Consider the following 138,233-nt stretch of genomic DNA (forward strand, 5'->3'; position numbering starts at 1 on the left):
TCAAACAAATATGTCTCATTCGAATTCCATGCCATCACAGTGATCGCCCCAGCAAAACACTACGTGCTGGTCATCTACCGCCCTCCAGGCCAACTAGGCGACTTTATGGACGAACTTGACACTCTGCTATCCTCCATCCCTGAGCATGACTGTCCGCTTCTTGTTCTCGGCGATATGAACATCCACTTAGATGCCCCAGGCTCAGCGGACGTCTTGGCCCTGATCCACTCCTTTGACCTCAAACTGTTTCAAAGCCCACCGACTCACAAAGCTGGTAAAGAGCTTGACTTGATCTTCACTCGGAGCTGCAGCACAGACACCCTCACGGTGACGCCTCTCCATCTTTCTGACCACTTCTTCATCCAGTTCAACGTCAGCCTGACAGAACAGCCTCCGGCTCCTCAGCCGATGGTCACGTTCCGCCGCAACATCCAGAACCTGTCTCCAACGCACTTTTCCTCTGTGGTTGCCTCTGGTCTACCTCCACTCAACACCTTCTCCTCTCTGGAGGTTAATGAGGCCACAGACTCGCTCTGCTCCACACTGAGCTCGTGTCTAGACGAGCTGTGCCCTCATACCACAAGGCCAGCTCGATCCAAACACTCTCATCCATGGCTAAATGATACCCTCAGATCGCAGCGCACCAAACTCAGAGCCACGGAGAGGAAATGGCACAAATCCAAACTAACTGATGACCTCAAAAACTACCAGACACTCCTGACCTCCTTCTCATCCAGCATCACTGCTGCTAAGACGGCTTTCTACAATGACAAAATCAACAGCGCTACAGACACTCGAAAACTTTTCTCAACCTTCAAATCGCTACTCAACCCTCAGCTGCCTCCTCCTCCATCCAGCCTTACTGCAGATACCCTCGCCTCATTTTTTACAAACAAAGTGGCGGCAATCAGCAGTCAATTCTCTACATGCCCACTCAACGCATCTGACTCAGATACCACACTCCTACAACCTCTAGGGATCTCTGCTGGATCATCTTTTTCAGCATTCACGCCTCTCTCCGAGAATGAAGTATCTAGACTCCTGACATGCAGCCGTCCTACCACATGCTCGCTGGACCCTATACCTACGAGCCTACTTCAGTCCATCAGCCCAACCATCGCACCAGCTATCACACATGTGATCAATGCCTCGCTAACCTCCGGCACATTTCCAACAGCGTTCAAAATGGCCCGGGTAACACCGTTACTTAAGAAAGCTTCTCTCAACCCTGCTCAAGTCGAAAACTACCGCCCTGTCTCAGTCCTGCCTTTCCTATCCAAAGGCATTGAACGAGCAGTCTCCAAACAGGTCTCTGACTTCCTTTCACAGAACAACCTTCTGGATCCAAATCAGTCTGGGTTCAAAAGCGGACACTCTACCGAAACGGCTCTGCTGTCTGTAACAGAAGCCTTAAAAGAAGCCAGGGCGACCGCTCGGTCATCAGTACTCATTCTGCTTGACTGATCGGCTGCTTTTGACACGGTTAATCACCGCATCCTTCTCTCTATACTCGCTAACATGGGAATCTCCGGTTCTGCTCTTTCCTGGTTTGAATCCTACCTCACAGGACGCTCGTTTAACGTATCATGGCTTGGTCAGCTATCTGCACCTCACCATCTCACCACAGGGGTCCCCCAGGGCTCAGTGCTGGGCCCCCTTCTCTTTGCTATCTACACCACCTCCTTGGGACAGATTAACCGTTCGCATGGCTTCTCATACCACTGCTATGCAGACGACACACAGCTCTATCTGTCCTTTCCACCTGATGACCCCTTGGTTTCAGCACGGATCTCGGATTGCCTCTCAGACATAGCTAAATGGATGAAGGCACACCACCTCCAGCTGAACCTCTCAAAGACTGAACTGCTGGTCCTCCCAGCTAAACCTACCATACACCACGACATCAACATCAAATTTGACTCCCTGTCTGTTTCACCTACCAGGACTGCAAGAAATCTAGGAGTTGTTCTCGACAACCAACTAAACTTCTCAGATCATGTTGCCTCAGTCGCCCGGTCATGCCGTTTCGCACTCTACAACATACGGAAAATCAGGACTTACTTGACTCAAGATGCTACCCAATTTCTGGTTCAGGCAATAGTCATCTCACGACGCGACTACTGCAACGCCCTCCTGACAGGTCTCCCAGCCTGCGCAGTGAAACCACTTCAGATGATCCAGAACGCGGCGGCGCGCCTGGTCTACAACCAACCCAAAAGGGCACATGTTACCCCGCTGCTCATCCAGCAACACTGGCTACCTATGGCGGCCCGCATCAAATTCAAGGCTCTAACGCTTGCCTACAAAGTAGTCTCCGGTTCTGCTCCCACCTACTTGAATGCCCTCATACAGACATACGCTACCTCCAGACCGCTGCGCTCCTCAGACGAACGACGTCTAGCTCTACCACCGGTACGCTCAGGCCAATCCAAACTTTTCTCATCTGTTGTTCCTTGTGGGTGGAACACACTGCCAGTTCCTACAAGGGCAGGGACATCCCTCTCCATTTTCAAAAAACTCCAGAAGACCCAGCTCTTTAGAGAACATCTCCTCTCATAGCAACACTTACAACAAGTCTTGCTGATCCTAGCACTCACCAGCCGTCTTAAACTGACACGTAACTGTTAAAAACAGCACTCACTGATGCACTTATTTTTACTGTACTCGACTCGACTCGATTACTGTAATGTAATGTAATAACGTCATCCAGTGCTTTTCATTTGAACTCACCTGTTAGCATAATGAGGATGAAAAGCAGTGATTTCTCCATGGAATGTACGGTATAGTAAATGAGGTTCTAGCTGTTATTGCTCACAGTTCTCAGAGGCAGTGGTATGATAAGGGATCAGATTCCAAAAATAATTCAGTGGAAATGCATGGATTCCAGTTTCTTCCAGTAGCAGCAACTGGAATCCATGCATTTCCACTGAATTATTTTTGGAATCTGATCCCTTATCATACCTGTTCATTCTTACTCGTTGCTCGACTTATCGTGACTAAATTCAAGATGGCTGCAAACGCTAAACTTCGTGAAGATACTGTCTGTATAAATTGTCTTGTAAGTAAACTACCAGTGCTTTTTCAAAGTTCTCAATGTCTCGTTTTAAATGTCAGGGCCCTCGGAAGTCTACCAATGAAGTGTGGAGATACATTGAGCCTCGTAAATGGGTGTAAAACAGTGAATTATTTGCATGGCTAGCCCGATGCCGAAGCACCACTATTGAAAAAGCTGTTGGTAGCATCGGCTAACTAGCGCCAGATTTTGGAGTGCAGGGGACAAGCCGAGATGGGCTATGAGACATACGTTCACACTTGGTATCATGTTTCAATACACTTTAGGTCAATATCACACCGGAATTCTCCTTTAATGACAAACTGGGTATCATCTTATTGTTAATGGTTTCGAATGTTGTCGCCAAGGGGCAAATATATCAAGTATTTCGTTGTGTTTCTTGAATTCTCACCTGGAGAAAACAGATAGGTTAAACAATTTAATCAGATTTAGCTGTAACTTATGGGCTTCATTATGAAATTTAAAGACTTCTTTTCAAGAAATTCACTGTAAAACCCATCTTGACTGACGGTGATGTATTGTTCAGTATGTATTGTTATGGTAAAATCTCTGTTATGGTCTGTCCATATATTGTAGAATAATCTAATTAGTCTATTTTTATTGGTCAGGAGAGCCATTTCCTCTCCAATGCTCACCCTAGCTAACCTATCCAATTACATTATGTCTGTAGGCACTTGGCACAATGAGTTTATCAGATTTACTTTCAAGATTACCGTAACTTTGCTAATTGTACGTGTTCATTTGGGTCTACCTTTATAAAATATATCTTTACAGTACTACTGTACACACACTCATGTCTGAAGTGTACGTTTCAGAATGAAACATATTTAACAGAAAAGACTAGGCCTACTGGAAAATGTGACAGCTGGCCCTGTTATTCAACCGATGCTGCAGTGCTCCAGGTGTGACCACAAGGGTTAGTTCGAAAATAAAATACAGTCTTGTGGGTTTGATATCAAAACCCTGTGGGAAAATGACTTTGATGTGTTTGGCTTTAAAACCACCATTTGTGTTTATGTTTTTGTTCAGCTTGTCAGTGAGTTTGTATCACTGGGGTCCTCAGAGCACAGTAGTAGAGAGCTGTGTCTGCCACAGACAGAACTTTAATAATGAGCTCAGTAGATGCTCTGGATGTTGTGGAATCATAATACTGAGGGTCAGGAATATCATCATGACCAGTGCTAGATTGAGCTCCTTTGTATAGTATGTACTGAGGTGCTTCATTTGGATACTGCTTATACCAGTAAAGCAAAACATATTCACTGCTTGCTGTATAGGAACACTGCAAACTTATACGGTTCCCTTCCAGACTTTTGATGTTGGAGTTGGCAGGAGTAAGTTGATCCGCCACAGCATCTGTGAAGAATTAAACAAAAGGCGAGGCATGAAATTGTTATTACGGGATATAGTCAGTTACCAATACATTGTGCATAACATATCATCCAGTGCTTTCCATTTGAACTCACCTGTTGTCATGATGAGGATGAAGAGTAGTGATTTCTCCATGTGGAATGTACGGTGGTGGATGAGGTTCTAACTGTTCTTGCTCATAGGTCTCTGATGTGTTACTTCATGGGTTACTGCATTGCCACTAAAATAAGTCACATGACTTTCACTCAGGAAGGCCTTGCTATGTATGAACACTTTGGTTTGGAGTGACTGCTTTGTACAAATTTGTTTTCACCTGGATAGAACTGACAGAAAGGTTTAAAACTGTTGCAAACAGATTTGGCTGCAAGTTATGGCGTTCATTATAAAATTTCAAAACTGACATGCAAAATAATTTACTTTTAAGGATTCCTTGTATATGGATGTATTTATGTACCACTCTATCCCAGTCTGAAAGGACTTCACAGTGTGTTTTGTATAGTTCTAACACTGTAAATAAACATCAAATAAAGCTCATCTTTAGCAACAGTGTTGTGTATTGTTATTGTGAAATGTTGTTATGCTAACTACATCCAAAAATTGTAGAATATGTAATTAGTCTACCTTTATTGGTCAAGAGGGCCATTTCCCTTTCTAAAGCACCCTATCCGTCTATTCAATTTGATTATGTCTGCCCATACTCCTAGGCACTATGTTGGCTTGGCTAGTTTTTTTATAGTTATTTTTTTATTTATTAACAATGCGTCAGCCAAATGTAATGTAAATCACTGCGTATATTTACTATGTTGTACACAATGATGTAATCTTCCGCCCTCTGCCTGGTTTTGCCTGATTTTCTCGAGACACTCACTAAAGGTAATGGTGACAAGTTTTATGGGTTGTGGAAACCGGCTGGCTCCACTAGTATACGTTTTGCATTGTACAATATTCTTACAAATACATATCTATTCATCATCAGTTTTCTTTCAAAATGAAGTACTCATGTTGTTGAACCACTGTGTTGTGTATGCTGTGAAGATAGTACACATATTTGCAAGAAAAAGAGCTATGTCATGTCTGTAATCCAGTGGCCATGTAATCCACAACTTTCTGGGCTACTGAAGTCCTGAAGTGTTTATCTTAAAGGAACCGTATGTAAGATTGTGGCCAAAACTGGTACTGCAATCACTTTCAAATTACTGTAGAGCGGTGTATCCCCTCCCCCTCCCCCTGGACTGGCAGAGCTGGCAACCCAGATGCCGAAACACTACTGACTTCGTGATTAGTTGATAGGTGGAGGGTGGCGCATCAGGCCAAAACACAACATGACACCATCAACATCAGTTGAGGGCTGCAACTTCACTTTTTAAATGACAATATCCTGGCCGGACTACTGTTGTCAGTGATATAAGTATTTGAAATGAACATGATTTCTTAATGTCTAGTGACATATCAGGGCCATTTTATGATTAATTGAAATACATTTCTTACGGTTCCTTTAACCATAAGAATATCATAACAAAATTGTTTATTGCTTTGTTTTACAATTGGATACGTCATATTATGTTTTACTGTCAAATGAAACATCTACTGTGCTAGGGTGCTATTTCAGTATTGTGCAAAGTTGACTTGTAAATACCCTGGTGTTTTTGTATGAGAGTTGAGTCTGCAGCTGCCACTGTGGGCCTCAGAGCACAGTAGTACACAGCAGAGTCAGACACTTGCAGATCCTGGATGGTCAGAGGAACTGTTTTTGCTGTTGTGTCAAGTGTGACAGTAAATCTTTCAGTAAAGTCTTTATGAGTGTCATTAACAAAATTAGTTTTCTGCAGCATATACTTGGGGAATCCATTTGGTTTCTGCTGGTACCAGAAGAGATACTGTTCAGATGCTGCTGCAGTGGTGTCATACTGACAGCTGAGTGTCACCATGCTGCCCTCCAGACCCGTCTCATCTTTAAGTTGAGAAACAGAGTCCCCCTCTGCAGAGCACACTGTGAAGACAGAAATGTTGTTTTTTTATTTATTTTTTTCTTTTTAGCAAAAGGAGATGAATATGTCTATGCATATTACACCATCTATAACAAACTATAGAATCTCACCAGAGAAACAGGCAGCTAAAAGGAGAGATGTCTTGATCAAGTTGGTCATGGCTTCTCTGTACTGAACTGAAATCCAACCAGCAGTGCAGCTTCATGTGGAGTCTCCCTGTCTGTCTCTGCTGATCTGTTCCTTGGATTATACTTCAGTACTGTATTGTGTCATGAGAACCTCAGATGCCTCTGGGTTTGCTATTGAATGATGCCCCCTTTCATTTGCAATGGGAACTGCGTACACACTGTATAGTGAGTTTGCTGTTAAAAAATATCATATAGAATTGAATAACAAAACTTCTTAGAAATTAGTTAATTCTTAAAAAATGTGTTGTTGTCTAACCATTGTGAATGCCTGTGCAGACACAATACATAACAGCAGAATACATACATTTTCTTCTCATATCTCATGTTGTAAAAGTCATACAGTATATTTGTTGTGTAGCTTTATGACAAACCGTGACGTTTTACTGAGTGTTTAAAAGTGTTGTGATATATTTCAAGAGTACAAGATTGCATATCATAGCTACTGTATGCAGATGACACACAGGTCTACCTTGCATTGTCACCAAACAAATTGAGTTCTATTGACTTCTTATGTCTTTGCCTTGAAAAAGTAAATACTGTACCTGGATGCAGCAGAAATTTTTACAACTTAATCAGAGCAAAACTGAGATTATTTTATTTGGTAACAAAGAGGATAGAACACAAATAGATGCTTACTTAGAATCTAAAGCACTTACAACTATAGGACTTAAGTAAAAAACTTGGGAGTCATCTTGGGGGGACCTGACTATGAATGATCACATGAATGATCACATGACTAAATCAGCATTCTGGCATCTCAGAAACATAGCTAAAATCAGAGATTTTGTTTCTAGACAGGATGTAGGGTAGATTATTGTAATAGTCTCCTAACTGGCCTCACCAAGACGTCCATTAGACAGATTCAATTAAGTATATAAGTATATATACTTTTTTGATCCCGTGAGGGAAATTTGGTCTCTGCATTTAACCCAATCGGTGAATTAGGGAAACACAAACAGCACACAGTGAACACACAGTGAGGTGAAGCACACACTAATCCCGGCGCAGTCCAGAGTGCTAACCAGTGGGCCACGGCTGCCCAAATTATATTAAAAACGCTGCTGATAGACTATTAACCAAGACTAAAAAGTGAGCTCATACACCCATTCTTAAATCTTTACATTGGCTCCCAGTTAATTTCAGAATTAATTTCAAGATTCTACTAGTATATAAGTCACTGAATGGACTTGGCCCCAAATATTTTTCTGAAATGCTTCCCCAATATACACCTGGTAGAGAGCTTAGATCTACTGGAACTTGTCAATTAATAGTCCCCAGCAACCAAGCAAGGAGAAATGGCATTTAGCTATTATGCCACACAGCGCTGGAATCAGCTTCCAATAGATATTAGATTTTCCCCAACAATAGAGTGTTTCAAAAAGAAACTAAAAACGTATCTTTTTCATTCTGCATTTATTGATTAGTTTTTAGTTTTTCTAAAAACTAAAAAAACTAGCCAGGCCCACTGGTTAGCACTCTGGACTTGTAACCGGAGGGTTGCCTTTTCGAGCCCCGACCAGTGGGCCGCGGCTGAAGTGCCCTTGAGCAAGGCACCTAACCCCTCACTGCTCCCCGAGCGCCACCGTTGAAGCAGGCAGCTCACTGCGCCGGGATTAGTGTGTGCTTCACCTCACTGTGTGTTCACTCTGTGCTGTTTGTGTTTCACTAATTCACCGATTGGGTTAAATGCAGAGACCAAATTTCCCTCACAGGATCAAAAAAGTATATATACTTATACTATACTTTTCTTTTATTGATTTATTTTTTTTACCTCCTATTCTTTCAGTCTTATTTCCCCCTTTATATATTTTATTATTTTATTGTATTAATTACTATTATTTTTTTTTTCTTCTTTTAAGCACATCGAGTGACGTTCTTTGCATGATAATGTGCTATATAAATAAACTTGAACTTGATACTTTGGTTATTTGCTGTCATATTGCTGTGTTTACTATGTCACTGTGACATATACCTATCTAATATTGAAGGCTATTTTTTGGTGTGAATTCTGCATGTGAACTTAATTTGCAAGTTGGCATTCTGAACTTTAATCATCAGTTCAGTTATAAATCAGTTACATATACTGTATAACCCAAACATTTGGTAAATTTAACTTAACAGTTACATTTATTATATTATATTTAAATTTCAACCCAATTTGCTGGATTAAGATAACCCATTATAATCAATTATGGTCAGTATGTCAGAGTGTAATTAAATGAAAGCAACACTACAGACATGTGTCTGATTTGGTTTCTGCTGATACATACTGTATAACACAATATGATGAAATTTGAATCTTTTCTTTCGTTAATGTTAAAGTTGAACATTCACCTCATCCATGGAAGTGAAAGGAAAACTATGAATATTATATAAATATTGAATTTTTTTTTTCAAGCAAGCAAACAGAAAAAAACATTGTGCAGTACAAGCAGAAATGAGATACTAGATTGTCTTCCTGAAATGTGAGACTGTGGTTTTTGTATGACAGTGAGTCTGTTTTGTTCACTGTGGGCTGCATGGCACAGTAGTACACTGCAGAGTCTGAGAGTTTAGCAGAGTTGATGTTCAGGAAGATTTGATTTCTCTCTTTGTTCAGAATCCCAGATAAGTGGGGGTCAGTGCTTGAGTTCTGAGCCTCATCAGAACTAAACACATTCATGAGAAACTGGGGCTCTGATCTTGGGTACTTCCGATACCATTGTAGATAGGTAGACGAGGAGTAGTTGCAGGACAGGATTATGGTTAAACCCGACACTGTGTTGACCTCAGCACTGTTTGAAGTGATTTGATTTCCAAAGGTGCAACCTGAAAAAATGTTGGGGAAAATGAATTAAATAAAAGGTACCCAAAGTACCTTATAGCAGGTATTAAAATGAAACTTGAAGCCTATATGACCAGAGCTATTTGAAATTATATCTATGTTAAAGATGCATTATTCTTAAATTAAAAGTGTGAAAGAATAAACTAGATTTACCTATAAAGGCTGTTAGCAGTATTCCAACGTGGAAGAACATTGTGGTGGACTATGGAAGATAGAGAGCACTACAGCTTGAACTAGATGAACACTCTCAGACCCACATCTCAGAGAACATACTCCTCCCTCTCACCTGTTAGTTAGACACTAGTCATTGTATTCTGAATAACTGAAATTCTATACACTATACAACTCAAAACTACAATAAATATACTTATACTTATTAATTTGGCTAATGCATTTATATAAGCGACTATATATTTGTCAATTATTACAAGGTCCAGTCTCTCCAAAGCAACTTGGAGTTATTAAGTGCCTTGCTCGAGGGTACAACGGTGGCAGCTGGGTATTAAAGCCGCACCTTTATTTCTGTTTACTGCATACTAGCCCAGCTCTTTTCAACACAACCACCTTGCTAGAATATACAACTTTTTTTTTTTGCTTGCCGCATGTATTTCCATGAGGCAGCAAGCCTGCACCATCTAGGTTTTTGCATCATGGTGTGTTAGACTCCTGTCACTGTGGGCCTCAGAGCACAGTAGTACACAGCAGAGTCAGACACTTGCAGATCCTGGATGCTCAGAGGAACTGAGCTGGAGGTGAAGTTTAGTGTAGAGTGAAATCTCTCATTGAACTCAGTGCCATTATCAGCAGATCCATATCTCTCCCTTCTCAACAGGTATCTGGGAAAGTTATATGCCTGTTGTTTATACCAGAACACATACGGATTTGCATCTGAAGTCTCATATTCACAGGCCAGGGTCAATGTCTCTCCTTTACAGCCGATGACCCAAGATTCACGTTGATGGACTTTATTTGCTTTTACTCTGTATGCTGTGAAAATATCAAAACACATTGTGTATTGCTTACAATTTATCACACAAACATGATTTTAATGATAATAACTTCAATAGTTACCTTACCTGAGTAACACAGCAAAATAATAAGGAGTCTTTTAATGCACCACTTCATGATGCACCATTTCATGTTTTGTGTGAAATGGTAAAGCTGAAAGTAAGTCAAGTCTTAGTGGCAAACAGAGCACTCTGAACTAACACTATCCATGATAAATACCATGAGTAAAGTAGGCAGACACCAGTTACGTCTGTCTCTTTGAGTGAAATAGCTCCGCTCTGTGGTCAGAGGGTGAATTGTTTTGAGTTATTTCAAATGATTTCCAATACAGTATGCCGTGTTTTTGTTCAGGTACAATTTTAGAAACAGTTGTATTATTCAGGCGCGCCTGCAGGTGCACGGCCGTACGCACTGTGCGCAGGCTACCATCAGGCTACTCAACAACGAGAGAGAAGTTCCCCTGTGTGTGTGTAGTCATACCAAATTGGCCTACCATGACTTCCTCACTCTGCACAGTAGCCCATTAACTGCATGACAGCAGGCTAGGTATGGTTCTGTAGGTGAGGGTGCATACCATAGCGTTAATTTCTGCAGGAACCCCTGGTATTACTACAGTAGTATGGTATAATGGATTTTCTTTCTGTCATTTAACTTTAATGCCCCCTTGGAATAAAACATTTGGCATTTGGTTGTGATGGTTGGTGATGCAGTAGTGTGCCGTTTATACTTTTTCTGGGTCCAATTGTAAATGTAAATATAAATGTAAATCAGGTTTCTAGGCCAAGTATACTTGTGGATACAAGGAACTTGGTCTCTGCATTTATCCCATCCGTGAATTAGTGAACACACAGAGCACACACAGTGAGTTGAAGCACACACTAATCCCAGCGCAGTGAGCTGCCTGCATCAACAGCGGCGCTCGGGGAGCAGTGAGTGGTTAGGTGCCTTGCTCAAGGGCACTTTAGCTGTTCCTACTGGTAGGGGTTCGAACCGGCAACCCTCCGGTCCGAAGCGCTAACCAGTAGGCCACGGCTGCCCTTCTAAGTAAACAGCTATGTATATGCATAACTAATTATAACAGTTCCCTTCATAGAAAGTGTTATCCAATATTTTAGGTAACTCCAGTCCAGTGTGTTTCACTGTGTTTTTTTTTTTTTTTTCATTTTAAATTACCTTAATGGTAACACTTTACAGTAAGGGTACATGAATTATCATGAATTCATGCATTAATTAATTCATGATTTATGTATTGCTTAATTTCTTAATATATCATGAATCATCAGGAATTCACATAAGTTCAGTCTGTCATTTGTGACCTCATACATAAACAGTTCATCAACTTAAGCACATCGTTATGAATCATGATTTATTAAGAATGATCATGATCATTTCTTTTTCTGCCAAAACTGTGGTCATCACTGCTCAAATTCTGATTTGAACACAACTTTGCAGTTCTCTAAACACATGCCATTATTCAACACTTTAGTTGAGGGGCCACAGACATTATGAGCTCATGAGCAATTAACCTTAAATTCATGTAATCATAATGATCATGCTTAAGAAATCATAAATCATAATGATGTACCCATTGTACCTAATGTATGTAAATTCCTGATGATTCATTCCTTTTTAGTGCTTAAAGGGGAACTTGGCAACTATTTTAACGTATTAAACCCGTTTAGAAATCATTTGGATGGTTAAATGACCTGTTCCGGTGAAAATGGTGACTTTCCCCGCTGCGCCTAGCGTCCCCAGGCGGAAAACCAACCATGCAACATTGCTACTACCGTCCCGGAAAGAGAAGTGAGAAACAAGAAACTTGTTTTAAATCGTGTTTCTTACCTTGTAACATCCACATAGTTCTGCCAAACTTATGCTAACCGTTCGCTAGCTTGTAAACAAATCCATGTGCTTTATCGTTACCTTTTCCCACTGTTTGAAATAGCATAATGCGCAATTTCTCCAGCAGAGGGGGAAATCCTGCCAAGTTTCCCTTTAACCCTAAAATCCACACACACACAGAGCAAAGATTGAGGAAATTGTAGTGTAGTAGAGCAGGGGTTCCCAAACTTTTCCACGACAAGGCCCCCCAAATACCACTAGGTTCTGGCCAAGGCCCCCCAAATAACACTAGGTTCTGGCCAAGGACCCCCAAATAACACTAGGTTCTGGCCAAGGCCCCCCAAATAACACTAGGTTCTGGCCAAGGACCCCCAAATAACACTAGGTTCTGGCCAAGGACCCCCTTGATGTTTTATTAATTAAACCCATCGACAATACTACGGCAAATGTAAAAATACATTAAGCTAATAATAATATAATAATTATTTTAGCCACAACCACATCGTGATGGAGCACACAGTGTGTAAAAAAATTATTTGGGGCTTTCTGCTACATGAGAGGCATCACTCTACTATTATTCCCAGTCATTATCATGGGAAATGTTCAGATATGCGTCACATTATTATAATGGCATTGTATAACAACCCTCATAGTATATTTTAAATGTTTCAAATGTATTTATTTCTTGCTTTTATTTTTCCCTCCAACTTGCTGAGGCCCCCCTGGCACCCCCTCGCGGCCCCGGCCCCCACTTTGAAAACCACTGTAGTAGAGAACAGAACAAGACACATTTTTACATGCATATCTCCACTAGATGGCGATCTAATCTCATTTAATTCAGGATTGTTGTTTTATGACGCCTTTCTTTAGCAAGAGTAAAACTCTGGCTAGAGTTAAATGGGTGAATCTAGCCAGGTAGTAAATGACATTATGACCTCATCCTCATACCCCATTTACACAAGTAAAAATGAGATAAGGTAGGCTGTGGGTTATATCAATCTAGTCATCTTAGTTATTCTTGACACATTGATTTAATAGAAAACTTTGTTATTCATTGAGTTGGCTGTGTTCTCCATGTGTTAGTACCTGTGCCATCCAAGGTTGGCGGTATAATGTAAATGCCTAGAATAATTATTCACATTTTTGTGGAACTGCACTAAATTCTTACACAATTTGTAAGAATTGACTGGTCAGAGAACATTAAACATGATTCCTCATTTCAGGTTAGTTTATTTTCATCTGGCAGGTTTTTGTACCGTGAAGTTGGGTTTCCTGTCACTGTGGGCTGCAGGGCGCAGTAGTAGAGAGCAGAGTCTGAGACTTCAGCTGAGGAGATCTGCAGGAACACTTGGTTTCTCTCCTCATTCAGTGTGACAGACAGGTTTGGATGTGGTGGATCAGCCTCCTCCACTAGGGGCTCAGAGGAGTCAGTGATGAGCAGCAGGAACTGTGGAGCTGATCTGGGATACTGGCGATACCACTGCAGACTGTAGGCTGACACTGTGTAGTTGCAAGACAGCATCACATTTTCTCCTGTCACTGCTTTCTCTTCTGATTTTGTTGGTTTAATCTCATCTCCTAAACTGCTACCTGGAGAAGACGATTTACCATGTGTTTTGATCAGACTTCAACTCAACTATTTTATTTTAACTATTACTATTTTATTTATATTTAATGGGAACATGGGAATTCAACATTACATAAATGCTTCCCCATGAATGAAAAGCAGTAGAATAAACTGACTTGTAGTTTCCACTCACCAATAAGAGACACGAGGAGAAGAAAACACCTGAAAGACATGCTTGCACAGGAGCTTAAACAGGACTGTAACAACTCAAACTTCCTTATTTAATCTGCAGAAGCTCTGGGTCCCATTCTTAGTGTTGAAGCTCCTCCTCTAATGTCACATGGTGAGGTGAGGGGCAGGATGGGATGTCTGCTGCTGAGGGAGTTTGCAGATGGAGGAGATGATACAGAGGATGATGATTGTTGGTGCATTTATTGCATTTTCAATATTGTTGGCTTTGTTGGACTTTGTATCACATGCCAGATTCGTAATGGCAGCATCATGCTTTGAATTAAATTTCATTTAAAGTTAAGTGTGAGGGGGGGGGGGGGGTCTTTGGGGGCTCAAGCCCCACATCTTTTTTCACTATTGACGCAAATTACGTGTCCATTCATCTTGGCTGAATTGCTCATAAAGTACGCATCGCACACATCACACTTATATCATGTGAGTCCACACAATTTCAGCTCTCCAATGGTGCAAGTCACTAGACACTGTGATGAAGGGTTCATCTTGCAAACCGTTTAATTTAATTAGTTACATTTTGCATATACCTCAGTGTCCATTTCAACACCTCTTAATTGCATAGCTCACTAACTCATCACTCCATCACATCACATGGCAAACAATATATCAAAATAAACAGTAGAACCTACAGAATGGAATGCTATTTATATTTGTGAGTAATCAAGTTTCACAGCATATTTGGGCTGACATCACACCGAAAATAATGTATTTGCTTTCCATATCAAGGATGCAAAAGTTGGTCAAAGCTTGCACAGATCATCTGTACATTGGGCTACATACATACCACAAGGCTACACTATACACTATTATACACTATCATATGTGTAGAACACCTTCACTTACAAACTTATGTTTATCAATTATTTGTATACAAATTGGAATAGAAATAAGATGAACCTGAATCATAACCACTCTTCTCCCAGTGAAAGACTTTCACTGCATGTGTCAGTCAATTTTGTCCATTCATTTTCATAGTTTGCCAGAAGTCACCATTTCAGGGGTTATTTTTCAAAATGCATCTTTCTATCCCAGGTGTTAACTTGGGCAATATGATCATATCAAACCAAAACCAAAGTCACAGTGAAGATGGATCTAATGTTACCTTGTCTCTACTCTACAACCGACACTGGTGCAGTATTACAGTGGTATGTCCATTATCCCATAATTTAGTTACTCGTAAAATGTGTGCAGTGTGTATTCCTGGGTTACAGACTGGCCTAAGTTCTGAACATACATACAATGTCTATTTCCACCCCTGGTGTGTAACAGTTTATGGTATATATTTCAATGATGCACCAGGTGTGACCACAAAAGCTATTCGGCAAAAAAGAAAAAAAAAAATGATGGTTAAACTGATATCAGAGCATTGGGAGGAAATTGCTTTGATCTCTGAAAGAATAACATCCTATTTAAAATGTGAGTTTTTGTACAGCTTCTCAGAGTCTTTGTATCACTGTGTGCCTCGAGAGCACAGTAGTAGAGAGCTGTGTCTGCCAGTGTCAGATCTTCAAAGATGAGTTCAGTAAACGTTTCACCAGTGTTAGAGGTAAATCGTGGGTTAGAACTTTTGAAAGCTTTGGATGATCGAGCACCTTTGAATAGAAGCCATTGTGGTGCCTGATTGGAGTACTGTCTGTACCAGTGAAGCACAACACCACGGCTGTTCAACTCATATGAACATTCCAGGGTCACTTGTTTCATTCCTTCTGGGTGATTGACATCGTCCCGATCAGGATAAATTTTGTCAGCCATTATTTCTGAAAAAGAAAATACACAGAGGATAATGATGTGGGTCATTATACAATTTAAAATGTATAAAGAAATATATAAAAAAATCAAGCCACATGTCCTCCATTAGAAACTGAACATGCATAAGTACAGTATTTTACCAGTGGTGATAATGAGAATCAGAAGTAGTGATTTGTCCATGTTGCTTTCTCAGGTCAGTGCTCTTAATATTTCTCTTTGTAGTTTATTCTCTGATGTGCTGATAGCTGGAAGTGTGCCTGTGCCTTGTAAACAGGAAACACTACAGGAAGTTACACTCATGTCACTCAATGTAATAGCATTATTACAGCTGATTAATTGATATATGTTCATCATCTTTTATTCTTTGATAGATAGATTTAATTTAGTCGAACTGGTAAAATGTGTGCAGTTCAGTCTCTATCTATGTCATTCTATACTGATTCTATAGGTATGTATTTTTTAGTCCTAGTGAATGCAGCTGCTCGCACACTCACTTGGACAAAAAATATGAACATATTTCCCCCATCCTAGCATCTCTACACTGGCTACCTGTTAAAAGTCATTGACTTGAAAATATTACTTCTAACTAGGGTTGCAAAATTCCGGGAATTTCAAAGTTGGAAACTTTCCACGGGAATATATGGGAAATAACAGGAATAAACGGGAATTAATGGGAATAAACTGGGAATTTTTAATATGGCAAGTTAGTCTATAACAGGGAACTTAAATGTAGTGGACAAAACCCCATCTTGCAGTCTAATATTCATTAAAACAACCTGATTTAATGCAATTTCAGTCAAATTTCTACCCTGCACATAATGTCAATCACATGCACACAGCAATCGGCATAGGCTGCTAGAAACCTACGGTGTGTTCATATGCATGAGGAAAAAATGTTCCAACCAATCAGATTTTGTTGTTGAGTGGTGTTGTGTATCTTGGGCAGTTCAGTGTGGCTAGTTTAGCACACTAGTAAACCATAGGCAGAGAATGGGATTCCCGCTAGCATGCTAGCTAGCTTTGCATGCTAAGCTAAGCGAAATACGAACATACAAATCATATTGCTTAATACGAAACAAAACGTTAATGTTTGTATATGAAACAGTTTGTATGAATTACCCAAAATTCCCAGTTAATTCCAGTAAATTCCCATTAATTCCCATAATTTCCTTTAATTTCATGAAAGTTTCCAATTTGGAATATTTCCAAAATTCCCCAGCTTAACTTCCCATGTTAAGTTTCCGAAAAGTTTCCGGAAATTTTCCGCCCCTTTACAACCCTACTTCTAACATACAAAGCCATAAATGGCCAGGCACCTGAATATATTAAAGATCTCCTAGTCCCATATAACCCACCTATCGCTACGATCACAGAATACTGTACTTCTTGTAATCCTAAAAATCTCAAAAACTACTGTAGGAGGCAGAGCTTTCTGCTACCGCGCACCCCTCCTCTGGAATAATCTCCCTCCCTCAATTAGCAGACACCCTCCCTACTGTATTTTTAAGTCTAGACAAAACATACCTCTTTAGTGCCTCCCATAGTTAGGTTTGGTGCAGTGTGGAACTTCAACCACCTCAGGGTTTTTTGGAATGGACCACCCTGCTGAGTCCTCAGTGACTGGCACCCCAGTCATGCGTGCGATGGTGGTCACTGACCATACTGTACCTGTCCTGCGCTGGTGTCGACTACCCTTCACCATGCCTTAGTTATGCTGCTATAACATAGTGCTGTCATGGACTTTTCATGTGTCACGCCATACAACTCCCCCCCTCTCCTCTCTCCGCTTCCCTCTCTCTCTCTCTCTCTCAACTCTCCTTCTCTTGCCTATTCTCACTATGGTATAACACAGGGGTTCCCAAACTTTTCCACGACAAGGCCCCCCAAATACCACTAGGTTCTGGCCAAGGACCCCCTTGATATGTTACTTAACCCATTGACAATACTACAGCAAATGTAAAAATACATTTATTAGCTAATCCTAATAATTATTTTAGCCACAAGCACTTCGCGATGGAGCATACAGTGTGTAAAAATTGCATTTGGGGCTTTCTGCTATATGAGAGCTATCACTCTACTATTATTCCCAGTTATTATCATGGAAAATATAATATTCAGATATGCAACAAATTATTATAATGGCATTGTATTTCTCAAATGTATTTATTTTTTGCTTTTATTTTTCCATCCAACTTGCTGAGGCCCCCCTGGCACCCCCTCACGGCCCCCACTTTGAAAACCACTGGTATAACATATGGGTAAGGCTATTTGCACCCCTAGTACAATTAGCAGTGTATGCTATTCGTACCCTGGTGCAATTAGAAGTGAATTCTATTCGTACCCTGGTGCACACAGCAGTGTTCTATTAATACCAGTGTTGTAATGTAACGGAGTACAAATACTTCGTTACTGTACTTAAGTAGAAATTTCACGTATCTGTACTTTACTTCGCTATTTAAATTTATGTCAACTTCCACTTTTACTCCACTACATTTCCTAGATAAAATGTATACTTTTACTCCGTTATATTTCCACTAAGCATCTTCGTTACTCGGTACTAAAACATAAATTAGAAAAAATGTGTGCGACTGCAATAATGGAGGTTTGGCGAATCACTGCTCCTAGATTGCATTACGCACGCTCTGCACGCTGCGCACTCTATTTCATCTCTTGTTTGTTGTTAAAGGAGGAGGACGCACAACTGAAACCGCCATGGAAGCACGAGCACCTACTGGAGCACCTACTGGAGGACCTCCCGTTATCATAGACGACCACCCCGACGATAGTGGTGAACTCGGTGAACAGGGTAGTGGTGAATATAACGTCATACACCCGTGGCCGTATTTGCAAGAAATGTCTCTGTACATCAGCTACCTGCCCTAGCAGCCTGTGAAAGGCTATTTATCCATAGCCATCCAAGGAGTTGTCTTCAGTCCAAGAAGAGTAAGACTGAATCAGGCTCGGGGTGGGTAATCGGGAGAATTCCCGGTGGGCCGCTTCACTTTTGGCCCGGTCGAGGAAACAAATATTGACATTTGTCACGTTAGTCTATCTTTTCTTAAAGTAGGACACGTTCCGCATTCTGTGCATGACACCAATGCAATGCCTCTGCATGGGTTGTAGCCTACGTGAGGGAGTTCTCCCCTCCCAAAAAGAGTTGGTTGGGTCCATATAGCCCGTCTTTTCCAAAAAGTTTTCTCAGATATGGATAGCCAAGCCGGCCCTACAGTAGACACAAGCGTCAGGAAGGATGGAGGGTAGAAAGAGGCCAGGAGAGATTGAGCAGCAGATCAATCAGTCGACCACTGAAAATGATGAGCCCGAAATTAGTGATGAGGAGGTCATGACTACAGGGACAAGTAGAGAGGTTAAATTAAAGTTATTTAATATAAGAAAGAGCAATTACCCTACATTATAAACCTATATGCCTTGTTTGCTCAGAAGAGGGTGTAGTAAAGGAGTAGGCTAAATCACCAAACAACAATATAGCCTACCCATGCAAAAAACATGTAGCCTAAACATTAGTTCAATATGCCTCTTTGTGGAAGCATGGGATAGGCTACATTTCAAAGGCTTTCTTTCTTTCTTTCTTTCTTTCTTTCTTTCTTTCTGTTTTGGTAACTTGTGGAATAGTGGAATATTTTTTGTTAACTTCTCAGTTGAAGTGAATTATTATATAACCTTTACACATTTGTTGAACCATGGTACTAATAAAAACTACAGGATTGTAAGAGCTGAAATGTTGCTTAATTTATCCAATTTCCACCACTATGGTCGGTCTTGGGCCTGAAACTCCCGGGCACTGAATTCTGGCAACTTTGAAAACCAGCTTCTTTTGAAGATGAACAGACACCTTTTCAGTTTCAACTAATGACTGGCATATTAGTAGCTGCTGGACATAGGTGGCCTGTGTGTGTGTTTGTGTGTGTGAGTGACGGTGACCTGGGGAGTAAGCCCTAGAAATGCTCATGCCACATGACCAAAATGTTCTCCCTACAAGCAGGTCATTTTTTTGTGAAAGAAATAAGTTATTTATTTTTCATTTCAGAGAATTGTGCCTAAAAAGTCCTAGAAAAGAATGTGATTTGATTTGATGAGTGAGATTAAGAAGATATGGGAACCCTGAATATGCTTTATGCTTTAAGAAAGCCAAAATAAAGTTTACAATAAAAGTTCAAAATAAAACTGCTTGCTTTTTACTTTTACTTCAAATACTTAAGTACATTAAATATCAGAAAATTTATTTTGATACTTAAGTACAGTATATATCAGATACTTTAAGACTTTTACTTAAGTAATATTCTAAAAGGCAACTTTCACTTCTACCAAAGTCTTTTTCTAGTATGATACTTGTACTTTTACTCAAGTATTGCTTTCTAGTACTTTATACAACACTGATTAATACCCCGTCTGGTACAAATATCAGTGTATGCTATTTGCACCCCTGTGCATTTATTCTGGCATATTGATCACACAATGTAATAATAATAATAATAAAAACAAGCAACATGTTTTGTTGTTGTTACATAACAGGGTGTGAATAGATCAGCTGTGTAATAGACTCTGAATAAGGTATGCTGTTTGCATCAATGTATAGTTAGAAGTGGATGCTATTCGTGCCCTGGTGTATATAGCAGGGGCGCAGGAGATATTTTGAAAGTGAGGGGGACCAAATTGTGAACACAAACCCATAGTGAGATGAGATTTCCAGATATCGGATCGCCACCTCTGGCCCACTTTCGACCATCATATTTTAAACTTGCCAGAATATTAAGATAATACCATTGATTGTTTTCAAACAATTGTTTTCACTACTTGGGCCAATGGTAGAATACTGGTCACTACTTGGGCCAATGGTAGAAAAAAGCAACATGGGATGTTGATATTTTATGAAGCCATGAATGAATCATCATGCCTATGATCCAAACATAGACTGCATGATCAAATAGCCTAGTTAGTCCTACTTAAATTGTCTGGTATAAACCAAATCAACTCTCCACTGTGTGTTTGCAGTTAATATTTATGCAACGTTAGAACTTAACAAGTGTTGGTTTCACAAGTTACCAGTCCAGAACACACAGAAAATTGCAACAGAAAGTTGCCTTTATAATCAACTATTTGTTCCAACAGCATTTGAACAAAGCATTTATACAATTAAAAAAAAAAGTACATAAGAAGTAAAATAAAATACTGTTACTGTAGTGACTGTATCACATTATCCCAAGCTTCAAAGAGCTCCCCACGTCTGTGACAGGCAGACGTGACACCGCTAAATTCTCAGCTTGTTTATACCCCACACTGAACGCATAAGAAAGCTAGGCCTATCACTCTGGGGTGTGGTAGCCTACTCTCTGGGATTTATGCACCAAGGTAACTGAAGTATCCAATTTGTGTCTTGAAATTATGTTTGAAATAAATGTCTTAGAACAAAAACGTTGATACACTTGTATTTTAGGCTAGTGAAAATGGCTACAGCAACAGCTAACGTCATGTTGTGCAGGAGAAGTTGAACACTAGGCTACCGTAAATCCTCAAATTATGCCCGGGATTGATTCTATTTATAGCAGGACAAATAAAGGCAGGTTCCCATACAAGACGGGATAACAATTGCCTACCATACCAACAATTGTCATTAGTCCACTAGAAGACATTGTTCGATTTAAGTCAATGAAATAACCTCTTCTTAATATTTTATTATATGTTGTATTGTATTGTATTATGTTGGTTGGATTAATAGCCTACGGTTGGCAAAGAAAAGTTGTTTTCCAACCATGGGTCTCCAACACACGTTCTCAAACTCATTCTCTTGCCGCCCCTTTTGAGCTAATTGCCAGAGGCTGAAGCCTATTAAACACAATTGTTGCGACTCAAGGCATTCCAGCCTACAAATTTTATTTTAAAAAAATTACTAAATCACGCATAATTAAACAATAACTCAATTTAGGCTACTTGTCTACGCAAAAAGGTTTCCATTACAGCACAACCCCTCTTCAATGAAGGTCTGCCTTGTCTCGCAATAAACAGCAGTGGAAATCCCGACACTTTTTCAACTGCATGAAACTTAACAGTGAACCATCAAATATCTCCCAGATTTCAGTGCCCATCAGTCCCAACATTTAGCAATATAATCAAACAGTCCAAAAGTAAATTAAATCCCAAAACAAACCGAAAATGCTTTTGATAGCCTACCGGTATGCATGCCGCTACAAACGAAATGCATGTCTAAATGGAGGTTAGACATATTTAAAAAAGCCTGCCTCGAATACCAGCCTGCCTCAAATAAAGATGATGATAAATGATTTATGCTAAACTAGTAGCCTGGATTATTTTATGATTGTTAGTAGACAAACTGGCTTCAGATATGAGATTGTGCAGTCTTACAGTACTGTAGATGGCTGTGGTTAGTGATGTGATGCTGTTAATGGGGAGTTTTACAGTTAGCGCAAATCCTATATGTTATTATTTATTTAGTGTACCTATAAGGCTTTTTTTCCTTATCAAAAGTGAGGGGGACGACGGCTGTCTCTTCAGCACTGCGTGGGACATATCCCCCACGTCCCCCGTGCCTCCTGCGCCCCTGGTATATAGTACAGTATGTATGCTATTTACACCCCGGTGCATGAACTAGCTAAGCTAAACTAGCTTCTGTTAACTAACAAACTGACGGTTGTATGTGTTCACTGAACCAAGATTATGAAAATAAAACAACTTTTCAATCTAAAATTTAATCTGAACAGATATTAGTGCCGAAACCTTTCAGAATTCTTCACTTTCTGCTGACGAAAAAACAAATGTCCGCCATGTTTTTTGTGCACGTGAGCAACGTCTTTTTGTTGTTATGTCACAGGGTTTGAATAGCTCAGCTGTGTGGCCAAGGCTATTTGTACCAGGGGTGTAAATAGACACTCTGATAACATATAGTACCACTGATATACTTATTGATACCCATTTTGATTTATAGTAATAATACCAACCCACTCTATATCTCTCTAAACTCTTTCTTCCCCCTTACCTCACTTCTGAGGTATATCATTACCGGTCATCAGCAGTGTTGGGGAAGTTACTTTTAAAAAGTAGTGTTTGCTCGTTACTCATTACTTCTCAAAAAAGTAACCTGTTACCCTCTATGGAAAGTAACTTTTTACGTGACTCTACGTTACTTTTATGTTGCTCGACTTTAGGCAGAACCCAATATCTGTTCCTAAATGTGTAGGCCTTCATAAAGTTCTACTATGGAGGACATAACCGATATGAAAAAGGAACTACGTTACGTTAGCAAATTTTCAGTAGTAGCGTGTTACACTACTTTTTACTCGAAAAAGTAGTTACATTACTGTAACTCGTTACTTTGTAACGTGTTAACACACAACACTGGTCATCAGCCATCCTTGTGTTTGGCCCTCTCACTCATCTCACCTGAAGTCCCATCCCTGCCCTATCATCGCCTATTACTGCCCCCCTGCCCGAATTCATGGCCCGTGCAGCCTAGCGACCCTACTTGCCCAATGACAACTCCTAATCCCCCTGGACAATTTCATTTCCTACAGTGGACTTATTGAACTTTCTAACACTAAATAGGATTCATGCATTATACTGGATATGTAACCATCCCACCTCTTGTAACATACACCTCAGGTGGCTTTAAACACCATTTTCTATTCTCTACATCTAACTAACTTATGAATTTATCATGTATACAGATACTGTTCTGTAACTGACCCTAGGCAGATGGGTCAGGCCCTTGAGTTGTGGATCTGCTCGAGGTTTCTTCCTATATGTATCCCCAATTCTAGGGAGTTTTTCCTCGCCCCTGTTACCCATGTACCTTTTCTTCTTTTCTTTTCTCTAATTGTCTAACATTCTGTAAAGCGCCATGAGACATGTAATGTTTTGGCGCTCTATAAGCAAAATTAAATTGAAATTGTAATTGAGTAACATTACCACCACCAAAGCCTTGGTATTGAGTCTGACCTCAAGGTTAGAATAAAAATAGCACAACCACTCAGGTGTTTTCCAGTTATGTTAGCATTCTAAGAATATTTGAAAGCTATACTTACTAAGATCATTAATAAAAAGTAACTCCAAAATATTCATTGTTTGTTTGTTACTCTGTGTGACTTTTTGCACTTGTACTTTTGTTGTGTTTTTTTTTTTACCATGATTGTGTCCACTTATTTCACAAAAATGCAACTTAATGTGAGTCTTTCTCTCTCTCTTTGACTTTCTCTTCCTGCTACTTTTAATACTGTGTCATAAGTGCATAACCACAGCCCACGGTTCTTGTTGTGTTACACAATTACACCCCCCTCAGTTTGAAATGACAACTGCACTCCTACATTTACAGTATTTTTGTGAGTGTTGAGTTTAAAACTTCTGTGTCAGTCAGGTTTTTGTATGGCAGTCTGTGGTTTCGTGTCACTGTGGGCGCCAGAGCACAGTAGTACAGTGCAGAGTCAGAGCCTTGAACAGAGGAGATCTGCAGAAACACTTGAGTTTTCTCTTGGTTTAGTTTCCCCATCAGGCGAGGATGTTTGCCTGGGCTCGGGTCTTTCCCAGTGGAGTGCAGCACAAGCAGGAGGAACTGTGGAGCTGATCTGGGATACTGGACATACCACTGCAACCCTGAACTAGAGTCTGTTGTAGAGTAGCTACAGGACAAGGTGACATTAGATCCATCTTCACTGAGACTTTGGTTTTGGTTTGATGTGATTGTATTACCCAAGTTAATACCTGGAAAAGAAAGAAAAATATAAATATCTAAATTATAGAAGGATTTTTCCTGTGCTGATTTACTGTTCAAAACGTACAGTACATGCAAGTAACTAGAATGCTTACCTGCTGTTGCACTGAACAAGATAAGTCCTAACAGTAACATGGCGGAAGCTGCTTTAAGAGAGTAAATCCAACACTGACTGGTTGACAATGAAATTCTCCCCTCAGATTGCACAAAGCTCCACCTTCACCTTGTCACAATCAATCAGCAGATTGGGCCATTTTCTTGCCAAAAGTCATGTGATGGAATTTGACCAATTTGCATATTCACTCTGACACAAACTATTATTAGGCCTATGACTTTTAAGAAACACTTTATCTAATTGAAGTACCATATACAATATGTTATCTTGTATCATGCTGTTCATTTTCTCCCCTCTGCGTCGTCGCGAACCCCTCTCCGACCCCTCCGCTGTAGCTCGACGTGCACCTCCAAAAAATTGTAACTTTGCGTCGAGGCGACGCAGACCGCAAGGTCTGTGATTGGTCAACTCGTCCTGTGTGTTGATAGTTGGTGTTTCAAGCAGCCTACTGTGGGGATTAGCAACATGCTAGTTCACTGACATAAGCTTTGCAAATAAACTCCGACATATTTTGGTTACAATGACGGGGTTATCCGTTTGTAAAGTGTTTATATGCCAGTAACGTTTTGAAATTAGCACTTTGCCAGCAAGTAGTACTTTGTGGGCAGTTGTGCTAAAGTTCGCCTGCTAGCATAATTTAAACTGGCTGGCAGACACCTCGCAAATAACCTCATTACTGTGTCTATTTTTCGATACGTACCAAATCTAAGCAAGAAAAGGCCAAACAAATAAGATTAATATTTTGGCACGACAGTCTATGGGGTTCGCCATTCTGAGTAGCAGACAGTGATGCCAGTAACGCGTTACTTAGTCTACTTTGACCACAGATTCTGTTCTAGAGCGGAGCAAGATAGCGCAGCACTAGAATCTTTGATTTTGACTTCAAATCACGTGTGCATCTGAGTTTAACGCGCACACAACGGAGAGGGAGAGAGAGAGGAATGATGCGTGTGTGCCTGAAGCGAATCCAAGACAGAGAGCATACTGGTCTGTTTTAGAGCAGGGGTTCCCAAACTTTTCCACAACAAGGCCCCCCAAATACCACTAGGTTCTGGCAAAGGACCCCCTTTATGTGTTATTAAACCCATCGACAATACTACGGCAAATGTAAAAATACATTAACCTAATCCTACAGTAATAATTATTTTAGCCACAAGCATTTCGCGATGGAGCATACAGTGTGTAAAAATTGCATTTGGGGCTTTCTGCTATATGAGAACTATCACTCTACTATTATTCCCAGTCATTATCATGGAAAATATAATGTTCAGATATGCGAGAAATTATTATAATGTCATTGTATAACAGCCTCCCCTCATAGTAATAGCTATATTTTAATTTTTTCAAATGTATTTATTTATTGCTTTTATTTTTCCTTCCAACTTGCTGAGGCCCCCCTGGCACCCCCTCACGGCCCCCACTTTGAAAACTACTGTTTTAGAGGGTGACACGGTGACAATTTTCACTCCCGTCCCATCCCGAGCCCACAAATACTCCCGTCATATTGTCACGCCGATATGGCCGTTGTCTACACATATTCCACCCCTTCCTCGGCAAAACGTCGACATGTGAATACATTGAGCCAATCATGTGGTGTGATGTGAATACATTGAGCCAATCATATGGTGTGTTGTGAAGACATCGTGCCAATCATGTGTTGTAATCTCGCCGTTGGAGCAAGATTGGTGTCGCGAAGCCTTGCGCACACGCATTTCTGCCGAAATGGATGCCCGACGAGTGCCCAAAAAGCGTTGTCAAATGGCCGCCGAGTGGAGGGACTTGCCTAAAAGGATTTTGGCTATACTTACTAAGATCATTACTACAAAATAACTCCAAAATATTCATTGTTTGTTTGTTACTTTGTGTGACTTTTTGCACTTTTGTTGTGCTTTTTTTACCATGATTGTGTCCACTTATTTCACAAAAATGCAACTTAATGTGGGTCTTTGTCTCTCTCTTTGACTTTCTCTTCCTGCTACTTTTAATACTGTGTCATAAGTGCATAACCACAGCCCACGGTTCTTGTTGTGTTACACAATTACACCCCCCTCAGTTTGAAATGACAACTGCACTCCTACATTTACAGTATTTTTGTGAGTGTTGAGTTAAAACTTCTGTGTCAGTCAGGTTTTTGTATTGCAGTCTGTGGTTTCGTGTCACTGTGGGCGCCAATGCACAGTAGTACAGCGCAGAGTCAGAGCCTTGAACAGAGGAGATCTGCAGAAACACTTGAGTTTTCTCTTGGTTTAGTTTCCCCATCAGGCGAGGATGTTTGCCTGGGCTCGGGTCTTTCCCAGTGGCGTGCAGCACAAGCAGGAGGAACTGTGGAGCTGATCTGGGATACTGGACATACCACTGCAACCCTGGACTAGAGTCTGTTGTAGAGTAGCTACAGGACAAGGTGACATTAGATCCATCTTCACTGAAACTTTGGTTTTGGTTTGATGTGATTGTATTACCCAAGTTAATACCTGGAAAAGAAAGAAAAATATAAATATCTAAATTATAGAAGGATTTTTCCTGTGCTGATTTACTGTTCAAAACGTACAGTACATGCAAGTAACTAGAATGCTTACCTGCTGTTGCACTGAACAAGATAAGTCCTAACAGTAACATGGCGGAAGCTGCTTCAAGAGAGTGAATCCAACACTGACTGAAATTCTCCCCTCAGATTGCACAAAGCTCCACCTTCACCTTGTCACAATCAATCAGCAGATTGGGCCATTTTCTTGCCAAAAGTCATGTGATGGAATTTTACCAATATGCATATTCACTCTGAAAAAGCAGAAGCAGAGGCGGACAGAGTACACAGCTTCATTACTTGAGTAAAAGTATAGATACCCTTTGCTAAATTTTACTCAAGTACAAGTAAAAATACAACAGTCAGATGTCTACTTAAGTAAAAGTACTGAAGTACTTGTTTTTAAAAGTACTTGAGTATCAAGAGTACAAGAATAGCCTACATTTTCTAAATATTGCATTACTACTGCCACAGTGCTTACATTTATGTACAGAAATGTCCTACATGGAGTTATGAACATTTTTAATGTTCATACCTTGGAGAATGTAAAATGAATTGGAATTGTTTTCATTTTTTACCATGTTGCCAGGGATGGACAGTATTTCTAATACATGTATTTAAAATACAAAATACTATTTTGTAATTGAAACACTTGAAGCGAAAACTATCATTAACTTTTGATAGAAAATTGAAATAGTCTGGCGAGGTGGGGCCATTCCCGGGATGGACCTGCTGTGTCTTCATCCATTGTTTCGTCCATGGTTTCGTCTCTTATCTAAATCTGACCATGGAGTTGACTTTGGCGGAAAACTGAAGGTGATTGTTGATAGGCTGTCCCAATCAGTGGCGCCTGCACAATCCAATCACGTTTCAGAGGGAAACAACAAATTGAGGGTTTCCGAGACTTTTCTTTTTTCCTTTTTTTTTAGAAGTAGTAACGGGTACTCACGGTTATGGATAGAAATGTAGTGGAGTAATGAGTACAATATTTGCCTCTCAAATGTACTTGAGTAAAGTCATGAGTACTCCCCAAAAATGATACTGGAGTAAAGTACAGATCCCTCAAAATTGTACTCAAGTACTGTACTCAAGTAAATGTACTCCGTTACTGTCCGGCTCTGGTAAAAAGATTCTTTGCTTTCTTCTTGTCTCGGGGATTAACGTCATGTAGGCTATGCTCACGTTTTCAGCATGAGGACAACTCAACCACGCAGCGACACAAACGTAAACAACAGTGGAGGCAGGAGAGAGATGCAAATTTTTATCTATACAGTCATTATTTTGAGTTTGTATCAGCTAAACATGACAACATTAAAGTACATTGTACATTCTGTGCTGGTGAAAAAAAGTGCTGTATAGCTAGACATCCCAAGTCTCCCGAAGTTTTGGGAGTATCCCACATATTGATAGCAGCTTCCTGACGCCCGCAAATTACATAAAATCTCCCGGAACCTAGAGCGAACAAGAGCACGCAAGCCAGAGCGGACTTCAAATCGTGTGTGCATCTGAGTTTTAACGCGCACGGCCTTCCTTATTTGGTGTACTGACTAGACATTATTGAACAAACATCTGAATTTCAGTATCTAAGTAGGTTAGGTTGGGATGTCTGCTATACATTGTTGACATTACTGCACTCTAAAAAATACTGGGTTATTTTCTCAACCCAAACGTTGGGTTGAGGCTGTCAGGGCATTTTGTGGGGTTGTTTTGACTCATGTTGGGTTATTTTCTGTAACCCAGCTTGTTGGGTTGATAGTTTAGAACAGCGCCCCTCCTCTCTCCCACCCGACGTGGAGTACACTACCCAGCACCTGGGTGACTTTAACACAGCTGCATAGTTATTTAAGAATTCGAGAAAACATCGTTATTCTTCCAACCGTCCAGTCCACCAGCTGTCAGCATGCAATGGAAATCAGGCGATTTCGTAAGGTATGTATCTTTAACTTTTTTTAAATGTTTCATCCAGACGGATTTTAAAAGTCCACCCAGAGATGTAGAAGCTACCCTTCATGATATGAATGGATATTCTGCCTGCCAATTTCGTTCAGCCCAAAGAGTATAGAAGTACTAACTTACAATTACTGTTCGTGTTAAATATACACAAAGACAGACTCATAAAAACATAGTTCTTTGTTCACTGGGTATGAACTGCTGACAGAAACAAAACGAACTTTTACAACAAACTAAAATGAGCATACCAAGCTGGTTAACATTAGCAGACCATATAGCTAGCATCAATGCTAATTAAATATGCTTCGTGGTGGTTGTAGCCTAGACTATGGTTGCAGCTAACATCAGCTAATATTAGCCAACACAGTTGAAGTAATGTTAGTCTCTTCACAAGCCACACGTACAGTAATAATAATGGCAAACAACATCTTATTAATTCATTCAGGGTAGCTTCATATTATAGCCATGTAACTTAACTTTACTGAGTGTTTTTGGTAGGGCTGTCACTTTTGTGAAAAAATCCTGTTCGATTCTTGAGACATAATTGTTCATTGAATCGATTGTAAAATCGATTTTTCATGTCTAAAGACGTTTTAATTTTCAACACCAAATATAGGACAATCCACGAACAACTAACAGGCATTAGGACGAACGTAAAGGGGGCGCTTGAAGACGCACAATGGCGTGAAGTTTCGTGCACAATGACAAACAGGAATGCAACATTCTCGAAAAACAATAAGCAGAGTGGACTGCCATAACATCACTGCAGGCTTCAACGTGGCTGCGTTTACAATTAGAAATGTCAAACAAATTTCGCCTACGTAGAACTCACGACTGCACAGTTTGCATACCGCTTTGTCCTTCTCCATAGTCTGATATACCCAAACCCCGAAGTGCTTCCATATCGAACTCCTCAAGTTATTAGGGCCTATCACTCGTATCTCTCATGTCGCACAGGTTGATCGCGTTGTCCTCAATTTTTTGGCAAAAAAACAGCAGCACAGCAGCCGATTGAAAAGGCTGTTTCCGGTGCGTATAATTGGTGGGAATTTTCTTTTTAGCTTTCGCAATGCTTACTGCACTTCGGAATTCTTTGTTATTTTTCTGCTTGTTCCTGAGTTTTGTTACATCTATCTTTTTCATTTGTTTAATTCGTTTAAAATGATTAGTGTACATATTTGGTTAAAATCGATTCCCTATTTTAGTTTTCGAAACTTGTGTTGGTTGGTCCAATCGATTGTGCAATCGATTTTCGAACGTAAAGTGACAGCCCTAGTTTTTGGTTGTAGCAAAGAAGACGGGCTCTGGTTGTAGCATCAGACAGTCATTTAGCTAACGTTACCCGGTAACGTTAGCATCTAGAACTAGAAGCTACAATTATAACAACTCCATAGGTGGTCATGGTTTCCGAGTGTGTTGCGCCAATATTTTGTCTCCTGGTGGATTTTTAATGTTTGTCAACATCATTCAATGATAATGGTTCATGGAAATCTTGATATAAAGTTCTGTAAATAACAGTGATTAATGCACTCTCTTTTTTTTCTTTGATTCACAGGTGTGATCCCCAAAACGGACGGTGGAATCTGCCTGCCTTCATGGAAGTATCACAAGCTTTTTCTAGCTATCTGTTCAAAAAATAAACTGCAAAATAAATAAATGTCGAACTGTTTTATTTCATTGCATGGCTATTGTTGCCCATTGGATGGATTTTAAAACATTATATTGTAACATTAATGATTTGCAAACATTTATTTGAATTATTATCAATTAATATGATTGGATTAAGGAGAAAAATAAGATACCTAGAATAACCCATAAATTAGGTCAGCATAACCCAGAAATGACAGTGAAAATAATATAAATCCTGGGTTATATAAGATAGCCTACCCAACAATTATGTAGGTTTAACCTAACAGTGTTGTTACGATAACCCAATGTTTGGGTTAGACTATCAACCCAACTCATTGGGTTGACCGAACAACCCAATTTTCGGGGCTAATATAACTCAGTGCTGGGCTCGACCACTATTTACCCAGTGATTGGGTTGAAATTGGGTTGTTTTTAACCCAATGTTTTTTAGAGTGTGTTAAAATGCACTTCCAGTATAGTGAGTATTGGCAAAACCGGTTATCATTTTTATGTTGAGGCGGTGGGGGTGTTGTTGGCAGCTGCTGAAAGTAACTAATAAAGTAACTTGTAATCTAACTTAGTTACTTTTAAAATCAAGTAATCAGTAAAAGCAAGTAGTCAGTGCATGTGCATACATGCTGTGTGAGTATGTGTCATACGTAGGATTACTGTGAATGTATGTGTGTGCGTGTGTATCTGTTTATGCACATGTGTGCATATGGAATGGGTTTACATGACCCTTGGAGGCAAACATACGCAAAAAATTGGTCATCCTAGGCCCTACGGTTCTCAAGATATTCACAGAAAACTGTGTCTGCCCTACCCTCCGTTCGGGGGGTCCAGTCCAGCGGGGGGGCTACAGATCAAAACGAAAAGCGATGGTTCCATGTTATTCATGTGGAGTTACATGCCCACCAAGTTTCGTCTACCCCGGTCTTTCAGTGTCCCGGGAATCCTTGTTGGTGGACGGTCACTAAATGTACACATAAATTATTTTATTGTAAGGCCCCCCATGAACGAAAGTCCATGAAACTTGGCATGCATTCGGAAGGTGTCATAATGATCCTACACTTTCAATTTTGTGCAATTTTGACTATGTCAGCCAGAGATATTGTGATGAAAACACCTAATGTTTTGCTTTTTAATTTTTAACTAGGTGGCGCTATACATGAAATAAGTGGTAATGGGATAGGTTGACATGCCCCCTTAAGACCAACATACAAAAAAAAGGTGGACCTCCTAGGCCCTACGGTTCTCGAGATATTCACAGAAAACTGTCTCCGGCCACCTACAGGCCAGTTGGTGTATAGTAACATAAATTAATTTATTGTGTGGCCCCCCATGAACGGAATTCCACGAAACTTGGCGTGCATTCAGAGGGTGTCATAATGATTCTACGCTTCCAATTTCGTGAAGGTTTCGAGGTGCCATGCTATCCATGTGGGGTTACATGCCCACCAAGTTTCGTGTACCCCGGTCTTACAGTGTCCCGGGAATCCTTGACGGAAATTTGGACATGCGAAAAAGAAAAAAAGAAAGAAAAAAAATCTGACTAAACCTATATGACCGCCGCTTCGCTGCGCGGCGGTCATAATAATTCACTTCAACTGAGAAGTTAGCTTGGCTATCCGTATCTGAGAAAACTTTTTGGAAAAGACGGGCTATATGGACCCAACCAACTCTTTTTGGGAGGGGAGAACTCCCTCACGTAGGCTACAACCCATGCAGAGGCATTGCATTGACAAATGTCAATATTTGTTTCCTCGACCGGGCCAAAAGTGAAGCGGCCCACCGGGAATTCTCCCGATTACCCACCCCGGGCCTGATTCATTCTTACTCTTCTTGGACTGAAGACAACTCCTGCGATGCTATGGATAAATAGCCTTTCACAGGCCGCTAGGGCAGGTAGCTGATGTACAGAAACATTTCTTGCAAATACGGCCACGGGTGTATGACGTTATATTCACCACTACCCTGTTCACCGAGTTCACCACTATCGTCGGGGTGATCGTCTATGAAAACGGTAGGTCCTCCAGTAGGTGCTTGTGCTTCCATGGCGGTTTCAGTTGTGCGTCCTCCTCCTTTAGCAACAAACAAGAGCTGAAATAGAGTGCGCAGCGTGCGGAGTGTGCGTAGTGCAATCTAGGAGCAGTGATTCGCCAAACCTCCATTATTGCAGTCGCACACATTTTTTCTAATTTTATGTTTTAGTAACGAGTAACGAAGATGCTTAGTGGAAATATAACGGAGTAAAAGTATACATTTTATCTAGGAAATGTAGTGGAGTAAAAGTGGAAGTTGACATAAATTTAAATAGCGAAGTAAAGTACAGATACGTGACATTTCTACTTAAGTACAGTAACAAAGTATTTGTACTCCGTTACATTACAACACTGCTTTTTCAAGGTAACTGTGGCAACACTGGTAGCCGAGCCCGTTTACATTCTCTGTGAGTAGGCTATCGGTCATAGGCTAGTCTTGTTTTGGTAGTGGGCGACGCAAACACAGGCGACACTGAGCGTTATGGCGGTGAAATGCACCGCGATACAAAGCAACCTGACGCAGAACCATAAAATGGTCACGACGCTGTAGGAGTGGCGGCGTACTGTAGCTACGCCGCGGAGTTGACGCAGAAGCATGTTGAGCCCTTTAGGGGTATAGACACTTTAAGAAAATCTCTCCACTGCAGAGACATCAGCCCTGCTTGACACAGTTTAATTCTCAAAAATGACTCATCCTTTAGGACGAAAAGAAACACTTTTTTCCTTTTTCGTGAATTATAATGATACTTTAGAGCATAGGTTCTCAAAGTGCGGCCCGGGGGCCAATGGCGGCCCGCGGAAACATTTCTGGCGGCCCGCGATAACATGTAAAACTGTTAAAACTGTACTGTGTGCTTTGAAAAAAATGAATCTCCGTTTAGTGGTGTTTAGTGGCCGTCGGGTTTTCCTGTGGTGCTTTGGTAGCTGGAATTGGTCCTGAATAAGGCCTATGCTGATAAGAAGCAAGGCACACTGAGACTGTTTGTTCTAAGTAAGTTTGTACTTGAAATGGACTGTAACCAGAACGGTTATATCCCAAATTTGTCTGTTGAGGGTAGAGAGCCCCAGGGATTGTGTGTGCATTGCAATTTTTCTTAAGATTTTTAAGTTTTGCCAGGTTTAGCCTCAGTTATGAATTAAAATGTGTTTAATGCTATACATATAAACTGTAGAGATGTAACCTGGTCATTAAAATGATTACAAATGGGAATTTCTTTCCAGTTTTTTTTTTTTTCTTTTTCTCCCCCCGCCCCTTTGGCGGCCCTCAGTTTAATGTTGGGTTCCTGAATTGGCCCTCACCAATCAAAACTTTGAGAACCCCCTATAGTTTTTCTTCAGAAAATAAAAATTTCAATCACGGTTAAGAGTTTATTCATTTACAGTTCTACGCTTGATTCTGATTTCTTGGCACAGCTACCAGAAGAGTTACACATTTCAGACAGCTTGCTCCCAGCTACAGTATGTCATCAAGCTCAGTTTGAGGCTGCGCAGCATGCAGTACACTCAGCCATCACCGGAAAAGTGCTGCTAATTGACTTGTCTCTATCGAAGTCTATGGGGTCTGTCCGTGCATGCATGCATGGTGCATGATGGCATCCTGTTTGTTTTACTGTCAAATACAAATCTATTGTGGTAGGGTGCTATTTCAGTATTGTGCAATGTTGACTTACAAATATCCTGTTGTTTTTGTGTGAGTGTTGAGTGTGCATCTGCCACTGTGGGCCTCAGAGCACAGTAGTACACAGCAGAGTCAGACACTTGCAGATTTTGGATCGTTAGAGGAACAGTTTTTGCTGTTGTGTCAAGCGTGACAGTAAATCTTCCAGTAAAGTCTTTATGAGTGTCATTAGCAAAATTATTTTTTTGCAGCATATACTTGGGGAATCCATTTGGGTTTTTCTGGTACCAGAAGAGATACTGATTATCTGCTGTGGCAGTAGTCTCATACTGACAGCTGAGTGTCACCATGCTGCCCTCCAGACCCGTCTCATCTTTAGGTTGAGTAACAGAGTCCCCCTTTACGCTGCAGACTGTACAGACAGAAATGTATTTTAACAAAAGTAAATTAATATTTATATGCATATTACACCATCTATATTAAACTATATCTTACCACAGAAGCAGGCAGCTAAAATGAGAGATGTTTTGATCCAATTTGTCATGGCTTGACTGTAATCAACTGACCAGCAGTGCAGCTCAGTGTGGAGTCTCCCTCTGTCTGCCCAAACTTCTGTACTGTATTGTGTCATGAGAACCACAGATGCCTCTTGGTTTGCTATAGAATGATGCCCCCTTTCATTTGCAATGGGAATTGCATACACAAAGTATAGTGAGTTTGCTATTAAGTTTGCCTTATGTTGTTGTATAACGGTTGTTTTAAACGTCAAATATATTTGTTGTGTAGGTTATTATAAATGCTTTCATATAGTTTACTATCACTATGGCATATTTTCTATATCTGTCTGTAGAAATGATCGAAAATGTTCCTAATATGGCCAAATAAATCCTTGATGTTCAATTACAACTCATTTACACAGCCTGCTGATGCCAGTCTTTCTCATTCACAACCATTTCTGTCATTTCTAATGTCAGGTGAGGTTGTTGGTTGATTATTGCTAGTAACAAGTGCCATCTACCGTCCCACATTGGCGCAAAGAGGTTATAGAAAATATCCTTCTGTTCTTCACAAGAATCATTTTGCACTCCTTGCAATAAGATAGTCCACCATTTAGAATTCAACAACTAGAGGCAAACAACAATGATTGAACTTGAAATGAAAATGATTGTGGCAGGAGCTGAGTAGAACAAACTAGAAACTAGACTATTTCTCTATCATATCATATTCAGTCAACTCAGCCAGAGGGTTAAAATAAACCAGCATTTTTAGAGTGTAATCGAATTGAAGCAACACTATGTTTACAATCACATTCACATTATCACATTATTATTAAGTGATTGCTGTGTATAAATATAATTAAAAAACACTTCAGGACTGCATTTTACATGGTTTTCTCTGGTTTGGGTTCTGCAAGAAATTCTTTTTTTTTTAAATGCAAGGCACAGGTGCACAGATATATCCTGCTTATCTTTACTCATCTGTAGAGTTATTCAAGGGAAGTTTGTAAATTGGGCATTCATATATATGCCTTCTGTCTTTGTGCAAGGCAAGTTTTTGTATTGCAGTCTGTGGTTTAGTGTCACTGTGGGCGCCAGAGCACAGTAGTACAGTGCAGAGTCAGAGACTTGAACAGAGGAGATCTCCAGATACACTTGAGTTAGTGCAGGGCAAATGGAATCAGACTTGTTCAAAATAATGCTAACTACCCTAACATAACTATCCTACAGGTGCTATACATCTCTCTACCCTCCATTCTGATAGCTTTGTATATGAAAATTCTGTCGATGGTGCCAGTTGGGTTTCAACAGGTATAAAATAATTAAATGTTGCGATATTTTGCATAACGAATGAATGAGAGATTTTGAAAATCATTACAGTTTTTAAATGATCCCATTGTTGAGATTTTTGCTTCCTTTTTTGTGCATGACTCTGAAATCCAATTGTAAGTACAGAGCAAAGATTGAAGAAACTGTAAGACACAGCAAGCCACCACACTTGAGAGAGTTGGATAGCCTGGAAAACCTTTAACAGATTTTCAAATTGCAAGTTAAATGTGCAACGTGCAATTCTGGCAACAGAATGTTGATATGTGGGCTTGTCAGCCAAACTGCACCCCTCATTTCTGTACTTCTGAATCCATATGTTGATTATCTAGTTTCCATATACCTCTCTCAGAGTAATTCTTTTTTCCATAAAAAGCTGAAACATTTTAACACACATGAAGATTCGATTGGGTGTCTCTGCACTTTCCACTAGATGGCATTCAAATCTCATATGCTAGGACTAGGTTATTGGTATTTATTGTTTCATGATGCCTTTTCTATCACATCAGGTAGTAAATGACATGATGACCTCATTATATCCCACTGATACAGAAGTCATAATATAAAACTTCCATGGACAAATTATGAACCACTGGGCCCCTGGGCACAGACATGAAAATGCCCCCCTGCCCCCCTGAAGAAGTTAGTAACACAGCAATGGTAGGGGGTCCAGGAGCTTGCCCTCCCCCCGCCCCTGGAAGAAAAATAAATAAATAAATAACCCCGGAAATTATGACTTCTGGTGAGTTTTGCTCAATGAAATTGACAGATTGAGACTTACAAATATGACATAGCCATCAACAGATTTAAGGCATCATGCTGTGAAAAAAGGGGGCCCATTCAAATATCACAGGTGAATAACAAAACCCATATATGATGGGACCCTATTAAGATATATCACATAACATAAGCGTGTTATTTGACTGAGTGTTATTTGACTGAGTGGTCCTATTCATATATCAGGGGTGGAGAACTAGTAGTGACTTCACGCAGCGGCTTGAGCTTCAGGACCCCTGAGCACTTGGGTCCGGTAGGTCCGTTCAGTAATCCATCCCTGAACACTTCATACAATCTGGTCATCTTAGTTATTGTGTTGACACATTGATTTAATAGAAAACAGGCTTCATGAGTTGGTGCCTGTGCCATCCAATATGGACATTATAATGGAATTTTCAATCTCAGTCTCATTTTAGGTTAGTTTATTTAGTTTCTATCTGACCTCAGTCAGATTTTTGTTCGATGAAGTTGGGTTTGCTGTCACTGTGGGCTGCAGAACACAGAGAGCAGAGTCTGAGAATTCAGCAAATGAGATCATTAGCAACAATTGGTTTCTTTCCTTGTTCAGTCTCACAGACAGGTTTGGATGTGGTGGATCAGTCTTCTGCACTAGGGGCTCAGAGCAGTCAGTGATGAGCAGCAAGAGCTGTAACAACAACTCAAATTATCAGCAGAAATCTGGGTCCCATTCTTTACAAAAAAGTATACATAGGCAGAGCAATATCAGGAGCCACTTCCGGGAACCCAGATCGCACGAAAATGCATCAGTCTGGTTTTTGAATGTCAGTCTGTGGTTTACTGTCACTGTGGGCCTCAGAGCACAGTAGTACAGTGCAGAGTCAGAGACTTGAACAGAGGAGAAACACTTGAGTTTTCTCTTGGTTTAGTTTCCCCATCATTCGAGGGTCTACCCCTGACTTTTGGGGTTTTTCAGCAATGAACATGAGCAAGAGGAACTGTGGAGCTGATCTGGGATGCTGGCGATACCACTGTAATACTGCACCAGTGTCTGTTGTAGAGTAGCTACAAGACAAGGTAACATTAGATCCATCTTCACTTTGACTTTGGTTGTGGTTTGATGTGATTGTATTACCCAAGTTAATACCTGGAAAAGAAAGAAAAAACATAAATATAGAATGATTTTTCCTCTGCTGTTTCGCTGTTCAAAACTTCTGTGCACTGAAGTCATATTTACATCTTGTAGCTCAGTGTTACACAATTACACCCCCCTCAGTTTGAAATGACAACTGCACTCCTACATTTACAGTATTTATGTGAGTGTTGAGTTAAAACTTCTGTGTCAGTCAGGTTTTTGTATGGCAGGCTGTGGTTTCGTGTCACTGTGGGCGCCAGAGCACAGTAGTACAGCGCAGAGTCAGAGCCTTGAACAGAGGAGATCTGCAGAAACACTTGAGTTTTCTCTTGGTTTAGTTTCCCCATCAGGCGAGGATGTTTGCCTGGGCTCGGGTCTTTCCCAGTGGCGTGCAGCACAAGCAGGAGGAACTGTGGAGCTGATCTGGGATACTGGACATACCACTGCAACCCTGCACCAGTGCCTGTTGTAGAGTAGTTACAGGACAAGGTGACATTAGATCCATCTTCACTGAGACGTTGGTTTTGGTTTGATGTGATTGTATTACCCAAGTTAATACCTGGGAAAGAAAGAAAAATATAAATATATAAATTATAGAATGCTTTTTCCTCTGCTGATTTACTGTTCAAAACTTACAGTACAGTAGCTAGAATGCTTACCTACTGTTGCACTAAACAAGATAAGTCCAAAGAGTAACATGGTGGAAGCTGCTTCAAGAGAGTGAATCCAACACTGACTGGTTGACACTGAAATGCTCCTCTTAGATTGCACAAAGCTCCACCTTCACCTTGTCACAATCAATCAGCAGATTGGGCCATTTTCTTGCCAAAAGTCATGTGATGGAATTTTACCAATATGCATATTCACTCTGACACACACTATTAGGCCTATGACTTTTAAGAAATACTTTATCTAATTGAAGTACCATATACAATATGTTATCTTGTATCATGCTGTTCATTTTCTCCCCTCTGCGTCGTCGCGAACCCCTCTCCGACCCTTCCGCCGTAGCTCGACGTGCACCTCCAAAAAATTGTAATTTTGCGTCGAGGCGACGCAGACCGCAAGTTCTGTGATTGGTCAACTCGTCCTGTGTGTTGATAGTTGGTGTTTCAAGCAGCCTACTGTGGGGATTAGCAACATGCTAGTTCACTGACATAAGCTTTGCAAATAAACTCAGACATATTTTGGTTACAATGACGGGGTTATCCGTTTGTGAAGTGTTTATATGTCAGTAGTAACGTTTTGAAATTAGCACTTCGCCAGCAAGCAGTACTTTGTGGGCAGTTGTGCTAAAGTTTGCATGCTAACATAACTTAAACTGGCTGGCAGACACCTCGCAAATAACCTCAGACTTATTTGCTGGTTTACTGTGTCTATTTTCCGATACTTTGTACATAATCTAAGCAAGAAAAGGCCAAAGAAATAAGATTAATATTTTGGCACGACAGTCTATGGGGTTTGCCATTCTGAGTAGCAGAGCCCGTTTACATTCTCTGTGAGTAGGCTATATGGTTTCGGTCATAGGCTAGTCTTGTTTCGGTTGTGGGCGACGCAAACACAGGCGACGCTGAGCGTTATGGCGGTGAAATGCACCGCGATGCAAAGCAACCCGACGCAGAACCATAAAATGGTCACGACGCCGTAGGAGTGGCGGCGTAGCTACGCCGTGGAGTTGACGCAGACACATGTTGAGCCCTTTAGGGGTATAGGCACACTTTAAGAAAATCTCTCCACTGCAGAGGCTTGACACAGTTTAATTCTCAAAAATGACTCATCCTGTAGGACGAAAAGAAACACTTTTTTCCTTTTTCATGAATTATAATGATACTTTAGAGCAGGGGTCTCAAACTCAAATGAGCTGAGGGCCACTTCTGCCAATGTCATCTGATTGGAGGGCCACGTCAGTGTTAAAGAATAATACAAAAAAGAACGGCTATTTCCTAAAATGCAATGTTTTTTCAAATACTGTATTTTCAAACACAAAACTACACACAGAAAGTGCAAGTCTTTTTATCTATTTTTAGACACCTGTGCTAGCAACCTTAGGTTATAAATAAAATAATGATAAAATAAATATTAATACAAATTTTAAAAAACAAACAAAAAAGCATAGAAACAGGTAGGCCTACAGTATGTGTGTGTTTCACACCAAATAAAAACATTTTCCTCTTATAACTTTTTTAAACCTGGCAAACTAGGTGTCATGGTTAAGAAAGCAACACCATTGGATTTTTATATCAACATTTCAAAAAGCCATGGCTTGAAAGCGGTCAGAGATAAAGTCCTACTGTAAATGTAAACATCTTTGAGTATGAACAAAAGTTTATGAAGGGGGTAAATTTACCCATCTAATTTGCCACTGGATGGCAAGCACCTCAAATTATGCACCTTTCAGTAAATACTGGATGAACATATTTGAGCAGGTTTACTTCCTTTTTTGTCATATTACCCACATAACAGGAAAACACTTAAGATGTATACAAGTAAACTATTACTAGCCTATAACCACAAGGCCTACAATAAAGTGTCATGGCCACCTGGCTCACAGTAGCAATGATATAGGGGAGACCACACCGTTTGTTAAGTTAAATACAAAGTAATTTATTAAGACATTAACTTATATCATGAAAACATACTTTACATAAATAAGTGTACCAAGTCAGTAAATGAGAAGCAAGAGAAAGCTAATCAAAAGTGTAGTGCAGATCAGTAAAGTGTAGACTATGTGTAATGCAAAAAGGCAAAAAGGATGAGGCTGCCGCCAGCATGGAGGCCAGAGCTAAGCCCAGTCAAACAGAGCTGTGCATGGCAGAGCATGGCAGAGAGAATGGCAGAGCATGGCAGAGACTGAACTACTGGCAGGAGATGGTTTTTGAACAGTCCCACCAATCAACTGCTGTCTAGACTTGATGGCCTGAACAGACAGCTCCCCCTTCAGACTGGGGGGAGAGAGACCGCCAAACATATTATCTCAAAAGGTGGAGTGAGCACACCCAGCACGGCAAAGCCAGGTGTGACAAAAGTATCCTGGTCAAATCAGTTCCTATCGCGGGTGACTTCTTCAGAGCCCTATTTCTACTAGCCCTGCTGTTTGTACCACGTCCATTATGGACACTTATCATCACGATTACCACTGCAACCTCCAAGCTATGTTGGGCAGAGGGTCAAAATAAGCATGGTAGGCTATGCTTAGTGGACACCGTCATATACACGCAAAGACGCACCTCCATTCACAGACACACCGTGACTATCACTGTCAATAGACGATCAATCATAATCTCCAAAAGGATATTTTCCCTCAGAATCATAATAGGTGAATAACATCGCCTACCTAAGACGTTTTTCAACATTTGGAGTAGGCCTATTTCTGCTTCAATTTGTGCAAAACTATGGCCTGCTTCCGCGTCATTACAAATGCACGTCTTCGTGTTTTTCGCGTGTAATACAAGTATTTCCTGAAAACTTTGTGCAGCGATTTTGGGTTTGAATCAAGCTCTGGATGTCTAGCAAATAGTGGAGGAGAGTACAAATGAGATTTGTCACCGTACTTGGATCTATCATCTATTTTAATCAGTATCGTTGTTTGTCGCAATTAAAAATACCCTCAAGGGCCGGATTACATTATTATTTTGACATACGTCGCGGGCCGGGAGTTTGAGACCCCTGCTTTAGAGTATAATTTTTCTTCAGAAAATAAAAATTTCAATCACGGTTAAGAGTTTATTTATTTACAGTTCTATGCTTGATTCTGATTTCTTGGCACAACTACCAGAAGAGTTACACATTTCAGACAGCTTGCTAACTTCCCAGCTACAGTATGTTGTCAAGCAGATTGAGGCTGCGCAGCATGCAGTACACTCAGCACCGGAACCGGAAAAGTGCTGCTAATTGACTTCACTTGTCTCCGTCGAAGTCTATGGGGTCTGTTCGTCCATGCATGGTGCATGATGGCATCCGGTTTGTTTTACTGTCAAATAAAAATCTATTGTGCTAGGGTGCTATTTCAGTATTGTGCAATGTTGACTTGCAAACATCCTGGTGTTTTTGCGTGAGTGTTGAGTGTACATCTGCCACTGTGGGCCTCAGAGCACAGTAGTACACAGCAGAGTCAGACACTTGCAGATTTTGGATCGTTAGAGGAACAGTTTTTGCTGTTGTGTCAAGCGTGACAGTAAATCTTCCAGTAAAGTCTTTATGAGTGTCATTAACAAAATTAGTTTTTTGCAGCATATACTTGGGGAATCCATTTGGGTTTTTCTGGTACCAGAAGAGATATTGATTATCTGCTGTGGCAGTGGTCTCATACTGACAGTTGAGTGTCACCATGCTGCCCTCCAGACCCGTCTCATCTTTAGGTTGAGAAACAGAGTCCCCCTTTACGCTGCAGACTGTACAGACAGAAATGTATTTTAACAAAAGTAAATTGATATTTCTATGCATATTACACCATCTATATTAAAATATGTCTTACCACAGAAGCAGGCAGCTAAAATGAGAGATGTTTTGATCCAATTTGTCATGGCTTGACTGTACTCAACTGACCAGCAGTGCAGCTCAATGTGGAGTCTCCCTCTGTCTGCCCAAACTTCTGTACTGTATTGTGTCATGAGAACCAATTGAGAGCCTCTTGGTTTGCTATAGAATGATGCCCCCTTTCATTTGCAATGGGAATTGCATACACAAAGTATAGTGAGTTTGCTGTTAAGTTTGCCTTGTGTTGTTGTATAACGGTTGTTTTAAAAAAGTCAAATATATTTGTTGTGTAGGTTATTATAATTGTTTTCATAATTGTTTACTATCACTATGGCATATTTTCTATATCTGTCTGTAGAAATGATCGAACATTTTCTAAAATGGCCAAATAAATCCTTGATGTTCAATTACAACTCCTTTACACATCCTGCTGATGCCTGTCTTTCTCATTCACAACCATTTCTGTCATTTCTAATGTCAGGTGAGGTTGTTGGTTGATTATGGCTAGTAACAAGAGGTTATAGAAAATATCCTTCTGTTCTTCACAAGAATCATTTTGCACTCCTTGCAATAAGATAGTCCACCATTTAGAATTCAACAACTAGAGGCAAACAACAATGATTGATTGTAATAAGTGTAATCGAAGTTCAGGACTGCATTTTACATACATGGTTTTCTCTGGTTTGGGTTCTGCAAGAAATTCTTTTTTTTTTATTTAAAATTACATGGCACAGGTGCACAGATATATCCTGCTTATATTTACTCATCTGTAGAATTATTCAAGGGAAGTTTGTAAATTGGGCATTCATATATGCCTTCTGTTTTTGTGCAAGGCAGGTTTTTGTATTGCAGTCTGTAGTTTAGTGTCACTGTGGGCCTCAGAGCACAGTAGTACAGCGCAGAGTCAGAGACTTGAACAGAGGAGATCTCCAGATACACTTGAGTTTTCTCTTGGTTTAGTTTCACCAGAAGACGAGGATCTATTTCTGACTCTTTGGGTTTTCCAGTGCTGTGTAGCATGAGCACGAGGAACTGTGGAGCTGATCTGGGATATTGGCGATACCACTGCAGACTAACTGCTGAGGAGTAGTTACAGGACAAGGTTACATTAGATCCTTCTGTGATAGTATTTCCCAAAGTAAGACCTGGATAACAGAGAAAATTGATAAAAATGTTTTGACCAAATCAGTTTAAAAGTTATTATTACTCTGCGCAATACTGAATGTGAACTCATACCTACTGTAGCACTGAGCAGTAAAAGTCTGTACAGCAACATTGTCCACGTTGTTTTGAGAAAGTAAAATCAACACTGAATATTTCATACTGGAAACCTCTCATGAGTGCACTAAGCTCCGCCTCCATCTTAAGACTCAAACTCAAAAGGTGTGTCCAGCCCATGTAGATGTAATCATATTAACCAATCACATTGCAACTGAACTTTGTTCTCAGAGGGCACCCTGTTAGTGCAGGGCAAATGGAATTAGACTTGTTCAAAACTAGATGTACCGCAGAGCGGTACAAAATATGACCGCCGCCCAGTCCAGCACATTTTTTCCACAAAAATAAATCACGTTGAAAGGCATATATGATTCTAACTGTCTCACTAAATTGCACTATGCACACTCAATTCTCACTGGTATCTGCTAGACAACAAGTACCAAAACATGAATAGTTAATAGATTTCACATGTAAAATTAATTTTATACAACCCCACCCCCATCTTGCCTGTTCATAATTCTGAGAAATTCTTGAATTGTGTGCATGTGTGTGTGTACTGTACATGTTTATGTTTATGTGTGTGTGTGTGTGTGTGTGTGTGTGTGTGTGTGTGTGTGTGCGTGCTTGTGTGTGTGCCTGCGTATGTGCCTGTGTGTGTGAGTATGTGTCATACGTATGATTGCTGTGAATGTATGTGTGTGCGTGTGTATCTGTTCATGCACATGTGTGCATATGGAATGGGTTAACATGACCCCTGGAGGCAAACATACGCAAAAAATTGGTCATCCTAGGCCCTACGGTTCTCAAGATATTCACAGAAAACTGTGTCTGCCCTACCCTCCGTTCGGGGGGTCCAGTCCAGCGGGGGGGCTACAGATCAAAATAAAAAACGATGGTTCCATGCTATCCATGTGGGGTTACATGCCCACCAAGTTTCGTGTACCCCGATCTTTCAGTGTCCCGGGAATCCTTGACGGAAATTTGGCCATGCGAAAAATATCTGACTAAACCTATAATTTCGCTGCGCGGCGGTCATAATAATGCTAACTACCCTACCCTACAGGGGAATTGCTATACATCTCTCTACCCTCCATTCTGATAGCTTTGTATATGAAAACTCGATGTGGTGCCAGTTGGGTTTCAACAGGTACTGTATAAAGGAATTACAGTAAATGCTGCAATATTTTGCATAACAAATGAATGAGAGATTTTGAAAATCATTACAGTTTTTAAATGATCCCATTGTTGAGATGTTTGCTTCCTTTTTTGTGCATAACTCTGAAATCCAATTGTAAGTACAGAGCAAAGATTAAAGAAACGGTAAGACACAGCAAGCCACCAAACTTGAGAGAGTTGGAAAGCCTGGAAAACCTTTAACAGATTTTCAAATTGCAAGTTAAATGTGCAACATGCAATTCTGGCAACAGAATGTTGATATGTGGGCTTGTCAGCCAAACTGCACCCCTCATTTCTGTACTTCTGAATCCATATGTTGATTATCTAGTTTCCATATACCTCTCTCAGAGTAATTCTTTTTTCCATAAAAAGCTGAAACATTTTAACACACATGAAGATTAGATTGGGTGTCTCTGCACTTTCCACTAGATGGCATTCAAATCTCATATGCTAGGACTAGGTTATTGGTATTTATTGTTTCATGAAGCCTTTTCTATCACATCAGGTAGTAAATGACATGATGACCTCATTATATCCCACTGATACAGAAGTCATAATGTAACACATCCATGGACAAATTATGAACCACTGGGCCCCTGGGCACAGACATGAAAATGCCCCCCTGAAGAATTTAGTAACACAGCAATGGTAGGGGGTCCAGGAGCTTGCCCTCCCCCCGCCCTTGGCAGAAAAAAAAAAAAAAAACCTGATATTAATTAATTAATATGAATTCTGGTGAGTTTTGCTCAATGAAATTGACAGATTGAGACTTACAAATATGACATAGCCATCAACAGATTTAAGGCATCATGCTGTGAAAAAAGGGGGCCCATTCAAATATCACAGGTGAATAACAAAACCCATATATGATGGGACCCTATTAACTCATTGCGTGCCAAAAACGTAATATTACGTTTTTCCTTCCCATGTGTTGAGTGCCAAAAACGTAATATTACGTTTTTAGCTTTTTTTAAAAAATTACGAAACTAGACACTCTAATACACCTTATATGTGATTTTGGGAACTCTGTGATGAATGGAAATGAAATATATGACGATCGTGAAACTCATGAAAATGCACAATCTGGACATTTTATCATAACTTGGTTGCCCTTTGGGTCGAATCAATGCACGTCAGGTCAAAACGAGGCCATTTTCGTGGGTCTATCACTAGGTGGCAGTCTCGCCAGGTCTCGCTGATCACTTCCCGGAATGTTTACAGAAGTAAGTAACAGGCAACACTTCATATTTCATGAAAGACGTTGTATCTCCATTTCTAGAAAAAAAAACAGCGATTTTCATGAAAACTAGCCACTGTTTAGCTTGGGATTTCTCAGGAACAGAGGCGTGTAGAAATACACGGTTTGCACCCACCGAGAGCTTAAAGTCTCACCTTTTAATCGAGCTATTCTACTTGTTCATAGCTATAACACAGAATATGCTGTGGCTGTACAAAAATCATCAACAATGGTCTAGATTGCTGGCACTCTAGGACAAAGCTCCCGAAAACAGCTTGGCATTCAATGAGTTAAGATATATCACATAACATAAGCGTGTTATTTGACTGAGTGTTATTTGACTGAGTGGCCCTATTCAGATATCAGGGGTGGAGAACATAGTGATTTCACGCAGAGGCTTGAGCTTCAGGACCCCTGAGCACTTGGGCCCGGTAGGTCCGTTCAGTAATCCATCCCTGAACACTTCATACAATCTGATCACCGTCATCTTTTTTATTGTGTTGACACATTGATTAATAGAAAACAAGCTTTGTTGTGAGTTGGTGCCTGTGCCATCCAATATGGACATTATAATGTCTCATTTCAATCTCAGTCTCATTTTAGGTTAGTTTACTTAGTTTCCATCTGACCTCAGTCAGGTTTTTGTTCGGTGAAGTTGGGATTGCTGTCACTGTGGGCTGCAGAACACAGTAGAGAGCAGAGTCTGAGAATTCAGCAAATGAGATCAGCAGCAACAATCGGTTTCTTTCCTTGTTCAGTCTCACACACAGGTATGGATGTGGTGGATCAGTCTTCTGCACTAGGGGCTCAGAGGAGTCAGTGATGAGCAGCAAAAGCTAACAACTCAAATTCCCTTATTTTATCAGCAGAAGCTCTGGGTCCCATTCTTTACCAAAGATTATACAGTACATAGGCAGAGCAATATTCTTCATCAGGATCTTGGATGTTTAACTGCAGAGAACATTCATCCATTCACTTTGCCTGCTTGGTCATGCTTAGCTCAGGCCTTGTCAGAGCTGGAAGCACTGGGTATAAAGGTTCATCAGCTACTTCATCTCCGACTTGTCTCCACAATTCAGTCTTATTATTCAGAGTGTTTAATTTGGATGTGACGGGTTAGTGTTTTTTCCAACACAGTAAACATAACTATTGACAACCTGGGGGCATGATTTTTTAAAGATGCCCCAATAGTGTAGCACCATAGCTGCCTGGCTCCTAGCTGTTGGCTGCAGCTCATTTTCTGTTGTTGTTGTTGTTGTTGTTGTTGTTTTTCCTGTACCGACAGTACATGGTGACCTTGAGAAACAGAGAGTGTGAAAAATCACCAGAGTTCTCCTTTAAGCTTTGATGATTACTAATATATCTGTATATCTATAATGTCCATTAAGTTAGACCAAAATAGGCAGTAACTGAGCATTTTTGTTTGTGCACAAGCATACTATTTTCTAGAGCAAAGAAAGTCAGGGTAAGCTATCTGCACCATTTCCTGTGTGCACTAGCATTTATTTCTTGTACAAGGCATGCATTATAGTATGGTTCAATAGCGTTTATTTCTGGTAACAGGTGTGACCACACTCAGCGTTCAGGTTTAGATTGACATCAGAGCATTGGCAGGAAATGTCTTGAATGTCTTTGATGTCTGTTGGCCTGAAAGACATAATGAATAAATAAGATTTTGTTCAGCTTTTTGCTGACTTTGTATCACTGGGTAACATCCCTCAGGGCACAGTAGTAGAGAGCTGTGTCTGCCAAAGTCAGGCCATTAATAATGAGTTCAGTAGATGAGTGCTCCGTAGTAATACCAAACCGTTGGTCAGATTTATGTCCACCTGGCTGAGATCGAGCACCTTTCCACAGTTAATACTGAGGAGCTTCATTTGGATGCTTTCTGTACCAGTAAAGCCTCATGTAATTGCTGCTGGCTCCAAATGTGCATTTCATTTTCCCCTTCATGGTGAGAGACCAACTCTTTCTCAGGATCAATTCTGTCAGCCATTATGTCTGAAACAGAAAATGCCATGTGCAAAATGGATAATATCAAATAATTAGACCAAACATGTAATGATGCAATAATACAGAAAAAAATAAATATGTTTCTTACAGTAATTATTATTATTATTTCTTTAAGTTTACTTGACAACTTACCTGTAGACATAAAGAGGATCAGTAGAAGTGTTTTCTCCATATGATGGAACAAGTCAGAAATTCTCTCTCTCTCTCTCTCTCTCTCTCTCTCTCTCTTTCAGATGTGCTGCTTTGTGCATTTAAGAGGTTTTCTGCTCACTGGAAGCGAAACAAGCCACAGGAAGTGTTACTCTCAGTAAAAAAAACTCTCATAGCCTAAAGCTATAAAATACAGCACAGCCATGGCTTGGGAGCCAAACAGTATTTGGTCAGTAAGGCTGTTCATAAACATACTGGTCATTCCACCCAAGAATTTTTAAGAGTTTTAAAGCAATACGGTATAGTTATTTTACCTTAACATTACAGCTTCAGACTGAGACCTAAAGAATACATCAGCACGGTTGTTTTCCCCTGAACTGATAAAAATGTGTTTTGCTCTGTAAATTCTGTTTGCAGTATTATAACATTTACATTTACATAACATTTTTAACAAGCATATTGTGGTACAGACATGAAGTCAGACATACACAGTTGCTGTAAGTGTAATTTAGTTATGTGACTTTTCTTTGGTTTCTACAGGGACACTTAACAACTCATTCTTGCATTTTGTTTTAAATGATTTTTATTATAATTGTTTGCTGTCACACTACATCATACTACATTGTTTATTGCATAAATGTTGCATGTGTGCTAATAAACCTGATACAGGCTTGAACTCATCTCTACCACACTGTCCTCAATCAGATAGGTCCCCTTATAAGCCATGGTTCCAACCAAGGTTTTTTTTTATATATAAAAAATGCCTTTGCAGTGACACTGGAACTCTGGGAAGTTTCAGGTCTAAGAAATGAATAAAAATGCCTTCATTTATTTAATATTTTGAAACCGCAGGGCACACTATGAACAGGCCTGATACGAATGTTTTCTAATTAACTGATGTGTCGCAGGGCGCATCAAGCATAAATTAATTGATTAATTAGTGTTTCTTGACAATTAGAGGAACATGACGGCCTAACTTTTGGTGGGCAGTTTGTTGTTGTTTTTTGCATCTGCAGTAAAGTAAGAATAAAAATAAAGCATGCACATCCAAGTTTTAAAATGACTTATGAAGGACTAACGCCAAAATGTTACAAAGTGAAAATACTATTGGGAGCTTCTCATTTTGTTATGACTTACAAGTAGACACTGGCTCATGCAGAGGCTCGGTTACTTCAGAAACAGGAATTAAAGAACTGACAACAACGAGACAATGTATGGAATAAGAACAGTATGCATTTATTAATGTCTTTAATCTCTGTGGTTACCACTTTGTGCACAGCTTTTGAAAGGAGAGAAGGCTAAGGTGTGATGCAGGAGAGTTCAGTATAGTGCAAGTCCTCTCATGTCATGTCATGTGAGTTTTTGTACTACAGTGTGCCTGTTTCCTTCATTGTGGGCCTCATGGCACAGTAGTAGAGAGCAGAGTCTGTGAGTTTAGCAGATGAGATGTCCAGGAACATTTGATTTCTCTCCTCATTCATTCTCCCAGACAATCGAGTATCCTCCTCTGATGTCCCTGGCGTATCAGGACTGGTGATAAACAAGAGAAACTGGGGTGCTGATCTTGGGTACTGCCGATACCACTGTAGATAGTTTCCAGAGCTGTAGCTACAGGAGAGGGTTAAATCATCTCCCTCCACCTTGATAAGTTCAACACTGTTTGGAGTGATTTCTTTCCCATGGGTATTACCTGTACAGAAACACATATATGTAATATTTATGCAGCCTATTCTCTTATGACTATCTCTTATATTTGTTATGTTTCAGAATGATCAATAGCATACTCGTCATCATGGATACCATCATCATTTTTTGTTTACCTGAAAGGCCCATAAGTAATATGCCAAGAAAGAAGATCATTGTCGAGGTCTGCAGATCCAAGGCCAAAAATCCTCCTCACAGTGTTGGCATTGTGAAGACATCACAATCGTATCTTTCTAGCTCCTCCCTCTCATCCAACCAGAAAAGAATTTGCAAAAAGTTGAGCACTGGATCATTTATGACTGTAGTGTTCTTAATATTTGAAGTAAATCTTCTGTAAAATATATGAGGTGAGTAGACTTTCAGTAATATAAATTGCAACTAAGTTTTTATTGACCTGAATAGATGAAACAAGTAATAAAGCAGATGAGGTTAAAAAAACATATCAGTTATAAGCTTGTTTGGACCAATTGTCTACTTAAGGGGAACATGTCTTAATTTCCCATCTCTTTCACAGATGGACATTGTCAGTACTACTGGTTTGGGGGAAAGGTTTTTGTGTCATGATTTGATAGAGTCCTGTCACTGTGGGCCTCAGAGCACAGTAGTAGACAGCAGAGTCAGACACTCGCAGATTCTGGATGGTTAGAGGAAAAGTTTTTGTTGTTGTGTCAAGCGTGGTATTAAATCTTCCTTCAAAGTTTTTGTCAGTGTGGCCATCAAATGCAGTTTTCCGCAGCATGTATCTAGGAATCTGTTTGGTTTCTGCTGGTACTAGAAGAGATACTGTTGACCTGCTGCTGCAGTGGTGTCATACTGACAGCTGAGTGTCACCATGCTGCCCTCCAGACCCGTCTCATCTTTAGGTTGAGAAACAGAGTCCCCCTCTGCAGAGCACACTGTGTATTTTAACAAAAGTATATTAATATTTCTATACATATTATACTGTCTATAAGAATCTCACCACAGAAGCAGGCAGCTAAAATGAGAGATGTTTTGATCCAGTTGGTCATGGCTTGACTGTACTGAACTGAAATCCAACCAGCAGTGCAGCTCAGTGTAAAGTCTCCCTCTGTCTGCCCAAACTTCTGTACTGTATTGTGTCATGAGCTATAGAATGATGCCCCCTTTCATTTGCAATGGGAACTGCATAGACATAGTTGTTAAACAAGATGGTAGCAATGGAATTGAATGAAGAACAATTTGCCTTTATTGTTGTCTAACCATTAGAAATGACTGGAGTGCAAAGTACAAAAATGCATAATCTTTTGTCTCACATCTCATGTTGTAAAGGTGAAATATATCATCTTTGTTTTGTAGTATGATAAAGGGTGAGGTTTTACTGAAGTGTTCAAAACACTCATGGTACTGTAGTTTGGTTATTTACAACCCCAACACAGAAAAAGTTGGGGCGTTCCATAAAATGCAAATATTCTGACTGATTACATCTATCCAATTGTGTGCAGATGTACATGTAGGGGTATTCATCAGTCTGTGTAAACCTGTGTGGACAAATTATGGAACAATATAATTATAATGCTTTTTAACATGAAGTTGCGAGATATTTGGGGAAATACATTGCAAACAAGGGACAGAGCTGAAAAACAATATTGGATGGCCGTGGTCTTTTGGACCTCAGATGGCACTGCATTAAAACCAGACCTGTTTCTGTATGGGCTCAGGAAAACCTCCAATAACCATTGTCTGTGAGCACAGTTTGATACTCAATTCACAAATTCTAGTGTAAACTTTCCCATGCAAATGAAGAAATTGTATTTAGCAGGGCTTTGAATCAGAATTTTTCCCAATTGGTTCGGTTCAGACATAAACAGTATTTTGACGTTCCTGAACCCTCTATTGCAGAGTATACTGGACTCTATTGCACTCCCTCTATTGCAGAGTATACTGGACTCACTGGGGTAATGGAGTCCCCATCAGTTATACCTATACAGATATAAATAATTAAATGTTGTTCATTATGTATTGCTAAATATAGAAAAAAAATGTCATATTTGTTTTCTTGTTCATTTAGGCTAGCTTAATCTTCAATAGCATTCAAACACCTTAAAAAACATAGATACATACCCACAAAAGCTGAAAATAATACCAATACCAGAGGAATCATATTAACACAGCCAGTGTCTCAGATGTGAAACCACCATAACTACCCTACAGAGGAAGTGCATAATAAGAGTATTAATGGGAGAATTATTCCAAAAATAATTCAGTGGAAATGCATGGATTCAGTTGCTTCCAGTAGCAGCAACTGGAATCCATGCATTTCCACTGAATCTGACCCCTTATCATACCTGTTCGTTCGTACTCGTCGCTCGACTTATCGTGACTAAACAGATTTATTTGCATGGCTAGGCCGATGCCCGAGGCACCGCAACGAAAAACTGTTGGTAGCATTGGCTAACTAGCGCCAGATTTCTGAGTGCAGGGGACAAGCCGAGGTGAGCTATGAGACATACGTTCACACTCGGTATCATGTTTCAACACACTTTAGGTCAAAATCACACCGGAATTCTCCTTTAAGGAAGAGCATGGCTCAAAGTAAAGTAACTAGGGCTGAGACGATGTAATTGACTAGACTACATAAATTCGTCAAAGTGAATCATTTGTGTCAACTCGTCACAATGTAGATTTAATAATGCACCTGTGATGATCTACATCTCCACCCGTGATGATCTACATCTCCACAAAATGTTTTAGAGCGCATTTTGAGAGATGTATCTAGGGCAGGGCTGTAGGCCTACCTGTTGCACGTGCTACAAATCATTCTGTGCGATGGATGATTTACCAACGTTACGTCTGATACAGTTTTGCCTATTTCTATACATGCGTGAGACTGAGACGCTTGTTTGTTTGTTTGAAGTGCGTGTTTAGGGTGTGAGAGGTGGTGAATCGGTGTGCTTTGATTCCAGCTTGGTAGTTGTAGTCTATGCGATTAAAAAGCATGTGTGTGTGAAGTATCCAAACAATGATAACACTTTCATTATGGCTGCTTTAGCCACAGACCTTCAGCTAAGCTACTGTACAGTGTGTCCAATTTAGAAGTGGACACTTCATTCGCGCTTTCTGTGATTCACACAGCTGGGTGAAATGTATTACAACTTTTTGCCAAGAGGTGGCAGCTTAAGTCCGCTTGATACTGTAAGCCAGATGTTTTCAACCAGTGGTCCGAGGACATTGCTGGTGGTCCCTGACCATGGATTCAGTAGTTGCAATGTGGAAATCAGTATTTTTCCCACGAACAATAACGGATGCAGCTCTCAACTTGGCCCGTTAAAATGTGAACAGTCTAGCGACACATTTCATGAAGGCCCTTTTGGACATGTCAGTTATTTGTACCACTGGTTAGATGTAAAACTGCATTTCGTTTTAGACTATTGGTATTTAATTTGTGCATTGACAATAAAGTTGAATATCATATGAACTAAAGATGACTGAAATCTTGCAAATGTAGAAGAAGAAACATTCACAAAAATCCATGGCATGACCTCTCGTCTTGGTAGCTGTTGAAAACTGCATGGGAATGACAGGGATTGTTTTGTAAATAAAATACATGTTTTAATTATCTTTCATAATTGTATAACCTCAGCCCACTGCTCTTGTCTTATAATATGATTATGACTCCCTCAGTTTTAAATGACAACTGCACTCATAAGGTATGCCTGCCTGTCTGTTCCTGTCATAGGTTTTTGTATGGGGATGTGTGTTTGTCATTCACTGTGGGCTGCAGGGCACAGTAGTAGAGGGCAGAGTCTGAGAGTTCAGCAGAGGAGAGATTCAGATAGACTTTCTCTTGAGTCATTCTTGCAGACAGACGGGGGTCTACGCTTGATTTCAAGCCATTTGTATCAACAGTGTAAGTGGTTAGAAGATACTGGGGAGTTGAGTTTGGATGCTGTCGATACCACAGTAAATAGACTGAAACTGAAGAGGAGTAGCTGCATGAAAGGGTTAAATCAGATCCCTCCACATCAGACACCTCAGTCCTGTCTGGAGTAATCTCATCTCCATAAGCGAGTCCTGTCAGTGGAAACAAAGATTTTTTATTCAGCTCAAGGGACTTACAGATACAAATTGCAGGGGCCAGTCTCCTTTGATCAACTTAAGAGTGTAGTAGGGCCTTGCTCAAGGGCACAACCATGGCAGTCAGGAATAAAAATCACAAAAGTACATAATGGTATGCATATAATACATTCACATATACAGTAATTATTGTGAACTGTATGCATGTCTAAATCATGAACAAGACATCTTACCTGCTCTGACCGTGAGGAGTAGCACTGAGTAGAGCAGCATAGTGAACTCAACAAGGCTCCAAACAAGACAAAGAGTGCAGCAGCTTGAGCTCCTTCAGCTCAGACTCTCCTCCTCCTCTGCTTCAGCAGGATCCTTCACATCACGTCTTCTCATGTTGGCCCCTCCTCTTCAATAGTTTAGTGACATACTGTAGGCACTGGGGTCTGCAGTCGCCTGACGGCATCATTGGAGATGTGCATAAATATATTCTACACAATTGGGAGGCTTTACTTTGCATAAAATGCTAAATTATTACATTCTGACTCTAATTATGTGCATTTGCCAGTTTTCATGGTTTCTAATTACAAATTAAAAAGTGTCTCAGTGTTTCAAGCCATTGGTCAGATGAAGCCCCTTTCCTCATTATGTTAATTTGTTTGCTGTAACTGCTGCGACTAGTGACCTCAAATGAGCTTTTTATTTCCACATCTTCTCATAATCAATTCTTTCAGCAATTATGACTCAAATTAAAAATGTTAGTTTAGAGCTTATCTGACATATTATCAACAGAGTACATAGCTGTAGCTGTCCAGCAGTTAAAAGCAGTACTGCCACAGCTGAGGGCCAGTGATGGCAAGCAGATGTAGGAGGACTCTTCTCATTTCAATCTGTCACAGACTGCTCATCCCACCCAAGACACAGGACTGAACACAGCAATAAATTTGAATTGTGCCTCGATCTTATTATACCTATTGTAAGCAATTTTGATAATATAGAGGAATGCATTTTCTAATCTAAAGAATTATTGATGAATCATTATGTTTTTAAGATTTTTAACCATTTTACCTTTAGTCTCAGGAAGGTGATCCTTGAAATCTATTTGATCTTGATTTGTAAATGGTTTTAATAGTGCTGTGCACGGATAGAGTTGAGAGGTGATGTCAGACAGTTTTTGCATGAATGGTGTAAGTGCAGCTATCACTGTGGGCCTCAGAGCACAGTAGTACACAGCAGAGTCAGACACCTGCAAATTCTGGATCATCAGATGAACAGTTTTTCCATCAGTTTTGAGTGTAGCATTGAATCTTGCCCTGAAGTGATCATCATAGTTATCTCCATTATTACTTTTCTGTAGCATGTATCTGGGGAATCCGTTTGGTTTCTGCTGGTACCAGAAGAGATACTGGCTAAGTGCTGAGGCTTTGGTGTCATACTGACAGCTGAGGGTCACCATGCTGCCCTCCAGACCCGTCTCATCTGTAGGTTGAGTAACGGAGTCCGCCTTTACAGAGCACACTGTGAAGACAAAGATTTAATTCATGTTCATAGAATCGTAATTTCAGTTATTTTCCAATGTAAAACATAATCTTACCAGAGAAATAGGCAACACAAAACAGTAATGTCTTCATGCACTGGATCATGGCTGAAGATTATAATCTATTCCAAAACCAATCCAATTTAGTCCTGCTCTTCTGTGTCAGATATGCAGCCTAAAGTATCTGTCCCTCTGTCTCTGGTTTTCATTGACATGTTCTGGCACATGTTGAGATGCATTTGAGCAGGAGAGCAGCCCTAAACTCCCCCATTGGAACTTGATTCAGTGGCCCCTGGTGGTTAGAATTTGAACTGTACACACACTCAGATTATGACATTTGGTTGTTTGTCAATAAAGTAAGTAAGTATAAGTATATATACTCTCTTGATCCCGTGAGGGAAATTTGGTCTCTGCATTTATCTCAATCCGCGAATTAGTGAAACACACTCAGCACACAGTGAACACACAGTGAGGTGAAGCACACACTAATCCCGGCGCAGTGAGCTGCCTGCATCAACAGCGGCGCTCGGGGAGCAGTCAGGTGGCAACTTTGGGTGTTTGGCTGGAGTGAGATTTTGTGAAGTCATAGATAGTGTATGTGCGTTAAATTTTTCCCTAAACCTAATTTAAAAAATGTCTGTTCCCTGACTCTTTTGCTATGTATAATCACTGATTTAGGCCTATGTAAAAAAAAATAATAGAATGGAAAAGTTTCTTAAAAATGTACAATTAATTTATTGATTGCACTTGAAAACAACCAGTGTTTTTACCCTGTGGCATGGGAGGATTATGAGCCTCTGCGCCCCTGGGCACAGACATGAAAAGGGCCGCCCTGCAGTGTTCGAATTACCCCGTCGTTTACAGGGGGGGCCACTTGAGGGGGGGCGGGGGGGGGAATTCAACATCCAAAAGATTATAATAAGCAGGGTAGCCAGTTTATTAAAATGAAATCTATGACATTATGAAATTCAGCCTAATAACAAAGACTATTGTCAAAAATGAATCTGAGCAGAGCTAATTGTCAAATATTTTACGTGCACAACTGAACATCGCACAACTGAAAAAACTGAAAGTTAACACAAAACAGCTGTCTATCACATCTCGGCTAAGCCTACTGGTCCCAAAGTGACCTATTAGTCTCTTTCTGGGCATTTTTCCCCGTTTTCCACGCAGTTGATAGACGATGCCCAGCCTTGAGCCATGATTTCACGAATGGCTTAGGGTTGAACTGGACCAGGGGAGGCGCATTGATGCTCAGAAAAAGAAGCGCATTTAAGCTGCGCTCCCTTAAACGATTTCTGGCTTTGTCATCAATGTCATTAAGCGCAGAGAATCCTCTCTCGCATTCTGCCGAAGTAGGTAAAAACGTGTTGTAACAATTTTCTAATATCTAATTCTAATTAAATTATACATTCCTTTTAACTTTTTCCACTGCTGCCAATTGCTCAATCGCTAACAACGCTCTAGCAAAATTAATAACAACTCGATTCAGAGGAGGGTGAGATCGGACAGGACGGGGCTATTATGCGGAGCAGTGCCCCTGCAGTCTGGGGGGGAAATACACATTGCAACCAACAGGGAAAATGTAGATTATCATAGTTACGGGTTGGCAACTTGACAATGAATGAGTGGGCCCCCTCTGACAGTGATTTCGAGCAGAACTAGTAGTGCCCTGGCCAGAACTAAGGGGGCTGGGCACTACCGGGCCCTATGGTAATTCGAACACTGCCGCCCTGCCCACCTGAAAAAGGTAGTAGCTCGGCAATTGTAGGGGGTCTGGGGGCATGCCCCCCGGTAGAATTTTTTTTAAAAATAACCCATTAAATGATGACCTCTGGTGAGTTTTGTGGAAAGAAATGGACAGATTGAGAATTACAAATATGAATGTCTATGAGTGTACGTATGTATTAGGGATGGAAATAAAATATTTTTTTCCACCTACCATTGTGGCTGGCTCTACCAGCCACTCAACTTTTTTACCAGCCACTAGAGATGTATAAACATTTCATGAAAAAACATGACCAAAATTATCACGGTTATTGGTATTATTGCGATATGATTAAAATGTGCTGACTTTTTTTCTAAACATACCATCAATGTTGGATAGAACTCATTGGCCTGTCACATGCACAGTAGCAACAAAACTAAAGGTCAACAGAACAGCACTAGTGTCATAAAAGTGGTGTGGCTCCTTTAAGACACAATCCACTGGTGTGAGTTCTGGAGCCATGCAACCTTATCTAACTCTATACCCCTATATCATCTAATTTTAATATTATATCTAGGCTATATTTAACATTTATTTTCTATTTGGCCTGTTATGAAATCATGCATTGCCCAATTTAAGCACACTTTTTTAAGACACTTAAATACATGCATGCTTAGCATTTTGTGAAAATAAAAATGATGGCTACATAGACAAACTCTTTAGTACAGCTGCTAAGGCCAGATTTTTACCTGATTCGTTCAGTTTTTGCAGAAAGCACGAAACTTGGTACAGTTATAGTACTACCCCTAGTGATCAAAAATTGAAATGGACCCCAACACATAGCGCCCCCTAGTGGCCCCTATCTTGACTTCAAATTTGGCCACCAAAATATGCCCTTTTTTCTACATTTATAATGCTATGCTGCTTTTAACACATAATATGACATCTATAGCCATCTTTCAGCATTATGAAATATATAATGAGACAATCATGCATAAATAATGGTAGACATGTTGGATTTTAAAGAAGTAGCCATACATTCTGACAAACATTCTGAGTCAAAAACTGGGGTGCGTTTAGGCTATGTGTGAAGTTTTGACTGTGTGACTAAACCCTGCACTTGCCTGGACTCAATCCTTCTAATTTGCCCCCTAGAGGCTGGCATGCTAGCAAGGAGGCTAAAACCCACACTCTAAAAAATGATTCATGAGGTTAGTAGATAAAACTTAAAATGAAGAACATTTTCGACATAAAAAAATTAAGTTTGCTACTTGTACATGTATAGGTGAGTTGACAACTTATTTTAAGGAGTTTGTCATACTAAAAAAGAAAGAAAGCTGTCTCAACTTATTAATATATGGATTTTCAACACACAGTCTTGCTTTCACCTAACAATAGAAAGTATTAAGTTACTGAAACTTGTAAATCTCGTGACCAAACTTATAAAGCTGATAACACGACTCAACGTTCAGGACCTTCCAGACCACGCCTGAGAAGTAACAGAAATTATGGCACCGGATCCTGTAGCTTGCATCGAACATCAAAGGTACGTGCAAAGTAGTCTAGCCTACTATTTTTGTGTTTGTTTTAAAAGCAACATCAAACAACGGCACACAGTGCATCAAAATCTTTGTCATGTGACACTACAAATTAAATTAACGCTACAGCTTGCCCTTTTGCTAATTTGAATATTTGAAAAGATGGATTTTACCTAGCTATCTACAGACAGTAGCTATCGTGTCTTCCAAGCTAGCTGCTGCTTGCACGGTAATTAAACCATTTGAAAAGATGACTTTGGTAGCTGGCGTCTTCAAAGTTACCTGCAGCCTGCCCTTTGATAATTTGGAGTTAGTAAAAGTAAATTTAGCTGTCTGGTGTCTTCAAACTTCACAGTGGCAGCTGCATTCAGCACTTAACATTTTAGCATTGCTAGTTCTAACACTGCACGTGTTTGAGGATCATATTTGGTCGTCCTAGTTAAGCCTAACATTGTCACTATTTATGAAGGTTTGTGGGCCATTTGACATTCTTAGCTTAACCTGAACATAGGCCTAATAGGTAGGCCAACATTTATTTATTTTTGAAGTTTGAGAAATATTCTGTGTCAATCCCTGCAAACCACGTAGATTTTGTTCATTTTGTTGTTTGTCTTGAGGTAAATTTTCTAACATTGTGCCTTTCTTTTATAACAGATAAATGACGAATTCAGACGGATCTCTACATTCATTCATTGCACAACTGGACCAGTTGCCATTACTTTAAAAATAAACAATGCTTTCAGAAAATTTAAATTGCTGTGTGCTTTTATTCAGACAGAAGTGAAGTAAGTTACTATAACTTAAAAAGATCCATGCAAATTGTTACCTTAATTTTTTTAAGTCATTTCAACTGAAGTTGGTTTTTGAGTAAATATTATGAGACTTTTATAGTGAAAAGAACTCAATTAGTTTAGCACAATCAACTTGATTTGTCCTTTAAAAGCTTAATTAAGTTGAACCAACTTAATTATATTAATTTAATTCAGTTGTTCTAACTATATAAGTCTCACAATATTTACTCAAAAACGGCTTGAGTTGAAATTACTTAAAAAGATCCATGCAAATTGTTACCTCAATTTTTTTAAGTTGAGCCAGTGTATTATTTTTTAGAGTGCTTGAACCAGCACTTTTAGGACACTGGCTAGTGCGTTCAGCGCCCAGTCCTTGGGTGTGCTTTGTGGTGGAAACACCAAAAGCTCAATACAAGTAAAGTTGAGGTTGTTCTGATATAGTTAAGTCCAAGACTTGCTTGAAGATCACTTTCTCCAAAAACTATGACAAGAAAGGAAGAAGGGAGATAGGTCTGTAAAAACAGGAATGGTGGCAAATGATACTTTTTCCATCTTTATCCTCCGTGACTGATTTTTCAGTAGTTTCACATTTGGCTAGGGTCAGTGTCACTACTGGTAGCATAAGCCAGTACCTGGAACCTACAAACGTTGCACAGGTAGTCCAACTCCTCCAGAATGGCACACCAAAACGTTCCATTGCTAGAAGGATTGCTGTGTCTCCCAGCGCAGTCTCAAGAGCATGTTGGAGATTCCAGGAGACAGTTGCTCTAGAAGAGCTGGGCAGGATGGTAGAGGGTCCTTAACCTAGCAGCAGGACCAGTATCTGCTCCTTTGTGCAACAACAAACAGTGGGAGCCCTGCCAGAGCCCTACAAAATGACCTCCTCCTGGCCGCTGGTGTGAATGTCTCTGACCACACTGTCAGACTTCATGAAGGTGGCCTGAAGGCCCGATGGCCTCTGGAAGGACCTATGCTCACTGCCCAGCACCGTGCAGCTCAATTGGCATTTGCCATAGAATACAAAAATTGGCAGTTTCGCCATTGACGCCCTGTGCTTTTCACAAATGAGACCAGGTTCACCCTGAGCACATGTGAGGTCTAAAGATGTCTTGGAGAATGTAATGCTGCCTGCAACATCATTCAGCATGACTGGTTTGGTGGTTGGCCAGTGATGGTTTGAGGAGGGATATCCTTGGAAGGACGCATACACCTCTACGGGCAAGACAACTGCACCCTCACTGCTCTTAGGCATCAGGATGAAAACTTCTGGGTTCCTCCTGGTGCACAACAATGGCTGGACACATGTAGCGAGAATGTGGAGGCAGTTCCTGGAGGATGAAGGCATTGATACCATTGACTGTCCCCCCACACTCCCCTGACTTAAATCCGATTGAACACCTCTGGGACATTATATTTTGGTCCATCCAACACCGCCAGGTTGCAACACCGACTGTCAAGGAGCTCAGTGATGGCCATGTCCACATCTGGGATCAGATACCCCAGGACACCATCTGCTGTTTCATTAAGAGCATGCCCCGATGCCATCAAGCATGTCAGGGCCATACGAACTACTGAGTACCATCATGAGTTGCTGCGCTGAAATTCAAGCAAAATGGACTAGCTTGCCACGTCATTTTTTCCACTTAGATTTTCGGGGGGTCTTTTAATTCAGTCCTCTGTGGATTGATCATTTTCATTCCCAAATAACGAAGTGGCATCCTTTTGTTCCTAACATATTACCCAGTCCATATCAGTTTGAATCCTACCTCACAGGATGCTCGTTTAACGTATCATGGCTTGGAGAGCTGTCCGCACCTCACCATCCCACCACAGGGGTCCCCCAGGGCGCACTACTGGGCCCCCTTCTCTTTGCGATCCACACCACTTCTTTGGGACAGATTATTTATTCGCACAGCTTCTCATACCACTGTTATGCAGATGACACATAGCTTTATCTGTTCCACCTGATGACCCCTTGGTCTCGGCACGGACCTCGGATTGCCTCTCAGACATATCTTCATGGATGAAGGCACACCACCTCCAGCTAAACCTCTCAAAAAACAAACTGCTGGTCCTCCCAGCTAAACCTACTGCTCCCACCTACTCGAATGCCCTCATACAGGCATATATGCTACCCCCTGACCATTGCGCTCTTTAGACAAACATCGTCTAGCTCTGCCACCGGTACGCTCAGGTCAATCCAAACTTTGTTCATCTGTTATTCCTCGTTGGTAGAACGCGCTACCAGTTCCTACTAGAGCAGGGACATCTCTCTCCATCTTCAAAAAACTCCTGAAGACCCAGCTCTTCAGAGAATATCTCCTCTCGTAGCACTACTTACAACTAGCTAATTCTAGCACTTACCACCTGACTTGACTATATAAAAACAGCACTCACTGATGCACTTTTCCCTATTGTACTCTACCTTTTTGAATTGTTTGAAATTGTTCTAGAATTGTTGAGAGAATTGTTTTAAAAGTGTTAAACTGTTTACCAGGTTGTAAGTCGCTTTGGCTAAAAATGCGTCAGCCAAATGTAATGTAATGTAGATATCCAGCATGTTTTTCCCCATTGAGATCTGATGTGTTTTATTTTTTAAAGTGTATAATTATTTTGAGCAGTGTATAGTAAGAGTTAAGGTTTGCTCAGAAAGAGAAGAAGGTAGAATAAGAATAAGAGGTAGTTACTTCAATTAACCAAGATATAGAATAATTGTCTTATATTCTTACACATAGTGGCCATATTGGAATCTTACCAGATTATACTTGATGCCTCGTATATTATTGAGGTTGTCATGTGATAAAATGACTGTTCAAACTTTGAAATTATTTTTGAATGATATTTCTATCATGAATACCAATAGAGATGGTCTATATTTTCACATTTGGTATCCGCCATATTGGATTTCAAAATGGCCAACGTCAAGTTTGTTTGGAAATCATGTCAATAGCTTCCTTGACCCTAAAAATTGAGTGTTAGAACTTAAAAGACTTTTTTATCTTGTTTAATTTTAAAGTTGTATCAACAATTCTATTAAGAATGGTAGCCATATTTGAATTCAAGATGGCAGCCACTAGGGGGCGCTATGTGTTGGGGTCCATTTCAATTTTTGATAACTAAGGGTAGTAGTATAACTGTGCCAAGTTTCATGCTTTCTGCGAAAACTGAACGATTCCGGTGCTTAGCCGCTGTACTACTTAGCCATGACTCTGACAGCTTTTTGGAAACATCGGCCAGAACGTTCAAATTTGTTTCCATGCTAAGCATAAGCAAAACACATTTTACACCGGATTTCCCCATTAAGTTAGCCATAATTAATGAAACTAGATGTACCGCATGGCGGTACAAAATATGTGTATGCTTGTTTGGCATGTGTGTTTGCGGGCCGCACAGAAAGTAGCCTACTGGCGCTGTAAAGGTGAATCGATTTGTAGCACTTGACAAAAAATTGGTAGCATTGTTATTAAACCTTTAAAATCTCTAAACAATCACAAGTAGGGCAGTTCATCACAGTCCATCCATTGCAACTGGACTGATGAAAGGTACACCTGTAGGCTACATTGTATTTGGGAAAAGCAGAAGGTAGCAGCATAATGTGTTTATTTATTTATTTATTTATTATTAAACAAAACAATTCCTGTCAGTTCCATGCAGTTTTCAACAGCTATCAAGAAGAGGTCATGTCATGGATTTTTGTGAATGTTTCTTTTTCTACATATGCAAGAGTTTAGTCATCTAGTTCATATGATATTCAACTTTATTGTCAATGCACAAATTAAATACCAGTACATTTTGCAACTGTGAGGTCCATCGTTAGTTTGGCTTTCGCCAGACCAAGCTCAATCTTTTAAGAAATCGAAAAAGAAATAGGCCTATAAGTAGTATGCTTGAAGTGCATTACTGAAAACTGGTAATTCAATGTATGAAGATGTAGATAGATAGATAGATACTTTATTGATCCCCAAGGGGAAATGCAAGGTCTCAGTAACATACAGACATCACACATAACATGCACTTACAGCAGAAATGGTAGATATAAGTATAAACATATAACAAAACTCCACTGTACAATAGAGAATAAAGTATAATGTAGACAAGGTAATATAAAAAAACTATGTCAGTGCAAGAATAGGTTGAGGTAATAGGGTTACAGCCATTCAGTATTGTAGCAGAAGCCATTGGTCATGTGTGCTAGTATAGCATGAAAAACAGTGTAGCAGTAAAACAGTAGTAAAAACATTAGGCTGTGACTTGACTTAAACCCTTTTGCTCTTTGGGGAGCATAGGTCATTCATGAACTTCCTCCAGGTGGTTCGGTGTTGAGCGATCTTCTCTGCTTCCTTCCAAGATGATGTTGCTTTCTTGAGTTCTGCCTCAACAGTCCTTTTCCAGCTGTTTCTTGGTCTTCCTGGCTTTCTTTTCCCTTGTGGGTTCCAGGTTAAGGCCTGTCTGGTCGTGTTAGAGGATGGTTTTCTTAAGGTGTGCCCGATCCAGCCCCATTTCCTGCATTTGATTTGGGTTTCAATTTGTTCTTGTTGTGTGGTTTGCCAGAGTTCTTCATTTGTGATAGTATCAGGCCAGTAAATTTTCAGGATGTGTCGTAAGCATCTGTTAATGAATGTTTGTAGCTTGTTTGATGATGCTTTTGTGGTTCTCCAAGTTTCTGCCCCATATAATAAAACTGATTTAACATTGGAGTTGAAGATGCAGAGTTTTGTATTTGTGGAAATATATTTTGCATTCCATATTGGCTTAAGCACTAGAAAGGCTGATCTTGCCTTCCCTACTCTTGCTTGTAAGTCTTTGTCACTCCCTCCATCCTTCCCAACAACACTTCCTAAATATGTATATGTGTCCACCTCTTCTAGTGCCTCTCCATCCAGTTTAATGGCTTCTGTTTTGTGGTTCATGGTCATCACCTTGGTTTTTGTTTCATTGATGTTAAGTCCTGTAGTGGCTGCAATTCTGGTAAGTTTTGTGAGTTTGGTCTGCATTTGTGTTTTGGTGTGTGACAAGAGGACTATGTCGTCGGCGAAGTCCATATCTTCTAACTGGGACCACATCGTCCACTGAATACCCAGGTTTTGTTCAGCTGTGGTTGCCTTCATGATCCAGTCAACTGCCAATAGGAAGAGAAAAGGGGACAGTAAACAGCCCTGTCAGACTCATGTCTCTATTGCAAAGCTGTGAGGTTTCCATTATGTATGACTCTACAGGATGATTGTAGATACAGCTGCTGGGTGATGGTTATGAACTTCTCCGGGATACCATAATGTGCCATGAGTCTCCATAAAGTCTCTCTGTCTAAGCTGTCGAATGCTTTATGGAAGTCGATGAACGTGAGAATGAGGGATGTGTTCCATTCTAGGGTCTGTTCTATGATGATACGGAGGGTTTCTTGACGGAAGCCTGCTTGTTGCTCTCTGAGTTTTCAGAGTTTTCTTTTGAAAGTCTTTCCAGAACAATCCTGCTTAAAATCTTCCCTGGTACAGATGTAAGCATGATGCCCCTGTAGTTGTTGCAATCTTTCAGGTTTCCTTTTTTGGGGAGTTTCACCAGGTATCCCTCTGTCCAGTCCCTTGGCACCCTTTCGTCCTCCCAGATTTGTCCAAAGAGTTGGTGAAGTAGTGTTGTTGCCATCTCTGGGTTTGCTTTGATGGCTTCAGGGGGGATTCCATCGGGCCCTGGTGCTTTGTTGTTTTTCAGTTTTTGTATGGCCTTTCTTATTTCTTGTTTGGTGGGCTTGTTGGTATTGACCTGTATGGGGTGTACAGCTGGAGGGATGTCGGCCAATTCAGTTGGCCTGGGTCTGTTCAGTATGTCTCTGAAGTGCTCGGCCCACCTCTTCATCTGGTCTTCTTGTTTTGTGAGTGTTTTCCCATCTCTATCTAGTATTGGCCTATCTGGTCTTTTGTGTTTGCCAGCCAATTTACGTGTGGTGTCATAAAGCTCCTTCATGCTGCTTCTTCTGCTTAGGTTGCTAGGTTGTTAAGGAATTGTTTTTTTATCCTTCTTGATGTTATTTTTAACAAACTCAACTCAATCCTGTGATCCACTCCTTGTGTTGCCTTGTCCTCCTCCCGCTTCATGTTCTGCCATTGTTGGTCCACGGTTTGATGCTCTACATCCAATTTGCACAGGGGGAGGAACCGGTTTGAGAGGGTGATTTGGAATTTCTCTCTAGTGGTCTGATCTTGAAGAAGGCTGACATTATATCTGGTGCTGATTTTTCTTGCCGAATTTGCAAATTTCTTGAGTTTCAACCGGAGAGTCCCTACTAGAAGGTGATGGTCTGTGGACACGTCAGCTCCTCTTTTCACCCTGACATCTAGGAGGGATCTCCTGAACTTCTTGCTGATGCAAAAGTGGTCAATCTGGTTTTCAGTTTTGTGGTCTGGGGAGACCCAAGTGGCTTTGTGCACTCTTTTATGTGGGAATACGCTACCTCCTATAACTAGATTATGGAATGCACAGAAATCTGAGAATTGCTCTCCGTTATTGTTCATTTCCCCTAGACCGTGTTTGCCCATTATTTGTTCTTTGCCCATGTTGTCTTGGCCTATCTTGGCGTTAAAGTCACCTGTCAGAATAATGATGTCTTTCTTCTTCTGTTTCTTGATGACTTGTTGTAGTACATCATAGAAGTTGTCTTTTACTTGCTGTTCTGCTTCGTTTGTGGGTGCATAGCACTGGATGATGGTGAGTTTCTTGGTCTTGGTGTAGAACCTTGCTGTGATGATACGTGCATTTACTGCCTCCCACTCCATCAGTGACTTTGCAGCTTCTCTTGAGAGCATAAATCCCACTCCCTCTGAATGTGGGGCATTATCCTGGTCATGTCCTGCATATAGTATTGTTTCTCCACTAGAAAGTTCAGTTTTTCCTGATGGAGTCCACCTAGTTTCACTAAGTCCTGTTAGGGAGAGATTGTGTTGCTTCATTTCAGCTGCTATCTGAGATGCTTTACCGGCTTGGTACATCGTTCTAACGTTCCATGAGCCTATCTTTGTATTGTGTTTGGTTGTAAGAAGGGGTGTCAGCTGAGCAACGTCCTTCCGGCTTGAGTTGTCCAGTGTCATATTTGTCTGGGGAGAGACACCTTCTACTTCCAAACCTTGTTGAAAGTTATCCATGAATGTTTCTGTAATCATCGTGTTTAGCCACTAGGCGGGTGATTGGCCCACCTAGCTTCACCAGGGGCCCCGTTTGCCAGCGTGTTTCCAGGTGGATCCAGGCAGGCCTTCATGGTTACCGTAGCAGCCCAGGATGCCTCAGTGGCCTCCCTCCATACTTCACCCTGCCTGTCAATCCCGTACTTATGGCTGTTACCGTCTCTCACGACGTGGACGTGGGGTTGGACTTTGAGAGACAAAAGGCTGTGGACAGTAGTAAAACATTAGTGGGCAGTCAGTACTCGAACATGGAGAGGTTGTAGAGGCAGACAGACTATGCAGATAAGTCTATCTCTCCTCTTCCTCTAAGTGAAGCATTGAACAGTTCAATGGCCCTGGGAACAAATTACTTCCTCAGTCTGTCTGTTGTGCAAGGCAGTGAGCCTAAGTCTCCAGCTGATCAGGCTCTTCTGCTTTACAATAGTGCTGTGGAGTGGATGACACTCATTGTCCAAGATGTTGATCAGTTTGTTCAGGGTCCTTTTGTTAGATATTGAAGTGATGCACTCAAGTTCAGCTCCCACTACAGAGCCAGCTTTCCTGACCAGCCTGTCAAGTCACCCAGCATCCTTCTTCTTTGTGCTTCCTCCCCAGCATACCACTGCATAGAAGAGGACGCTGGCAACAACAGACTGGTAGAACATCCTGAGGAGCTTGCTGCACACATTGAAGGACCGCAGCCTCCTCAGGAAGTGTTCCTTTAAAGTTGCTTCATTAGCATGAAAGTCGGGACATAGTATAGTTAGTGAACTCATTAGAATCAAAAATCCTGTACTCTTACTTTTCCTCAGTAAGAGAACAAAGGATACTTTGTTTGTCTTTGGGCTTGTGCTGTTTTGAAACACTTCAATATGTCCAGTATGATATATTGATAAGAATGATATATAGAAAGCATGATTGATGACATATTAATATGCGGTAATACGATAGTGACTTGTTTAGGACCTAGCCCAATAGTGACAAAAGAATTCCAACATTTCCTATTTACATGCTGTGATTTGTATTTACAATGTGTACAAATAACAATGTCAAATGAGACACAGCCCTTTTGTAAGCATACATAGGCTACTTGGTTGGAACTATTTTTTCAAGGGATTGTCAACGTTTTTTCCCCCCGTCATCTACTTCCTGAATTTTTGGTCAACGATACCCGGGACACCGAAACACCGGGGCACATAAAATTTGGTGGGTATGTAGCCCCACTAGACTTTTACAGAAAAATTTTGTTTAGTCCCCAGGGGCCACTCACATTTTGTATGTGTTTTCAATTTCCAACGATTCTAATTTCTAATTTAACTTCCCTCGGTTTCTCTATAAATGTTACAAAATGTAGGCTAGGCCTAGGCCTACTATTACTGAGCAAATATCCCTTATTTTCAAAGCCCAATATTGACAGATAATCTGATTTCCCACACATCAACCATAGGCAATGCCAGAGCCGAGATGTAGCGGTTTACGTCATAAACCTGGCAGGAAAGTTCAGAGCTGCGCAGTCAGTTTAAACAGCAAGCCGGTAAGAAAAACTATTGTCAAGACATTAGGCAACTAGGCTCCTGTACCCCGGAATACAAAAATAAACCTCAGAAAGACAGAAAGTTTGTTGTACTGTACTTATAGAGTCTCAATGACCAAATCAGTAGATTTACCTGTTGTCAGTTGAGGTCGTTCAATTCATTTATTGTAGGCTAGTAGCCTAGGCAAATATGAAACGGAGATGTAGGCCTAACGTGGCTACGGGCGGGATTTTGAACTTGCATGTTTCATGCATTTTAGGGCAAAAAATACCATGGGATTGATGTGTTCTCCATTTGAGGAACGTAATCACTTGCGGACGTGCACAGACAGCTCAGACACAGAGCGCATAGGAGTGCGCATTCATTATGTAAAAGATGCTTCATACCAACACAACGATATAGTAGGCCGACAGGTTAGGCTACTTTCACTTTCTAGAGTGCGCATTCATTAGCCTACGTAAAAGATGCTTCATACCAAAACAACGATCAAACATTATCAAAAGTATCATAACGTGTTATCACAAAGACTTACTCCAATTAGAAAATCGAAACCAAAATCATGTAATTGTAAGTGTTCTCTCATTGACACCTGTAGGCCTATAAGGAAAATGCTATTTCAGTTTGTAAAATGTACCCCCCCCCCCCAACTGAATTAGTCCCCCTATGTGAAGCATTGAAGGGGGGAATTCACCCCCATTTTGAAAAATGAATTTTAAGGCCTGGATTAAACTAGCTTCATGTGTTCCACTGAACATTATAATAAGTGGGTTCACAATGTGTGGGGCTGTGCTAAACCTGACCATAAGGCTACTTTGGCCAGAGTTCAAAGTAAAAATGTATTGAGACAAGGAAACATCCCATCAGGGTTATCTCATATACTAGCCTATAATATACAAACCATAACTCGCTTAACACGCTTGCATAACTCGCATAACACGCTTAACACACTCGCATAACTCGCATAACACGCTTAATTAACTAAGTGCATGCTGATCAGAAGTTTTGTGGAGTTCTGTTCATGGGAGGCCATGCATAGTCATAGTCATAGTCAAGTTTATTTATATAGCACAATTTAAAACAACCTGTGGTTGACCAAAGTGCTCAAAAAAAAAAAACAGACAAATAAATAGTTAATATAAGACAAAAAGAAACAAGACACACACAAAAAAACACAACAGGAAAATAAAACTAAAATAATATGTACATATATATAGCCTATAATTACATTCCACAATTCATTTAAAAGCCATTAATAGCAAATGTTCTTTTAACTTGGCTTTAAAAGCACCAATAGTTGGTGTAGATCTAATGTGAAAAGGGAGGTTGTTCCACAACTTGGGCCCAGCTATTGTATAGAGTTAAATTGGTGAATCTGGCCAGGTAATGACATGGCATGACATTATAATGTAGCCCACTGACATAGAAGTCATAATTAGATGATGTCTAAGGATTGCCACTGGTGTTAATGATTAGATTAGATTAGATTAGATTAGATTAGATTCAATTTGATTGTCATTTAGCAGAGTACAGGTACAGAGCCAATGAAATGCAGTTGACATCCAACCAGAAGTGCAAAGAAGCATTAAATACCAAGTGTAGGTAGAGTGGATAAAGTTGGATAAATGCAGATTTTCCAGATGACATGACTACAAAGATAAATAGAATATGTTGAGTATAAATAACCAAATTCTATATAACCAGAGGCGGACAGAGTACACAGCTTCATTACTTGAGTAAAAGTACAGATACCCTTTGCTAAATTTTACTCAAGTACAAGTAAAAGTACAACAGTCAGATGTCTACTTAAGTAAAAGTACTGAAGTACTTGTTTTTAAAAGTACTTGAGTATCAAGAGTACAAGAGTAGCCTACATTTTGTAAATATTGTATTACTACTGCCACAGCGCTTACATTTATGTACAGAAACGTCCTATATGGAGTTATGAAAAATGTTAATGTTAATACCTTGGAGAATGTAAAAGGAATTGAAAGTCAAATCAAGTAATTTTCATCTTTGTACCATGTTGCCAGGGATGGGCAATATTTTTCTAATACATGTATTTAAATACGTATTTCAAATACAAAATACTATTTTGTAATTGAAACACTTGAAGCGAAAACTATCATTAACTTGTTCAGAAAATTGAAATAGTCTGGCGAGGTGGGGCCATTCCCAGGATGGACCTGCTGCGTCTTCATCCATTGTTTCGTCCATGGTTTCGTCTCTTATCTAAATCTGACCATGGAGTTGACTTTGGCGGAAAGCTGAAGGTGATTGCTGATAGGCTGTCCCAATCAGTGGCGCCTGCACAATCCAATCTCGTTTGAGAGGGAAACAACAAATTGAGGGTTTCCGAGATTTTTCTTTTTTCCTTTTTTTTTAGAAGTAGTAACGGGTACTCACGGTTATGGATAGAAATGTAGTGGAGTAAAGAGTACAATATTTGCCTCTAAAATATACTTGAGTAAAGTCATGAGTACTCCCCAAAAATGATACTGGAGTAAAGTACAGATCCCTCAAAATTGTAGTATTAAGTAGTAGTAGTAAGTATACTTGTGTATACAAGGAATTATTTGGTCTCTGCATTTATCCCATCTGTGAATTAGTGAACACACAGAGCACACAGTGAATACACAGTGAGGTGAAGCACACACTAACCCGAAGCAGTGAGCTGCCTTGCTACAGCAGCGTTCGGGGAGCAGTGAGGGGTTCAGCCGTTCCCACTGGTTGGGGATCGAACCGGCAACCATTCGGATCCAAGCCCGAAGCCCTAACCCGTAGGCCACAACTGCCTCACAACCTCCCTGTACACTTTCAAAGTTTCCAATACTTTGGTTTGTCTGTAGAAACCCTCACCACACTACCACAGAAGTGTAATTATATTCTTAGCATTTTTAGTGGTGTAAAATAGCGATGTACTGTAGCACCCTGCCCAGTTAGTATCACTGTAAGCCCATTCAGTGATAATACAAATAAATGGTCTTGCTCAAAACGCCACCACAGAACATAATTTTGCTCTCAATCAAAAGTGTTAAGTTGTTAACTACCGTAGACAGACCCTAGGTTGTTTTCACTCTGGAGTTACAACTATTACTTAACTAATACAAAATAGTGTACCATTATTGTAAAGTGTTACCAGTTTAATGATATGGGTCTTTCTATGCTCATCAGTTCTCTGGCAAATAAATAATAAATTCAGTGGATAAGCCACATTTGTATCATTGCAACTTTCAGGTGTCTCTTGACTAAGACAGTTTTTGTATCAGAGCTGAGTCTGCAGCTGTCACTGTGGGCCTCAGAGCACAGTAGTACACAGCAGAGTCAGACACTTGCAGATCCTGGATGGTCAGATTAACAGTTTTTGTGTCTGTGTTGAGTGTAGCATTGAATCTCCTTTTAAAATCTGGGTCATTCTCTTGACTAATAGACGTTTTCAGTAGAATATATTTTGGGAATCCGTTTGGTTTCTGCTGGTACCAGAAGAGATACTGACTAAGAGCTGAGGCTTTGGTCTCATACTGACAGATGAGTGTCACCATGCTGCCCTCCAGACCCATCTCATCTTTAGGTTGAGAAACAGAGTCCCCCTTAACAGAGCACACTGTGAAGACATAGATTTAATTAATGTTCATATAATCATAATTTGAGTTATTTTCCAATATAAGTAAGACATAATCTTACCAGATAAATATGCAACAAAAATGGGTAATGTCTTCATGCAGTGGATCATGGTTGAAGATTATAATCTATTCCAAAACCAATCCAATTTAGTCAAAGTCCTGCTCTTCTGTGTCAGATATCCAGCCTAAAGTCTCTGTCCCTCTGTCTCTGGTTTTCATTGACATGTTCTGCCACATGTTGAGATGCATTTGAGCAGGAGAGCAGCCCCAAACTCCTCTATTGGAACTTGATTCAGTGGCCCCTGGTGGTTAAAATTTGAACAGTGCATACAGTCAGATTATGACATTTGTGTGTTTGTCAAAGGTAAATAAAGGGACCTGATTTGAGTAGTGTGTGTGTGTTCATCATGGAGCAGCACGATAAACTCAACAAAGTCCACTGTAAAGAGTGGAGCTTGTGCATCTGCGCATCATGCTTAATGAAGATGAAGTCAGGACTGTCATATATAGGCCCCTTCTCTCGAGTGATGCTTAATAAACTCTGAATGAACAGAAATTGTCCTGGAAAGAGATTAATTAAATTAAATCTGTCATGTAAACCCCTAAAATGTTATTGCAATAATATGGAATTTTGACATTTTGATACTATTACTATAGCAATCCATTATTATTTATATCTAGCAGATTGTACTTTATTTTTAGTTTATTTGTGTTAATTTCTAAATATGTTCTAAGCAACCCTTACAGAAATGTCAGATTTTGCCTAGTCATTCACGTGCCTTTAGCTCACTTCGGTTGATTTTTTTTACAACAAAAAGGCTGTTGGGGTTAAGGCATTTGCAGAGATGAAGGACGTTTTGGCTGTTCTCCCTAGAGGATGCACGGTAGGCTATTTCATTGCTCTGATTGGGTCTATTGTGCTGAGGCTTTTTATCCCCTGTATTGGTTGAAACACGCACAATAATTACGCCCCAATGGTGCAGTATCAGATTCACATTCTGAACAGAATTGAGTATGGCTATGTCAGGCTATCATTTCTTGCCTTGAACATGAACAATTTTATGAGAGCATTCTTTATTCATTCTTTAGCAATGTATTGCAAAATGTGTGACAGTATGTTATATGATGTGTAAGGAATGAAGGATATAATTACGTTGTGGATTGCACCAGTCAATGTGAGCTTCAAAGCATAGTAGTACACAGCAGAGTCAGGCACTTGCAGATCCTGGATTGTCAAAGGAACAGATTTCACAGTGGTGTTGAGAGCTTTAAATCACTCTTTTAATCCATCATTCCCCTCCATTTCCATAAGAGGATCTATGCAACATATATTGAGGGATGGCATTTGATTTGCTTTATTTGTACCAGAACAAATAGTAATGAGATATTGTGTCAGTGACATCATATTCACACATCGCCCTCTGCACTGAATACATGATTTGATGGCTGATCAACAGAGTCCTCCATCCCTCTGCTCTGCCAACTGTAAAACAACAAGAGACATGCATAGAACATTTTACAAAATGTCCAGGTGGGCAGGAATTGTAACTTGCATAGAAAAACAGATACAAGTTAACTGTAAATAGGAACTGTAAATAAATCAATTAGTAATGTGAAGGTGTGAAGAAAAGTTGACTTACCACAAACAATCAACAAGGTGTAAGAAATTTGAACAGAGGGTCATGACTTTTCTGTGTGATGGCTGAGCAAAGAGATTGGAACTCCCTAGTGTTTGTTTCTCAGTTCTAAAAGAGATGAATAGAATCAGAACAGTTGAACTACATAAGCAACACAGAAATAAAGGAGTTAATGCTGTGACTAAGGAATTAAAATAGTAGCCTACAGTATGTATATAATAAACAGGTATACACATTATGAACATGTATTCATTCAATAACTAATCTCTATATGTTTAAAAATTGTCCAACTTTTTTGGAGAATAAAGTATGGTGAAGGTGTAATGCATGCTATCTCATGTCATGTGAGTTTTTGTTTGACAGCTTTCCTGTTTCCTTCACTGTGGGCCTCATGGCACAGTAGTAGAGAGCAGAGTCTGTGAGTTTAGCAGATGAGATGTCCAGGAACACTTGATTTCTCTCCTTATTCATTCTCCCAGACAATCGAGTATCCTCCTCTGATGTCCCTGGCGTATCAGGACTGGTGATAAACAAGAGAAACTGGGGTGCTGATCTTGGGTACTGTCGATACCACTGTAGAAAGTCTCCAGAGCTGTAGTTACAGGAGAGGGTTAAATCATCTCCCTCCACCATTTTGAGTTCAACATTGTTTGGAGTGATTGTATTCCCATGGGTTTTACCTGTAGAGAGAGAGAGAGAGAAAATATATACGTATAAATAACATGGGTTTCTTCATTATTTAACATATGTGTTTCATAATGATTTGTTGCACTCTGTTTGGCACGGTTATGTTTTATTTACCTGAAAGGTCCACGACCAATATTCCTAGTAAGAAGATCATTGTGGAGGTTTGTAAGTCTACAGAAGTAACACAACTTGAATGTCAGTCCTGTCCAAAATGACTAGGAATTGTGAAGGCATCATGATCATCTCTTTCTGGCTCCTCCCCCAGTCCATACAGAACTGACTTTAATTTTGTCAGTCTGCTTGGTTATTCTCATCATTGCAGTGGACTTGAGGAGGCATGATCTTTCGACTTTTAGTCATCTGGCCATTAAAGTATTACTTTGACAGAAATAGAAGTATCAGGTATCAGTTTTTGCATGCAGTTCTACCAGTTTAGATACTGACAGTAGTGCCACCAGTAGTGTAGGGTGTAATCTCACAATATTTTGAAGACATAGCACATGTTTTCCACTTGATGGCGCCCTACTCATACAAGTGGGGTACATACTGTTTAAATAGCTTATTTGAAATTGTAAACCCATTCCTGTTTTATACTGTATATATCGTGTCAGTTCAACCTCTTAAATAGTATTTACTAGATGTAGAAGTAAATTAATTGTACTTAGGCAGAATTCCTTGTCCCTGTATTTCAGACAACAACAGAGTTATAATCTCCATTCTTGCTGCATTCTTGTGTTGCCAGCTAAGGTTTCGTGTCACTGTATCTCAGAACACATTAGCGCAGCACACACAGAGTAGATCTGTAGAAAGACTAGAGAGAATCTTTTTAAAAGATGCTGAGAAGCTGAGTCTGGATACTGGTGAGTCTGGACTAAGGAGTAGATACATGACAAGGTTAAGTCAGATCTCTCGCTCACTGCGTCGGGATTAGTGTGTGCTTCACCTCACTGTGTGTTCACTGTGTGCTGAGTGTGTTTCACTAATTCACAGATTGGGATAAATGCAGAGACCAAATTTCCCTCACGGGATCAAAAGAGTATACTTATACTCACCCCTTCCCTCCCCAAACTCGCAAACTCCCTTACATTTCCCCAAACCCCCATCTCCCAATTCAGAGATTGGCTGGGACAGTTTTGTTATGGTTTTGGGAGACAGGTTTCCTCCACTTTGTTTGAATGAGCAGCATATTCATTGAATGTGACATAAAGTTTTTACAATTCCTTAGAATCGCTTATGGAATCTTGAATTATGTCATTCATACAGTAGAATTCTTTTTGTTTACTTGAACAAATTGTGAAGAATAGCACTAAGAGCAGCATGATAAACTTAACAAAGTTCACAACACAGGACAGAGTGCAGAGCTGATCCAAACTCAGACTCACACTGACATCACCAGAGATCATTTCAGGACAAGGAAGCTCATCCTCTGGAATCACGCTTCATACAGTTCATGCAATTGAAGTTTTTGTACAGTGTTGTAGGGTTCCCTGTCACTGTGGGCTGCAGAGCGCAGTAGTAGACAGCAGAGTCTGAGACTTCAGCAGGTGAGATATTCAGATGAACCTGTTTAGAGCCTTTATTCACTTTACCAGAGGCACGAGGATGAAGAGGAGCTGATTCCAATTCATTGTCTCTGTATTCATACAACATGATGATGAATTCTGGTTTAGATCCTGGATTCTGGCGATACCACTGCAGATTTTGTACAGCAACACTATGTGCAGGAGAGAGAAACTGTTTCTCCCTCTGAGATAAGACGTTCTGACAGGAGTGATGTCATCTTGTAAACTGTAACCTAAAAAAGGGAAGGAAAATGTTACTCTTCAAAAATAATAAAACATGCAAGATCTCCTGTTTCATACTTATTCTAAGTTTTTTTTAATTTTTTTATATAATTTAAATACATAAATAAACCAACCTATTAGTATCAAAAACAGAAAGAGAAGGCAGCACATTGTCATAATTGCATGCAACAGAATCAAAGCCTCAGCAGTGAATGAGCTCACACATTTATATTTGCACAGTTCACAAACACAAGTATCCAAACAACGCTGTGAGACTCCTCCTTCTGACCTCTCTCTGCAGTTGGTACACAACCCACTAGGAGATTTGTATATAAGTTATTTTAACATTTTCAACAGTTTTATTTACACAAAATATTACAGTTTTTCTCAGTCGCTTTAGTGCATTTCTCGAATCAAAATGCACATTTGCAGAACAGTCAGTACATTTCTCAAAACAATTAGTGCAAACCCCACTGCATGGATAACCTGCAAATGCACATATTTTGCTCAAAATGCTTAGTTTATGCCTCAAAAGCAAATATGTATGCCAACAAAATAGTCAGTGCAATCAAAATTGCAAATTAAAATGACAAGTCATGATGCCATTCTTTATGTCGAGATGTTGTCAATATGACAGTTAACTCTTAAATTCTCTAATGCAGTGTTTCTTAACTAGTGGGTTGGGACCCAAAACTGGGTTGCAGAACCATTCTGGGTGGGTTGCGGAGCTTGTGGGTTAAAAAAAAATCAATTAAAAATGATGCTATCTTGTCAGATCTAATATTGGACCTTTATTTTAACAGACTTTATTCGTAGCTAATGTCAGTCATGTTTATGTGACAGGTCATGTTAGTGGTAAAGGCTGCGACCCTGAGTATTTGAAGTAGGCTAAGATATGGATTCACTTAAATTGAGGATAAAATAGGACAGTGGTGTGCAGTGCTGGCACATGAGAGCATGAAACCATCAAAACTGAAATGCCACATGGAAACAAGGCACTCCTGTCAAAGTTAAACTTGTCGAGTACTTTGAAAGATGACATCAGGAGTTGAAGACTTCAGAAATGAAATTCCAAACATCCGCATGTTCCACAACAAGTAGGACTACAGGCACACTGTGTGTCTTACCATGTAGCTCACCATATCCGTTGGCTTGAACGCTAAAAATATCTATGGGTATATTTGCGACTTTCGCAATGGGAATATACGCGACTTTATGAACATGGGAAATTGTGGGTCCCAAAGCCAGACCAGTTTAGAACCCTAAACCTAACCCTAACTTTTTATGACAAAAACCGAACCAAAAACCTAACAGAAGCGTTATGTCATAAACATTTATGACTTGTTTATGACACATTCATGACAGTGTCATGTCACTCTTATGTCGATACTGTCAAGTAAAGTGTAACCCAATTTGTTTTATTTGGTATGACTATTTAGCAGAGATGGCACTAGAGAAGATTTGTGTTGGCAGTTTAGTGTTGTAAGGTGAATGTTTCTGATCCCCGTCCTCTTCCTGAATGTTCACTTCATTCTCCTGCTATTGCATCATGCAGTAATTTGATGTCAGCTTCAAATGTCACAGCCTTCATGGTGGCTAAAACCTTAGTACATAGGAAGTAATACATTACAAAGGCTACATTTGTACAAAATCAGTTGCATGGATGTACATACGAAAATGGGGAGAAACGGCTTCAATGATGTGCACAAGTGATAAGATGATGTGGAGTTTGAACAAACAGTTTTGAGAATTACCATTCTGATCTGAGAAATGTGCCAAAGCAAAAACTGTATAATACTGCTGTTTCTTCTTCTCTTCCTTCCTTCCAATCTTTTTAAAATCAGCAACAGGTTAAAAACACACATCAAGTATTGTTGTACATTCCTGTCCAGTTGCTCTTGATTTAAGGTTGTGAGAGAAAGCATTACCTGATTGAAGTCCTGAATCTCTCTTCCAGCCAGTTGCAGTCTTCCAGTGAGTTATGGGGGATAGAGAAGCAAAAACATCAAATCAACAGACGTAAATGTTTTCATGAAACAAAAATATGTGAATAGACAAATTTAAAACATGAGGAATAAGCAAGGGTAAAATTATACTGAATATGTTCCTTAAAATGATTTTACGTAGCCTCACCTCATAATTGAAACTCTTAATTCCTTGAGTGTGATATTTGTTTTCTTGTTAAAGTTGGAAGTTGAATACACACCTCATCCATGGAAATGAAGGTGAAACAACACATACAGTAATATGAGATGAGATGAAACAAGTCAAGTCACGGCAGAGAATCACACTGCTTAAAATGTCAATTCAACACATTGGTAATAATGTGCTATTTATGAGTTGGTATTCATTCATTCACTTGCATGAACAAGTGCATCAAGCAAGAAAACAGTCAGTGTGATTTATATTGTACAATTGGAAATGAAAAAGTAGCTTGTCTTCCTCATGTGTACGACTGAGGTTTTTGTATGACAGTGAGTCTGTTTTGTTCACTGTGGGCTCCATGGCACAGTAGTACACTGCAGAGTCTGAGAGTTTAGCAGAGTTGATGTTCAAGAAGATTTGATTTCTCTCTTTGTTCAGAATTCCAGATAAGTGGGGGTCAGTGCTTGAGTTCTGAGCCTCATCAGAACTAAACACACTCATGAGAAACTGGGGCTCTGATCTTGGGTACTTCCGATACCATAGTAGATAGGTAGACGATGAGTAGTTGCAGGACAGGGTTATGGTTAAACCCGACACTGTGTTGACCTCAGCACTGTTTGAAGTGATTGGATTTCCAGAGGTGCAACCTGAAAATTTGTTGTGGAATTAAATTCAATGAAAAGTACCTCTTGCATGGTAGTACATGGTATTAAGCTTGAAGTCTGACATGTACAGTATGACTAGATAAGTTATTTGAAATGATCCTTAAAGATACATTATTTTTAAATTTAAATAAAAGTGTGAAATAATTAATAATATATTTACCTATAAAGGCTGTTAGCAGTATTCCAGCGAGGAGGAACATTGTTCTGGACTGAGAAAGACAGAGAGCTCTACAGCTTGAACTAGATGAACCCTGAGTGCCACATCTCAGAGAACATACTCCTCCCTCGTACCTGCTAGTTTGACACTAGTCATTGTATTCTAAATAACTCAAACACTTTATTGAGCTAGAAATGGTTTCACAATCATTATTTGTGACCAGTTACTTACAACTGTGATTCTCATTGTTACTGTATTTTACCTGATCAATATAACATGTCTAGGTGTTTTTAATCATTGAGACTGTTCACTCAAGGATAGGCCTATGGTTGTACAAATGATATACGATACATTTTAATGAGGATGTTTTGAGTACTTTATTAAACAAAAAAAAGATTGGTGATTATTAATTTTTTACAAGCTCATCATGTTGAGTTTTGGGAAATGTTTGTTCCTGCACCATGAGTTGAATCATCTTTGAACAAGAGTGGCATTGCAAAAGTAAGTTTCACATTCTGCTGCCATCCAGTGGTCATTTACCATAAAATCCATATCTTCCTAGGCCCAGTTTCCCGATAACGATGGAGACACACACTTACGAGCTTTTCTACGATTCATCTTACGATCGTTCGTTTGGTTTTTCCGACTGTTTCCCGAACATGGTCGTAGCGTGAACGTGCGTGCACTGCTCTTAAGACGCTCTTAAGGGGAGCTGTCCACGTCATGTGTTCTGAAATATCATCTAATTTGATGATGATGTCAGGTGACTGCACGTCACAGCTAGGCCTACCGTTTCAACTTCGGATCTACACATTAATTCACACCAATACGAAAATAGAACAACTTTGACAAGCATCCCAAGAATGCTATATACCACACATAGACATAATAATTGTTGATTAGATTGTTGCACCGTTTATGTTTGTGTCTCTTAAGAAGACGATTGAAGATAAGAAAGAGGTTGAGTAAGAAAGTGAGGAAATGTGTGCTTAAATAACATAATTCTAGGCTTATATTTTGACACAGCACTAAACCACATGTTCCTTTCTCTGCTTTTACCTATGGGCCTAATAGATAGATAGATAGATAGATAGATAGATAGATAGCTACTTTATTGATCCCCAGGGGAAATTCAAGGTCTCAGTAGCATATAGACATCACACACACATTCACTAACAGCAGAAAAAAGTAATTAAAAGTATATCATATAAAAAACACAACTAAGCAATAAGGACAGTAGAAGATAAAGAATATACTAAATAAACTAAAATACAAATTATACTAAACAACACTAAATCTAAATCAATTCTATCCACATAGTGGGTGATTAATCAAGTGGTGCTTGCAATGACTGAGGCAGGGACTGAGCCTGTGATTTTCTGTGCATAGTAAGGTAGGGTAAGGTGCTCTGTGTGAGTGAGTGTCATGGTGATGGTGCAAATAAGTAAGTCCAACAGTGCAAGAATAAAGTCTAGAGACCAGCATAAAATAAATATGAACATATCAGCAAGTAGGCAAGGTAAAATAAAAAAAAAAACTATAGAAAAAACTATATCTATACTGTATCTATCTATCTATCTATCTATCTATATATATATACACACAGGGTTATGCATATGTGCTAATATAGCACGCAAACAGTGAGGCAGCAAGACAGTGGTAAAAAGTGGCTAGTGGACAGACAGTATCCAAACATGGAGGGGGTGGAGAGGCAGACATACTATGCGGAGAAGTCTATCTCTCCTCTTCCCTTAAGTGAAGCATTGAACAGTTCAATGGCCCTGGGGACAAATGACTTCCTCAGTCTGCCTGTTGTGCAAGGCAATGAGCGAAGTCTCCAGCTGATCAGGCTCATCTGCTTTACAATAGTGCTGTGGAGTGGATGACACTCATTGTCCAAGATGTTGATCAGTTTGTTCAGGGTCCTTTTGTCAGATCTTGAAGTGATGCACTCCAGTTCAGCTTCCACTACAGAGCCAGCTTTCCTTATACCAGCCTGTCAAGTCGCCCCGTATCCTTCTTCTTTGTGCTTCCTCCCCAGCATTCCACTGCATAGTAGAGGACGCTGGCAACAACAGACTGGTAGAACATCCTGAGGAGCTTGCTGCACACATTGAAGATAATAAAAGATAACCTACACTTACACAAAGATAATGGCAAACTATTTTGGCAACGTCTGGTTTCATACCTTCATTGAATTTTCGTCCGCTTTTAATCACATTATTATGACCATTAAATCCTATTTTGCACACTTAAAGCTGATTCATCACAAGTAAATACAATAAAGAATGGGAACATAGTTGGATAATTGTATTCTAAGTTGCAATGTCCCTGTATGCCCTCTTGGTGACCTCATTGAGAAGTACCTGTTAAGACGCTCTTAGCCAATAACACTCTGGAGCACCCGTAGATCTACAAGGTTTTTCACAACGCTCTTAAGCTACGATGGTTTTGGGAAACAGGTGGCAAATCTGAAGACGTTCGTAAGATGGACTTTACGACGCTCTTAGGCTTACGATGCTTTCAGGTAACTGGGCCCTGGACTCTTGACGTCAAGTATTTATCTGAACCATACGTACATCCAAACAAAAATATTATGTAACAACGTTCAAACACAAATATTTACTGCCATTGGTTTCATGAACATGAGTACTATTTCACTACTGTGCAAATTAACAACATTTTCACAAAGAGCCAGGGGTTTTTGTATAAGTTCTGAGTTGCAGCTGTCACTGTGGGCCTCAGAGCACAGTAGTACACAGCAGAGTCAGACACTTGCAGATCCTGGATTGTCAGATTAACAGTTTTTGTTTCTGTGTTGAGTGTAGCGTTGAATCTCCCCTTAAAATCTGGGTCATTCTCTTGTCTAAGAGACGTTTTCAGTAGAATATATTTTGGGAATCTGTTTGGTTTCTGCTGGTACCAGAAGAGATACTGGCCAGCTGCTGGGGTACTGGTATCATACTGACAGCTGAGTGTCACCATTCTGCCCTTCAGACCCATCTCATCTTTAGGTTGAGTAACAAAGTCCCCCTTTACAGAGCACACTGTGAAGACAATAGAGCCACATACCAGAAATAATTAAAAAAAAATACAGAAATTGTAGAAATTGAAATATATAACGCATTTTAGGATATCTCTTACCACTGAAATAAGCAGCTATGAATACTCTGAAGCAATATTCCATGGTTGAACTGTGGTGACAACAGATGACAATACAGCTCACTATGGACTCTCTCTGTCTCCTTCAGTTCTTATATCACATTCTGACACACACATGTGGTGCATTGGAGCTTCATTCTGCAGGTTTTGACATTACATTTGCGCCCTCCGCAGTTCACAATGAGAACAGCACAAAGTACAGAGCATGTTTTGTCATCATAAACATCTCAATTCACAATACCCCTGTAACAATTGTTAATGTTTATGGCCCTAATACAGACAACCCAGTTTTCTTTCAGAACCTCTTCACCTCCATCTCAACTCTATCTGGCTGTCCCATCATAATTGCAGGTGACTTTAATACAGTGTTAGACCCCACATTTGACAGATCTGATCACTCTAAAAGCAAACGAATCTGGCAATCCACAAAAACAATAAAACAGTTCATGAGCGATTCTGGCCTTGGCGATTGTTGGCGGCTTCAGCACCCAGACTCCAAATGCTACTCTTTTTTCTCTCCGGTCCACCACTCCTATTCCCGTATTGATTATTTTCTAACCAGCAACTCTATAATGAAAAATATCTCTGATTCAACTATTCATCCCATAGTCATTAGCGATCATGCCCCAGTGACAATTAAATGGAACATAACGAACCAACAGCGACCAATTAGCAAATGGCGTTTTAATACATCCCTCTTACAAGACCCAAATTTCATCAGTTTTGTTGGGAGAGAGTGGGCATTCTTTCTAGAAATGAACGGCTCCCCTGAATCATCTCCTTCCCTTCTGTGGGAAACAGGAAAAGCAGTACTCAGAGGAAGAATCATCTCATATTCAGTATACAAAAAAAAGAAGGAAAAAGAACAGGAAGTAGAACTCAACAATAAAATTAAACAGTTAGAAGAAACCAATGCAAGCAACCCAACTGAAGAAACACAGGCAAAACTTAGGAAACATAAATTCAAACTCAATGAAATACTCAATAAACACACTCAATTTATGATTCACCGTCTAAGGCAGGAAAACTTCCACCATAGCAATAAATCAGGTAAATACTTAGCAAATCAAATCCAACGTAACAAAGAAAAATCAACAATCCCGGTCATAAAGAACTCAGCAGGGAAGCTAACCAGCTCACCTGAAGAAATAAATCATGTTTTTTACCAGTTTTACAATAAACTATATTCTTCAGAAATAAACCCCAACCAGGAATTCATAGACTCTTTCCTAAACAGCATCGAATTACCACAAGTCAATGAGACCGAAATAAAAAACCTAGAATCACCTATAACTCAACAAGAACTGTTTGATGCTCTGAAACAGATGCCCGATAATAAAGCACCAGGTCCGGATGGCTTTCCTGCTGAATTCTACAAACAATTTTGGACATCTTAGCTCCACTTTTCATCAGAATGATTAATGAATCAAAACAGAAAGGACGTCTTCCAACTAGTTCCACCACAGCCTCAATTTCACTGCTCCTCAAGCCCAATAAGGACCCAACATTGCCATCCAGCTACCGACCAATTTCTCTCCTCAATGTGGACAATAAGATAATCGCAAAAATGCTAGCACACAGATTAGCAGAGGTCACCCCATCCATTATCCACCCAGACCAAACAGGCTTCATTAAAGGTAGAATTTCATCCACCAACACCCGCAGACTGTTAAATATAATGTATCACTCTACAAATTTTCAAGATAATACCATCATAGCAACTCTGGACGCAGAAAAAGCTTTTGATAGGGTGAACTGGAATTTCCTGTTTTCCACATTAGGGAGGTTTGGCTTCGGGGAGTCGTTCATTAACTGGATTAAACTTCTATATACCTCTCCTTCAGCCACAGTAATCACCAATGGACTAACATCACAAAGTTTCACTCTTCACCGGGGAACTAGACAGGGGTGCCCACTCTCCCCCTCACTATTTACAATCTTCATTGAACCCCTAGCAGCTGCCATCCGTCAGAACCCCCTCATCAAAGGTGTCCAGACTCCATATATGCATCACAAAATCAGCCTTTATGCTGACGACATTCTTCTCTTTCTTCAAGACCCCACAACATCAGTAGAAGAAACCATCAAACTCATTGACACATTCTCTAAAATTTCTGAATACTCAATCAATTGGAATAAATCTGCAGTTCTCCCATTACATCCCAACAGCTGGGATGTGACAGCCAACTCTTCACCTATCCCACTCTGCACTAACTATATCACTTACTTAGGGATAAAAGTCTCCCCCAGGCTGTCAGACTTATTTAGCCTAAATGATTCCCCTCTACTCACTTCAATAGATGATGACCTTCAACGCTGGAAGAACCTCCCATTATCCATCATGGGCAGAATCTCAGTAATCAAAATGACAATACTGCCCAAAATAAACTATCTATTCTCTATGATTCCAACCCAGCCCACCACCCTCTGGTTTAAGTCTCTCGATTCACTAATCACTAAATTCTACTGGAAAGATAAGACCCCAAGGATCAAACTCGCCACTCTCCAAAAACCAAAAGCAATGGGAGGACTAGAGGCCCCACACTTCCAGCACTATGCCCTGGCCAACCAGCTCCACTTCATCCACAAATGGCTACACCCCACCCCCTCAGACAACACCTGGTTAGACCTAGAACAAACAATCTGTAAAGAAATTAAAATCTCAGATCTCCCTTTCTGCAGTCAGTCGGTCAAAAAACATCCATCCTTCAAAGCCCCAACAATTTCAGCTACTCTGACAGCCTGGTGGAGATTCTACCACATCACTGATTCACCTATAGCACCATCAATTCGCACCCCGATTTGGAATAACCCAGATTTCACCGTCAATAAAAAAACACTTAACTTTCACACATGGATGGGAAAGGGCATCACTCACCTTCAACACATTCTTCAAGACAATAATCTGGCCTCATTTTCCTGTTTGGTCCAGAAGCACGGCATCGAGAGTAAACACTTCTTACAATACCTGCAAATTAAATCATCTATCCTAGGAAAAATTAACATCCAGACAGCTAACCTTGACATTCCCCCACCAATCTCAGAGCTGCTTAATATTCCCTCTCCCAAAAAAATACTCTCCCAAATTTACAAAATGATATCTCGTTCAGAAAAAACAATTGGCCTGCCATATCACAAATGGGAATCAGACTTATCAATTACTCCCGGTGCCGACTTCTGGACCAAAATGTGCAAAAACATCTACCTCATGACAAAGAATAGTAATCTACAACTAATACAATACAAGGTTCTTCACAGATTCCACTTCACTGCACATAAATTGGCTAAAATGGGGTTTGGCTTGGATCTTTGCACTCACTGCACACAAAATAACCCAGATACATACATTCATGCGGTTTGGCATTGCACTCCAATCAACCACTTCTGGGTGAGTGTCACAAAATCTCTCTCTTCCATCTTTGGCTGTCACATCCCAGCATCCCCTTCCTTATGCATACTTGGTGATACATCCACAGTCAATTTAAGCAACTCCTGCAATAAAACACTGCTGGTAGCGCTGACTATCGCCAAGAAAACAATCCTCATGAACTGGAAATCTAAGAAAAAAGCTCACATCACTCATTGGAAAAACTTGTTAACAGACTATATATCATTAGAAAACCTATCAACTACAAATACTCAGGATACAACCTCTCCTTGGTACCCCTTTATCACCTACTTACAGTCCTGACCCTCTTTGCCTGAGTTCCATCTCCACACGATCATAACACACCTCATCAACAGATACACATATCATCGAACACTAGGCAGGGGAGGGTAGCTGGAACTATTATTGTTATTGTTATTATTGTTATTATTATTATTATTATTATTATTATTAGTAATATAAATAGCATCCCCTTCTTTCCCTCCCCCTTTTATTTACATTCTCTGATAAACTTTACTAATTTCACTCTCTCTCTCTGCCTCTCCCATCGTTATTCTGACGGGGCCCCATTGGATGGCTTGGGAGACTCGGTCCTGGCGGGTCGCTGTGTGGTTTTGGCATTGGTTGGGTCCTGTGGGTTATCTATTGGCCCTGGGCCCCCGGTGTGCACCCTCCTCATACGCTCATGCACACGCCTTGTCCTGGAAGCACACAGCACGCTTTACTCTCTTTTAATCGCACTACATGTTAGGTGACATACATAAACAAAAACTACAAAACAGGCTAGGGTAAGAGTGGAGTGCAGGTAGATGCCTCATCAGGTGTCTATCTGCATGCCTCACTTATTTTAATGCACACATTGAGGAGGCATACATCTTACACAGGGTAAGTGTGGTGTGCATGGGGAAATCCTGACAGATATTCACCATGCATGCCCACTTCTTTTAATGCTACACTCTAGATAGACCCCTCAACCTAGCCATTCACATACTGTACATATTTAGGTCAAGAGTGGCGTGTTGGGTGAAGGTCTGGGGGCGAGGTGTGGTGGGTCGTGGTAGTGGGGGATGTGTGCATATGCTGGGGGCCTGAGGCGATGGGTGGCACGCAGGTCCTCCCCTCTGTCAGCTCGTCGCAGTATAACTGCAGGGGCTGGGTGGAACTGTGGCCATTAATGGGTGCCCAGGTTGGCAATCAGTCAGGCAATCAACCAGGCAATCAGTTATTCCTATCATTATACTTATCATTAATAGAATAATTACAACTCCTCTCCTCTGAAACCCTCCCTCTCTATGTTCCAGCTTCTCTCCTCCTGGCCCAACAGCAAGCCAGCCTTATACATATGCGCACACACACACACACACACATACATCCTCACATACTCACTACCCCTCACCCCCCATCCCCACCCCCATCCCAACACCACCTCATTCACACTCTTAGAGCTACCATCCGCACCCCCCCCCCATCCCCCCTTCTTTTCATTCCGGTCATCAATTTCATCCCTGATAATCATATCTGTAATCATCCTGGACGCAAATCACCCTTAGCCTTTCTGTTATTAATGTTATGTTGTGTTATGTTTGTGGAAGCCAAGTCAATGTGATGTCTTGTTAAGTTACAGTATGTGTTTATGTAATGTACGTCTGTTTGTCGTATGTAGTATTCATGTGCATGTCGTAGTGTTGCATTTTCTGTAATGTCAATGATGTTTGCAAATAAAAAAAAAAATAAATAAAAAAAATAAATAAATAAATAAATAAATAAATAAATAAATAAATAAATAAATAAAAAGAAGCTCACTAGTTCAAAAAAAAAAAAAAAAAAAAACAAAGTACAGAGCAACAAGTAGAGATGCACGGATAGATCGGCTGGTGACCGGAATCGGCCGATTTTCACATGATCGGCCATGACCGGTGACCAGCCGGTCAGTCTGAGACATGCCGATTTTATCAAAGTCAAAGTCAAAGTCAAAGTCAGCTTTATTGTCAATTTCTTCACATGTTCCAGACATACAAAGAGATCGAAATTACGTTTCTCTCTATCCCACGGTGAAGACAAGACATATTTTACCAATTTAAGTCCACAGACAAACATAACATTCAAGTAAACAAAAAAGTAAGTAAATAAGAGGGCACATATAATAATGAGAAAAAATAATAATGATATTATCCCGGTCAAATGCACTTGTGCGCCACAATTGTAACAACACCCAGCTGAGTTTGCAAAGTTTGAAGAAGCTAGCAACCAGGCCAACACTCAGGGCTGGATGTAGGGCTACAAAGAAAGGGCTAATAGGCTACTGAGTTTTTCTATGCAGCAAACGCTGTGCTTTGCCATTGGCCTACTGCGTGGAATTTACTAAGCTGTCACTTCATTAGGCTACGTAAACATCGCTCATCACCGCCCGTCACTGCCGCTAATTGCGTGCCCACAGCTGAACCACAAGCGCTGCTGAACGGAGATAACCGATTGCGACATTAAAAATAATCAAAGTTTAGCGATCATAGGCTACATAATAAGTCAACAAGCAGCAACATACAGTAGCCCTAGTAGTTCTACTCCACTTTAAAAAAAAAATACTCGGAACTATTTACTGCACGTAGACTAGGGCTATGCCTTAAAATACCCTAGTAGATTGAGAAGTGGATGTCGTGAAAGTGAACAAATGATAGCCTATTAGAAAGGCAAACATAGTAGCCTACAATGAAGAAAACTGATGCTCTGAATACTGAATCAGCCGTCTCTGAAAGTTTCTATAGCCTAATTGATGCATTTAACCGGAATTTGGATTTCAATTTTTCACCGCAAAACAGACGTGCACTGTTTTCATATATGGTGGAGCACCTAATCGCTATTAGCAATCCTCCCCTGTGTTTGGTGATAGCCTAGGCTGCTACCACTTTTCCCTCGCCCTCCCATTAATTCATCAATGCATATGAAAATATGTTACATGGTATCAAATGGATCATGACAATTGTTCTTATATCTTTAGTTGGATATTGGATGTGAAAAGAATAAAATGGGCGTTCCATAACTTAATCCATAATTTGATACTGCAGCTGAAGTTAGACTTGAAGAAGAATCTGTCTGCTCACCGGTTCCATTGTTTTTAACAGCCATTTCATTATTGATAAGTTGATTACATGTCTATATTAACATGTTCTATCAAAGAAAATTGATAAAGAAATTTAAAGAAAATAACTATTTTCTTGATTTAAAGAAAATAACTATTTGTGTGTGTGCTGTAAAATGGTTAGAAGAAATGAAATCGGAATCGGCTAAAATCGGTATCGGCAGGTCAAACTCCATGAAAAATCGGAAATCGGTATTGGCCCAGAAAATTGCAATCGGTGCATCTCTAGCAACAAGCCTTATATTCAAAGACGTCAGTATAGGATTTTTTCCAGACCAACCTGCAGAGCAAATTCAGTCAAATATAAATTTTCAGCCAATCTCAAAAAGTGCTACAGGGTATGGAGGGCATTCCACAGACAATGGGCAGCCGAGCAGAAGGCCCGATCACCCCTTGTTCTGATCAAGTCTTGTTCTGGGGGTGCGTAGATATTTTAAGTGCAGCTGTGTTTTCTGGCATGTGAAATACAGTCAAATGCATTTTGTATAAAACACTGAATGTGAGATACAATTGGACAAAATAAACATTGTTTTACTATTTGATATAACAATGATTTGGTATGACTCAATGGCTTGTGCAGAGGTTCAGTAAACACAGGGATTAAATAATCAATTTGATGGATAATGAATATAAATGTAATGGATGCCATGTCATGTGAGTTTTTGTACAACAGTTAGCCCATTTCCTTCACTGTGGGCCTCAGGGCACAGTAGTAGAGAGCAGAGTCTGTGAGTTCAGCTGCAGTAAGCTCCAGGAACATTTGACTTTTCTCCTTATTCATTCTCCCAGAGAATCGAGGATCCACATTTGATGTTTCTGTCTGATCAGCTCCAATGGACAAGAGAAACTGAGGTGCTGATCTTGGGTAGTGTCGATACCACTGTGGTGGATAGTCTCCAAGGCTGTAACTAATGTTACAGGAGAGGGTTAAATCATGTCCCTCAACTATGTTGAGTTCACCACTGTTCGGAATGATGATTTTGTTCCCATTGGCATTACCTGCAAATAGAAGGTATGTTATACATGTTGTTATGTCTCTTTCTCCATTTTTGGCAGAAGTGTTAAATTTTGAAAATGTATAAAGACCAACAGCACACTACAATAATTACAATGTGTTAACCTGAAAGGTCCATAAGTAATATGACCAGAAAGAAGATCATTTTGGAAGTTTGCAACTGTGAGGTCTGCTAAAGTAACACAATTTGAATGTCAGTCCTGTGAAGACAAGTTTCCCATGGGTAGGCATCGTGACGTCATCATAATCTTCTTTCTAGCTCCTCCCTCCTGGCTCCGATACAAAACAGAAAAGACCTTGTGAAAGCATATGGATACAGTTTGCAGTAAATATTCTCTAAACATATGAGAGATGTGCTTTATTGGTCTGAACATCTGAATATGTCATGCTTCATTGCAGGCAAGGTTTGAAAACCTGGATGCTATTTATTCAGTATGGGAATAGTGATATTGCAAGATGTTATACTGTATACTGTAAATGTACTGCATTTGATTGTCATTCTGTTATATTGCTTGACTAAACTTAATTCTATACTCATTGCGGTGGGTGAGCTTTAGACCCTCGTTTTTCAGGATTATTCAATTCAGGTGTATGCCCCTTGGAGCTTTCATTGACCTGTAGACTCAGAGATTATTCAGTTACTTAAAAATAAAATAATGTTTTTAAATTAAGATGTTTATTGGTTCCTCTGAGAAAAATGCAAACATTGTAAGGTTCATAGACATGAAATCATAATAATAATATTCACAGGCATTCTTTTTTTTTTATATCAACAATATGTCAAATTGTACACTTTAGATGATGCACTGAAACAAAGGTCCTGGTCATCTCATGGTGGTCATTGTGACTGATTGAAGTTATGCTGAGAAAAAAAATGTTTGGTGAGTCTGCTACCTTCTAGTCTTAAACAAGTTTTTGTATGGGGATGAATGTTTGTCACTCACTGTGGGCCTCAGGGCACAGTAGTAGAGAGCAGAGTCTGAGACTTTAGCAGTGGAGAGATCCAGATAGACTTTATCTTTAGTCATTCTCCCAAACAAACGAGGATTCCCAGCTGAGGTCTCATTTTGCCCCTCTTTGTAAATACTGATAAGATACTGAGGAGCTGATTTTGGATACTGTTGATACCAAAACAGGGTAAATGAACCTGAATATGAGTAGGTGCACGAAAGGGTTAAATTAGACCCCTCTGCAGCAGAGATCTCAGTGCTGTCTGGAATAATTTTATTCCCATTAATTTGACCTGCAAGAGAAAAATAGATATTATTTCACATAATATAAAATGCATGTTTCATATCTGAATAAAGGCAATTGCCATACAAAAGGTCATATGAAAAAGCAATTATGTAAAAGAAAAAAATACCTAAAATGGCTGTGAAGAGTAGCAATGAATGGAACAGCATGATAAACTCAACAAAGACCCCAGCAAAGAGTGGAGCTTGTGCATTTGTTATGGTTAATGAAGATCATGTCAGGACATCTGAGCCCCTCCTCTAGGCTGATGCCAGACTCTGAATAAACAGAAACTAGTCTGGAAAGAGGTTTAAGAACAATATGCTACATTCTAATTCATCTGCATTTATTTTTTTCATATCTCTCATCCAGATTTAATTGTTGTATATCCCTAAAATGTTTTTGGACTTTTGTTACCTTGGTGTTATAATTATTATAATATGTTTTACTGTAAACTGTTATCTGTTAACAGTATAAAGAGATAGCGTGTGCAAATTTAGCAGAGGAGATGTCCAGAAATGTTTGATTTATCTCCTTATTTGCTCTCCCAGAGAATTGGGGATCCACAACTGAAATGAGTGACCAAATGAATGAAGTGATCACACATGTGTTGATGATCAGGAGTAGGAGTTATTTTTTGCATGAAATTCTCTAGTTAGATATGGCTATTCCATGCAAAACTGTCACGTCCATAACTGCCAACTAAATATCATGGCATTGTGTTGCCGTTATGGATGTGGCAGTTATGCGTGAAATTGCCCATGTGCAGCTTGGATGCAGTGGTGCTTCAAATGTTATATAGCATAAGATTTGGAGACCATAGCATGCTATCCACTTGATGGCATCCAACTCAAATGTTACAAACAAGTGGGCTACATATTTAAATTGCATATTTGGAACATAACCTGCTTTTTAGAGAATAGTTTATATTCAACACCTGGAGATTGTTTTAATTATGTCACTGTTGGCGTCAGAGCACAGTACAGCACAGTGCAGAGTCAGAGGCTTGAACAGATGAGATCTGCAGAGAGACTAGAATTTTCTCCTTGTTGATTTCTGATCAACTCCACCAGTGTTAGCAGTGAGCACCAATGCAGATCTGAGATAGTGGCGATACCACTTTAGAGTAGGTTGATTCAGTGTAGTCACATGACAGCATCACAGGTGGACTGATTCTCATTACTTTGCATTTGGGATTATTAGTGTATGCAGGTTATTGGATTTTTTGGACTACTGGATCTACTGTTAAAAAAAAAAAACTTTAGATCACATTGTTTTATTCAAGTGAAAAGGCCTTTATAAAAAGTACTCAGTGCTCTCAGCATAGTTTTTGTATGAGTGAGGTAAGTGCTGCTGTCACTGTGGGCTGCAGAGCACAGTAGTACACGGAAGCATCAGACACTTGCAGATTCTTGATGGTCAGAGGAGCAGTTTTTGAAGTTGTGTCTACTTTTGAGTGGAACCTGTCCTTGAAATTTTCTTCTATTTGGGGTTCTTTGTAGATATATATTAGGATTAACTCAGGGAAGCCATTTGCCTGTTGTTTGTACCAGAGAAGGGAAGGTGTTGTAGCTGAAGTTTGGTAATGACACGCAATAGTCACTTCATCTCCCTCAAAGTCTCTTATATTTCTGTCTGTTTGGTTAACAGAATCCTGTCCAACAGCCACTAAAGAGAGACGAAAATGCAACTGAATAAATAATAAAGAAAACAAATTTAAACCGGTCTATATCAAAGCTCATTTTAATTTTTGGATGGTTTGAGAGAGATATACTTACTAGCAACAATTGCTGCCATGAAAACTAACATCCTAGTCCACAGTGCCATAGCAAATGAGCTGTAATGATTGATGTTCTCTCACCTTGTGTCTGAAGTGACAGTATCTGACATTCAGACTCTCAGTGACAGAATCTAAGAGACATTTACACCGCCCTCTTGTGGAGGATGTTTCTCCACCACAGACCTACTTTTGCAAAAGTATACAGTATGTGCCAGTTCACAGCTTATCTGAACTTTTTTGAACTCGTTCACGCACAACACTGAAGTGAATGTATACTCAGTTGATTCTGATTGTTGTGAAGAGTTTGCAGGAAGGTGTATGTCTGAGTTTCTTATTGGATTAGCGTTAGTTACTCACAGCATTCTATCAGAATATTTAATTCCGGTAAAGAGGCCCTAAAAGTTAAAGTACTGAAAGCTATATGCCATTTTTGTATGGGTGCTGAGTGTGCAGCTGTCACTGTGGGCCTCAGAGCACAGTAGTACACAGCAGAGTCAGACACTTGCAGATCCTGGATGGTCAGAGGCACTGAGTTTGAAGCAGAATCTGCTTTGGAGTGGAACCTCTTCTTGAACTTTTCCTCTATGTGTCCTTCAGTATAGGTATAGGTTATCAGCATAAACTCAGTGTAACCATTTGGCAACTGTTTGTACCAGAAGAGAGAAGCTCTTGAGTCGGTGGTCTTATAATCACATGCAATGGTCACACTACCTCCTGCTAAGGCGGCTAACATTGCATGTGGTTGGTCAACACTGTCACCAGCACACTTTGCTGCAAAGACAAACAGCAAACTAATCCAGTGTGGCATGACTGACCCCAGAAACATACTCTTGAGCTGTGGAGTCAGATTCTCTCAGGACTAGTCAGATGACTTCTCCTAACATAGTGTGGAGTGTCACTTAAGGAGATGACTTTTACAGTTAACTCAGGAATCATGAACTCTGCCTCCTAGTGGTGAACATTTGATCATGTGCTAATTACGATACATAAGGAAATTAGAAGCCCTAGAGAGGGTCCAAAGAACCAAAACTGCCCCTAAGAGGGATACGCATAAGTCTATAGCCTGCACTACTACGTACACTAGACATAGCCGACAAATTAAAGAATGCGTACGCAAACACTGGCATGTTCTCAGTAGTGACCTCATATTATGTCAAACGCTGTTTTCTGAACCTCCCCTCTTCTCCCACTATAGGGCTAGTGACATTAGGGATTTCTTGGTTAAAGCTGATTGTCACACCACACAGCGAAACAAGGAGGGACGCTTAAGGAACATCACTGGTTTCTTTCCTTGCAAAGGGTGTGCTGCGTGTAAAAATAACACTAAAAAGACCTCGTTCACAAGCTCCATCACAGACAAGACCTACAAAATTAAACAATGCACCACATGTAACACTGCTGGGGTAGTGTATCTGATTAACCCTCCAATTTTTGTAATTTATTGTGTATAAAAACATTTGATTTCCTACTACTATGATTAAAGTTTATTGCACAACTTATACATCAATTTAGTCATCAACTATGGGCACTGTGAGATACAGTATCCTCCAGAATTATTGGCACCCTGGGTAAAGTTGACTAAAAACAGGTATAAAAAAATAATCTTTTGATGATTCATTGTACTCTCACAATGAAAACAATGAGGACAAATCCACCCTCGAAAGGAAGAAAATTTATTCTGAGAAAAAGGATAATCTCACAAATAAATAAATATTTTTAACAAAAACACATTGCTCACAAATATTGGCACCCCTAGAAAATTCTTATATACAAAACCTAACAGAAGCATTTTCCTATCTAATTTAAACTTATTTAAGTCTCTGTGAACTTTCAGAAGTAGTTCATGACTTTCTTTTTCACTAAGGTATGAAAATAAAGTGATACAGAGGCTAAATCCTCTAGTCAAGGGAATGCACTATTGTCTATGTCTATGCAAACTAGGTACTTTGTTGAAAATGCCTATATGTACAGTTTAAATGGTTTTAATCAACTGGAAATGTGACAAACATGCTTGGACAAAGACCCAAGGTTATCTTTCCCCCACGTACAGTATGGAGGATGGTAAGAAGGTAAAAAATTCCATAAGAACCACTATTGGAGGGTTAAAGACAAAGGTCACCAAATTCCCCGGAAAATCTTCAAAAGTGACCTAATTGCTAATAGCTTATTTAGAGGGCATGCTAGGTAACAGCCTGTCCAGTCATTTAATTACCAATGTTACTAAAATGTACAGTGACTTTGTCTGGAAGTGTGACTATTCACAGTTCAGTCTATCAGACATACTGGCCACCCCACCCAATTGTTCTATGTGTCATCTTCTTAATGGCCGGTAGTGAAGCTTGGAATTGGCCAGTGGGGCTATTAGAACTGATATCAGGGATGTTAATATCAGATGACATTCAATATCGTCAAATTATTTGCTAGACCTGAACAAAAATCCTTTTGGCTTGTTTTACACAGTTTACACTTGTTTACACAGTGTGAGAAAAAAATTAGGTCAGAGAGTTCTTGTATGAGTGTAGTATGTGAACAAAAAAACTTGGACAGCAGAAGTAACTCCCATAGCCAGTGTGCCATAATGGTACAGGGATAGACTAGGTCAGACAGTTCTTGCATGAGTGTAGTATGTGCTGCTGTCACTGTGGGCCTCAGAGCACAGTAGTACACAGCAGAGTCAGACACTTGCAGATTCTGTATCGTCAGAGAAACGCTGGAGTCATTGAGCTTAGCATGAAATCTCCTCTTGTACACCTCATCAGCTTCATAATTATTATTAGACCCGGAACGGAATACTTTAACTATGTATCTGGGGAAGTCATTGGACTTTTGTTGGTACCAGAAAAGATAAGGGACTGTACTGTTTGTATTGTATGTACATTTGAGAGTTGTCGTTTCTTCCTCTAAAGCCATTTGAACTGACTCCGTCTGATCAACTGTGTCCTGTGATCTACAATCTGGAAACAATAAATTACAAAACACTTTGATAAATCACAAGCTGCTGATTATACAGGCTAATGCATCTGATTGAATCATTTAACATAATTAAACCAAAACCTACCAGAAAAACACACAGACAGCAGAAGTAACTCCCATAGCCAGTGTGCCATAATGGTACAGGGATAGACTCTGAAAGTCTCTGCCAAACTCTCAGTGGTGCTTCACTCTTTATCAACTACTGATTGGGTGGGAGGTGTCAGTACACTTCATGTGGTACAGATTCCAAAAGTATTTCATGTGATAGTACAAAATAGTATATAGGCAGATCCTTATTGTGACTAGCTTACTGTATGCCAAGACAAACAAATCCTTGCATCTGTACCAGTCTAGTTGTGTGCCAACAAGAAGCCTTGACTCCCTTTGTTGCTGCACATTATTTATGAATTCTCAGTGCATCAGCAGCCTTTTAAAGCCTTCTATCTATGTCTTTTTCAATATTATTTAATCATAAAATAATATTGAATAATTAAAAATAATTAATTTGTAATCCATTATCAGTTGACTAAGAAATGAAACCTTAAAATTGCTTGTTTACACAATAGCCACATGCAGCACAGGAGCATTTGTTGAGGCTGTGAGAGTTTTTGTGTAGTGCATCTGAGCTTTCCCATCACTGTGGGCTGCAGGGCACAGTAGTAGAGAGCAGAGTCTGTCATCTTAGCAGAGGAGAGGTGCAGAGAAACCAGCTTCGCTGTATTGTTATGATTTATGGATATCCCAGGAACAGGAGGAGTTGCATTGGTCACAAAACCTTCATAATCCAGTATCAGGAACTGTGGCACTGAATTGGAGAACTGGCGATACCAATGCAGACCTCTAACAGCCCCGTCATACCTGCAGGAGAGTTTTATATCATCTCCCTCTATTGCAGAGTATACTGGACTCTCTGGGGTAATTGAGTTCCCAACACCCTTACCTACAGACAGGTATAAATAACAAAATGACTGTTAAATATTGTGTTGTAAATCATATTTTTTTAAACAATAAAAATATGTGGTATTTATTTTCATGCTTATAGCTCAATTTTCAACATTTAAAAAATAGATACATACCCATGAATGCTGAAAATACTACTACTACTAGAGGGATCATGTTAACACAGGCAGTGTCTCAGATGAGAAACTATCACAACAACTCTTAGGGTTGTGTTCCTCCTCTCTGCTCCTCCCATTCTCATTAGAGTCTTTATATGTGAAAGCTCCTTCAATAGTGCTTGGAAATCTGGACCAGTAGCACATTGTTGTCAGGTATAAAGGAGTTAAAGATAAGTACTTTATTGTTATTATTGGAAACTGTTTTGAGTGTATAAAGCAGTTCTTTAGTGTGACAATACAAGTAGGGTAAACACAGAAGACTATTCAACTATTCAACATAATGGCCATGTCATATCACAGTGTTATTGCACAAAACTGTAGGCTAAAAAGACTGATTTCAACAACAGCATAATCTGATAAAAAAACATCTCTTAAGTCCACAGTATGAACACAATTAAATTCAATTTGATTATCATCTTACTCATTAAGAACAATATCATTGCTCAGGCCTGCTGTTGAGAGAGAAAGATACTGCAGTAGTACATATTTTTTTAAAAACAAGTCTGAATCAATGTGTTGGTTATCTGGAATTGTTCATAGTTTGCTCTGAGTTACTTTTTTTCCATTAGCAAAAAATACTAACAGACGTGAAGATCAGACTGGATGCCTGCATTCTCCACTAGATGGCGATCTAATCTTATATAATGACCTCATATAATTCAAGGTGTGTGTTGTGTCATGAGGCCTTTCTTCAGCAAGAGGGAAACCCTGTTGAGTCAATGAAATGATGACCTCAATATAACTCACTGATGCCATTGTCAAAATTGCTGTAAAATGTCATAATCTTGTCATTTCAGTTATTCTTGACACATTGATTTAATAGAAAATGTAAGGTTTAGAATATGACTGATTCTCTGAAGGAGAGCATGAGACATTAACCAATGGGAAGTTTTTCTCAGATGACATCATTGATCTCCAACTGCCCGTCTTAGGGATCTTTTTGTGGGCTACTGGCTATATATATCTGCAATGCGAACATCCAGTCCTCATTCAGATCCAGTGGACCAGGAAAGGGTTCACATATTAAATTAACCAATGGGAACGTATACTGTATACCACAGCACCTATGGACAAAGCATTCACAAGACTCGTCGACATCGCAGTGAAGATAGATCGCCATGGTGTGTTGCACTAACTGCAGGCATTGTATGCAAGATTAGCAGCCGAAAGCATAATTGGCAGCCTAGCACAAACAACGCACTGACGTGTGTCTAGAGCAGATCAGATCAGTAGTTCATGTTTTAGTAAAAACTGACAACATGAAGCAGGCAGAGTTCTGGCAAGCTCAGCCCTGCCCATCTTGCCCAGAAGACGGCTACACAGCCTACACTCCTCATAAAACGGGCACTCAAATGTTCTTGGGGAGGCACATGAGGCCTAGTACATGAGGCCTTGAGTGATGGCTTCCACCAGCTAGTCGGATTCCTCTGCTTTGACAGTTCCCAGTCCACTGCTTGTGCCCCATAGTAGATGAATAGCTGTTGGGTTTTGCACAGGGGGTCATGTTTAGTTGGTGTATGTGCACACGCTCTCACTGGGCAGAGTTTGTGCAACCACATCACCTCCTGCTGGACATCAGGGGAAAAGGCGGGCAGCTCCATGACTGAGGTCAGAACTTTAGATTGGTAGGCTTGACTGATAGGGCCATTACGTCACTCACACATTTGATTGATGAGGAAACATGTTGACATGTTTTTGTGTAGCTTGGTTTCCTGTTACTGTGGACTAGGGCACGGTAGTAGAGAGCTTGAGAGTTCAGCTGAGGCGATCTGCAGGAACACTCTCAATCTCTCTTTATTTAGTCTCTCAGACAGGTTTGGATGTGGTGGATCAGCCTCCTGCACTAGGGGCTCAGAGGAGTCAGTGATGAGCACCTCTTTAACCCTTATCAAAAAAGTGACTGGACTGTAAGTTGAAACTGTAGTCATAAGACAGTGTTACCTTTGCTTCTGTCACTATTTTCTTTTCTTATTTGACTTGACTCTTATTTTAAATGTGAGTTTTTGTACAGCTTCTCAGGGTCTTTGCATCACTGGGCTACCCTCAAAGCACAGTAGTAGAGAGCTGTGTCTGCCAGAGTCAGATCTTTAATGATGAGTTCAGTAAATATTTCACCAGTATTAGAGGCAAATCGTTGGTCTGAGCTACGATCACCACTGTTTGATCGAGCACCTTTCCATAGAAGCCATTGTGGTGCCTGACCATAATACTGTCTGTACCAGTAAAGGTAAACATCACGGCTGCTTGTCTGATATGAACATTTCAGGGTCACTTTTTTCATTCCTTCTGGGTGATTAGCACGCTCCCCAGATAGCAATTTCCTTTGGGCCGGATCCGCATAAAAGCCATTAGATCCGCCTGTAGCGGACATACGGTATCTGACTGTGGGCCAGGTCTGCTCCTGATACAGGTTTCAGCTCTGCTAGCAATGCTGTTTTATCACCGGTTTACAGATTTGTCCCAGGTCCAATTTCCGGAACTTAACTGGAAGTCAGGAGATGCGTTTAAAATACAAAACACCGATTTGGCCCAAACCTGTGATACGGATATGAGCCGAAGGACCATTTTTTCACAGCAGACCCAGGTGGTAATGATATTGTAAGAACTGTAATACCTGGCCAGAACTACAAGGCCCAGAATGCTTAGCGGGGTAGAGAGGAGGTGGCAAGGTTGAAGAGGAAAAGGGGGATTTGGCGTTGTGGCTGGTGAATAAACACGCTTTTCAGTTCGAACTCGTTTGTACGTGAATCCTTATCCAGAGAACCTCCTCCTGAACATATCAAGGTTTACACTGGTGGCAGCGGTGTTTCTTCACGTTCGAGTTTCGTCTGAAGTTTTCTCCAGCACTACAAAGTTGCCTACTGGTTGCAGTGAACTGTGAATTGGATTAACTGCTAGGGCGCGACTTTGCTTTGCTAGCTGGCGCTAAGTGAGTATCGTTTCCATTCTCATCATGTCTCAAGAGGAGCGTCGAGCCCCTGCGGATGTCGCCGCCCAGGTCCCTCGGAAGGCGCGGGATGTTCCCCTGCCTCCGCCATTTCGGAACGATGGCAGCGAGACCTTCCAATTGTGGGCCAGACGTTACGAGGTAATTCAGGAGGCGCGCTACAGAGACACTGGTGTGAATATGGATGCAGTAATGGCGTCAGAGTTGCCCACTAGATTACCGCCTGAACTTTTCATTGTTTGGGATAATTTGCCCTCTGCAACACGACGTTCGTTTGCTTCAACAAAGACACATTTACAAGAGGCTTTTGGCAAAACAGACGTAATAGCCTCCTTCCAGGCCTTTCCTAATTCACGTAGCAGGAGGCCAAATGAGGCCATTGAGGTGTATGCTGCTGATGTATGTAGATTGGTAAAAGAGGCTTTTCCAGACTTTGAGCCAAACGCTACAGAATATATGAAGCTCACACGTTTTTTGGCTGGGCTGGATCAGGAACTTCAGATTAAGTGTCATGAGCGAGGAGTAAAAACATTCCAAGAGGCTTTTGATATTGCTACCCAAGCAGAGCGTGCCCGACAGGCTGCTAAACTACTCCCACCAACAGCACCTGCTCCAAACAGCTGCGGTGCCACAAGTCCATCAGTCAACACAATCACAGATGATACGGCACCTCTTCATAAAGTGGTACAAGATCTCACAGACACCGTCAGACACTTAAGCAAAGACTTAACTGACCTAAAACTGACACTTAATGCCCAAACCTTGAAGTCACGTCACAATGCATATTCACCAACCCGCCCTCAGAGATCCTCTTCTCCACGGGGCGGAGACCAAGGGTACTCCTCGGCAGCACAGAGATATGGTCGCAGTTTTTCACCTACCAGTCACATGAGTCGTCGTAATCTGTCTCCTGAGTGGCACCACAATTGGTCTGCACGCCAGAGTGTGGACAATCGCAGACAGGACTACTATGCACGCAGCCTTGATAGACCACACTCTCCACACAGGGGGGAGATTCCCAGAGACCACTACTCCAAATCGTCACCTAATCGTCACCCAGACTACTCTGATGAGGAGATGTCACGGCCTCACTACAGTGAACCAAGAGGGAACTTCAGAAACCGTCGGTACAGCCCAAGTCCAGTGCGCAAGCGGGTCTCTTTCCGAGACGACAGGAGTGATCATCAACATCATGACAGTGACCATGGGTATCAGGATGGCTATCGGCAGGGAAACTTCAACTAGCTGATGCAGTGGGGCATTCGTCAGCTAGCCTCAAACCAGCCCCAAATAGTAATTCGCTGAACCAAACTTCTTCTCATTGTGCAATGGTGCCACCTTGTGGCCGACAAAATACCCTGCACAAAAATTCTTCTATAACAGACAATGACAATTGCAACACTTTCGTTGCCTACATAAGGGGAATAGTAGAAGGGTCTGATATGCATATTATGCTGGACACTGGTTCAAACATTTCCTTTATTAATGAGAATATAAGAATGTCACTTCCATCATTGAACAAAAGGCCTCTCAAAAAGGACTTTATCTTGTCTAAGTCTGTAACAGGGCAACATTTGGACACACTTGGCACTGTGAACATTGTTGTGCGTCTAGGCTCACTGAATTTGCAACATGAAGTACAAGTTATTAGGAATGTTGGTCAGACTATTATACTTGGCTGGGACTTTTTGCAACAACATTATGCTGTGCTAGATTTAGGTAGAGGTTTATGTCATCTTCACAATCAAGATCTGCCCCTGCTACGCACCTCAGAAATGACACCAGACAGCTGCACTGCCCAGATTGTTGAATGCACCACCATACCCCCTCACTGTGAAATGCACTGTGCAGCGAGACTGATGCCTACGGTTGCTCATCTTTGTTCACCGACAGGATACAATGGTCTCTTGGAGCCTTACCACACAGATTTGGACGGGGTTGCAGTAGCACGTACACTTGCAAGAGCTGACAACGGTTTTACTGTTGTACGCGTCATGAACCCTACCAATACTCCCATTGTACTCCAACCAGGTATGCAGCTAGGACAGTTCACTCCAGTAACAGACAATGAAATCAGTACAGGTAGTCCTGCAGTTTGTCAGATATCAGCCACCCCATCAATGTCCCCACAGTCTTTGCCATTTGATGTGAAGTGTGGCAGTCTTTCAGATTCTCAGTTTTCTGAACTTAAATGTCTCTTACTGTCATACACGGATGTGTTCAGCAAGACTCCAAATGACTTTGGAAGAACTGGATTAGTTAAGCACAAAATCAATACAAATTCAGCTTCCCCCATCAGAAAACGCGCCTACCGCACCTCTCCACACATGCAATCTGTGATTCAGTCACAAGTGGAAGACATGTTGGCACAAGACTTAATAGAGGAGAGCCATAGTCCATGGGCTGCGCCAGTGGTGATGGTGCGAAAAAAAGATGGAAATTGGCGGTTCTGTATAGACTATAGGGCACTAAATTCAGTCACAATCAAAGACGCACACCCTTTGCCCAGAACAGATGACACCCTAGATGCACTGGGCGGCTCTGCTGTGTTCAGTACCATGGACTTGTCATCAGGCTATTGGCAGGTTCAGCTCGACGAACAAGACCAAGAAAAAACGGCATTCACTACTGGCCGCTCTCTCTATCATTTTAAAGTCATGCCAATGGGATTAGTCAATTCACCCCCAACATTTCAACATCTTATGCAGCTGGTACTACAGGGATTGTCTTGGAAAACATGTTTAGTGTACCTTGATGATATAATTGTATACAGTAAATCCTTCTCTGCTCATTTGCTGCATTTGAGGGAGGTGTTTGAACGTCTCAGAGCCGCAAACCTTAAATTGAAACCGTCAAAGTGTGACTTTGCACAATCTCATGTGACATTCTTAGGGCATGTTGTTTCTGCATCAGGTGTGCAACCAGACCCAAAGAATATTGACAAAGTGAGGGATTGGCCAACACCAGAGAATCCTACTGAGGTTAGGGCATTCTTAGGACTCTGTTCTTATTACAGACGTTTTATACATCAGTTTGCCAAGATGTCACAGCCTCTGCATGTCCTTACTCAGAAAGGAAAGCCTTTTTCATGGACTGATATGGAACAAAAAGCATTTGACACTCTCCGCCATGCCCTCACACATACCCCCATTCTGGCATATCCAGATTTCTCTAAAGAATTCTTGCTTTTCACTGACGCCTCTAATATATCTATTGGATGTGTGCTGTCACAGCTAAAGGCGAACAGCAAGGAACACGTCATTGCCTATGGTAGTCATACCCTCACATCCACCGAGAGACGATGGTCAACATTTGATCGGGAGCTGTGGGCCATTGTGTGGTCCATAAGACATTTCCGCCAGTATCTCTCAGGCCATCCATTCCGAATCATTACAGACCACAAACCTCTCCTAGGACTGAGAAAAATGGCCTTGGATTGTGATCCAACTGGACGCAGGGCAAGATGGGCATTGGAGATAGACCCATATGACTGGACAATTGAACACAAGCAAGGTCTCAAACACTGCAATGCGGACTCTTTATCGCGGCGTCCATGTCGGGGTGAAGACAGTATGCCTATAAGAGAAACCATACATGTGAACTCAGTTTCAGCACAAACACAGATTGTCAGTCCTGCAGATTGTCAGTCATCACCAGAACCTACCGCGTTGACTTTGTCAGTACAGCCTGCTGTGGCGAATCCTGTACCCAGTGAATCATTCTGGTTTGACCTGAACAGACAAACTCTTCAGGATGCTCAAAAGGAAGACCCTGTCTTGAAAACAGTCACCGTATGGGTCTTGAGTGACAGTAGACCACCCTTTTCACAGCTGAAGTGTGAGCTGCCTGAGTTACGTCACTACTGGAAAGAGTTTCCCAGACTGGTCATTGTGGATTCTATATTATGTCGTAGGGTCAGACCCCCACCAGGTGACCCTGTCTGTCAAGTGGTGGTCCCGACTAGGTTGCAGAATGAAGTCTTTAAGATGTTACATGGCCATTCCCTAGCTGGACATTTTGGCTGCAAAAGAACATTACAAAATGCAGTAACCCGTTGTTATTGGCCACACATGAGCAGGGACATTACTCAGTGGTGCCTCCAATGTACTGCATGTGAGGCACGCAGGCCGCAGATTCCACACCAGCAGGCCCCAATGCAAAACATAATGACAACTAAGCCTTTTGAAAAGATTGCCGCTGACTTGACGGAACTGCCACTCAGTCACAAGGGCAATCGTTATATACTAGTTATAATGGACTACTTCACAAAGTACATGGATTTATTTGCTCTACCGGACCAAAAAGCAACGACCGTTGCGAAATGCTTGTTTGAGGACTACATTAGTAGACATGGGGTACCACTGAGTCTGCACACAGATCAGGGACGCCAGTTCGACTCAGATTTGGTCAAAGAGTTATGCACACACCTAGGAATCCACAAGACACGGACAACCGCCTATCATCCCATGTCAGATGGTATGGTAGAGAGAGCTAACCGTTCTATTAAAGACCAGTTAGCCAAGTTCCTCTACACCAAAGGGGGTGAATGGGATGATCATCTACGCCATGTTGAGTTTGCATATAATACAAGTGTGCATTCATCAACTAACCACACTCCTTTCTTTCTGACTCATGGTAGAGAAGCTCGTTTGCCGGCAGATATCATTCTTGGGGACTTGCCAACAGCGACAAATGCTACACCTGGAACGCCTGGTGAATACGCCACGGCTGTGAGACACAGACTTTATTCTGCATTTAATATGGTAGCAGACAACATAGCGGCCGCAGGTGCTAAACAGAAGTATTACTATGACCGCCACATGAGGCACAATGCTTATGAAGCAGGTGACCTTGTGTGGGTTAATCTTCCAGCACTTGCCAGACACAAGTTGTCTCCCAGATGGACGGGACCTTTCAAAGTACTACAACGCCTTGACCCATCCCCAGGGGAAATTGGGGTGGATTACAACCTACAAGACCAACTGGACCCAAGGGCAAAGACAAAGGTGGTTCACTATAATCGCCTGAAGCCCTACCGTTCACCATGGACTTGTAACTTGGCCACTACTCCTGTGCACAACCGGCAGCTCACGGCACTCTCAGCTTCACGGCCCTATGTCTATCAGAGCTGTGAGACTGTGGCAAGTGAGCCTACGTCTTCCTCAACAGTGGACAGTGCCCCTGACCCAGTGGCAAACACACCTACGTCTTCCTCAACAGTGGACAGTGCCCTTGACCTGGTGGCAAACACACCGGTCATTGCCCCTCAGGAACAGAGAACCAGATGTGGGCGCATGGTGCGCCCTCCTCAACGCTTTAGAGTTGACACTTAAATACTCTCTGTAAAACAACTGTTTTGAATGTTCACATACAGTATATGGCATGTATTTTGTTCAGCTGATGGAGTGTGCCGATTACTGGATTAAGTGTTTGTTAAATAAGTGTATGTTTACGCTTAAATTGTTCACTGACCCAGCTGATATAGTGAAAATAGGTATGGATGAGTATAGGTACACTACACTATGGACCAGGAGGTATAGCCTACTTACATGGCAGAATACAGCATAACTGCATTCTGTTGGATGGTTTTGTTGTTGTTGTGGTTTGTGTGTGTTTGTTTGTAAACAGAGTTCACTTGTTACACTTTTGACCGTGTGAAGGGTTGATGTGCATTATCTAAAACGAGGACGTTTTATTTTCAGAAGGGGGGAAGTAGTGTAAGAACTGTAATACCTGGCCAGAACTACAAGGCCCAGAATGCTTAGCGGGGTAGAGAGGAGGTGGCAAGGTTGAAGAGGAAAAGGGGGATTTGGCGTTGTGGCTGGTGAATAAACACGCTTTTCAGTTCGAACTCGTTTGTACGTGAATCCTTATCCAGAGAACCTCCTCCTGAACATATCAAGGTTTACAATATTAATTAAGGTGCTGATTCTGCTAAATTGACCTTTCCCTACTTCATTGTCAACTGGCTGCTAAAGAAAAAAAAAGGTATTTTGGAATGGCACAAATTTAGAAACCATGGGGGTGCACTATGTTCCCATGGCCACTTCATTTCTACAGTAAGGCTGGAAAAGAAGATATAGTTGGCTCAATATTGATCATATGCTCGTTTCATTATTTTTGTTATTACCTAGCAGTGGTAAAAGTAGTCAATTGTTGTTTGTGTCAGATCAAACAGTGCTATGAGACAACCCCATATTCTTGCCACGCATGCAGAAGTCCAAGCAGTAACGTTAATCAAGGATCTTTGGTTTGCTCACTGTCAATCTTTTGACATGATTTGCCAGCCTGGACTAGGACAGCCCAACTTTTCAAGGTAGGCTCTGCTTTTCTGCTTTTTATCTCTGTTGGTTTATTCAGAGACAACAATAAGCAAACGAGCGATTGATAACTTTACTGTAAGGTTATACTATTATTTTCCAGCAATATAGGCTAGGCTACTAGCTTAGCTTGAGCAAAACAGCCATCACAATAACTAGCCTATTTTGGTAACAGCTAACACCAACAGGATCACTGATGATAAAAAAACGAGTGTAATTGTGACTTAACCTATTTTCAAAAAGGAATAAATGGCTCATGTTTATTTTTTGTTGTTTCAGATTGACCATGGAGATAACTGAGGAAGACAGCCTGAATATCGATGGGAACAGTGGAATTAACACGACGTAAACTTTGTCTGGGATTGCACTTCTACAGCCAGGTTGTTGAATAAAAAAAATAATAAGACACTTTTGTGTAAAGTTTTTTTTACCCCCCTTGTGTTTGTAGCCTAGCTTATGTTTATCAGTTGAGCTGTTGGGAAAACGTTACGAACTTTAGCCTGGGTGAACCTATAACGAACCTGTTAGCAAATGTGTAGCAAACAGATTTTTCAGGATAATTAGCCCTAATTACCAATCACATTTCACATGTCAAATAAAGCCGGCTGATGTCTGATAAACGGGTCCGTACCACACACAATAAGCGGACCCGTATTGCATATGATAAACAGATCTGGAACACGTCAGTAACACAGACTACCATACGGAACTGGGCCAGTCTTAGCCCTTATTGGTACCAGATCCGTCAAACGGATCCAGACCAATTTTGGACCGATGTGCGTTTGGACGCCGGATCAGGTCCATTATGCAGATCCGTGCCGGACGTTGTGGTAGGTGTGGCCCAGTTCCGTCCCAGTGTATGTTTGCTATCTGGGTCATGATCAGGATCAATATTGTCAGCCATTATGCAAAAAAGCACATTAAATAAACGGAGTGTCTATTCGTACCCCTGGTACGAATAGCCTTGGCCACACAACTGGGCTATTCACACCCTGTTACATAACAACAAAAACATGTTGCTTGCGTGCCCAAAAAACATGGCCGACATTCGTTTTTTCGTCAGCAGAAAGTGAAGAATTCTGAACGGTTTCAGTACTAATATCTGTTTAAATTAAAATTGAGATGGAAAAGTTGTGTTTTATTTTCATAATCTTTGTTCAGTGAACACATACAACCGTCAGTTTGTTAGCTAACAGAAATTTCGTGAATATGACAGTTTCGGCCTATAAACTATAAGTTTACCTGCAAACATCGTTATTGTGTGGAAGCAGATATAGATAGTGCAGTGGTAACAGGCAAGGGCCAGCACGTGGGAGACCGGGGTTTGATTCCTGTGTGATGCGTTTTGGCAGAATGAGTGTGCATGTGTACCAACGTCTCTGGAGAGAAGGCGCGCAATTTGAACAAGAAATCGGTTCTCAAATGGAAGTTTTGTTTGCAACAATTAGCTAGTTCATGCACCAGGGTGTAAATAGCATGCAGTACTATAAACACCAGGGTAAGAATAGCATTCACTTCTAACTGTACATTGATGCAAACAGCATACCTTATTCAGAGTATCTATTACACAGCTGAGCTATTCACACTCTGTTATGTAACAACAAAAAAAACATGTTGCTTGTTTTAAAAATATATATATATATATATATTACATTGTGTGATCAATATGCCAGATTAAACTCGGTGAGTTGAACAGTTTTGAAAACGAACGTTAAGGGTTGTTTTAGGACATGTTTGAGTAGCCTACTACAGTATGCCCATTGCCAGCCACCCTGAGAAGTCAAAAGGTGATTCAAAATGAGTCAGAAAAGTCGAGACAGGACCAATTGTCAAAATTTTGGTGTCCACCACTCTAGTTCATCCAAAACAAACCAGAAAAGGGCCTTAAAGTGCTAAAAACCGGAATTTTCCTTTAAAGGTGCTTTAAGCACAGTTGGGCAACGTCACTTCTGTTGATGTTTCAAACAAAACAGAGAGCTAACTCGCCCTTCCCTCTCCTTCCCTGCAGTGCAACTGAAACTCCTGAACGTGCATCTCATCTGTGATTGGCTGGAACTGTTTGCTATGTTTCATGATCCAGGCTGGACCAGGCTGTTTTTGTTGCCATTTATGAGCCTTGGCTGTCCACAGAGACCACATTTTTTACCGTGTATGCAGGCAGCTATCAGTTTGTGAGGAGATGTTTACACTTACTGTACAGCAGCCTGTGTTAACATCTGAGCACTGATCCTGTGATTAATATCTATGATACTTATAATACTTATATTAGCAATTTTGTAGTGATACTGTACATACTGTATGCTATATCTGTGCTGGTAAAAAATATCAGGTGTTTTTTGCCCCAGTGTAACAGTAGTGATTAATTCATTATTAATTAGTCACATCATACTTACAGCTGAGTCCTCCATCCCTCTGCCAACTGTAAAAGAACAGGCGGTAACACTTTACTTGACAGTATCAACATAAGAGTGACATGACACTGTCATGAACACATGACACTGTCATGTCACATGACACAATCGACTGTGTGCTACCTTCGCAGAAGCCCCTTGCTGCAGCGTGCAGATCGGGGCTGGTTTTAATGTGGGGGAGCTCAACGTTGCTTTCCAGCGTTACTGGACTGCAAAGAAAAATAAAAAAAATGTTGCGGGACAATTGTGACCAGGCCTCACGGAAAAAATGGTAGCCTACAATTAAGCAATTAGTCTTTTCACGTAATATAAACATATTGTTATTACAGGCTATTATACAGAGATCGGACTACCTATTTAATATGATGCCGTCTGTTAGGTGTGCATTTAAACGTGACATTAGAAACGCACTTTGAGTATCGCGGCCTCATATTACTCCGCAATAGGACCATGTGGGGAAACAAGCTCATTGCTCCCGATTCGGTGACATGGTGAGATTCAGATTTTACCTTACCTTCCCTTACCTTTACATTGTCGTCCCTCTGCTACGTTCCACTGCTAGCAACCTGACGATTCAGGCTGAAGATCAGCACCTATACACGGGAGAAAAGTTTTTCAACCTGTGCACTTTTCTGTATTCTGCAGCACTATGCTTTGAACGTCTCATTCATGACTGTTATTTAACCGATATCACTGAAAATTAATTACTTACTGTTCCCGCATTTAAACCATATATGTCATTATTTGACAATCAATGTGTTTTCAATGTTGTAGCCTATAGCTCCCCACGCTGTGGCGCCCCTGGTAGTTTGGCGCCCAGGGCAATTGCCCAGAATGCCCATGCCTTCCGACGGCCCTGATGACACCTAATCCTAACCTCTTACCCTAATCCTATAACCCCAACCCTAACCCTAACTCTAAACCTGAACCTAACCCTAATCCTAACCCTTGTTATGACAAAAAATGAATGTCACTTAATAACAGAAGCGTTATGTCATAATGTTTATGACTTGTTTATGACATGTTCATGACAGTGTCATGTCACTCTTATGTCGACACTATCAAGTAAAGTGTAACCGAACAGGCATCAGACATTTTACAATGGAAGGAAAATGTTCAGATTGGCAGGTATTAACTTAAGTAGTGAAAAACAGTTAAAAATTGAAACTATCAATCAATCACTAATGTGAAGCTGGTTGGAAAAGTTTACTTTACCACAGTAACAAACAATCAGAATGTGTGAGATGTTTGTCCCGAGGGTCATGACTATTCTGTGTAATGAGACTGAAGCTGTCTAATGTCTTTCAGCTCTGAGAGACAAATAAACATCTTCATCTAATGAACATGTAGTGTTGAAATGTCGCCCCACCCTGGTTCCCAGTGATATTGCAGTCCAAGTGCAACTGTTTTCTGGCATGTGAAATACAGTCAAATGCATTTTGTATTAAACACTGAATGTGAGACACAATTGGACAAAATAAACATTGTTTTACTATTTGGTATGACTATGATTTGGTATGACTAACCAGTAAATATTGGCTCTTACAGAGGTTCAGTAAACAGGGGGTTAAATAATCAATTTGATGGATCATAAATTTGAATGCAATGGATAAACATGAATAAACTTCTATGTATTCATTTGATTACTTTAATCTACTGTATATAGGCTTAAACATCATGTTGACCTCCATGCAGAGTAAGATATGGTGTATTTCATCTGATGTCATGCCATGTGAGTTTTTGTACAACAGTTAGCCCATTTCCTTCACTGTGGGCCTCATGGCACAGTAGTAGAGAGCAGAGTCTGTGAGTTCTGCAGTGAGCTCCAGGAACATTTGACTTTTCTCCTTATTCATTCTCCCAGAGAATCGAGGATCCACATTTGATGTTTCTGTCTTATCACTAAGGATGAACAAGAGAAACTGAGGTGCTGATCTTGGGTACTGTCGATACCACTGTGGATAGTCTCCAAAGCTATAACTAATGTTACAGGAGAGGGTTGAATTATGTCCCTCAACCATGTCGAGTTCATCACTGATTGGAGTGATTTTGTTCCCATAGGCGTTACCTGCAAAGAAATGGTATGTTATATTTATATATGTTGTTATGTCTCTTTCACCATTATTTGGCAGATGTGTTAAATTCTGAAAATTCATAATGTCCAACAGCACACTATAATGGATACCATGTGTTTACCTGATAGGTCCATAAGTAATATGCCCAGAAAGAAGATCATTTCGGAGGTTTGCAAATGTGAGGTCTGTTGAAGTAACACAATTTGAAGTCTGTCCTGTGAAGACAAGTTTCCCATGGGTAGGCATTGTGACGTCATCATGATCTTCTCTCTCTAGCTCCTCCCTCATGGCTCCAATACAAACAGAAAAAACTGTGAAAACCTTACTGATACAGTTCCACATAGTATCTGGAAAGTGTTTACAGTAAATATTCTCTAAACATATGGGACATGTTTGCTTGTGAATTTGAACAAAGTGCTTTATTGGTCTGAACATCTGAATAGGTCATGCTTCATGACAGGCAAGGTTTGACAACCTCTTATTTGGACGTGTGCTATTTATTCAGTATCTACAATGGGAATAGTTTTATTGCAAGATGTTATACTGTATACGGTAAAGTACTGCATTTGATTGTCATTATGTTATGTTGCTTAACTAAACTTAATTCTATACTCATTGCGGTGGGTGAGCTTTAGACCCTCGTTTTTTATAGGCTTATTCTCTTCAGGTGTATGCCGCTGGGAGCTTTCAGTTAGAACTGCAGAGACAAGGGAACTCTACATTTGTCATTATGCAGTGGCAAGATTATGACGCATAATGATTGACTAATGTCTTTTAAATATGTCCACTGGTCCATAACAGAAAATAAATCTGGTCTTCTTAAATTCTGAAGGGATTTCTTGACCTGTAGACTCATTATCCAGTTACTTTAAAGTAAAACATATTTTCCAAAGTATGTCTTTTTATTTACAATCTGACACTGTAAGGTCCAGAAACATGAAATTATGAATCTATGTCTTTGTTTTGCTATAGCTTAGGGATAGTTTATCCATTTGTTTGTATACTGGATTATTCACAGCCATTGTTTTCCATTAACATCCACGATCTGTAACATTTTAGACTTCAGATGATGCACTGAAAGGTCGGTAATCTCAAAAAGTGTGACAGATTGAAATCATGGTGAGAAAAAAATGATTGGTGAGTTTGCTACCTTCTAGTCTTAAGACTTTTTTTAAGAGGTTTTGTATGGGGATGTGTGTTTGTCATTCACTGTGGGCCTCAGGGCACAGTAGTAGAGAGAGGAGTCTGAAACTTCAGCAGACGAGATGTGCAGATACAGTAGACTTTGTCTGTAGTCATTCTCCCAGACAGGTGAGGGTCCACATCTGTTGTTTGATTTTCCCTCGCAGTGTAAATACTGATAAGATGCTGAGGAGCTGATTTTGGATGCTGTCGATACCAAAACTGGGTGGGTGTACTACTTGAATATGAGGAGGCTGCGGTCCTTCAATGTGTGCAGCAAGCTCCTCAGGATGTTCTACCAGTCTGTTGTTGCCAGCGTCCTCTTCTATGCAGTAGTATGCTGGGGAGGAAGCACAAAGAAGAAGGAGGGCGAATTGACAGGCTGGTAAGGAAAGCTGGCTCTGTAGTGGGAGCTGAACTGGAGTGCATCACTTCAATATCTGACAAAAGGACCCTGAACAAACTGATCAACATCTTGGACAATGAGTGTCACCCACTCCACAGCACTATTGTTAAGCATTGTTATTTCATTCTCTTTAATTTGGCCTGCAACAGGAAATGTGATATTATTTCACATGATATAAAATACATGTATCATATCTGGATAAAGGCAATTGCCATACAAAAGGTAATATGAAAACATATACCTAAAATGGCTGTGAAAAGTAGTAATGAATGGAACAGCATGATAGACTCAACAAAGACCTCAACAAAGAGTGGAGCTTGTGCATCTGTTATGATTAATGAAGATCATGTCAGGACATCTGTCATATAGGCCCCTCCTCTAGAATAATGCTTAGACTCTGAATAAACAGAAAGTGGTCTGTAAAGAATGTTACATTCTAATTAATCTGCATGGTTTTCTTTTAATTATTATTTTGCATATATGTCATACAGATTTAATTGTTGTATCCCCCTAAAAGGTTATTGGACTTTTGTTACCTTAGTGTTATAATTAATATGATATGTTTTATTGTAAACCGTTATCTGTATAAAGAGTAGACTGTGAACATTTAGCAGAGGAGATGTCCCCAGAAACATTTGATTTATCTCCTTATTCACTCTCCCAGAGAATCGAGGATCCACAAATAAGAATGGGATGAATGACCAAATTAATGTGTTGTTGATCATATAGAGCTATGAATTATTTTTTGCATGGAATTATATTGGGGAAATACATATGATACACCTTGTTTAAAATCTAACTCATTAAAATATGTCACTGCTCAGGCCTGCTGGACAGCGACATAGATCCTGTAAAAAACTGAAGCAATGCCTTTTCAAGTCATTAAGCAAAGGCCAATTTTAAATTAATTTCTATTTTAATGATACACAAATGTTAGCCCCCTGAGATGTTGTACTTCCTGTCTTAAATCCATGAATACAGAGTAAAGACTGAAGAAACTGTTGAGGCTAAAACAAGGCACCACACTTGAGTGAGTTGGATAGTCTTTTAATGGATTCTTGAAATGAAAGCTACTGTGCAGACTGCCATTCTGATATGAGCTTTAATTGTACCCATCCCCTTTGTGTGCTTCTGATTGGATGTCTCTGTGTTCTCCACTAGATGGCATTATATACTAGATGGCCTCATATAATAACCTCATGTCATTCAAATTGTGTTGTTTCATGATGCCTTTCATCAGGAAGAATAAAACCTGGGTCAGTGTGGCCACTGGTCAGTGTGTTTTATATATATATATATATATATATATATACTCTTTTGATCCTGTGAGGGAAATTTGGTCTCTGCATTTATCCCAATCCGTGAATTAGTGAAACACACAGGGAGATCTGCAGCCAGAATTAAATGGGTGAATCTGACATTGACATTGTGACCTCATTATAGCCCACCGACATAGAAGTCATAATTCGATAACGTCTAAGGATCGCCACTGATGTGTATGATCAAGCATAGATCATATTCAATATTATAAGTGGCGCTTAGGCGGTGGGGGCTTCCTAGATTAAATTCTCCTTATAGGGTCCCATAAGGACTTTGGCCGGTTCTGCCCAGAATACTCTGGAGAATAAGATGCAGTTGTATAAGAGTCACCCTGTATCTTTTCTCTACAAGAGCAAGAGAGTAGACGAGTGGTAGAGAGCTGTTTCTGCCAGAGCCAAATCATCAATGATGATCTCAGTAAACGGTGATTTGAGGTGCCTGATCTGGACTCAATCTGTACCAGTGCAGTACAACAGAATGGCTGCTTGTCTCATTTGTGGTGGTGAGGGAGTTTGCTGGGTGGGGGGATATGACACAGAGGATTATAGCAGTATATACATTTATTGCATTTTCAATGTTGTTGGATTGCATGTCATTTGTATTGTGTGTAACAGTTTATTACAACAGCATGCATTTCAATGATGCAACAGGTGTGACCACAGACTATTTTCACCAGAAAACCTCTGATGGTGTAAAACTGATATCAGAGCACTGAGAGGAAATTGCTTTGATCTCTGAATAAAAAGCATCCTATTTAAAATGTAAGTTTTTGTACAGCTTCTCAGGGTCTTTGTATCACTGGGCTACCCTCAGAGCACAGTAGTAGAGAGCTGTGTCTGCCAGAGTCAGATCTTTAATGATGAGTTCAGTAAATGTTTCACCAGTATTAGAGGTAAATCGTGGGTCTGAGCTCTCATCCCTACGGAATGATCGCGCACCTTTGTATAGAAGCCATTGTGGTGCCTGATGAGGATACTGTCTGTACCAGTGAAGGTGAACATCACGGCTGCTTGTCTGATATGAACATTTCAGGGTAACTGTTTTCATTCCTTCTGGGTGACTTACACGGTCCCGATCAGGATCAATGCTGTCAGCTATTATCTCTGCAAACAAGCACATTAAAGAAATCAAAATCAAAATGTGCATCATAAAAAAAAAACATGAGAAAAAAAGAGAAAAAAGTCAGTTTACCAGTGATGATAATGAGAATCAGAAGTAGTGGTTTGCCCATGTCCCTTCCAGATCAGTTGTTCTTGGTATGTGTGTGTGTGTGTGTGTGTGTAATTTGTTGTCTGATGTGCTGCTCCCTCAATGACTGAAAGTGTGTCTGTACCTTTTAAAAGAGAAAGGAAATACATCAGGAAGTTACACTCTCATGTCACACAGCACAACAGCATTATTACACCCATTAACGATTTATCTTCATTTAGTGGGTCATGACTGAACTTGTTGTACGTTTAGTGAGGGTTTTTAAAACACCTGTTCAGTCAAAACTTTTTTTTTTTCATTGTCTTTTTTCACAGGTGTTTTTAAAAATTGGTGTTGAATCTTTGCCGTCTTGAGATAAGTTTCAATACTACATTTAAAACATTACGATTAGGTTGGATGGCGTCTTGTAACTTGAAGTGATGTAAAACAATACTGGATTACATCACATTTTTGAAATATGTAAACAAAACGGCAGCAAAAAAACTCACTTTTCTCCTTCTGTAATTCCCCAAAACTCCCTTCCCCCAAACTCAAACAGTCTGGTTGGCAAATGCAATTTGCACAATTGTACACTCAGTGAAGTGAGTGGACTGATTCATGACAGATTGATGTGACCTTAAAGCTGCAGTTGGCAAGATTTTTTTGATCATATTCACTGAAACCGACACTATGCACGATAGAACAACATAAATCAGCCGGTTTTAGAAAAAAAACACACTTCTACCTCCACCTGTTATTTGTTTTGCAAAAATCCTCAGCTCCCGGTTCTTCTGGTCCAATCAGAGCAGGGCTGTGTGAGATCTGACGGTCAATCACAGTCTGGTGCAGTCTGGTACGCACTGAAGAGCACAAACTCGGTTTGTGCTCGGAGGTAGTGGGGGAGGGGCATTGAACATTTTGGCTAAGTCCCCTCAATCTGTCAGACTTCCCAACTGCAGCTTTAATGTGGGTAGCAATAATGGACACAACTTGCTTGTTTTAATGGCACAAATAATTAGTAATCTGTAGACATGCATTTAGAATTTATAGCAAATTATTTTGCCTATGGGTTGCTAAAATGAGAGACAGCATCGTTCTGCTATAGTCATATAAGTGAACTGTGATGACAGCCAACAAACAATGCAGCTTATTATGCTGTTTTTATTTTCTCTCTCTCTTTCACTGTCTTTCACTGCCTCTAGTGTCATGTTTTAATACTGTGCAATAATTGTGTAACCTCATCCCCTGGAAACAAGACAGGTTGAGTTAAGTTAAAGTCTGATTACACTTTACTTGAAGGTATCTACATTAGAGTGACATGCCACTGTCATGAACGTGTAATAAACATTATGAACAAGTTATTATTGTAAATGACATAACACTTCTCGCTTCTGTCAAGTGTAATTCGGTTTTTGTTATGACAAGTTAGGGTTAGTGTTATGACAGTGTCATGTCACTCTTATGTAGATACCTTCAAGTAAAGTAGCAAAAGTCTTTGTGCCGTTGACCAACACGTTTTGACAACTAAGGAAAGAGGTGATACCCTGAGATTGCCTAACAGATGATATTCAGTGCCACACAGATGCCACAGTCTCTATTTAGAGATAGGCTAGCTAACAACAGGCATTTACAATGTCAGTGTGACATGTTGGTTCACCTGCTGGATAAAACAGGTGCTGGAGAAAGTGATATTGTTATTCCCTTTTCCCTTTTGCTTACATTTTTGCCCAGTACATATGTTTGTTCCTTGGAAGCACTAATAATATTGTGGTGTAAAATGGTGAGAGTGACGGAATCTATGTTTATATTATAAGCATAGATTCCGTCACTCTCTGCCTCACCATCAGACGAGGATCTAGTACATTTGTGCATTTTCTCTGAATATGTTTTAACTAAAATCAATTCAGTGTAAATTATGTTTTCCACATTTGTGTCATTACCATTTCCAGGTGTCTCTTGACTAAGACAGTTTTTGTATGAGAGCTGAGTCTGCAGCTGTCACTGTGGGCTGCAGAGCACAGTAGTACACAGCAGAGTCAGAGACTTGCAGATCCTGGATCGTCAGATTAACAGTTTTTGTGTCTGTGTTGAGTGTAGCATTGAATCTCCCCTCAAAATCTGGGCCATTGTCTTGTCTAAGAGATGTTTTCAGTAGAATATATTTTGGGAATCCATTTGGTTTCTGCTGATACCAGAAGAGGTACTGATTAGCAGTGGACGCTGTGGTCTCATACTCACAGCTGAGGGTCACCATGCTGCCTTCAAGACCCGTCTCATCTTTAGGTTGAGTAACAGAGTCGCCCTTTACAGAGCACACTGTGAAGACAACAGAGCCACATGAAATACCAAAAAGATTGAAAAATATGATTAAACATTACAGTATACTGTATCTTGAATTTCCCCTTAGGGATCAATAAAGTATCTATCTATCTATCTATCTATACTGCATTTTAGGATATTTCTTACCACTGAAATAAACAGCTAGAATGAATGCCTTTATGTAATATTCCATGGTTGAACTGTGGTGACTGGCTCACTTTGGACTCTCTCTGTCTCCTTCAGTTCTTATATCACATTCTGACACACACATATGGTGCATTGGAGCTTTATTCTGCAGGTTTTGACATTACATTTGCGCCCCCCTCAGTTCACAATGAGAACAACACAAAGTACAGAGCGACAAGCCTTAACAAAGACATCAATGGACTCTTTTCCAGACCAACCTGCAGAGAAAATTCATTCAGTTATACATTTTCAGCCAATCTCTATGTGCTACAGGGCAAAAGACATTTAAACATTAAAAACACTGAAAGAAATAAAAAAAAACATTAAGATATTATAATAGGCAGCAGCAATTATAGGGTTAAAAAAGCAGCTAGCCAGGTTTTAGTCTGCTAAAAAATTAATGTTTTACGTTTTTAAGAGAGGACATTCCATAAGGGGCAGCAGAGAAGAAGGCCCGATCACCCATTGTTCTAAGTCTTGTCCTGGGGGTGTGGAGACGCTTTGAGTGAGTAGAATGGAGGGATCATCTTGAGATTAGTGGGGTGAGTAGGTAAGGGGTGGTATTGCCATGGATGCACTGGTGAGTGAGAAACCAGCAGTCTTATAATACAGTTATGTCCCCTCAGTTTGAAATGATAAGTGCATCATAAGGTAGACTAACACATTTTGATGTTAACTTTTTACTTTTACTGTTTGCCGATGTTAATATTCCCGAAAGATTACATTTGCTTTGTGCAGTTTTGCACACAAAGCATTCTGTGTTGAGCATTTTGTAGATGTCATGGGCCTAATTCTGTAGATATCATGGGCCTAATTCAACAAAGTACAGATGAAGGACCTTGCCTCTTTGAAAACCTCACAGCCATGTTGTGTAATGTTGATTGGCCACCGTGGAAAATACCCTGATACATATGTATATGTACAGTACACCTTTCCTCTGTATTAGCATAATTTCTAAAGTGTATTGATATTTATTTGTATGAGTTACTGTACAGTTTAATAGCATTTATTTCTGGTAACAGCCATGAGTTACTACAGTCTAATAGCATTTATTTCTGGTAACAGGTGTGACCACAGTCAGTGTTCATCTCCAAACCTCTGTGGGCAGGCGACTGTTATCAGAACACTAACAGGAAATGTCTTTGATGTCTGTTGGCATGAAATACAAATTAGTTTTTGTTCAGCTTCTTGCTGACTTTGTATCACTGGGTAACATCCCTCAGGGCACAGTAGTAGAGAGCTGTGTCTGCCAAAGTCACGCCATTAATAATGAGTTCAGTAGATGAGTGCTCCGTAGTAACCTGAAACCGTTGGTCAGATTTATGTTCTCTTGTCAAAGATCGAGCCCCTTTCAACAGTAAATACTGAGGAGCTTCATTTGGATGCTTTCTGTACCAGTAAATCCAAATGTTACTGCTGCTGGCTACAAATGTGCATTTCATTTTCACTGAGTCCCCTTCATGGTGAGAGATTGTCTGTCTCACGGGATCCAATCTGTCAGCCATTATGTCTGAAATGAAAATGAATAAAAAAAATACAAATGACAAAAAAATCCATATGTATGGATAATATCAAACAATTCAAATTAGAATTATGGCTACTAACCCCAACAGTACCATGTAACAATACAGAAAGAATAAAAAATATTCCTTGAATAATTATTAATTATAACCTGTAGACATAAAGAGGATCAGAAGAAGTCTTTTCTCCATAAGTCTGATGCAGCAGCAAGTCAGTAATGTGCTCTTTCTGATGTGCTATTGTGTGTGTCTATCAGATTGTCTGCTCACTGGAGATGAAACGAGACACAGGAAATGTATCTGTCACCAGTAAAAAAAAAATATCATAGCCTGTAAAATACTGCACACAGCTAAGAGATCCGAACTATCGATGCAAGACTTGGAAGGGAAGCAGATCAGGGAAGTCTGTTCTCATGTCTTTTACAGATATATGGGCCACCTCACCCATTTAGCACTCCAGTTTATCACCATGTTGTTATATAATCTATTAATATTCTCATGTTTTAAGGGACCGAATGCTGTGAATTTGGCCTTGAGCACATTCTATGAAATATGGGCCTTTAAGTATAGCTGAAGGACTGGACTGACCTTCGGTCATAGTTGTGGAGAAGTCTCTCAGTAATGCTGGAGGTGTATCCTGAGGTGTTGTTGGGTTGGGTATTGACATGTGTCCCATTAATCAAGTGTAAGTTTAGGGAGGTGGATATGGGACGCTAGACAGCACCACTGGCAAGGCTATTGGGTACTTAAATTCACAGACAGGTGAGGGTGCCCATCTGACAAACCCCATTAATCAAAAAGATACAGTATCTCACCAATTCCAAATGATCAGAATAAGCATGACTTCTCTTGATCCCTGGGAGGTTATGAATGAGAGGTGGGGTATAATTTTATTGTCAGTTTCTTTGCCATGCATGACACATCATTATTATTTTCAGCAAACAGTTATTGTGTGCACATCCCACCTTCTGGCAGGTGCAGGACAAAAGAAAACATACTCAACTGAAACAATATAATGTCCGCAACACTGCTTTTGACTCCCATATATTTAATGCACATTACGCAACGTTTTGACCCTGCTGGGTCTTCTTCAGGCAAAAAACATCATTATTATTTACCATGTGATGTGATATGAACTGATTTCACCCCACCAAGGTTTGCAGTGGCATTGCAATGTGAGGACACTTCTATCCCTGGAGTGATTGGTAAAATTAAACATTATACAAGCTTAAAGCAGATTTGGTTGAAAATAACTGGGTTTTCCATTTGTTTATCTATAAGTTGTATTTTTGGAACTTATTTTGATCCATTTAGTAGATGGGAACCGAAACTTAAACCAGTGGCTGTATGATCCTCTCTCAACCAGAATTAAAAGTAGAAGTCTGGAAAATTTCATAATTTAATGATGGGTCACTTGGTATTACTCTGTGACTTATGTAGTGTTTTTGGAAGGAGCGTTAGTATTATGAGTACAGTAGAGACAGAACTTACTGTTAGGTTTTTGTGTGACAGTTAGCTAGTTAGTCTTCACTGTGGGCCTCAGGGCACAAAAGTAGAGCGCAGAATCTGAAAGTTCAGCAGAGGAGTATACGACGGAGTATTAGGGCCACACATGAAGGAAAAAAATATTTTTGCCATGACGAGATTAAACTCGACATGTTGACTTTAAAGTCGCCATGTCAACATTAAACTCGACATTTCGAGAATAAAGTTGAAATGTAATATCGACTTTAATCTTGAAGTATCGACTTTAATGTCGCCATGTCGACATTAAACTCAACATTTCGAGAATAAAGTTGAAATATCATGTCGACTTTAATCTCGACGTGTCGACATTAAACTCAACATTTTGAGAATAAAGTTAGTTGGGAGAGAGAACGACCGCTCGGGACGATTGAAAGGGAGGACAAATGAAACAATGCAACTAGTGCAACAATGATTCAGAGTGTTCGAGTGCAACAATGATTAGACATAGGCTTATATCATGTGGACAAAACATAGAACATATTAACCTACGTTGCTCAGCCAAATACTTTGCTGTTAGGTCCTTATCACGGAGTTACAGGCGATAAATGCGATGGTCAAAAGTAGCCTAAACGTCATAGCGGTTTATTTATTTATTGTAGGCCTATTATTAAAGTGTTGTTCTAAACATTTAGTTGTTGCATCTAAATGTTCAACTTCATGCTTATGCACTAGAGGCATACTAGGCGCTCTCCCCAATCCTAGACTTTCACGTTGCTTGTTTGTAATGGATGCAAAACAGCCCATTGCTGAATGTCTATGGAGGGACGAATGAAGCTGTCCTCCCGACCACCCCATGTAGGCTAGTAGCCTACTTGCACACATATGCACACAAAGTGCATAAATAAAGTGCATGCACACATATTTTCTCACGGGATTAAAATAGTATATATGCTTAGCCTATACCTGTGTTTCTAGCCTCCTATAGGCTCCGTATTGCAGGTGAGACATGGAAAAGCAGTGAAAAATGAGTTTTGCCATGTTATCGTATGGAGAGTGACGCCCGTGGGTCATGAAGGGCAGTTATTTGGATGTGCAGTAGCCTACGTAAAACAGAGTGAAATAACATTTTGTATAGAAACATTATATCATTGGATACATATATTTTTCTAGCTATTTAGCCTAAACGGCATAGTATTTCCATAACCGCGAGACAGCACTTCACGATGACGGCAATGATAGTTAACAGACAAGACGCAATCTATCTGAATATCTGCAATCTATCTGAAATAACACCTATTTGAAGCCCATTTTTCATGTAACATATTGTGTATTAGTGTAGGCTACATCGCTTAAACTGTGTAGGCTATGTTTAAACAGTAGGGCCTATTGCGAGTTTAATGTCAGCATAGTCGACACGTCGAGATTAAAGTAGATATGATATTTCAACTTTATTCTCAAAATGTCGAGTTTAATGTCGACATGTCGACTTTGTATGGACATTGTACCAGGTCTGTTCATTACATTTAATTTTTTATCACAATACAGTACTCAATATTGCCTCTGCATTTCTCTATAATGTTCTAAGTGTGCCGATTTTTACAGTGGAGGGGATATATTTTCTGGTAAGGTTGTTCATGTCTACTGCAAGTCTCTGCATAAATTCAGCCAATATACTTTCAACAGGCTGACTGGCAAGTTGATTATACTCCCCACCACCTAGTTTATACTGTTTGTGACATATGTAATAGTTAATGAAGACAATGTGTTGGAAATCCCAGTCACTTTCCTGTCACTCTACTGGGAGACACGCCCATATCCTGAAGCTTCCTCCACCTGAGGATAATTACCAATTAACCTCACTAGTGTCTCTCTTTGTGCTGACTGCTTGCTCCTCTGCCTGCTGCATGCGTTTGCTGCGTCTATGACTTTGTAAGTTTATTTAATCATTTGTATTGACATTAATTTGATAACTGTTAAATGTTTCACTTGGTTAAAGATTTCCTTTGTCGTTATGTGAATGTACAGTATTATTATTATAATCTGTATCAGTAAAGCTGGCTTTGTTTGATTGTAGATACCAGCAATATGGATCCATTGTAAACCAACATTGAGAAAGCAAACAACAAGGAAAGAAGCAAATGGCAATAAAGATCAAAATTGAGAAGTAATTCCTGGACTCATTCCTGTGTTCTAATCGACACACCATTCTGGTAGCACTCACCCTGAACCAGCCAAACACCAGATATTTTACACAATGATTTACTGTACTGTAGTCAGTTAGATCTGAGCAGAGTCAGACACTTGCAGATTTTGGATTGTTAAAGGGACAGATTTCACGGTGGTCTTGAGTTGAGCTTTAAAGGAGAATTCTGGTGTGATATTGACCTAAAGTGTATTGAAACATGATACCGAGTGTGAACGTATGTCTCATAGCCCATCTCGGCTTGTCCCCTGCACTCCAAAATCTGGCGCTAGTTAGCCGATGCTACCAATAGTGGTGCTTTGGCATCAGGCTAGCCATGCAAATAAATCACTGTTTTACACCCCATTTACGAGGCTCAATGTATCTCCACACTCCATTGGTAGACTTCCGAGGGCCCTGACATTTAAAACGAGACATTGAGAACTTTGAAAAAGCACTGGTAGTTTACTTACAAGACGATTTCTACAGACAGTATCTTCATGAAGTTTAGCGTTTGCAGCCATCTTGAATTTAGTCACGATAAGTCGAGCAACGAGTAAGAATGAACAGGTATGATAAGGGATCAGATTCCAAAAATAATTCAGTGGAAATGCATGGATTCCAGTTGCTGCTACTGGAAGAAACTGGAATCCATGCATTTCCACTGAAATCCCTCCGTCAACTGTAAAAAAAATAAATAAAAAACAAAAGACATCAGACATTTTACGAGATAAGAAAAATGTCCAGATTGGCAGCTATTAACTTAAGTACTAAACATTTAACAAATTAAACTATCAATCACTAAGGTGAAACTGGGTGGAAAAGTTTACTTACCACAGTAAGAAACAATCAGAATGTGTAATATATTTCTCCAGAGGGTCATGACTATTTTGTGCAATGACACGAGCTGTCTAATGTCTTTCAGCTCTGAGACACAAATAAACATCTACATCTAATCGACATGTAGTGTTGAAATGTCGCCCCACCCTGGTTCCCACGGATATTGCAGTCCAAGTGCAGCTGAGTTTTCTGTGACATACAGTCAAATACATTTAATATAAAACACTGAATGTGAGCTACAATTGGACAAAATAAACATTGTTTTACATGTTATGATTTAGAATGACTCATTGGCTCCTGCAGAGGTTCAGTAAACAGGGGTTAGAGAATTAATTTGATGGATCATGAACATGAATGTAATCATAATAAACATAAATAAACTTGTATGTATTCATTTGATGACTTTAATCTCCGTAGGCTTAAACAATTCATCCATACCTCCTGATTGGAATGTGAATGAAGATATGGTGCATTTTATTTCATGTCTTGTCATGCCATGTGAGTTTTTGTACAACAGTTAGCCCATTTCCTTCACTGTGGGCCTCATGGCACAGTAGTAGAGAGCAGAGTCTGTGAGTTCAGCTGCAGTGAGCTCCAGGAACATTTGACTTTTCTCCTTATTCATTCTCCCAGAGAATCGAGGATCCACATTTGATGTTTCTGTCTTATCACTAAGGATGAACAAGAGAAACTGAGGTGCTGATCTTGGGTACTGTCGATACCACTGTAGATAGTCTCCAGAGCTGTAACTAATGCTGCAGGAGAGGGTTAAATTATGTCCCTCAATCATGTTGAGTTCAACACTGTTTGGAGTGATTTTGTTCCCATGGGCGTTACCTGAAAAGAGATGGTATGTCATATTTCATCATCATCATCAAACATTGTTTAATTAGGGTAAATTGACTGAGCATTAAACTCTTTTACAGCAATGCACTGAGTTTAAACAAAGAATCTAATAAAAACAATTATGTGCTGGACTGGAACGGTGTCACTCGCCAAGCCTAGCACAGACAGACGAACAAACAAATTAAACAGCAAACAAATCATTAATCAAACAAAAATAGGCCAAAAGGAGCAGCACATCTGCCCAGCGTCCCCGTTACTAGGCCCCCTGGCATACAATACATTGACACACAAAACAAAAGATACCAGACGGAGCAACGTAGTCACCAGCGTACCCGTGACACCAAGACATGACAGATATATTTCAAAAATAATAAACACAAGACAAAAGATGCCAGATGGAGCAGCATAGTTGTCAGCGTACCCGTGACACTAAGGCATACAAGACAGACAACAAACAAATTAACAACTGATAAAAAGTAAAAAAAGACAATTAAAAAGAAAAAAATATTTTATTTTTATCTGTTGTTATGTCTCTTTCTCCATTATTTGACAGAAGTGCTAAATTCTGAAAGTTCATAACGACCAACAGCATGCCACAAAACATTGTGTTTACCTGAGAGGTCCATAAGTAATATGCCTAGAAAGAAGATCATTTTGGAGGTTTGCAACTGTGAGGTCTGCTAAAGTAACACAATTTGAATGTCAGTCCTGTGAAGACAAGTTCACCATGGGTAGGCATTGTGACGTCATCATGATCTTCTCTCTCTAGCTCCTCCCTCCTGGCTCCAATACAAACAGAAATGACTTTGTGAAAACCTTACTGATACAGTTCCACACTGTATGCATTGGATAGTTTTTACAATAAATAATAATAAACGTATGATAGATGTTCGCTTGTGAATTTGAATGAAGTGCTTTATTGGTCTGAACATCTTAAAAGGTCATGCTTCATGGCAGGCAAGGTTTGAAAACCTGTCTTTGGATGTATGCTATTCGGTGTAGATACACAAATGTAGTTGCACAAAAATAAAATCTATTTTCCAAAGTACGTCTTTTTAAATTATATACATTTTTTTCAATTTCATAAAGAACACCATCTGACACTGTGAGGTTCAGGGACATGAAATTAGGAATCAAGCACAATGTCATTGTTTTCCTAGGCATAGTTTATGCATTTATTTGCAATAGTCATTGCCATTGTTTTCGTTTAATATCAACAATCTGTGAGTTTGCTACCTTGCAGACAGATGAGGATCTACAGCTGAGGTCTGGTTTTGCCCCAAATACTGATAAGATACTGAGGAGCTGATTTTGTATGCTGTTGATACCAAAACTAGGTGTAGTAGTAGTATTAAATCAGACAACCCTTGAGCAGAGATCTCAGTGCTCCTCCTAGAATGATGCCAGACTCTGAATAAACAGAAATTCGTCTGGAAAGAAATTAAAGAACATTCTACATTTTGATTCATCTGCATGCTTTTTTTGTTTTTGTTTTTGTATATCTGTCATAAAAAATAATTATTATATCTAAAAGGTTATTGGGTTTTGGTTACCTTGGTGTTATTATTATTATGAACATGATAATGAACATGAATGGACAAATGAATGAAGTGATCACGCATATGTTGTTGATCATAGAGGTGAGTTAATTCTTTATTTGTAGATATGACTATATGTGCAGCTTGGATACTGACAGTGGTAACACCAAAGTCATTTTAGGCAAGTCCCTGCACTCGGCATCCATATTGTAATGCTTTTTGGCCACTTATCAGGCATCTCTTTCAGACAGAAATGCCTGTGTGCAAGGCTTCACGAATCATGTGAACACACAGATGTATTCACCTGGAAGCGGCGGAATATGTGTAGGACTGTCAATACGACTGCCATGTTTGCTTAACAAACTAATCCCATACATTTTTGTATGGGAGATTCTTTGAGTGCTGTGTCTCCTCAGTAGAAAGTCTCTGATGACACTATAACATAAGATTTGAAGGCCATAACACATGTTATCCACTTGATGGCATCCTACTCAAATGCTTTGAACAGGTGGGCTACATATTTAAATGGCATATTTGAAACTGTAACCTACTTTCCAGAGAATAATTTCTATTCAACCCCTGAAGATTTGTTTAATTATATAAATGTTATATGTTATTTGTTATATATTATTGTATGTCGTATTGTATAATAATATATGTTATATATAATTATATAATTGTATTCAATTAGTGTTCTGTGTCCCTGCATTTCAGACAACAGAGCTGCAAAATCCTTCACTGTCAGTCAGGTTTTTGTACGGCAGTCTGTGGTTTAGTGTCACTGTGGGCCTCAGAGCACAGTAGTACAGTGCAGAGTCAGAGACTTGAACAGAGGAGATGTCCAGAAACACTTGAGTTTTCATTTGGTTTAGTTTCACAAGCAGGTGAGGATCTTCTTTTGATATTTGGGGTTCTCCAGTGCTGTGTAGCATGAGCAGGAGGAACTGTGGAGCTGATCTGGGATACTGGCGATACCCCTGCAGAGTATGCTGAAGAGTAGCTACAGGACAAGGTTACATTAGATCCTTCCTCTGGCTAAACTTCAGTTCTGTCTGGACTAATTTTCTGTCCTGTGCAAACACCTTAAAATATATTTGAAATGTTTGAAATAATTTCAAATATTATTCAATAACATAATATGGAATGTTCTTAAATAAGTTGATTCTTCATGCATCAGAATGCAGAACCCTGTTGTAGCAAATGGAGAGAGCAGTGACACCACCCGGTCCTGAATCTAAGTCTCCATGCAGGCACTCAACTTGCAGCTTAATTGCATCGCCAAAGAGCCAGGCCCGTTGGTAAGGTAGTCAGAGTGCATACTCAACTGTAGTGACGGTACTCCCTCACACCTGCAATATCTGCCCATTTATATGATACCTGTTAGGATGTTGAGCCAAAGAACTCTGTAGAGTAGCATTGTTAACGTCATCTCCAAAAAACAAATACAGCTTGAACTGAACCCTTCAAACATGTTGCAAGGCCTACAACCCGACTGAGGAGACAAAATGTGTCTTCTATGCTCCTCCTCCAGTCAATGCCCACATCCAGTAGCAGAGTCAGCAGCAGAGGATGCTGATTGGAGAGCTCTTATACTGACAGTGATCATAATTGAACCAATCACTCTGCACTCTGATGTGTTACAAATGTATCCAAAGTTCTACCAGAAAGACTCAGTAGACAGAATAGAATCAGTTAACAATTTAATTAGTAAAGGAACGGCTTGGATGCAAGCATGATAGAGTCCTGAATAGGTAACAGTCTTTGGCGTAGGCCCCGTCTCGGATCCGTCCAGCGATGAGAGGATCTCGTCTCCTGCCGATGGATGAAGGCAGGGGCGGGGAGCCTACCCCCCTCGACGAGACGGGGACCAACTGGTGGCGGTGGCTGAAGGAAGATGTGGTAGGCAGACCGTGCCCGATGGACGTGGACTGCTGGCAGAGGTGGCTGGAGGGGAGGTGGAGGGGACGTCAAAGTCAGCGTACTGAGAAGCAGAAGCAGTGTTAGGTGGTACATATTTAAAGAGCCCACTGAATTCCTATAGGCTAGCGCTGATTGAATGAGTGAATGATCAGATTGCGGGGCTTTCCCGAAAGTAGGCAACGCTAAGATTGGCTCCGTGTAAGCATGGGAGGAGTAAGCTACACTACGAGACTTCCTAGTAGAACTTTCGCTGAAGCTATCATTTCTACCAGAAAGACTCAGTAGACAGAATAGAATCAGTTAACAATTTAATTAGTAAAGGAACGGCTTGGATGCAAGCATGATAGAGTCCTGAATAGGTAACAGTCTTTGGCGTAGGCCCCGTCTCGGATCCGTCCAGCGATGAGAGGATCTCGTCTCCTGCCGATGGATGAAGGCAGGGGCGGGGAGCCTACCCCCAAAAGGATGAGTGATGCCCGCCAGGGCGGTGACTCAGTAATCTGGTTCTGAGAGGAGCAGAGACATTAGTATACATACAAGATGAATTAAACAGCATGACTGGGCCGGGGTGAAGACGTTGTGCCAACGTGGGCAACCAGCGTCTAGGGCAACCTAGACGAGCGTCATGAGCCGGGCAACCGGCGTCCAAGGCAACCCCGACAGAATTTTAAAGTAGCTAGGTGTTAACCATAAACCTAGGGTTGTAGTGGGGCCCGCAGCATGCTTTCGCTTTAGTGGGATTTAGAAGCTTGACGAGCTGGGCAACCAGCGTCTAGGGCAACCTAGACCAATGTGGCGGCCGGGCAACCGGCGTCCAGGGCAACCTGGACCATAAGCACTTCACGATCTGGGCGCCCAGTGACTAGCAAGCTAGTACATCGTGACGAGCCAGGCCACCGGCATCCAGAGCAACCTGGACTTTAGTGCTTATGCGAGCTGGGCAACCAGCGTCTAGGGCAACCTAGACCACGAGACGTGCCGGGCTACCGGCGTCCAAGGCAACCTGGACCATTAGCTGGGCAACCAGCGTCTAGGGCAACCTAGACCAACGTGACGGCCGGGCGACCGGCATCCAGGGCAACCTGGACCGAACTGGGCAACCAGCGTCTAGGGCAACCTAGACGAGCGTCACGAGCCGGGCAACCGGCGTACGACGCGACCTGAACCATGAGCTGGGCAACCAGCGTCTAGGGCAACCTAGACAGACATGACGGCCGGGCAACCGGCATCCAGGGCCACCTGGACCAAACTGGGCAACCAGCGTCTAGGGCAACCTAGACGAGCGTCATGAGCCGGGCAACCGGCGTCCAAGGCAACCTGGACAGTGAGCTGGGCAACCAGCGTCTAGGGCAACCTAGACCAACGTGATGGCCGGGCGACCGGCATCCAGGGCAACCTGGACCGAACTGGGCAACCAGCGTCTAGGGCAACCTAGACGAGCGTCACGAGCCGGGCAACCGGCGTACGGTGAGACCTGAACCATGAGCTGGTCAACCAGCGTATAGGGCAACCTAGACCGATGTGATGGCCGGGTGACCGGCATCCAGGGCAACCTGGACCAAACTGGGCAACCAGTGTCTAGGGCAACCTAGACGTGCATCACGAGCCGGGCGACCGGCGAGAAGTGACCTGAACCATAAGCGTCGAACGAGCTGGGCAACCAGTGAAAAGGGCAGCATGCCCATGGCTGAGACTAAATCACCACAAGCTACCGGCATGCTGGGCCCCAATATGTTTCAGCGATTAGTGCAAGGCGAATGCCAGAATTTAACCACCGCCACCAGGATTTGTGAAGGTAAAAGAGGTACCTGAGTTAACATGGGAGAGCAACTTCTGAGCATCGAAAATGTCAAGATAGCCCTTTTTGGCTGGCAGTCTTGGCTGCGCCGATGCGGAATGAGTGAGAAGTGAACCTCTTTGAAGAGAGGTTACATTTAAGCAGCACGTTAGCTAGATGGCTGCTGAAAATCAGGTAAAGTGTGAGCCGTAGTTTAAGGTAGTGAACGGGGACCAGGGAAGCAAAACATGGTTAGGGTTAAAAGGTTAAACATGATGTACTCAGGATCAATGCAGGGGAATAGAGCTTGTGGTTGCAGATGCTTGGGACCAGAGCAATGAGTTAGTTGATATGGGTGCTTGAGTATATTCGCATCGAAGTCATGTGGTTTAATATTTAGGATAGATAAGCATTATGACTAGTTTTGTAGAAGACTAGTGCTTGTGAAGCCAGATGTGTGTTCTGGTTCGATAGTTCACCTGCGGCGGCTAGAGTGAGATGAATGCATTGAGCTGCAGACCCAAGGCCAAGATGGATGCGTGTGAGCTACACCTTAGCACCTGCTCTTGGAAAGCCCCCCAAAATAAGATGAGCAGCATCAGTAATGCAAGGGAAGCATGACCTTGCGACGTAGACAAAGGACTTCAGGACAATTCATGCCTGTATGTGACAGGAGGAAGAAACATATGTTACTGAAATATGACGAGACAACGAACAGATGAGTGCTGGGGTACCACCATGGTGCTTATGCATCTCAGAGTGCAGAGGAGCTCTGAGAATGACTTAACGCGAGCTTGCTATACCAGCTGCACCACTGTGGCAGGATAGTACAGTTTAGAACTGGCTGCTGGAGAGACAATGAGTAAAGGTAGCAATGAGGAGAGAATAAGCAATACATATCGCCCAACTGGATGCAGAAATTATATTAGTCATGCGCCAAGCACTGGCCCCTGAGTGAGTGGAGGGGTGTGCATTCACGTGACATTCCATGTGGCCAGGACATTTTTAATCAAAGCGACTGACAATGTACCCTGGGAATCCAGAGTTCTCACGGAAGCGTTTGCTCAGGGAGAGACTCGAGTCTGGCAAGGAGTATGATGCACGTAACTTTTGCCCCTTGCATCGCGGGGAACCAATATCTGTGTAGCTGATATAGCGGGCCAGAGGCGATCTAAACAGATGACAGATGTAGTGTCATCCAATTGCGTCGAGTCTGGAATCAGGCAGTTAACATTGACCGTATAGCGGTATCCTGAACCATGAGCTGGGCAACCAGCGTCCAGGGCAACCCAGACAGACATGACGGCCGGGCAACCGGCATCCAGGGCCACCTGGACCAAACTGGGCAACCAGCGTCTAGGGCAACCTAGACGAGCGTCATGAGCCGGGCAACCGGCGTCCAAGGCAACCTGGACAGTGAGCTGGGCAACCAGCGTCTAGGACAACCTAGACCAACGTGACGGCAAACAGGTTAAAGCTAAAACAATTCTCCCACAATGCCAGTGCAATTAAAAACAATTTACAAGGTAGAGCACAATAACGAAAAGTGCATCAGTGAGTGCCGGTTTTACACAGTCAAGAGTCAGTTCTAGACAGGTGATAAGTGCTGGGATTAGGAAGGCTAGTTTTAAGCCGTGCTACAAGAGGAGATATCCTCGAAAGCGCTGGCCTTCGGGAGATTTGTGAAGACGGAGGGATGACCCCCCTCCAGTATGAACTGGAAACATGATCCACACGATTGCGTGATTCTGTGAACCGGCACTGCCATCCCTGTAAGAAAGTAGATGTTAGTGTGATATGTGGAACTGCTTCTCCATTGACGAACTGCACGACGAACTGGAGGAGAATGTAAAAGGAACTTGCACGTCCTCCCTGGCGCGATCACTTCGGGTGAGCATATCTGCCAAAAACAAAACAGCCAAGGCAAAATAGGAGAATGGAAATTAGAGCACACATTTGCAGAGGATCCTGCTAAAACGGCATTTCGAGTCAGCAATCAATGTGACTGATGGCATGACTAGATGGGCTGAAATCACGTGGATACGCAGAGACCCGTTGTGTCTAAAGAGAGTGCATGAAGGGCGCGGCGTTGGCCTGAAGGAGACTTGAGTCTGCCAGTGATGATGGACCGCTCCGTTTGACTGGCAATTGATGACCATGGGCCGGCGTGCCGTCATTTTGGTTCGAGCTTTGGTGTAAGACCCCCCAAAATTGAGAACCCAGATAGCTGAGAACGTAGGGGACGTCACGGCATACCTGGGACATCACAGATCAGCGGTAGCTGAGAGTAGTTTGAGCAACGGCAAGTGCATGTAGAGAATCACCCGAGGAAGGCCGTGTAGACTTCCTACCAGAAGGTATGGGACGCAATCCCGGATGATTAAACGAATGCAACGATGAACTGGCTTCCCGCAGCCATGCACAAGGAGTGACACCTGAACCGAAGGTCCAGCAGACGAGTAGCCTAGCCTAAAGCCTATGCAGCCCAACGAGCAGCGAGGCAAATTAAGAGGCTACACAAAAAGACAACTGGTTTGACGACACTCAACCAAGGTAGACATCGAGATAACCACAGTGAGTGTAGAACATCAATTAAACAGGTCTTAATACAAGGTTGGGTTCAACGGCAGCGTGGTGCAGGCCAGCAATTTACAGCACAAATCGCAAGGATTATAAAATCAGCAGGAATTATGTAAGGAGGCTTAAGTGAAAGTTAAACCGTGTCAGACAAGTCAGTTTGTTTGCTGCCCGACGAATATCGTTGGCAAGCAGGTTGCATGACAGTGGGTAGAGTGTAGCCCAGCTCGAGGAGCTTGGGAAGAGAGCACGATAACCTTACCGACCAGACGCTGAAGCTTGAGAAATTGTTGTCGAAAACAACATGGGCCTGCAACAGAGTTGCGCGAGGACGGCGACCCGGCAGTATGCTATCGTGAATTGAAGGCTGCAACAGCGTGAGCGTGACTGGCTCCGATAGGCAGAGATTAGCGATGAAGCGACATGCAGTGGCCCTGACTGAAGGACGCACGGGTCTGAACAGCGCAGCAAACGAGCGCGGTAGGATTGTAACAAGTAACGCCACTGAGGGCAGAAGGGGCGAATGTAAAAATGCAGAGAGCCCAGGTCCACGCGGAAGCCTGAGCTAGGACGTCAAAGTCAGCGTACTGAGAAGCAGAAGCAGTGTTAGGTGGTACATATTTAAAGAGCCCACTGAATTCCTATAGGCTAGCGCTGATTGAATGAGTGAATGATCAGATTGCGGGGCTTTCCCGAAAGTAGGCAACGCTAAGATTGGCTCCGTGTAAGCAGTTCCTAGTAGAACTTTCGCTGAAGCTATCATAGACTTACATGTTGACAATTTGGAAGACTTCTCATTTGCTTGTGTATTTGTGAAAAGAATGTTTGATGTATATATTACTGACACTTGTGCTCAGTAATCCTTTTTTGTGAATTACTTCAAATCAATTGATTTGTTAACAACGATGAGCCCCCACAATGTTGAATGAATAAACAAATAGATAAGAAAAATAAAAGCAGCGAAAACCCTTGATGGAAGACGCAAAGAAAAGGAAAAGAGCTTCAGACCGAGCGAGGGGGAGTTTTGTAGAGAAAAAGCATCAGGTTTGCCTGGTGTCCCTTTAAATGAAATGCCATTTGAGGCACTTGCAGACTGCATGCCAGTATTTGCATTTAAGGTGTAAGTGTGAGTAGAGAGTTTTTGTCGGAGGGTTGAGTGACACTGTGGAGCTCAGGGAACAGAAATACACAGCAGTGTAGACAACAGAGTGCAACACTTTCAGACTCTGGATGGTCAAAGGAACTGTTTTTGAAGTTATGTTGAGTGTTGTGGAATATTACAGACGAGGGTCTACATCTGACGTCTGATTTGGCCCAGGAGAGAACATGCTGAGAAGATGCTGAGGAGCTGAGTTTGGATGCTGGTGATACCCCTGTACCACTGTCAAGACTGTGGATTTGAGGAGGAGTAGCTGCATGAAAGGGTTAAACCAGATCCCTCCATATGAGAGACCTCAGTACTATCTGGAGTAATCATATCAGCATTGATGAGCCCTGCCAGAGGAAAAGAAACAAAAATGTATGTAACCTGAAATAGGTAAATATAACAGCTATGAATGAGAGTTGTGCATATATCAGTATGCATAATGCTGTATATGCTGCTGTTTTCATTCTCATTCTTTAAAATAATAATAATAATAATAATAATAATAATAATAATAATAATAATAATAATTTTGCTGTGTAATACTATTGCAAATGTAGAACTGCTCTTACCTAAGAAGGCTAAAAACAGTAGCAGTGCTACATGAATCCTCATGGTAATGTCCATAGTGTAGTTCATGAGGCAGGGTGGTATGCAGATCTGCTTGGAATCAGTTCTTCACCTTCACTTAAATCTGATGTCACCATGATGCTGTCTGTTCAGCTCCTCCTCTGACTGGTAGAGGGTTGGTGAACTTCATAATATCTTTGGTGATAAGGATAATGATAAAACTGAAAAAAAAAATGTTCCCATCAAGCTGCGGGGCAGACCAGGTCACGCCCACCCATTCGCCAGGTCCTTCTGATGGCATGTGAATATCAGGGCCCTATCATGACAGTCATCGTCACTCGTCAAAAGCTTATTCAAATTTAGTAGGATGTCCAGTCCACACTGGGAGGGTTTTCGTTATCAAACGTTGAGCGCATGGCGCAACAAGGTGTTTCTCAGTTTTTTTTTAATCAGTCATGGGTGTGTTTTGGGCCTAACATCATTTAAACCAATGAGAATGACATCTGTCATTCCCTTTAACGGCGCAAAGCACGATATCAAATAAATTCATCGGTATTTTGACATTCAACGGCGCATTTGAAGGAGGCTGCTTACGAGACCGTATGGAATAGTCATCCCACTAAACCAGTGGTTCTCAAACTTTGATTTTTATGTTTTTAGTCAAAGGCTCCCATTGACATAATGCCTTTGATGTTGACCTATATGTGAGAAGACATTTTCTGCCTTTGCTTCCAATCCCCATCTCACAACATTTCAAAACCAAATTATGTCGGTTAGAGAGAAGGGTGTCACGAGACTTGGCCCATGTTTTTTGGGGGGCCGCCAGACAAAACGTTTAAGAACCACTGCACTAAACCATGCTTTACTAAAACCTAGCATAGCCTTCACGCATTTGCACTCCTCTATTATTTGAACTCATTGGCAAAGTGAGTTCAAAGAGTTGCGGTAACACTTTATTTTAATGTGTCGCTGTTACAGTGTACCTACCTGATTAGGTACAGTGGTACAACCTGTGTAACAACATGTACTATCAGGTACTATCATTGTACTTGCATTATGTATTTGTGGGTACCTACATATAGTTGTTACATTGTAATACTGAGTGCTTTTACAAAACTTTGCCAATTTGCCAAAATTTTCATCAGAGGCAAAGAGCTGACCTGAGACCTGCTGGATGGGGTAAATCTGGTCATGGTAGATTTGATATACAAACCATTCTTAGCTCCGGTCAAGGCCTCATTGTCTTCAGTGTACATGTAACAGCTGTGCTGCTACAACCTTGTTACTCTTTGATACAGTGGAATAAACGTATTAAGTGTACCAGTTAATTACTTACATGTACATATGACATGTATGTTGTGTCTTTGATGTCTTGGAACAGGTCTACTAATTCACATGTACTATGTGGTGTAACAGCAGACACGTTTCAACACATCAATTACACATTACAGGATGCATGACATCATTGACAGGATGTATATAATTTGTACATGTAAGTACTTAACTGGTACACTTTATTTTAATGTGTTTATTCCACTGTATCAAAAGAGTAATAAATGTGTACCGACACAGTTGATACATGTACTACAGTATGTAGGGTAATGGCAGACATGTTCCAAGACACCAATGACACAACATACATGTAATATGTAATTGTAAGTACTTAACTGGTACACTTCATTTTAATGGGTTTATGCCACTGTATCAAAGAGCAATAAATGTGTACCAACACAGTTAATATATGTACTATGTAGTGAATTAGTCGACCTGTTCCAAGACATCGAAGACATAACATACATGTCATATGTACATGTAAGTAATTAACTGGTACACTTAATAGGTTTATTCCACTGTATCAAAGTGTAACAAGGTTGTAGCAGCACAGCTGTTACATGTACTCTGAAGACAATGAGGCCTTGACTGGAGCTAAGAATGGTTTGTATATCAAATCTACCATGACCATATTTACCCCATCCAGCAGGTCTCAGATCAGCTCTTTGCCTCTGATGAAAATGTAGGCAAATTGGCAAAGTTTTGTAAAAGCACTCAGTATTACAATGTAACAACTATATGTAGGTACCCACAAATACATAATGCAAGTACAATGATAGTACCTGATAGTATATGTTGTTACACAGGTTGTACCACTGTACCTAATCAGGTAGGTACACTGTAACAGCGACACATTAAAATAAAGTGTTACCGGATATGTACCAGTGTCAAATAAACAACAATAATAAAAACACTATGTTATACCATTGAATATTGGACAAAAAATGAATGTATTTGAAAAGAAAATGACAGACCAAAGTCAACAGTTTGACAAATGTATCAGGTAATTTGTATTTTATGTAAGAGCACAAACTCGATGAGAGGGTGCTCAGTGGTAGTGGGGGAGGGGCATGAGAGTTGTAAACATTGAATATTTTGGCTCCTCAAGTCCCCTCAATCTGTCAGACTTTCCAACTGCAGCTTTAATGTGGGTAGCAATGATGGACACAATTTGCTTGTTTTAATGGCACAAAGAATTAGTAATCTGTAGACATGCATTTAGGATTTATAGCAAATTATTTTGCCTATGGGTTGCTAAAATGAGAGACAGCATCGTTCTGCTATAGTCATATAATTGAACTGTGATGACAGCCAACAAACAATGTAGCTTATTATGCTGTTTTTATTTTCTCTCTCTTTCACTGTCTTTCACTGCCTCTAGTGTCATGTTTTAATACTGTGCAATAATTGTGTAACCTCATCCCCTGGAAACAAGACAGGTTGTCATGAATGTGTAATAAACATTATGAACAAGTTATTATTGTTCATGACATAACACTTCTTTCACTCGCTTCTGTCAAGTGTAATTCAGTTTTTGTTATGACAAGTTAGGGTTAGTGTTATGACAGTGTCATGTCACTCTTATGTAGACACCTTCAAGTAAAGTGTTAGCAAAATTCTTTGTGCCATTAGAGGTGATACCCTGAGATTGCCTGACAGATGATATCCTGAAAGATGGTGCCTGGCATTCACAGTCTCTATTTAGAGATAGGCTAGCTAACAACAGGCATTTACAATGTCAGTGTGACATGTTGGTTCACCTGCTGGATAAAACAGGTGCTGGAGAAAGTGATATTGTTATTCCCTTTTCCCTTTTTATCGCAAACTATTATTCCTTTTGCTTACATTTTTGCCCAGTACATATGTTTGTTCATTGCAAGCACTAATATAAGCATAGATTCCGTCACTCTCTGCCTCACCATCAGACGAGGATCTAGTACATTTGTGCATTTTCTCTGAATATGTTTTAACTAAAATCAATTCAGTGTAAATGATGTTTTCCACATTTGAGTCATTACCATTTTCAGGTGTCTCTTGACTAAGACAGTTTTTGTATGAGAGCTGAGTCTGCAGCTGTCACTGTGGGCTGCAGGGCACAGTAGTACACAGCAGAGTCAGACACTTGCAGATCCTGGATCGTCAGATTAACAGTTTTTGTGTCTGTGTTGAGTGTAGCATTGAATCTCCTCTTAAAATCTGGGCCATTGTCTTGTCTAAGAGATGTTTTCAGTAGAATATATTTTGGGAATCCATTTGGTTTCTGCTGATACCAGAAGAGGTACTGATTAGCAGTGGACGCTGTGGTCTCATACTGACAGCTGAGGGTCACCATGCTGCCTTCAAGACCCGTCTCATCTTTAGGTTGAGTAACAGAGTCGCCCTTTACAGAGCACACTGTGAAGACAACAGAGCCACATGAAATACCAAAAAGATTGAAAAATATGATTAAACATTACAGTATACTGTATCTTGAATTTCCCCTTAGGGATCAATAAAGTATCTATCTATCTATCTATCTATCTATACTGCATTTTAGGATATTTCTTACCACTGAAATAAACAGCTAGAATGAATGCCTTTATGTAATATTCCATGGTTGAACTGTGGTGACTGACTCACTTCAGTTCTTAAATCACATTCTGACACACACATATGGTGCATTGGAGCTTCATTCTGCAGGTTTTGACATTACATTTGCGCCCCCCTCAGTTCACAATGAGAACAGCACAAAGTACAGAGCGACAAGCCTTAACAAAGACATCAATGGACTCTTTTCCAGACCAAACTGCAGAGAAAATTCATTCAGTTATACATTTTCAGCCAATCTCTATGTGCTACAGGGCAAAAGACATTTAAACATTAAAAACACTGAAAGAAATTAAAAAAAAACATTAAGATATTATAATAGGCAGCAGCAATTATAGGGTTAAAAAAGCAGCTAGCCAGGTTTTAGTCTGCTAAAAAATTAATGTTTTACGTTTTTAAGAGAGGACATTCCATAAGGGGCAGCAGAGAAGAAGGCCCGATCACCCATTGTTCTAAGTCTTGTCCTGGGGGTGTGGAGACGCTTTGAGTGAGTAGAATGGAGGGATCATCTTGAGATTAGTGGGGTGAGTAGGTAAGGGGTGCATTGCCATGGATGCACTGGTGAGTGAGAAACCAGCAGTCTTATAATAGTTATGTCCCCTCAGTTTGAAATGATAAGTGCATCATAAGGTAGACTAACACATTTTGATGTTAAC

General features: G+C 40.6%; 2 long non-coding RNA genes and 23 gene segments (V, D, J or C); 1 reads left to right on the forward strand and 24 right to left on the reverse strand.

Annotated features, from left to right (window-relative positions):
• Positions 1-4,047: 4,047 nt before the first annotated feature.
• LOC121718727 lies at positions 4,048-4,627 on the reverse strand. The segment is given in 2 exon segments: positions 4,048-4,429; positions 4,540-4,627. Coding segments are annotated over 2 exon segments (363 nt in total).
• A 1,409-nt stretch (positions 4,628-6,036) lies between these two features.
• Positions 6,037-6,697, reverse strand: LOC121722536. The segment is given in 2 exon segments: positions 6,037-6,434; positions 6,543-6,697. Coding segments are annotated over 2 exon segments (447 nt in total).
• A 2,153-nt stretch (positions 6,698-8,850) lies between these two features.
• LOC121722568 lies at positions 8,851-9,760 on the reverse strand. The segment is given in 3 exon segments: positions 8,851-8,889; positions 9,067-9,428; positions 9,598-9,760. Coding segments are annotated over 3 exon segments (441 nt in total).
• A 342-nt stretch (positions 9,761-10,102) lies between these two features.
• LOC121722585 lies at positions 10,103-10,620 on the reverse strand. The segment is given in 2 exon segments: positions 10,103-10,431; positions 10,521-10,620. Coding segments are annotated over 2 exon segments (393 nt in total).
• Positions 10,621-13,513: 2,893 nt separating this feature from the next.
• On the reverse strand, positions 13,514-14,122 carry LOC121722617. The segment is given in 2 exon segments: positions 13,514-13,884; positions 14,055-14,122. Coding segments are annotated over 2 exon segments (411 nt in total).
• A 1,332-nt stretch (positions 14,123-15,454) lies between these two features.
• On the reverse strand, positions 15,455-16,196 carry LOC121722659. The segment is given in 2 exon segments: positions 15,455-15,864; positions 15,997-16,196. Coding segments are annotated over 2 exon segments (450 nt in total).
• A 7,998-nt stretch (positions 16,197-24,194) lies between these two features.
• On the reverse strand, positions 24,195-24,850 carry LOC121722675. The segment is given in 2 exon segments: positions 24,195-24,586; positions 24,692-24,850. Coding segments are annotated over 2 exon segments (432 nt in total).
• Positions 24,851-26,760: 1,910 nt separating this feature from the next.
• LOC121722734 lies at positions 26,761-27,443 on the reverse strand. The segment is given in 2 exon segments: positions 26,761-27,182; positions 27,288-27,443. Coding segments are annotated over 2 exon segments (462 nt in total).
• A 1,425-nt stretch (positions 27,444-28,868) lies between these two features.
• LOC121719888 lies at positions 28,869-30,849 on the forward strand. Its single transcript, XR_006034405.1, has 2 exons — positions 28,869-29,161; positions 30,738-30,849. It is a non-coding gene; the product is annotated as an uncharacterized LOC121719888 (long non-coding RNA).
• A 3,406-nt stretch (positions 30,850-34,255) lies between these two features.
• Positions 34,256-35,138, reverse strand: LOC121715329. The segment is given in 2 exon segments: positions 34,256-34,883; positions 34,967-35,138. Coding segments are annotated over 2 exon segments (624 nt in total).
• A 2,376-nt stretch (positions 35,139-37,514) lies between these two features.
• LOC121722788 lies at positions 37,515-38,886 on the reverse strand. The segment is given in 4 exon segments: positions 37,515-37,561; positions 37,780-37,917; positions 38,454-38,723; positions 38,824-38,886. Coding segments are annotated over 4 exon segments (495 nt in total).
• Positions 38,887-41,917: 3,031 nt separating this feature from the next.
• On the reverse strand, positions 41,918-42,764 carry LOC121716325. The segment is given in 2 exon segments: positions 41,918-42,555; positions 42,639-42,764. Coding segments are annotated over 2 exon segments (447 nt in total).
• Positions 42,765-47,731: 4,967 nt separating this feature from the next.
• On the reverse strand, positions 47,732-48,541 carry LOC121719944. The gene is made up of 2 exons (XR_006034416.1): positions 48,417-48,541; positions 47,732-48,272 (listed from the first exon to the last, which is right to left on the reverse strand). It is a non-coding gene; the product is annotated as an uncharacterized LOC121719944 (long non-coding RNA).
• Positions 48,542-49,647: 1,106 nt separating this feature from the next.
• Positions 49,648-50,345, reverse strand: LOC121718790. The segment is given in 2 exon segments: positions 49,648-50,124; positions 50,255-50,345. Coding segments are annotated over 2 exon segments (363 nt in total).
• Positions 50,346-53,650: 3,305 nt separating this feature from the next.
• On the reverse strand, positions 53,651-54,574 carry LOC121718441. The segment is given in 2 exon segments: positions 53,651-54,170; positions 54,407-54,574. Coding segments are annotated over 2 exon segments (381 nt in total).
• Positions 54,575-55,068: 494 nt separating this feature from the next.
• Positions 55,069-55,982, reverse strand: LOC121722864. The segment is given in 3 exon segments: positions 55,069-55,135; positions 55,307-55,682; positions 55,759-55,982. Coding segments are annotated over 3 exon segments (492 nt in total).
• Positions 55,983-71,611: 15,629 nt separating this feature from the next.
• Positions 71,612-72,190, reverse strand: LOC121717276. The segment is given in 2 exon segments: positions 71,612-72,025; positions 72,106-72,190. Coding segments are annotated over 2 exon segments (405 nt in total).
• Positions 72,191-73,870: 1,680 nt separating this feature from the next.
• On the reverse strand, positions 73,871-74,557 carry LOC121718072. The segment is given in 2 exon segments: positions 73,871-74,361; positions 74,483-74,557. Coding segments are annotated over 2 exon segments (390 nt in total).
• Positions 74,558-81,224: 6,667 nt separating this feature from the next.
• LOC121716485 lies at positions 81,225-82,480 on the reverse strand. The segment is given in 2 exon segments: positions 81,225-82,166; positions 82,264-82,480. Coding segments are annotated over 2 exon segments (438 nt in total).
• Positions 82,481-89,310: 6,830 nt separating this feature from the next.
• Positions 89,311-90,135, reverse strand: LOC121718598. The segment is given in 2 exon segments: positions 89,311-89,713; positions 89,805-90,135. Coding segments are annotated over 2 exon segments (261 nt in total).
• A 6,189-nt stretch (positions 90,136-96,324) lies between these two features.
• LOC121722974 lies at positions 96,325-97,067 on the reverse strand. The segment is given in 2 exon segments: positions 96,325-96,746; positions 96,883-97,067. Coding segments are annotated over 2 exon segments (462 nt in total).
• A 13,071-nt stretch (positions 97,068-110,138) lies between these two features.
• On the reverse strand, positions 110,139-110,937 carry LOC121716063. The segment is given in 2 exon segments: positions 110,139-110,670; positions 110,799-110,937. Coding segments are annotated over 2 exon segments (456 nt in total).
• A 3,105-nt stretch (positions 110,938-114,042) lies between these two features.
• Positions 114,043-115,251, reverse strand: LOC121719454. The segment is given in 2 exon segments: positions 114,043-114,688; positions 114,777-115,251. Coding segments are annotated over 2 exon segments (348 nt in total).
• Positions 115,252-123,529: 8,278 nt separating this feature from the next.
• LOC121718868 lies at positions 123,530-124,878 on the reverse strand. The segment is given in 2 exon segments: positions 123,530-124,124; positions 124,747-124,878. Coding segments are annotated over 2 exon segments (360 nt in total).
• Positions 124,879-137,029: 12,151 nt separating this feature from the next.
• LOC121723027 lies at positions 137,030-137,589 on the reverse strand. The segment is given in 2 exon segments: positions 137,030-137,385; positions 137,540-137,589. Coding segments are annotated over 2 exon segments (402 nt in total).
• Between the last annotated feature and the right edge of the window lie 644 nt (positions 137,590-138,233).

This window comes from Alosa sapidissima, chromosome 1 (assembly GCF_018492685.1).
Source record: "Alosa sapidissima isolate fAloSap1 chromosome 1, fAloSap1.pri, whole genome shotgun sequence".
Taxonomy (NCBI): Eukaryota; Metazoa; Chordata; class Actinopteri; order Clupeiformes; family Clupeidae; genus Alosa; species Alosa sapidissima.